General features: G+C 41.7%; 2 protein-coding genes across 3 annotated transcripts; both read right to left on the minus strand.

Annotated features, from left to right (window-relative positions):
* Positions 1 to 5,472: 5,472 nt before the first annotated feature.
* Positions 5,473 to 14,726, minus strand: ADGRF4 (adhesion G protein-coupled receptor F4). The gene is made up of 8 exons (XM_050315511.1): positions 14,578 to 14,726; positions 13,455 to 13,491; positions 13,152 to 13,312; positions 11,921 to 12,196; positions 9,818 to 11,182; positions 8,912 to 8,953; positions 8,773 to 8,832; positions 5,473 to 6,381 (listed from the first exon to the last, which is right to left on the minus strand). The coding sequence occupies exons 1-8, from the start codon at positions 14,653 to 14,655 to the stop codon at positions 6,376 to 6,378; spliced, it is 2,025 nt and encodes a 674-aa protein (XP_050171468.1). The 5' UTR covers positions 14,656 to 14,726; the 3' UTR covers positions 5,473 to 6,375.
* A 6,906-nt stretch (positions 14,727 to 21,632) lies between these two features.
* CD2AP (CD2 associated protein) lies at positions 21,633 to 106,720 on the minus strand. Of its 2 annotated transcripts, XM_050315418.1 has the most exons (18): positions 106,568 to 106,720; positions 83,922 to 84,082; positions 65,366 to 65,519; positions 57,133 to 57,233; positions 53,060 to 53,180; positions 50,562 to 50,746; positions 47,062 to 47,170; positions 43,411 to 43,502; positions 41,008 to 41,112; positions 38,611 to 38,647; positions 38,168 to 38,230; positions 34,715 to 34,874; positions 32,702 to 32,844; positions 26,301 to 26,413; positions 25,460 to 25,546; positions 24,664 to 24,845; positions 23,785 to 23,848; positions 21,633 to 22,658 (listed from the first exon to the last, which is right to left on the minus strand). In XM_050315418.1, the coding sequence occupies exons 1-18, from the start codon at positions 106,569 to 106,571 to the stop codon at positions 22,617 to 22,619; spliced, it is 1,923 nt and encodes a 640-aa protein (XP_050171375.1). In that variant the 5' UTR covers positions 106,572 to 106,720; the 3' UTR covers positions 21,633 to 22,616. The 2 variants fall into 2 exon arrangements, 1 of the variants encoding a protein (XP_050171375.1); XR_007628920.1 differs by lacking the exons at positions 21,633 to 22,658; positions 23,785 to 23,848; positions 24,664 to 24,845 and adding an exon at positions 29,799 to 29,872 and having other exon boundaries at positions 25,511 to 25,546.
* Positions 106,721 to 144,179: the final 37,459 nt, after the last annotated feature.

A 144,179-nucleotide genomic window follows, 5' to 3' on the forward strand; every position in this document is an offset into this window, starting at 1 on the left:
ATTCTTCTGACTTGCTAGCAAAAATGGAAATCAATACAAATTCATTACTACAACTCCTTTTCTGAAAGAGAAAAGACAGGTCAATCTATCTAGCTTGCTCCAAAGAAACTTGAAAGGTGGTTTGATCACATTGGAGAAGAGAAGGCTATGGTTAATCACAGCAATTACTTCTGGCCTAAAATATAAAAGCTTTAAAAAAGTATCAGTGAGTCTTTTCCCAAAAGTAGACATTTTCAAGATACTTTGGGTTTGGCAGCTCATTTTAAAAGGCAGTGGGAATTTTCCTGCTAATCAGCACACTTCAAAGTCAGCCTTCTAGTCTTGTCATCAAAAGATCTTTCTGACAGAGCCTGACATACATTATACTCCAATAGCTTTACAGCTTATCAATAAAGAAGTCAAAATCCTTTATTCTGCTGCCTTATTCCTGCTCTGCCCAGCAGTGCCTACACTTGTGCCACAGGAGATAACGAGGGGATTTCTGCTGCACCTCTCCAGCTGCTGAGATGAATCCCTTGGGCTGTCTGCAGTGAGCAGGGATTAAGATAACATTTTGTAATGATGCAGAAGCTAAGCAAGAAATCCAGGCTGTCCCCGAGCTCCCAAGCCAACCATCTCAGCAGTGTGGGAGATTTTTCAACAACACTGTGACAGAAATAAAGATTGCGTGAATAACTGCCATTACTCAGGGAAAAAAATGGATTATTTACTGTGGAAAGAGTGGTTACTCAGAGAGGATGGATGGATCTGATGTGATCTAAACAGGCAAGTGGTACTGCTAGTCCAAGTTCTGCTCCCTTATCCCACTAAAAGTCAGGATTAACTACTGATGTCAGTGGAGTATTTCTGGAAGAAAAAACACTTGAAGAGCAAGGTTGAGGCCCAAATGTACCAGTAATGAATAGCAAGGGGTATCAAAAAGGTTGGCACTGATGCAAGTGTACTGAAACAAATACCCCACCTTGCTTTTCCTTACAACTGCCATCAGATCCAGCCAAAGCAGAAAGCTCTGCCTGGAGATGGCCACCTATAACACCAGAAATTCACATTTGGCTGGTGATAACACTGTTCTTACAATGGCAAGAACAGCCCAGGGCAGTGATCAATCAAGGCCAGAAGGGTCTGTTTCACAAGCTGGAGAACTGCTTTCACACCTTTGTAAAGCAATGGTATTTAAAGCCAGACAAATTCAAGCTAAATATAGCTCCATCTACTAACAGCCTGGTAATTGCAATAGTCTGCCTGTTCCCTGCCCAGAGAGGCTGCAGCACGAGTAAGAACTACACTGCAAAACTCAACCTGAACTGCCCAAGGGTCAGAAGGACCTCGCTAATCAATCCATTGTTCAACATTTAATCCTCAAACAGTCCAAACAGATGATTTATTACTGGTCTCAACCTGAAACAAAAGTGCCCAAAGGGTGCACATACATCTTATGTGTGGCTTGAAGAGCTATAATTAAAGACTGATGCTTAAGCAAGCAGGAAAGCACTGGGCTTTTCAAGTTCAGCAGTGCTGAGCAAATAAAAGTACCATTCCCTGACTGGCTACAGTTAAGTAAATAAATAGACCTCAGATGAGTTTTTCCAGTTGTGAAAAAGAGCAACCTTAGCACATGGCTGCAGTAATTAGTGACAGATTAACTATTTTTTGTCAAATCAGAAGGGCCATGCACCTTCAGCAAAGCCTTTGACACTGTCTCCCATAATATACTCCTGGAAAAGCTGGCAGCCCATGGCTTGGACAGGGGCACTCTGTGCTGGGTTAGGAACTGGTTGGAGGGCCGGGCCCAGAGAGTGCTGGTGAACGGGGCTGCCTCCAGCTGGCGGCCGGTCACCAGTGGTGTCCCCAGGGATCAGTGCTGGGCCCAGTCCTGTTTAACATCTTTATCGATGATCTAGATGAGGGGATTGAGTCCATCATCAGCAAATTTGCTGATGACACCAAGTTGGGAGGGAGTGTCAACCTACCAGAAGGCAGGAGGGCTCTGCAGAGGACCTGGATAGACTGGAGAGCTGGGCTGACTCCAATGGGATGAAGTTCAACAAGGCCAAGTGCCGGGTCCTGCACTTTGGCCACAACAACCCCTGCAGCACTACAGGCTGGGGACAGAGTGGCTGGAGAGCAGCCAGGTGGAAAGGGACCTGGGGGTGCTGATTGACAGGAAGCTGAACATGAACCAGCAGTGTGCCCAGGTGGCCAAGAAGGCCAATGGCATCCTGGCCTGCATCAAGAACAGTGTGGCCAGCAGGAGCAGGGCAGTGATCCTTCCCCTGTACTCTGCGTTGGTGAGGCCACACCTTGAGTATTGTGTTCAGCTCTGGGCCCCTCAGTTCAGGAAGGATATTGAGGTGCTGGAGCAGGTCCAGAGAAGAGCAACCAGGCTGGTGAAGGGACTTGAGCACAAGTCCTATGAGGAGAGGCTGAGAGAGCTGGGGTTGTTTAGTCTAGAGAAGAGAAGGCTTAGAGGTGACCTCATCACTCTCTTCAAGTACCTGAAGGGAAGTTATAGCCAGGTGGGGGTTGGTCTCTTCTCCCAGGCAACCAACAACAGGACAAGGGGACATGGGTTCAAGCTCTGCCAGGGGAAGTTTAGGTTAGATGTTAGGAAGAAATTCTTTACAGAGAGGGTTTCTCCCAAAGCCTGAACTGGCCTCAAGGTGTCACTGGACACAGATACAACAGGAACCTGAGGGGCCTGAAGGTACACACTATCCAACCACATCTGACCTGAAATGTAGACTGCATGTGAACAAGTTTACAAGCTTTACACCATTAGAAAGGTTTTGTTGTTGTGCCCAGATGAAAGACAAATACCTCTAAATACAGCATTCAGAGCAAAACCATGGAAAGAGCTCATTATGTCAAAAGTGAAGAGGGAAGTTAAAATTCGAAACTCCAATGGCATTTTACAGACTCACACAATGGGCAAGGTTGGAAGGGACCACAGTCGGTTACCTGGTTCAAGCTCTCTGCTCAAGCAGGATTATCCAGAGCACATGGCACAGGATTGTGTCCAGATGGGTCTGGAATATCTCCAGTGAGGGAGACTCCACACCCTCTCTGATCCCTGTTCCAGTGCTCGGTCACTGCACAGTAAAGAAGTTCTTCCTCAAGTTCAGGTGGAACTTCCTGTGCATCGATATTTGATATTGATATGCTCCCCTTGAGAGAACAAAACCAAAAAATAATGTGCTTTTTAGTGCAGAATATGTTAGAAAATGTAACTATGTAATCAGCATCATCCTGCCTACAGGACACAAATGGGACATCTGACCTCGGGGTCAGGGAGGGGGAATGCTGTTGGGTTTATAATTTTGACCTGATGGCATTCACAGATGTTCTAAAAATACATTCACACAGTGCTATTGGCCTCAACAAAACCATTGAACTGGAGCCAGAGAAGGAGGCAGCGCTCCCGAGGGGCTCAGCCCTGGGAGCACATCCACAGGGGATTTTAGCAGCATCTTCACTGGGGGGCAGGAGGTGAAAGAGGGCTCCATGTCCCAAACTGTGCTTTCCCCCCAAAATAAAATTTAACTTCAGGAAGACATAACCCTACAGACCCTGCTTGTGTAGTTACATGCTTGGCCATGCAACCAGTGCTGTAAATAGATGGAAAAAAAATGGGATGTCCCATTAATTGTGACACCTTGTGCAAAAGGGCACTGGGGGTTTTCAAGTCTGACCACTCTGGCAGGCAGGCTGGAACTGCTCCACAACATCAAGGGGTCTGCCTCACACAACACTGACATTATTAAGCTGTTTCTGCACAGATAATTTGGGAAACAGGCAGAATTCCAACTTTACTGATTCCTTCTCCTCAGCTGCAATTAGAAATGGACTGTCAGCCTATGGCATTTAGAGAAATGCCAATTTTCAACCCATGAAGGAACAGCTACAGCTTTCACCTCTCAAATGCATTTATTCATTAAATGCTCCTGGTCAGTTTAAGTCTGGGGTATTAAAAATAGAAGTACAGTGCCCATCCCCATCCTGTACCACTACCTGTTTCTCTGTAAGGCCCCAATCCCACCAGTTATTTTTAAATAAAACACAAGGTGTCACAAGGTAGAACAGTGATATGTGCCAGCAGCTGAAAATAAGTACCATACTTCAAACACCCTTTAATAAACAGCAGATGAAATAGATTTTTTTTTTTATGGTGCTATTGCCCAGGCAAGACTCCTGTTGAATTTCCTGGGATTTTGGAGGGAGTTTGTATAAGGTCTCATCCGAGACCTTCTATAAATCCACAGCTCTAATAGGCTGTTTTTTAACATGTGTGTGTGTGCACGTGAGAGAAGGGTAGGGTGCCAGGTTGAGGCAAGTTTTCTTAAATTTTCAGGTGTTATGGAAAAATCCAGACATTTCATTAATACAATTTCACTGTTAACAGTGTAGCAAATGAAAGGAAAAAAAAAATCCAGTTGAATTAAATGTGACCCTGAAGAGTCATGGGAATGGAACTCTTTTTAAATCCATGGAGCAAATTCAGGTGCACAGCAGGTTGTTTTCTCTGTGCTGCAAAATGCACAACTTGGTCCCTTTCCTTCAGAGGGAACAGAGGTACCTGGGTAAAGATTCACAGCTGCAAAGGGCACCCACTGAACACTGATCAACACCCTCACCTGACACTACATTCCTGTGCCAGTCTTCGATCTATTTTTCAAAAACACAGAAAATAAATCAGGTGTGCAACACCACAAGGAAATAATCCCCTCAAGTTTGAGGAGCACTGAGGTAGCTCTGATACTACTTGAAGAAGGACATTCAGGGGCCTGGGGGAGATGCTACTGAAGTAAAAAAGGTTTAAGAGAGACAACTCCAAGATACATGTAACTTCCCCAGGGTGGAGAGAAAGAAAAAACTCTCTAAGTGCTTCAAGGAGAGAAAGAAGCTACGGCACAGATGATGTTCTGATGTTCCTTGACATCAAGTAGCTGACTTTGGGGTAGTGGTCTTTTTAGATCTATGTTACAGCAGCACGTAAGCCCAATTTTACCTCTAACTGATTAAAACTCTCCAATGTGTAAAAACACAGTACAGACTCTTGAAACAAGACCAGAGTTTACAAGAAAAGAAGAGAGGAGAGCCAGCAGCAGTCCTGAGGAAAAGAACTGTCTTATGGCCCAGAGCAGAGCTCTGCCCTCCACCTTCTCCCACCAGGACATGTGGCTGTGGGTTTTTCCACGGTACATGTCACATCCCCCACATTCCTCAGTTCATTTGCCAGGGCATTTTAATCCCTCTTCAGTAAAAGTGTGTTGATAACATCAAACTGTATTATTCTTGTTAAAACTTCTATATCTCCACTGTATGTGAAGCCACATGGGGGCAAGTGATTTCTGACTCAAGTAATGCCAGTGAATACTACAGGGCATTTATCTACATGTTTGGTGGAGAAAGGATAAGTACCACTTATTAGTAACAATGAAAAATTTGAACTTTATTTCCATTTGAAACCATCAGTTCATCCTGACAACAGACAATAATGTTTCTGTCAAAGCCTTCATTAGAAAGGGTTTCTCAGACCAAGGACAGATTTTCTAATGAAGCCAGATTCTCCATCTCACATGGAAAAAACATTTCCTTGCTTAGGACATTGCTTAGGAGATGTCCATCAACTCTTGATTCAACTCTAAAGAATCTTCCAAACGTGCTTTCCCACATCTAAAGAAGGAAGCTGACTTATTTGCAGGGTCCTCCTTATTATTTGTCTATATCATTGCCTTGCAGGACAGAGAAAAGAATGAAAATTCTGTCCTAATAGACTAGAAAAGGGCTTTTTACAATTCCTCTGACACACAAGTACAGAGATGGAGAGAACAGCTGTAATGCAGAAACAGAGCTTCATTGTCCATCAGTCTGAGAGGACAAATGGAAATGATGAACACAATGACACCAAATAGAATCCGTTTTGCTCAAAAGACAGCCAAAAGCAGCTAGATAATGCTCAACATTTGTACATCATATTAAAAATTAAATTATTTTAGAACAGCTCCACTTACTGTACAGCTCCATATTGCACTGACATAAAAAAAAAAAAAAAAGAAAGAAACTGAAGCACTGAAATGGCAAATGAGGACAAACTCTCCTCACAGCAGTTTTCACAAAGGTGAGAAACAAGCTTTATGTATCAGCATGTTTCCTCCAAGGGTTGCAGCAGCCCTGACAGTTTCCTGCTCCTGACAGCAGGCTCAGGGCCTTTTCTCTTCTGGTTTTCATGATGCTTCCTGTGGTTGTGCTCCCAGACAGTGCTCTCCATGCTCCCAGCTGGTCAGACACTTCAGCTCACCTCAAACCAGGACTTCTGTGCAAGAAGTGCTCCTTTTCTTCTTGCTGGTCAGACCCACTGAAGACAGCTGTCCACTGCTAGGACTAGGAAATAAAAAGAAAAATCAGCAGGTCAGATTACAGATATCATCCATGGAGGGGGAGAGTTCATTTCAAACAGGAGGTGCTTCAGCATCCTGTGAGAAACGCCACAGGATGGTCAACTTAAAATCTGACCCAGAAGAAAGGCTCCTAGGAGTCTGGGGAAACCTGAAGCAAGTCTGCACAACCCTTCTAGATGTATTACAGCTCCACCATTAAACTCCCAGGTACACAGTCCCATTTTGGGCCTCTCACTACAAGAAGGACACTGAGGTGCTTGAGCGAGTCCAGAGAAAGGTAACGGAGCTGGGGAAGGGTCTGGAGCGCAAACCCATGTGAGGAGCAGCTGAGGAAGCTGGGGGGGCTCAGCCTGGAGACAAGAAGGACTGGGGGTCCTTACTGCTCTCTACAACTCCCTGAAAGCAGGTTGGCTAGCCAGTCTCTTCTCCCAAGTAACAAGTCATAGGACAAGAGGAGATGATTTGAAGTTGTGCCTGGGGAGTTTTAGGTGGGATATTAGGAACAATTTCTTCACTGAAAGGATTGCAAAGCATTGGAACAGGCTGCCCACAGCAGTGGTGGAATCACTATCCCTGGAGGGGTTTCAAAGACAAGTAGATGTGGCACTGAGGGACTTGGTTTTGTGGTGGTCTTGGCAGTGCTGGGTTAGTGGTTGGACTCAGTGATCTCAGAGGTCTTCTCCAACCTAAACAACTATATGATTCTATGATTTTGAAGCTCCCTGAAACAAGACTACTTTTTTATTTTTTTTTAATAACAATTAGGTGTGACAAACTTTTTCAGCTCTCATGAGTCAAACTCCATGTTTACACTCAAGTTTACAAAAGTCGATGACTAACATTTTCCTCCTCTGCTATGCCATGATAAACACCTACACGTGGTTTCTTCCACCCAGGTGAGTGACAACATCGACCCAAATTCTTAGGCACATGCAGCCACAGTTTCCACATCAAGTTTTGCCCAGTGAGATCACTTAATACTTTTATCAAATGTTGCTGAGTCATGGGATTAGTGAAATTTAGACCTGTTGTTTCCAGAAAGTTGTTTTGGTGGTGACTTGAGAGAACTTTAACTTTCAAACTTTCAGTCCTGACCTAAAGCCTGATAAGATATGAAACACCTTCACTGTTGTTTGGATCCTCAATCTGTATAAGAAACAAATCTAATCTCAGTTTATTAAATTTGGAGCAGCCACAAACACGTCCTTTCTTTTTCCTCTGTTAAGTAGGAAAAATCGTCAGCAGAAGTTTGAGGCTTGGTGATTTTGTTTGTTATTGGGTTTAGGGTGGTTGTTTTTTTACTTTTTTTTTACTGGTTAGTTGTTTTGGTTTGGGTTTTTTTAATAGAAAACTTTCTGCAATGCATTTAAACTTAGCACATAACAGTAGGGCTGGATGCAACTGAGGACTAAATTGGAGAGGTAGGATGCAGAGGAGTCAGAAGTTCCACAAACATGCAGCCTGCCCCAAACAACCCAAATACAGAGATCAGAAGGGAGCCATAGTTTACACAAACCCTCTATTTCCTCTCATAAACCAAGTATGTTTGCACACCCTGTTAGTGAAAGACCCCAGCTAAAGAGGATTCCCTTTCACAAACAGAGTGTGAAACCACTAAAGCCTTGGTACCAAAAGAAATCCAAGAACAACAGAGAAAAGTTTTCCAGTACAGGTAGGAAGCACCAGATCAGTGATGTCAACACATCAATTCTGACAACGTTTTCCTCGGAAGCTGCTAAAACACAGTTGTTTCCTTAAGGAAACAACTTGATTTTAAGGAATTGCCCAGATTTTTAAAAAGCCTTCAAGCTCTCATGAGTTATCATTTATATCAATTAGCACCAAACACCCAGTCTGGGCTCCGAATGGTTTCCATTCATCAGCTGAAAGCAGAACAATCCTCTGACATCCTAAAGCAGCCCTGCTGACATACAGATTCACATTTTTGTGAAGGAAGCAACCAGGTCATTACATTGAGGTTTTGGACTCTTAATTCAGTTCCTTCCTTACTCAGTAACCTTAAAGTAAATCTAATTTACAGATGGGGGAAAAAAAGTCACTGGCATTGTGTATCTAAAGGGCTTGGACATCTACAGGTGAAGACATTAGACTAAAATATCATTTTTAATTTTGTAACAACAGCGGTAGGTTATGTAGCAGTAACAAAAAGATCAATTGCCACTTCTGATATGCAGAAGCTTAATATATTCAACATGCTTTTGAGATACCTCTATTTCCTTCAGCAAGCATTTGCCTTAGGAAAATGTTAAACTGGGTAAGATGTAGTGGACAGTTCCATTCTTTTCACATACAAATAAGCAGGTGTGCAAACTGGTAAATTAAGCCAGTAACAAGGAAAAAAAATAATCTTTACCTTTTCTAGACCCCACTTCCGTCTTGATGAAAGGCAGTTCATCCTTAAGGCTTCTCTTGTCTGTGGATTTAAATTAAAAATATTAAAGGGAACTGTTTCTCAGGGAGTAGAAAATGTTCATATAATCCAGAATAAGTACCTTTCTGTCCAGAAGTGTCCCAAACAACAGGATGAAGAATCCCTAAGAAATTGCAAAACCAGTTAACAAAACCAGCACAGCCACATGATGTTTCTTAAGTGCTTCTAGATGCCATTTCCTTAAGGACAGACCTCATCAGCTATGATTCAGGTAACAGCAATGCACAAAATGGGTTTATCCACTCAGGTCATACGGGCTCTCTGGGAACATCAGGAATGGATATACAACCTGTGTTAATTCTCACTACAAACTGGGCTGATGGGTTACATACCAGGACTTTCTCAGCCCACTCAGTAACAATCTGAATCAAGAAGAGCTAAGACAGAGCAGGTGTACAACAGTGTGTCAGGTAACACTGGATGTTTATACTGCTCAGTTAATCAAAACCATAGAATCAGTCATGGAATGGTTTGGGTTGAAAGGGACTTTAAAGACCACATAGTTCCAACCCCCCTGCCACAGACAGGGACATCTCCCACTAGACCAGGTTGCTCAAAACCCCATCTAACCTGGCCTTGAACACTTCCAGGGATGGGGCAGCTTTCCTGGGCAACCTGTGCCAGGGCCATCTTCAACCAGAAAATGAGAATTTTCTCTGTATTTGTTAATTGATAAGGATGAGATAACTTTGCAGTTACTCGACATTAACTGGTGTATTTTATGTTTAACAGAAATTCACCTTCTTAATTGTTCAACACACTCTAAACCAACTTACCTACCCACCTACCCTTACTACTCTAATGCAGGATGCCTCATGCACGTGCTTTGTAAAGGGGCTGAGCCGAAAGGAAAGCTTAGATCCTATTTTTCACGCACAGTACGTGCTGCCATCCCCTCTTTGACCTGATACCTTTATCCCAGGCTCAAAACCTGAGCACACACTATTCCCAGTCTCCCAGAGTTTACCTGGAAGGCATTCAGCAGCGCGAACGTGATGTGGAATGCCAGGGATCGGCTGTTGAGAATTGTTGCCAATCCAAACCCCCAGGTGAGACCCAGAAGAGGCGTCAGAAGGGCCACGTTTTTGCTGATTCGGATCATGCTGCTCAAATCCTGTGACTTGCAGCCTTCTCCCACAGAGGATCTCCCAGTCTTCACCACTACCACCACCACCACCACCAGGTTCACCACAATGATGCTCAGAGCGGGCACGACAAAGGCCAAAAGGGCTTTTGTCTCATACCAATTGAGCCAGCAGGCTCCACTCCGTAAATACCCATTTTTGGGTTCAGTGATGGCAACAGTGAGGATGGATATGACCAAGGGACACCCATATCCAATAGAGAACGCTGCAGCCAGGAACACAGATCTCGTTATCTTAAAAAAAATTAATAATAATCCATAGAGAATCAAGAGGCCCAGTGTAAACATCCAAAAAAACAAGGCAAGGTAGAAAAAGTGAAGGAAAAATGTGGTTGCTACGCACAGCTGGTAGTTCAGGGCTGTATTGTGCACGATAGCTGCCAGGATGAACAAAACATCAGCAACGAGCAGCGACGCAGCGATGTTGACCAGACAGAAGTGGCGCATGTAGGTTATTTCAGTTTTTGTGACGTGGTGCCAGACAACAGCCTCGATGACGAGGCAGAGAACCAGGCTGAGAATGGAAAGGCCCAAGCCCACGCGGGTGATGTAATCCAGCGCCGCGCTGCGAGGCGCGGCGGGGGACATCAGGATGGAGAAGGACTTGTAGGTCCGGCGCTGGTGGGTGCAGACGCAAACCGCGCTGCTGGCGGTGTCCGACTGTGTCCTGCACGCCCGGCTGTCCCAGCGCCGCTCAGCCGAGTGCCACCCCACGCACCGCGCCTCCACCTGCGCCAGCTTGTTCACCTTCTCGAAGGTGAGCAGCACGCGCCGGAGCTCCTCCGGCAGAGACACCGACAGCACCATCCCGTTCACGAACAAGGGCTCCGACTGGGCGCTCTCCATAACGGCCCCGAGCGTTGGGAGCGCAATGCTGATGGCCTTGGAAGCCCTGGGCAACTTCAAAAGCTCTTCTTCTGGGATCGCCACGTGCCCAGAGATGTTGCCTGTGTTGTTGAACTCCATGGAAAAGTCAAAGCTCGTTCCTGAGGTATTTCTGTGTATGCTGTAGCCTTTCGTAGCGATGAAGGGCTCCTGCACACTTTCCGACCCGTTCCTTAGAAGAAGCTTCCCAGCAAACAAATTCACTGAGTCCAGTAATTCTGAACCAGCATTTCTGTCCCTTACAAAAGCCCAGTTGGAGATGATGGAGCTGTTCAGAATATGGTTTGCTATCCTGCTGTAGCTCTGAAACAAATATGAAAACTATAATTTATTTTTTTTATAATAGAAGAAACCAACTATTATTCTACTGCCAGAGCCTCTAGAAAGGCTCATTTAATTCTTGAGTGATTTTTATAAAGGAAATATTCCTTTTGACACTGAACATGCTCCCCATGATCCACCCCAGTCAAACCTAAACATCTCATTACTAGAATTGTCCTATCCTCTTTATATCATAGATCAAAAGGTGGTTGGAGATGTAAACATAAAGCAAAAAATCAGGACACCCTAGTTCTATTCCAAACACTGACCCACTGTGCAGGTCTGATTTACGTCACCCTCCCTGTATTTCTTCCCCCACCTCTGTGATTTCTGAGTTCATCAGGAAAAGACCAGTTTCTGTTGTGCAACACATGACAACAGAGCTGCAGGTCAGCATCTCCAAGGCTGCCTTCCCCACAGTGTCATACTGCAAAAATGAATTCTTCCTTGTACTGCTATTCCATGGCTACAACAGCAAGTCCTGAAAACTTTTCCTTTTAAAGAAATTTAATTCCACAGTGTTATCATTGTCACACGTGATTAAGTTAAACTGTTTCTCTGACAACAAAACAACAGCCCACCCTAGAAACTCTTTGCAGGTGATTTCTGTGTGACTTGCAGTCACCACTTCATTGGACATTTTTGGCCATAAGGACAAAATACTGTATGGATGCTCTGGAAACCTCAGCAGCACCTCCCAAAGCCCGTAAGAGTAAATACCTGCATTTTTGCTCTGGTGACATTCTCTGATAACAGGAGGGAAATCTTCTTCAGCAAACCCACTATATCAGCAATGTTTCCTGGAATGGCTGGTGAAGACAGGATATCTGGGATGATGCATGAAAAATCAGCCTGGCAGCTCCTATTCCCATGGTCATCAGCACCAAAATGTTTTTGCCCATCTTCAGGCTTCCCATGCCCTTCTGCTACAAAAGGAAGATGTTCTCCAGCAACATGTTCTGCAGAGCATGGATGGAGTCCACTTTCAGATATCCTCTGGAGGGAGGAAAACACATTTGAGACAATTAAGGAACAGAATGAAAATGAAGCTTCAGTTACAACCAGGCAAGAGCTCCAGTGCTGGGTGTGCAGGGAACGTGCCAGATGGACTGAAACCCAGAACAAAAGCTAACCTGAGAAAACACTGTGCTGGTACAACACACAAGAAAGAAGGGGCAAGAACTAAATGCAGTGCCTTAATCTTGAAGTGACTTAAGTTTTATTTTGTCCTTGAGGAGAATTTACCACGAATCATCTGATTATTACAGATATTGCTATTGCTCTTTCCTCAGGTTCATCCTGGAGTATCCTTCTCTTGGTTTAGATCCACGTGAGGAACATCAATCAAGTGAACAGGGTCATTTTGTTTCTGAATTATGTTTTCACACACGCGTTTCCCAAATTTATTTCCTTTTGCTTGATTTAAGATGGTGAAAGGACAAGAGCACAAGTCTGATGAGGAACAGCTGAGGATGTTTAGCCTGGAGAAAAGTAGGCTCAGGGGGACTTTACTGCTCTCTACAACTACCTGAAAGGAGGTTGTAGACTGGTGGGGGTTGCTCTCTTCTCCCAAGTAACAAGCAACAGGACAAGAAGAAATGGCCTCGAGTTGTACCATGGCAGGTGTAGATTGAATATTAGAAAAAATTTCTTTACTGAAAAGGTGATCAGGCATTGGAACAAATTGCTTAGGAAAGTGGTGAAGTCCATGGAAATGTTCAAAAAACATGTGGACGTGGCACCTGGGACATGGTTTAGTGATGAACACACTATTTTTGTTGGTTAATGATTGGACTTGATGATTTTAGATTCTAGTCTTTTCCAAACTAAATGATTCTGTGATTCCATGAAGTCAAAGCTTTGATCAAGATTGAGAGGGTATGGATGGAGGGGCTGTCTTTGCAAGAAACTATGAGCATAGGCCAAAGAAGGTGCATAGAAGTTACCTCACCTGAAAAAGGGATTGAACATCCAGGTTTGCACAGGCATCAGACAACATTTGCCACTTTCTGTCTTCACAAATGAAGCTTGTGTCCCCATGGAAGGAGGGAGAACAAGGCTGAATACAAATAGCTCCATTGTCTTGGCAGGGAATGACATTTATACAGGCATCTGAAAAATAAATCAAGCAGATACTGTTATAAGGTGTAAGATAGTGTAGCATGGTCCATGAGGTGAGTATCGGAGTGTAAAGTGTTGATAACTGATAACAACTCACAGAGAATTAAACAAGACACATAGTTATTCACTGTACCTTGCTCATTACCAGTCTTTGATTCCCTACTGAGAACCTGAAAAATAAGAAGTGAATATGTATGAATAATAAAAAGTGAACAAGTATGCTGAATATTCACATAAATAACTAAAGGAGGATTCCTTGGCACAAACCAGAAAGGGTTTCAAGGGGAAAATAGTTCTTTTGAGTCCAGAATGCAGAACTCATGTCCTCTTGCTGGTACAGGCTGATTCACAACTCACCACTTAAGGGTTTGTCTCTCTAGATGAAACCTTCAGTTGGACCTTTCTACTGAAATGACACACTGATGATCACACAACTCCAGCAGTTATTCCTCAGTCAGAAAGCCTCTATTAGGCTCCAGTATTTCTCATGTTGATGAGAATATGTGACTTGATGATGTGATCTGTATGACTTTTGCCATAAGCTGGTGCTACAGTGGTACAAATACCAAATCTCTGCTTTGTTCCTCTCCTGACTGGGAAGCAGCCCCGAGGTCTGTGTGTAGAGCTCCTGCAGGCAGGAACACCTGCTGGAACTGTGTGTTGCACAGCCTGACACAATCCAGAACAGCTTCCATCGTTGCTTGGGCCATCATCTACAACGAGCCAAACCTTCCAAAACCCAAAGGGGCCTACAAGGCTCAAGAGGCACTTTTCAGAAGGGTAGAGTGACAGAACAAGGGGGAATGGCATTAAAGTGACAGAGGGCAGGTTTGGATCACATATCAGGAAGAAATTCTTTACAGTGAGGGTGGAGAGGCCCAGGCACAGGTTGCCCAGAGAAGCTGCCCCATCCCTGGAAGTTCAAGGTAAGGCTGGATGGGGCTTTGAGCAACCTCGTTCTTGCAAGCTGAATAGCAGGTTCTTAGCACTCCAGGAGCTGTGCTGGAGGTTCCCTGGCATCTGGAATGCTGAACATACTGAATACTTCAAAGTATTTTCTCCTGTAGCAACAGGAACAAGGGGTAATGGTTTTAAACTGAAAGAGGGTAGATTTAGATCAGATGAGGAAGACATTCTGGTGAGGGTGGTGAGGCACTGGAACAGGTCTCTCAGAGAAGCTGTGGTTGCCCCATCCCTGGAAGTGTTCAAGGTCAGGTGGGATGGGGATTTCAGCAAACTGGTCTAGTGGAACTCACCCTGAGAGCACTGTGTGGTGTGGCCAGGAAGAAGTGCACAGCCCAAAGGAGCAGGCAGTAGACTACCCTCACATCCATCGTTGAGCATTTGCTGCTTTCCTCCTGGAAGAAAGACGTTAAAGAAGTTTAGACATCTGTTTCCACTTTTTGAACGCAGTCTGAAAGCAGCTAAACCTATGCCAAAGACTGTCCTTACTGGGCTTGCAAGGTGGATTTTGGGCATTCGTAATTTATTACCTTTACTGAGAATGATTTGTGAACCCTTCCTTGAAAAAAAAGAAAAAAGGATATAAAATCTGTCCAAAACTGAAAGTTACTGCATTAATAATTCACTGTAAACTGAGAGCTGCAGAACTTATTAAAGCAGTTCAGCCTTTGGGTCCCTTTTGAAGAGATTTAAGACAGCCTTGCCTCCATGGGGTTCAACACTGTTGCTCTCCTTGGACAGTTCCTGAGGAGCCTTGTGAGGTAAGAAACTTGGGCACTCAGGGCTTGGATATCAAAAACTAATAAACAAGGACCAGACTAAGTAAAAGAGCTATTTCCTTTGCAGAAGGATTCAGACCTCTACTCCCTCCATGAAGCTTCCCATGGTCCTTGGTAGGAGCTAAACATCCTGGGATGCAACTTGCTACAGGCATATTTGCTGAAGAAAAATAATTCAGTAAAAGAAATGAAGGAAAAACAATGTTTTAGATCAAATCTTATTATTACATGCTTTACATGTCCAAGGCAAAAGCAACAGCTGCTCTGCATTCAAAAGAATTGAGACACTGATCTTCTATCAGTGGACGTATAAGTAGATTAGGTAATTTACTAAAAAATAAAAACATAAAACCAGTCATCTAAGACACTAAAGCACAAAACAAATGCTCAGTTGCAAAGCAGGATGATGACCAGATATCAGGAGATGGCAACATGAAAAAGCTTATCAAATCACTGTGCCTTGACAGGACCCTCTCAGTTTTCCCCCTGATACATACTGATCAGCACAGATGAAGCAAATCAGAAGCAGAAAGGGTGCTGCACTGATGGAGCAGAGATGTGTTTTCCCATCCAAGAGACTCCAAGCTCTCACCATCTGACAGCATCAAAGGCCCAGGCACACAGGTGGCTGCCCCTTTCATCTGTGATGTTTGTTCACCCTGCTATGCTTTTAGATCTGTGGGTTTATTACCTAACTGTGAAATAATCATAAATGTAGAGCTTGACTGATGCACTGAATTTCTAAACTAGCTCTAAAGGAGAGCCTTGTGACAGCCTCTTGAATTCAACTGTTAACTGGAAAAGCATTTTCTGGGTTAAATGGCTAGCAGCCATTACCTCTTCTAAGGAAATAAAATGGATAAGGAGAAATGAACCAAAATACTTGGATCAATATTGCCAAAGAAGGGGAGGTGGCTGGGAAACACCTACAGCTCTGAGGCAAAAGGCTGTATCAAATTCTTTCCCGATTTCTGCGGTCATTAAGTGTTGATTGTATGCTCATAGCCCTAATTCCACTTCACAGCGACAGCCCTTGAGCTCATCACGTCTCACCATTAATTAATTCACATTCATTTTGTATTTAATCACTGATGGAGCTCCACCCAGGGCTGTTACCTTTGAGTGAGGCAGAAATCTGGGACACCTTCATGTATCTCAGACTCACAGAGATACTGGCCCCTGTTGCCAGTGAAACACTGATCTCGCTCAGCTGCATTGCTTGACTCATCATGGAAACCTCCCAGTCTCACCAATGCAAGAACCTGCCAAGGAAACTCCTGTGCAGCAACAGAAACTTGGAGCAAAACAAGTAACACAGCAGCAAGTCACTGCCACTTTAGGATAAAACAGGGATATAGTGACACAGGGCCACGTGAAAGCAGCTAGTCCTCTTCCTCCAAAAGATCCAATTATGGCACTTCAGACAGAGGATAACTTATCTCTTCTCATAAACTATCTACTGCCATTAATGCTTGACTTTTTAAGCAGCTGTAAACATGTTAATTCTCTCTCCCAGAGGATTCTGTTCCATCAGGACACAGGTACACAAGCAGCTGAGTTGTCAATACTCTCTCACATGAAAAGGACTTTCTACTGAGAAGACACTTCCACATCCACAGGTTTCTCCCACCCAGCTCAGGAGACCATCACCAGCTGCTGATCCTCCTTCTCCAGGTCATTTCAAAGCCCTCAACAGAAGGGAAAGAGCAAAGAGTGAGTGGATGGACAGTGGTTAAAAGAGAGCAAAGACCCCCTTAAAACAGTAAAAAGAAAGGTAAATGATCATGCATTTAAAAAGTAATCCATATGCTGGTTAATGCTCCATACCCTCAAATTCAAATCCCTTACTCTGTCACTCTTGTTGGTTTAAAATTGAAGTTTTCTGCAAAATCATACAAAGCTATCCTTGTTTCCTCTATCCCCAAGCATGTTCTTGTATTTAACTTCTGGCAGGATGCCCTGCATGGCAGTCTGGCCCCACATGGGCACAGCAAGAGAGGGCTCTGCCCAAGCAGTGACAAGTGTGGGAGCTACACCCCCACAGTCGTGGACACAAGGTCTCTGTCCAAAGGGTTCTCCATCACCTGCAGTCACCTCTCTCCCCTCTCCACATGATAAACTATAGTTAAGTTTACAGGGAAAGTTATAAGCTCACATTGTACAAAATTAAGATTTATACTGACCTTGCCATAATTAGCTGAACAAATATATTTTCCCAAACAGTACAAACTTGCACTGTGTGTATTTAACATCCAATAAAAATACTAAATACATTGTTACAGAACCTAATCCATTAGTTTTAGGGCTTGAATGCCCTAAAACTTGCCATTACTACCATGCAATTTGAGGCTGCAGCAGGAGACTTTGGAGTGTTCAGCATGGTCATCCAAGGATAAAAAGTAAAGCTCTTAATTCTCCTAGAATTAATGGTATTAGTTGTATTTTTAAAGGAATCACACTGGAAAAATTTAAATGAAGCAAGTTCTGAGAGTTATATTTATAGTTAGCTTGAGCTATAAGAAAACTCCAGATTTTCTTAAAAGTTACAGCACCGTGATTAGATATCAATTACAAAACTTCAAGAAAAAAATAAATCAGAGGTTAAGTAATTATTTCCACAGATGCAAACAGAACATAAAACAGAGGAAGTAAAGTTAATACAGCCACAGCAATTAAGTGCATTTTAGATTATGAATGAACCAATTTCACAGACCACTGGTAATTCCCAAGGAGTTCTGGAATAGTGAATTTTTGTCATAGTACTCACCGTTTTCAGAAGTCTGGGTTCTACATTAAGCAAAGTTAACCCAGCCAGAGATCATCAAGGTATCAGATGATTGTCTAACCATTCATCTGCTGCCATCGTGCCCCAGTCTCACTCTCACAGCCTTACCCAGTGCTCCCTGGGTGCTCTGATTCAGTTGGAGTTTCCTCACGAAGAAATAACCTTGGGCATCAGCTGCTTCTTGTCTTGCCTGACTGGATTAATGTTGAGGAATCTGCAGATGACAATGAAGGTTTTGCATTGCAAAATGACAAAACAAGTTACAAACACACCCACAGAACTGCCAGATTGCCACCTTTGCCAGGAGTCCACACTGATGAATCACACCCACGTGGTTGGTACCTTTCCCTCTGGTGGAAGAGGCAGCTTCTGCTCTTCTGTATTTCACAGAAATACAGAATGATTTGGGTCAGAAGGGACCTTAAAGATCACCCAGTTCCAACCCCCTTGCCATGAGCAGGGACACCTTCCACTAGACCAGGTTGCTCAGAGACCCCATCCACCCTGGCCTTGGACACCTCCAGGAGTGAGGCATCCACAACTTCTCTGGGCAACAGATTTTCTAAACACCCCAAAATAAAATCTTATCAAGTTAATGCATCACCTTTTATAAATCCAAGACGACACTGCTGACAGAAGCACAGCTAAAAAGCTCAATGAGCAAGTAATAACCTTTTCTTTAGGGACACCCAAGTGTAAGGGGTGACAGTTGTCTGATGAACTTCATGCCATGGTCGTTGCTGGCTCTCCTAAAATCACCTCACCTCCAACAGTCAGATTTCCAATAGCCAGTAACACAGAGCAAGTAGTTTATCCTAACAGATGAGAAATTCCTAAGGCTCCTCCTACTAACAAGGCTGCTTTCAAAGAGCTTTAGTCACTAAATTGTTCCACTTCCTTGCAATTTGTTTACAGGGTTTCCTGAGATACTGTCATTTTGTCTCCTACCACAAGTCCAATCATTCCTCAGTCACAGGCAAATCTCCAAATTTTAGCTGAAAAGTAGGTATTATTTACTGTTCTGTTTTGATACAGCCAGTGACATCAGCACCAAGTAGGAATTTAGCCAAGCACAATCACACACAGCCAACACAAGCCACCTGGGAAGGTTAAATTACTTGTACCTGATACAACAGCAGGCAGAGATGAATTTAAAGAAATACCTCTAAGTAACATGGTGCTGAAGTATGGAGACCTGTCTTAAAAGGCTTAAAAGGCTTCTTGCCCATGTCACCTGGAGCTGTGCTTCTACATACCCTCTGAACCTTTATGATGGCAAAACTGAACGCCCCTTGATTGCCAAATTTCTCATCAACCTCAGCAATAGTCGTCTGAAGGACACAAAGACCAGCATACTGCAACACTCAGACACACACCTGCTGCTCCCAGAAGAAAGGGCTGTGCATTTGTGCTCCCAGGGGGCTTGAAAAGAGACTGAAACCATGACTTCCAGCAAGGGGGGCACTCCAAAGCCTGAACCAGCAGCATCAGTCTCAGGCTTTACAAGCTGGTCGGGGTTGTTTGCATTCCTCAGGCTGGGAGGTGTGTGTGCCCAGGCACCCAAAGGGAGTGGTTTGTCTTCCCCGCTCTTGCAAAATCCAATTACTCAAGATCTACGACCAACTGCCACAATGCCGAGCTGTCTGATTTCTCGGAGATCAGAAACATCTCAGAGAACTTTAACAGCAGCCAAAAGGCAGCTGTGAAAATCTGTTTTTACCACCCCTTTGGAGTTAACAGATTTCTGAAGATTTATGACTTTTATATAAATACCTTGTATTTTATAAAGTTCAAATGATACATTGCTACACAACTCAAACCCTGCACGACATCCCAGGTTTCCATCAGAAACTTCACTACCATGAAGCAACATTAATGAAAAAAGTTGTCTTTGTGGAAAAAATCAAATAAGTAGACCTGTAATTTTGGTGTGTTTAAGTTTTTTTAGCTATACTTTGTATGCAAACAAAAGCTCTTTAGAGAATCTTGTTAAGATTGAATAAAAACTTTGGAGTTTAAAAATAACCTTTTGTTGTTCTGTTCCTCATTTACCTTTTCCCTCATCCATGTCTCTATTGAACAGTTCTTCTGTTTAGGAAGTCTTCAGTTCTTCACTATATACTCAGGTGATTCAAACATGCATTTATCCATGTTACTGAACAGAACAGGGAGACTAAAAAGAGGCTCTGAAGATGCACAGTAAGGTCAGTTCAATACAAACCAACAGAGGGAAAAACAGAGGGAAAGAAGAAATCCTGAGAAGTTACAAAATTCCCAGTTACACTTGCGAAAAAAACCCAGTAAGCTTTCCAACTGCTTGGATCCTAAGCCATCCTGACAGTCAGGAACCAGAGCATCCCAGTGAGCAAATGAAAACCTGAAAGCCTCAAATGGGGGACTATATAAATATTTTGCTCCCCACCCCAAACTCCTCCTGCAAAGGATTTAACAGCATACAAAATCATTCCTGAACAGAACTGAGCAGACCAAAATTTGAACAGGTTTTTATACTGCTTTTATTTGCTGAGTTTGGATAGCATGCATCATTTTACAGCACTGGTATAAAGTCAGTGAAGCACACAGCTCATAGGAACTTGTACTGTGGAATGTCTTCAAAACCATTACCCTCTCCCCCCTCCACCCCAGTACATAAACACTGGCTGAAGACAGGACAGACACATATCAGGGCAACTTCCTTATGGCTAAAAATACTCATAGCAGCGACTTTTAAAGAAGGGTTTATTAAATCAAGTCATTGCACTTGGGTCATTTATTGCTATAGCGAACAAAGGCCATTAAATAACAAACACCTTCCATTTGTGGCTTTAGCTGATTGTCTTGGTCTGTTCGTCCTCTACGAGCTCCCACACAGGCACAACTTCCGCAGAGCGATCCATCCCAGGATTTGTTTCGTGCTCCAATCACAGTGAAGAGCTTGTATAACAAAACTAGGCTCAATTCTTGCTTTTCATCACCTGCTTTGGAAGAGAATTCCAAGCAGGGGTTTAGTGTCTGACGAGAAGCATTACTGCTGCACATGATTCCTCAACATAAACACTTGGCTCAACCCTTCATTTGTGGTGCATTTAGGCAATCTGAAGTTAAAAGCATTAATATTGAATCAGCTTATTAGCAATTTGACTAGCAAATATTACTCAATACCTGCATAGTGTATTAATCAAATTTCATTAACTATTTGAATCAGCAATCGGTGAACATACTCCAGTTGACTTTTTGACATTTAATATTTTATGATACATCAACTGTGGAAAAAGTACACTCTCGAGAAGTAACACTTCCATGTCACTTGAGCAAGTGACAAACTAAATAATTACTATATTTATGACTACTCCCATGAATAGAAGTTTAATTACTTCTTTTATTGATGAAGTTGCCAAACTATGTGACATTTTTTTGTCATTTAAATTACAGCAGATCAAAAGGAGATGAGCTGATTACTAACAGAATTAATGTGTTTTGACTGGCTTCCTAAAGCTGCATGGGTTTTAATTCTTTAATCAAACAAACACAGCAACAAATACCATTGTCTCCCATCACTTTGCATATTACTTGTATATTATTCTGCTGCAAGTGCTGAGCTCGGGGGTTAAAGATAATGGTAATCCACAAGATCTCAACTGTTAAAGACACTGTCTTGGACATCAGCACAGTGATGTCAAAGCAATTGTTCCAATTACTCATTAAAATACAAAGGTGTTATTAAATTTAGAGGTACACAGTACACTGAGAAAGGTCATGGCATAAATACATAAATATTGAGACCTTTTGAGAGTATCAAAGTTCCAAAGGGATTTATTTGGAGACATGTTATAAACAAAACCTGACTATTGTAAAAACAGATCGAGATGCATATAGAACCATTACAAAGACTGATGACTTCAGTTTAGATACACAGGTACACAGACATCGTGACTTAAGGTTTGCTTTTCCATGCTGTATACTGGAGTATTTTAGGCACAACAGGTTAAGACTGGGCTCGAGCCTTGGTTCTGTATTTCCTGCATTTTGTGGTTTTACAAACTGATTTTTTTTTTCATCATTTCATGATTCAGTCCTAAATCCCTTTTTAATCCAATAGTGCAAGTGACAAACCGTTCTGCTGAACTACTCGGATTAGATCATCCAGTCTCACTACAATGCATAGGAGTTTCACCTGCTTCATTGCACTAACAAATTCCTATCTCATTACTCAACTTATAAACAGCACAGTATTAATATTCTCACTGCAGACAGGCACAACAGCATAACCCTGGGTGAGACTGCCAAAATTATACAAATATCATATATTCCCTTTTGCGTGTAGGGGAAAAGTAGTGACTACAATTACAATACAGTTATTCCACCCCTCCCAATAGACTATTTTACAGATTAGTTGTAAAGATAGATCACCCTATTTATAGTATAGATCTCTTTAAAAATTAGGCTACAGGTATTCCATAAAAATCTATTAAGAATTCCCTCTCCTTTCTATACAGATTCAGTAGTATTTTCTAGCAAACCAAAAAAATAAGGTCTGCAATTCCAGCACAGTAAGAAATAAGGCCTCTTTTATATTGGCAAAAAAATTACACCATTATTCTTTTTTGTTTTCTTATCTCTCTGAATATAAGACTATATTCCTTTTTTTTACTATATTTTTTCTTTAAGAAAGTAGAACAACAGCATCCATTATTATGAAATAAGAGTCAGTTCTCCTTGTGTTCAGCTTTGAATTCCTGGTGAGTTAAAAACATTGAGTCCATAGCTCTCATGTAGACATCACTGCTTTCTTCAATTTTTCTATTTCAAGCTGGAAAACGGACATTTGGAAAAGAAAGTCAGTATTAAAGGAGCAATAAAGGAAAGTCTTCAGAGCTTTCACCAAAGTTGTAATATTTTCAAATACAATGAAGTAAATAATATTGTAACATTATTGCATATGACAGGTCAATATTTATAGCTGATTTTGTAACACTATGTTGCTAAACAAACAGGAACTTATAATCATTAACAATTTGCCTATGGTTCTGGTATATCTTGTTGGATAAACTCACTCTGAACAAAGCAAAGCTGGGTTGTGGAATCACCTGTCGTGTCCCGATGTGAGGCTGCATCATCACCTCAGAGTAACTTCCTAAACCAGCTTTCATACAAAACACTGTGCCTTGATCAATTTGTATTTCTTCAAATGCACTTAGAGGACACCTGGAAGTTACCTCCCCTTCATCCCCAGTGCATATTTAAGGCGACTGCATTGATTGTTTTAGAGACACATTAAAAGGTGAACTCACTAGAAGTTGTTGTCTCAAGTGTCAAAAGTAGCTTTGTAGTCAGTAAGATGCACTACTTCCCAAATAAAATGCCCTTTTGTACCAGACTGAAATAATTTCCTACAGTGAGCTCATCCTATTAACTACTTAATGGCATCATACTGCAATGCAGGCAGTAGTATTCATCAGTGAATTGAGAAGTGGTGTTCATTCATAAGGAAATTTTTCAGATGCATTCTGTTCTTTTGGCCAGTTATCCACATTTAATATTTAAACACTTCATCAAAAATTTAGAGAAGTTTACTTTTGCCCTGTTTTCCTTTTGATTCCCTAAAATAAATTTGTCTTTCAAACTTAAAAGAGGAAAGTATTACCTGTCTCTCTTGGACCATGTCCAGTTGGACATATTTCTAGCAGCACTAAACTGAACTCACATCTCAACACCCACACATGTTGCTACAAATAATATTCCAGATAAAGAAAGATGAATTTGGATTTTCTATATACATTCAACTGCCTTGTGAAGGATTCATTCAATCACACACTAACATAGCAACACAAAAAAAGACTCAACGGGTTTATTGAGACTTTCCTGTGACATCAAATTCCAAACCAATGATTACAAACTTCTGAACTACCCATCCCTTCCCAGACCAATAACGCTACCTCCAGATTACTTCGCAACAGCTTCTCTTCTTCCAAGTCCTTCTTTAGTTTTTCCAGTTCTCTCCTAATAGTAAAGATACCAGAAATATAAGTTAGAGGGGGGTGGAAAAAACCTTCACATTTACTGAGGACATAGGCCTTGTTTAAATTTTACAAGTCGAATTCATATATGAAGGTACATACCTAGTAGTGAATTGTTACTCCAATCTGTTGGACCATGAGCTTCCAACACCTTCCAGCACTTCTTATCTATAACTATGCACCTATCCCTAATTTTTAATCACAGTTTTAAGTAAGCTACTTTAAAGTCTGTACTGTTATTTAACCTGTAAAGTTGAATTTAAGCTGAAATAACCTGGCAATTTGAATTAAAATATGAAATGAAATTTGAATTGAAAATTAAATATGAAGTAAAAATGAAATAAACACATGTTTTATTTCATAATTATGTTCAAGCAAGAAAGTGCTAAGAATTACAATCACACACGATGGGGTCACCATGATCACCAGTTTGAAAAGCTCAGTAATATCCTTCTCTGTCAGATGTCCACAGTGTTACACAAGGCCAGCACACGTACTTATGTTATTACCACAAAAAATTGCCTACTTTTCCTTACAATGAAAGCATAAAATATTTGAGAAATACTTTCAAAAAGCTGTAGTGAACGCAGAAGTTTAAAGTAGAAGAGGAAAAAATGTGTATGAATTCCAAAAATTTGTACGCATTGCAGACATTGAGTTGGATTAACTTTGAAAGAAAAGTTCTAAATTAATATTAATATATTATCATACAATACTTTTCTTACTTTTCAGTGTGGCATTAAAGACATTTATAAGATTCTATATATTCCTTTGGAGACTGAGAAAGAAAATATTTACCCATGTTCTTTCTTCAGTGCTTCTATTAAACCCATCAAATCATTAATCTGAGTCCTGAGCTCTTCCACAGTAATTTTTTCATCATCAGTTTCTCCTTTAAGTTGGATGTCTCCAGGTAAAAAGTCGAATATGACAGAACTTGGTCTCTGAGATGAAGATGTAATTGGGCTGAATGCAGATGGCTGAAAAAATAAATTAGTAAAAAGCTAAGAAATGAAAACTTTATGAGCTGACCACTTACAGCATACAGGTTTTAGCAGGGTGGGAGCTAAACTTACAGAAGTTTCTTTAATTTTCAACCTAAAAGGTAAAAACAATGTCCAGTTCAAATGTACAACTGTAATAATGAGACAGTTATTTCATACAACTCTTAAATAAGAATTTCCCTGAGGTTCCTGAGGGCACTAAAAAAGTACTCACAGTGCAGTTCTCTACACTTAAAAATGTGATTTAATGGAACCCATTGGATCATTATAAATAAACTTTTGTGCACTTTGCTGATCTGTTTAGTTGTTCTGTCTGTCAGGAGCCTAAAGTCTGAGCAAAACTGGAAGTTATTTGGGAAATACCACCTGATACAACAGTTCCCATCAGAACTGATGCACTTTAGACTAAAGATAAATGAACTTCATACTGAAGTTTTTACTATAAACTTACACTAAATAACACAGCTCACTTGCAGTTAAATGCAATCATTTACCTTTAGGTCATTGCATCAACCTGTACTGGAAACACAAGCAAATGAAAAGAACACCAAGCTGCCTGGTACCCCTCTAGCTCCTTGGTATCATCATACCTTTTTTGTTTCAACTGGCTTTGGTTTGGCACTTTCTTCTTCTTTCTGCACCTTCAAATTTTTTTCTGGAACCACATTCTGACTTCCCTGGTAAACCATTCACAAAAAATGAAAAGGTTTTCAGAATTAAAAAAACCAAAAAATTAAATTAGAAAAAACCAGAACTGTCACATATTTCTAAAGATTCAATAGTAAAGGGGAAATAAGTAATGAAACTTAAAATTGCTAGACTAGCAGATGTTCAACTAAACTTAAAAATAGGAATCTTGGGCAGGATTTTCAAACATATCTGCAATACCAAAGTCCTTGATGCTTTGGGGAGCCTGTAGGTGCTTCCATAAAACACAAATGGCTGGTAACTATAGATGGTACCTGGCACAACTGAACTGTACAACACCCAATGACAAAAACTGATTTCAAGGACTCTGCCCCACCTGCTTCTCATTTTCTGACAATCTCACATCAGCATGTAAGATCACAAGTCCCACATTACGGCAACAATAGATTCCAAATTTGTAGTGACCATCTGTAAGCCTTGTAAGACACTGTATGTGCAACACCAATTCCACCATCAGTCATGGCACAAGAGCTGAGTATTTCCTGCAGGAACACCCCATGGAACAGAAAGACTCCTCCAGCTGCAACTCAATCCCATTGTTTCTCTTGCACTCACTTCCCTGCTGGGAACGGATATTCCTCTAGATATAGTCTGTAGGAACTGAACCTTTGTGGCAATTTGCTCTCAGGTAAATGGTTCACAGGACTGTTTCCCAGTGCAGTCCTGTTTCCTGGGAAGTTAGTTAGTAGTTCACTAGTGGAAAAACACCCCCAATATACTCACAGGACTGCTATTGAAACGTGAGGGCAGCCTCCTACCAGGCATCTTGGGCCGGGTTGCAGTCGGGTGTGACAGATTATCTGAGGTAGCTATTACATCATCAAAGCTTAACGGATCTAGAAAAAGATGAAAACAAAGACCACCATCAAGATCAGAAATGTTTTGCTGTGTTCTTTTTATCACTTTATTTTCCTTAAGAAGAAAAATTTAAAAAATCAGAATTCTTACTATTTTAAAGATTTTCAGCATATACAACAGGGGAGCCACATGAAACAACTACATGACTTCGACATACCCAGGAAATCATATTTTCCCCTTCAAAAAAATTAAGAATTAATTGAACTAGGATTTAATTTCAAGTTATGAACAGAAGTGCTGTAGTAGTATGGCAGCATAAAACAAACTTAACAAGTAGCTGCAGAAAAACATAATTATTACTTCTTTCAAGAGCTGCCATATTCAACTACTTGAGAGCATATTTTGTTATTGCTAAACTTGTATGAAAATGCAAGTTCAGTGATCAAGATAAAAATAAAGGTAACCTAGTAAAGTACACACTGGGGTACCCATGCATTGGTGAAAGTAAGTTAACAGCACTAACTGCACATACTTCTGTGCAGATACTTTTTTTTATATGCAGTATCTAAAGATAATACACAACTTCATAAATCTGTAGTAAAACACTTCAAAACTCCATTCTCATACTTCATTAAATCTCATCAGTCTCTTTATGCTCACAGCTCTAGGTAAACTCTCAGATCAGCAGAAATGCTTTATGTCCTCTCAGAAGAGGCAGATTTGGGGAAAAAAACTATTAACAGAAAGAACTGAACATAACTAATCTAATAACACAAGTACTTCACCTAATTAACAACTGGACTTCTTAACTATTTCACCACAAAAATAAACATACTTACCTGGCAACAGATGTGTAGTGAGATTGAGTTGTGATTTTTATTTAAGCATTGACATTACAGTTATTATATATCATTTTATAACCCAAATTCATCACTTATTTTATTGATTCTAACTAAAATGCCATACAACAGGTCAGATCAGAATAAAATCCCCTGTAAAGACCAAGCCAGACCACTCATACCCCTTCAGTGTCTGGATGACTTAAAATAATCTGATTATTCCAACACATTGTAAACTAATTTATACCTGCACATACTGAGTTTTCCATTGAATGTTTTAATTGATTTTAATGTCTTCTCTGCATTAATATCCTTGAAGTCCTTAAAACATTCACCTCTTTTGGACAGCCCTGATTGGACCTACTTCATCCCCCACTGCCTTGTTGAAATGAAAGCATTTGTAACACCATCTCTTAACAATCAGTTTTGCTGCTTTTTACTTCCACTAAAGAGAATGTCAAAACAGTCTTTTGCAAACATGCAACCCTATCTGCAATTAAAAAAGCAGGGAAGAAAAATAAAGAAGGGAGAAACAGAAGGGTGATTAATGGCAAGCGGCTGATGGAAAAGAGGATGAGGGGGGAATAAATGTGAAGGGATTTCTGTTGCCAATACAATATTTAATACAAGACAAGCAACAGTGACCAAAGGGTGTATCTGCATGGTCTTTACTCAACTATCAGTGATCCCAGAGTACTAACCCATCACAGAATCACAGAATGGTTTGGCTTGGAAGGGACCTTAAAGAATACCTCATTCCACACACCCCCACCACAGGCAAGGACACCTTCCACTAGACCAAGTTGTCAAAATGTAAATTAGGATTTATGTTCAGTATTATTAAAAAGCTAATAAGAAAAATGTTTATTTCCCCCATCTCAGTAATTTCTGACTGTAAACAATCCTTCTTTTGTCATTCTACAGAAATGACAAATCATTTGGCAGCAAATTTAAATAATAATTATAAACTGAGTTGCTGTTATGATTGTAATGTCAGCCCTGCCTCTGTGAACAAAGCAAACATCAGGCGTATTAAGAATATTAAGAACTTACTAAGAATAATGTGATGTTCTGGAAAAAAAATCACAGTATTTGAAAAGGTTTGAACATGAAGACTGCTACAGTCTTGAACTGTAAATGATTTAAATATAGATGGTGGGATGACACCAAAGCCAAGAAGTTTGTCCACGTTACTAGGAGCTTCTAAAGGAAATTGTTACACCAGAGAAAATTGCTCAGCATTAAAATATTACCAGCAGATTACAGTTAGAGGGAATTCAGACTGCACTTGCATTTTCATTTTTACCTCTCCATTGGTATAGGGAAGAAATTAGAACACAGGTTGGTGGGGATTTGGGTTTGTGGTTTTGGTGGTGGGTTGGTTGGTTTCTTTACAGGCTTAGGGGGGTTATTTGATTGTTTTTCTTTTTAAACAGCATTTTTAGTTATTTTAAGAGAAAATTAAACCAATAAACCTTCGAACCAATAGACATACTGATGAAACCCACTGTAAATTCAGTTTACACCCATTTCAATGAATAAAGTGATTTATCAATTAAGATTCTTACAGACAGCCTGTAACTGTTGAAGGAAATCCCATCATAGTGCCAAAAGTACCACACATCTGGGGATACTCTGGGTCAAAACAGGATTTTAAGGCTGAGCAAGGACACCTTTTTTTCTAAAAAGACAAGCTAAGCTTAAACAGTTACACAGGATGGGCTACTACAAATGTCTCTTCTGCAAGCTTACCATGGATCCATCACAGAACTGTTAGGAGCTTTGATATAATAAGGGAGAGGTTTTGTTAAGATTTGTGAATGCTTCAGGTGTATTCACAGCACTTTGCCTTAAAAAGCTTTCACAAAAAGAAGCAAAGCTGAAGGGGTGCCCAAAGAAATTATGATTCCACTACCTCATGTGGCTGGGGTTTAAAACCCCAAGATACAAGTGAAATGTATCCAATATTTTAGAGGACAAAATCTCACATTAATCTGCAGAGTAAGAAGATGGCAGCCCTTCCTCCTGTTCCTCATCCTGCTGAGATTTCACCCCCAAAATTTAGGGGACAGATACAAGCTTTCAAATATTTATACGAGCACTCAAGCAATAGTGAGGTACTTGCTACAATTAAGAATGTGTCTAATACAGAACTTCTAAAACTACTGTTTTACAAGACTCATGATACTAAATAGTCAACACTAGTGGATCCACTGCTAAAAGCTTCTTAATTGCATAATTTATGTGTACAGAACGATATATCCCTTCAACCTACATATACCTAAAGGTACTGAAGACATTTCACTACAAACAAACACGAGGTTTGGCTTATCAATAGCTGAAATGTAAGTTTTTTCTTATTTTGTTTTAATCCCCACAAGTTCCTAACTGAAAAGCATACTTAAAGTAACTTCTTTAACAGCTAAGGAAAACAGGCATTCAAACAAACAAAAAAAGCATTTTTAACAGAAACTCCAAAGTTTTACTACCAATAACTGCAACTGAAAATCACGCTTATGATGTTAAGAAGAGGATATGTGTATGGAATAAAGCATTTGGATTTCCTTATAGATTGTTCTCTTACCAAAATGGAGAAGGGTAGGGTAATTTCCTGACACGTAAGAAGGGAAACATGGCAAACAGGATAGGAAACAAAATCTGGAAAGAAAAGTCAAGGAGAGGAATGTCTAGAAAAAGATTCTGAACAAAAAAATTATTTTACAAAGCAGGAAAAAGAAACATTTGTAGAAGAAACAGAATTGCTTTACATGTTCAGCATGCCAGTATTACAGCTTTAGTCTTTCACAGCACTTGAATTCTAATCCATCAGAGAAACATTTAAGCATTTTTTTCAAATAACACTTCAAGAGGAGCTATTTCAATGTGATCAATGTTTCTGAATGGTTTTGAGTTTTTGTTCTCATCCAATGGCTGGGGGCCTAATTTTGGTAGCATAGGCTGGTTTTTTCCTTACAGAATATGTACAGCTTCTCCTTATGCTAAATTGAAAGTGACTCAAACTACACCACACTAAGTTGCATAAAAGCAGAACACCCATACTTAAAAATAAATTGATTTTCTAAAAATTCATTCACTTCAGAATCATAATCTAAAGGTGGAGGGGAGGAACTAAAAATAAAGACTCTGGTAAAGCAGTTGCCAGTCTCAGCCATACATTTTCCCTCATCTTTTAGTATCTATTCTGCTTATTGTAAGATTAAACAGCTTATTTAAAGATTAAACTTCATATGAGGACCCAACATCTTTTGAATTTCATATAGCCTTGACTGCACAGAGAATTATGTCTTTAGCAACACAATACATACACGGAAATAGAGCATGAGACCCATTATATTTTACTGGTTGGATTTTGGACTAGACTCTTTTCACAAAAGTAATAAAAGTGACTTATGTGGATTGTTTTACGGAATGTGAGTTTGACACAACAGAGGATTTTTGAAACTTTCCTTCAGTAGCAGCTCCTTGACTCTGTCAGTGCTGCATCCCCACATGGACTCCCTGAGCCAAACAAGGGCCACTGAACACACCTCACCCACAAGCTGCTCCTGCACCTCTGTCCACTGCACCACCTAGGTGTTAAAAACTTCACTTTCTCCATAAGTCTGAACAAACTTATGTCAACAAAATAGAATTCACAGTTTTTTCTAAATATGTATAAAACTGTGGGGTTCTATCTATACGAACACCTAATATCACAGCTACTATGCTACCACTGTAAAGATATCAAGATAACTGTACCTGAAGAACAAAAAAAATATATTCCAGCTGTTTTGGTAGGGAGTTTTTCCCTGAGGTTAAATGACACTGTGCTATACAGTAACACATCTAATACAACTCCAGAGGTAATCACAGAATGGTTTGGGTTGGAAGGCACCTTAAGATGATCTCATTTCAAACCCCCTGCCATGGGCAGGGACACCTTCCACTATCCCAGGTTGCTCCAAGCCCTGTCCAGCCTGGCTTTGAACACTTCCAGGGATGGCGCAGCCACAGCTTCTCTGGGCCACCTGTGCCAGGGCCTCACCTCCCTCACAGGGAAGAACTTATTTCTAGTATCTAATCTGAGTAGTAGGGCAAGGCTCACATTTTAAGGTTAGGTTTGCATCCCTCTTCCATCTCTCAGCTTATTTTGGCCTGGAAGTCTTTCTTCCATACCCTCACTCAAACTCATCTTTAAGCAGAGGCAATAGTCAAACTGCCAATTCAAAAGCTTTAAAACAGGGCATATCACAGCACAGGCACAGACTTTCTGAGAAATAAAAATGAACTTATCCTTTAGGGTATCACTGACTTTATCTGTAGTATTTCCAGGATATATGATTACCTGCTAAAGTCCAGCTTTTTGCAGCTCAGGAAAATATAAGTCTTGTACTACAAACAAACAAGAACTAACCTTTACTCATACAAAGCATTTATGCTTAGAAGCACATTTTAAAAGGCTTAATAAAAAAATCAGGAGCACTCTTTTCTATTCATAAACTGCTTCAGTTTTTCTAATGCATTATTTTTATCTTCCAGATGAATTTATTAAACTTTATGACCAACTATTTCACAACCAGAATATTGTAATTGGCCTGAAAAAATTAAAGAAATCAAGTTATACTACTTTAAAATGCGTTACTACCAAAACCTTTTCCGAGATGAAAAGTTGCACTGGAGATATGCAAGACACAGACTGAAAGTACAAGTCACTAAAGCTTTTTATACGCTGGTTAATCACACAATTAATTTGGAGTTTAGAAAAACATGCCCACAGCAGGTGATCTCTGCCTAAGAGACACATAGAAGTCTTGTATCAGTTGCACTGTCAGTAAAGAACAAAAGGTAGCTCAGAGTCTGATCCTCAAATGTGGGTCCTTCAACCAGCATTGAGGTTTTTACTGGATATGTCTAGAATGAAAGAGATGCCAGGTTTGGCTCACGGTGCATTAAGTAAAGCCTTATGCATGAAATTCAAATGTACAATGCTCATGCTGGCCCAAATTTAAGGTATGATAAAAGTCATAACCTAGAGTAGCTCTGAACTTAAGAAGGCTGAAGGTAACAGCATTACTAAAAATGCACGAGTTAGCTGGAAAAGCAAAAGTTACCTGAAATGCAAGAGCAGAACAAACAGAACCAGTCAGTAAGAAAAACAACTTCATAAAAACTCAAGATAAAAGTAGCAGCTAAAAAAGCATGCATTCAAATTGGAAGAGCAAACCATTACCTACATTTCCCCCTTCCTGTCCACTGTTACAACCCAGAGCTCATCAGTCACCTCCAAAGACCCTGATGACATCTGTTCATCCCTTCACCCCTTCCTCACTCTTACCTTCAGCAATTCTAAAAAACTACACTTTCCACTGAGCAGGCAAAACTGCACTCAGTGCTATTTTGAGTAAATGACCTAAAACGTTTATTCCAACCCTGTAAAACACTGCAATCCAAAGAAAGACCCAAAAGAACATTTTATTCTTTTCTTACCTGATTCTTTAGAGCTCTTTACCACAAGTGAATCTACCTCTACTGATTTTGGTCTATGTGGTAATGGTTCAGAGTCTAACTTTGGTTTTGCTACTGGCTCAACTTCAGATTTCGGTCGAAGAGAAACAACTTCTCCATTAGTTCTGTAGTGAGAAAAAAACCAACAAAACATACCTAGTCAAGTGATAAAATAGCATAACAGCAAAACATTCCAAGAATTAGATGTAAATGGAAAAATATAATTTTCTAAAGCCTTGGTTGAAATGAAGTCTTTTGGAGACAAATTTTATTCCTATAAAAGTCAATTCTTCTGTTCCAGCTCTTGCAGAATTGTCAAACATGTACAAGTCTATTGTGAAAATAATCCAGAACTTTTACTAGAGGGCACACTTTGGCACTGCAATCCAAAGTATTACACTTCAGAAAACAAGCGAGCTGAATAAGACCTTCAGCAATATCTCTTGAAATAATGCAGAATCTGACTCCTTGAAATTATACAAATATTCCTGTACAGAAAAAAACTTGCCAAGAACAAGTTACTTCTTGTTGGGTATAGAATAAACCACTCTGTATATATAGCTTTTCTTCTACCATGCATTCTTTGCATATCTGATCACATCATTCACAGACATAAAAATTTAAAAAAAAAAAAAACACAACCGACCACCAAAAATCCCAAAGAAATACACCCTCCCACCAAAATAAATAAACAAAAAAAGAACAGATAACATTTTCCTTTAAAATTCTTGCCATCACAAACCCTGGCTGACTGGGCCTGTACGTGCCATATATAAACTGACCAGCTGTCACCTTCAATGTGTCCTTGTCATTAATTCACCACCCAAAGCCTTTATTTGGAAGTTTTACTGCAGCAGCAGAAGACACAGCAGCCTTTCCTTCCTAGAACAATTTCAAACTTTCAGATATTTAAATACCTCTAAGATTTAAAGGTTTCAATTACTAAAGGCTACAGACCTCTACTTAACTGCACACTAATACCCCCTTTAGAGTTGCAATTATTTTCTAAACAAGAGGACATGACTTGTCATTTAAAAAAAATCTTTACTCAGGAAAGTCCCCAAGTACCAAGTCAATATAACACAATTCTGCACTGAAAAGGTACTTAAGGTGCAAGCTCTTTGATGTAGCAGCTGTCTGCTCCTTTATTTGCACAAGGCCAAGTGCATCACGACCTTACTTTCTCAGAGTTCTTTCAAGCCAACTGAACATCCCAAGGGGACAGTTACCCATCAGCAGTTTATTTACAGTTCTGGGTAAGGATCTAGCAAATACTTTGATGGAGAAAGAAAGGAAAACTGTGTGGGAGAACATAGTGATGCAAAATTAGTCTTAGAGAAATACTATAAAAATTGTTTCCATTTCATGAGAAAAAAAGTTAAGTGGATCTAAAAGAAGTATTTGTCCCTGTTTGTCCAGTAACCCAACTGGGAGGGTTGATCAGCACAGAGAGTCAATGTGCTTCTGTAGTAAGTGCTTTTTATCCCCCCAGAGGAGAACATGAGCCACACTGAGTACCTTTAGCACCTGTACTACCTGTGCTCAATTCTGCCTTTCCATCTATCTTGTCCTACACAAAGTGCTGAAATACTGAACCTCGAGGCAGCTCAAACCTTCAGGGGTTTTTTCAACACAATAGTAATTCTCAAGGGCCATGTCCCCAGATTCTTTTACACCACCATGCTACTGTAGCTACAGCTTCTACTACAGAGTGGGGCAGGCTTAAAGCAAAGCAGCCCTCAGGTGTGTGACTTCATCTGGTTAGTTAAGCTGTAATACTGACTCTGAGATGGATTCAATGTCTCAAAGAATTTGAAAGGTTTAAATTCACATTGATAAAGACTTGTTGGAAAACTAAGACACTGGTTGGTGTAGGGCAAAATTTATCCTTTTCACCCTTAAAACACACATTTCTTCCCACCTCAACCATGAAGGAAGATCAAACAACAAGCCAAATAAAATATACTCAGTGCACACAGTTTAAGTTGTACTGACTTGGGTGCAGGTGACGGCAAACCAGGTTTTTCCGGACGCTTTGGGTGCAGGAGTCCTGCTCTCAGTAAGCTGTTAGTCTTGCTTGGAGGAATAGGTTTCTTGGGTGGTACTTGAGGAGCTTGTGGTTTCAAAGGCTTCTGATCCAAAGCTCCTTTTTCATCTGACAAGATAAGTTACTATTTTAAAAACCCAGTGCTGTCTAGAAAATTCTTACACCCTTAATCCATCAGAAAGCAAGTGCTATCAGAAATATCTTCTTTGAAGATCAAAGTTAAAAAGGTATGTGTCTTAAGTGATGCCTTATCAAAACTACTTACCTGAACTTAAAAAACATTATCTTAAAGTAAGCAAAATGTCCTTCTACTGACATGAAACCACAGTAAGAAATTATGGATCACATTATCACACTACAAATGACAGCTAGGAACCAAGAGTCTCTCTGTACTGCTACTGCTTTATGCTTTTTATGAATTCACCTTATCTCCTTTTAAAAAGACAAGATTTAGGTTTTATTTTCTTCTAAGTAGACTTCTTCCGTGCACACAAGCAGCATAATTAACTCTGAGAAATAAGGGGGAAAATGAGTATTTACCTGAATAGCCGAACTTATTTTAGATAAAGTCTACCTTCCTATAAATAGATGGGAATTAAGTATGAATAATCAAACAAAAAAGTTAAATTTATTTTTCAGTGACTGCATGACCTAATTGAATACTGTCCAGAGGAGCTGACATATTACATGGGACACTGAAAAATTCAAGCTGCTTCACAAATATTAGTTGAATACTTTTCAACCCATGTTCCCTAATCCTATCTTGTGGGATATCTAGAGCATACCTTCTACTTTTTCCTGTAAAACTATGCCACAGTTCCATCAGGCATGCACAAAGTAGTCAGGATTTTAAAAAATAATTGTTAGGTTACAGCTCTTTAAAGTTACTGCCCTTATAGGGCAGTAAATCAGTAAACTGGAGTGGAGAGAGTGACCTTCAGCTTTGATTCTACCCATCCTCCCCTCCTATGACTTTAACCAGGTATTGATCTAATGTAAAATGTTTGCATATGGTATGGATTTGGGAGCAGGGGTGGATATTTGCCTTAGCTCCATGCCAGCTAAGTGCCTGAACCGCCAGGTCTGTGACTGATTTATTGTGGACAAGTCCTGCAGCCACTGAGTGTCAGTCCTCCAACCCTAAAATGGGAAGAGGCCAGTTTCCTTTCACACAAATCTCTGGAAGTAAACAAATCCTAGAGATCCTTCTGCCAAAAGCATTGTCCAGGGCAGAACTGCCTTCCTGCTTCGGGACACCTGAACATCAGCAGAAGCCATGAACCAAAAAAAATAAACTGGTTGGCAACACCTTCCAGTCCCTCTCAGCACGGAGTTAAGAAAGCAGGATGGTGGAGCAATGGAAGGATTTACCACACGGTGGTGCTGGCTGCCCTGTGGAAAGCAGCCCCTCAGCAGCGCCAGCCACTCCTGCCTCCTCACCCTACACAACATTTACATTTTGAATGCCCAGCAGCAGCCAATGTTAACTGCAGATCAATTGGCTTTATTTAAGCGGTGCTGAACACAAGTTGAGAATAAACAGGGCAGAAAAAGTGCTGCTATCGAATCGTATCCCTGAATTCTTATCTCTCAGTTTTCCCTTCAATTGTTCCCACTCAAAATCTGAATATAAAAACTGTATACAGCTAAGTGGAAAAAGTTAACACCAAAGGTCAAGGTTCACCATGAACACAGAAACTGGACATTTCTGCTGGACAAAATGACATGCTTCTTTCTTGGATTTTGCTCCCCAGTGAGAAAGAGGGTTGGCTTAAAAATCAGCAGTTTAACGATGGAAATAAAGATACTAATCTCAAGGCATTTACACTGGATAAAAATTTCTACATGACACCACTAAGTGTCCTTCACTATAAATACAGAAATACTTATAGGAGTACTGCTTTTAATTTTTGATCACAATTAAAGGCAGATTTATTAGTCTCCCAATAGGCATAAAAAATTACATGGTTTGATAGCTTGTGATTAGAGCTGCTCAATTAATACTTTTTTGTCCTCAAAAAGTAATTACAGAACGATTTCATACTTAATGAGTTTAATCACTAATATTAACACATGGTTATTCTTCCAAAAGTACAACTGCACTGATAAATGGGCAGTAAAACACAACTGCTATCTAAAACGGTAACTTTTAAGGCCTGATCTGAAACTGAATACAGGTCAAACTTTTCCTTCATCATTTCCTGTACCTCAGTAAAGGATGGTTCTCTACATAATTTTCCAGAAACTTTCACATGCCTAAGTGTTTTGGATGGTTTCACTCAATATTTTTTTTCCTATATTCCTCCACAAGCAGTTGAGCTCAACTGTGTGAAGTTAACAACAAGGTACAAACACACCAGTCTAAAATTAAACTTATTTCCATTTAACAGAATTTAAAAAGAGACCAGTCACCAAAATGTTTGGAATCATGGAATTGATCTCAAGTCACACCTGTTCCAGCATAATCTATTTGCTCACATTCAGAACAAACAAGCTGACTTTAACAAGTATTTTCATATGCAACACCTGAGAAGGTGCTTTGTTTAAAATGGGGGTTATAAAAACTTCTCAAGGAAGCCAAGAAACCCATGGAGCAGGCTCGCTTGTAGCAATGTTGGTCAGCCACAGTTCACCATTCACAGAACAGTGTGGTTTTGTAATTTGGTTAGGCTGCAGTAACATCAGAACTTCTTCTACAAGGCCCAGACTTTCTGTTGAAGCTTCTCACTTTTAAACACAATCAAAACACTGTGACTAGGGAAGTTTTTCAAACATGTAAAGATGCCTTTTTGAAATGTGTTTGGGTGACAATAGTAGCTTTTGTTCTCAAAAAAACTGCCCTTTAAATTTTAAGAATAGAGCAGTAAATGTCTCCAAATTCTGTGGAACTTGAGAACGTGGAATACATCAAGAATCAAAAGGACAAGAAATCTCTTATATCTGAGCATTGTGACTTTAACATCTGTCTAAGGAGTAACTGTTCTGTGCAGTTCTTTCAAAAATATTTTCAATCAGAGACTGATTTTGGCCAAAACCTTCAGAAGCAGCAGTTAACCTTTTAATTTCTAGTAACTTATTAGTGCTATTCAAAACTGCAGTCACTGTCACAAAACTACCCTTACACGAAATTAATTTAACTATGTTACTGTGCAGTAACCCATTTTCAGAATGTAATGCAATTACAAGAAATAAACATTCCAAAAGAGTGTAGCTGTTGTTCCAACCTCTCCAAAGACTTCTCTGTAATTTCACAAACACAACAACTTCAGCAGATGGTATCGAGAGAGTCTGTATGATGTCTCCTGAGCAGGGAGCCTACTTCCAGAGCAGACAAGCCAAAAAACTGTAATTTGTTCACAAGAGCATGGTCTGAAATCCACTATGAAGGAAAGTGGTCTCACCTTTTTCTTCAGACTTCAAAGACGGGAATTTCTTCTCTCCAGTTGGCAATTCAGGCCTCAGAGCTGAATGAAAAAGCAAGCCATAGACATTTCTCAAAGAGCCTTAATTATCTTGGTCACTAACTAAAAATAAGACACACACCAAGCTGTGTTTATATTTTCTCCTCTGCAAGGAGTGTAATACCATTTATAATCACTCACTTGAGCCTAGAAAATGGCAAGCCTGTATTAAAATGTTTCCAAAGCAGGCTCCATCATAATTTGGAAAAATACACAGCAGCAGGAAAATACACAAAGCATGAACAGTAACCTCAAAGTGTGACTGTGAGTGGCTGCATTACTAGGAAACACAAAGCTACTTCTGAATTTTCATTTGAAATCATGCACTGCTTCTGAAATTTAGTATTTCCTCAGACATGTATCACCATACACATACAACATACCTGGACCTTTAACTGGAGGTGGAGGTTTCTTTGGCTTCTGCAAAAATGAAGAAAAAAAAAAAAAGAGTCAAACAAACAAGCAAACAGATATTCTCTACCCAAGACAGCCTCATTTGTGTTTTGTTTTGCATACTGTAACTTCAAGCTTGTTTACCAGCTGATTTCAAAGTATTTCTCAAAGGAGGCAATCAATTTACAGACAGGAAACACAGAGAGCTAGAATAATTCCTCTGATATCTCTCAGACAAGCAGTTGCAAAAACAGAAACAAAATGCAGGTTTCTTCAAATCCGATCAGTGCTTCAATAATGTGCATAAGCAGCAGAGGGAAAAGGAACTAATACCCAAGTATTATATCTTTCCTAGTCTAACGAATTGTTCTGATCACTCTCATTTTAATTTCAATATGCAAACCTCAATCCAGTACAATGCCAGTTTAAAAGAGTAACGAGGTAAGTTTTTGGACCAAAAATTGGCCCTTTCACTAAAACAAAAAAAGCTTCTAAATTAAGTATCACATAATGACTTCAATTGACTTCTAAATTACAAATGTAAGAGAAAAAAATAATTACCAGCATTTCTCTCATAAACACTGCAGTTATAAGAAAAATACTGCTTTAAGTTTCCTTAACACTGTATATTTAAGTGGGAAAGAGGGTAAAACTACTCTAGCCATTAAAAATTTACAAAGTATCACAATGCAACAGTTTGTACATGGAAATTGCTGTTCTGAAACACAGTCACTCACTCCTTTCACTTGCCTTGAAGTGATACAATTGGATTTCAACCTCTCTTGCTCAAAGAGGACTGGCACCTCTCAGGACTGATCTCAGTCACTCATCCTCAGAAGCTGATTCATGAAATTGCTGTAGAAGAAGTGCCTTTATGGTTGTACTAAGGAGCAGTCTCGCTGATAAAAGATCACAAAAGCCTACAGAACTACTTGTTCTTCAACCAGACACTGCTGAAACCACACCAGCTCAGTCTAACACAGCCCCTCCAAAAAAATGCTTCATAGTTGCTATTTTTAAAACATTTGCTATGGATAGATTTCACTTCTGTGTCCCTACTGCTATTGAATAAGCTTTTCTTAATGCTCCAAGATTTTATTCTGACACACAAAATGTAATTAAGCAAGTGGGGAACCCATATCCAATTTCCTCCTCGAGTTTCAGAGGACACAAAGGCAAGTGAACTTAAGTAACAAGACTGTATTTTCTTTCTTTCCCACAAAAGCAACTACATTATCCAGCTGTGCAGCATTGCTGTCTACATCAAAACCAATTACACTGAGAGTCTGGCATCGATTTGCCATTATATGATTCTGATCTGTGTTTTTAATAAAGTTGATATCAAATAGCTGATTACAATAATCAGCCACCCAGTGCCTTGAACCTCAAAGCTGCTCAGTGCAAGGTGTGCACTGAGACACATGACACAAAGCTGAATACAGGATCAAAGCAAGGTCTGTCTAAGGAAATGCTCTTTATGGTAGAAGACTGGGTGTTTTCCTCCTCTCTAAAGGGAGTAATTCTGTGTTGTGAAAGAGTGATATCACCCACCCACCACTCAAATCAAGTCACGTGTATATTAAAGCACTTATGTAACTCATGCACAGCTGAGAATCCATCTGAAAAGAAAGTGCTGACTTGGGGTAGGTAGATTTTCTGTGCAAGTGAGGCAACTCAGGTTAAATGATAAATAAATAACTCCTGATCTGGAGCCGAATCCATCCCACCTGGAGATGACATACATCTGTGAACTAACAGAACTAGCTTTGCTACACACACTCGACAGATCCAAAACATCACACTAATCTCAACCAGAAAAAAAATTGTAAAATGAGAACCAAAATTACAAGGTCAAGGAGTACCACAGGAAAACATGAATTTCTACAAGTCAGCACATGAAATGGTGAAAAAAATTTTCTAAATCCCACCCAAAGATTATCCTTCACACACTGTAACCTATTCGTAAGTGTTGACATGGAAAAATCCCAGTCAGTCCCAGAGGAGTCATTCAGTTTTTTGCAGTTACAAGTTACTTATGGACTTCAGATGGAAGAGACCAACTGCTTATCTCCTTTGAAAGCAGTAAGGGTTTAATTCAGTAACCAGTAACACATAACATCACGTTATCAGAGCTATATCCTTTTCTGTAGGACCTAATCATTCTCATTAATTACAGTTCATCAAGAAAAGCATATTTAAACACAGTAAGTTTAAACACAAAGATTAACCTTTACACCTTCCTTCGTTGCTATAGCTAAGTCAAGATAAAGTTAAAACTGCCACAACTGTAATATTTTAAGCAGCATAAAGTGCTGTGAAACTCCTTTATTCCTTGCTTTTTCATCAATACTTTTTTGTGATACTGAATGATACACGTAAGAACTTACAGGGAAGTCTTTATCAGACTCTTGTATTTGAACAGCAAAGTTATCTGGGAAGAGTCCTTCTTTACCATTGAGCTCTCCTTTCCACCAGCCTGGCTCTCCAGTGTCCTAAAACAAACAACAGGTCACTCGAATCAATATTTACTTCTTCCACAGGAGAGATACAGTTAAAGGAAAAACTTTTTTCCTTTTACACACAACTTTGGTCTGAAACACTGTGTTTATAAGAGGAATACTTTGGCCACCTTGGGAACAGGAAACAGGTACAAATCAGATCAGGTTTGATCAGTTTTTGTTTTCTAAAAAGCAGGATTAAATGGTATTACATCATATATAAGATAAGGGTATAAGGATAAGATCTGCAAAGGGAAGGAAAGTACACAAACCCAATTATGACCCAACACACAACACTGACCCTTCTCAGCTTCCTTGACCAGCAAGTTATTCAGTAAATACTTCAAATATTATTGGAGTGACACACAATTCTACTAAATAGAAGTGATTCTGATGTGGTAGATCAGATCCACTGCTCTGAAAGGGTGAAGATGCAAAAGGATATGCTCTGCTGAGGGAAAAAATAACCATATACAGACATAAGAAAATAAAATAATGGAGAATTAATTCAGTGGCACAGAAATCCATTACATGATGCTACTGATCAAGGTCTTCTGTTACTGGAGTATTTTAGCACCATAAATAACAGCTTTCCTCTGTGCCTCAGATCCAAAATTCTGCAGGTAAAGGAGTAGGGGGAAAATAAAATATCAAATATTTTTTAAAGATCCCACCCTCCATAAAACTAAAGGAGAAATCAATAGAATAAGAACCTGAATAGGTGATTAGTGCTGAAAGTAAGAGTTTGATAAGGTTTAGGGTTTTCTTTCCCCTCTGTCAGCCTTTGGATTAAGTACTAGAGTCCAATTTCTGAACACTGCGCAGTTGTGAATGGGATAGGGCATCTACTGCTAAACTCCATTTAGCCAGTACTGAGGAGTGGTGGAGAGCCAGAGAGAACTCATGGAAAATTATCATCTGCAGAACAAACAGGAAAAAAAATGGGCAAGGGGGACAGGTTTTACACAAAGTCCAAGTGCTGAAAGAGAAATCATAGAATCACAGAACGGTTTGGGTTGGAAGGGACCTTAAAGATCCTCCAGTTCAAACCCCCTGCCAGGGGCAGGGATGCCACTCACTAGCCCAGGCTGCTCAGGGGCCCATCCAGCCTGGTCTTGAACACTTCCAGGGATGGGACAGCCCCAAGCCCCCTGACAAAATACCTTAACACTTGGTCAGACCAAAACTCTGGTCTGAGGCAGCCACCTGGAAGTTACATTAATACACTCAGACTTCAGAAGATGGTTTTGGAGTGAGAGCTCTGCTCTGGACAGCTCTTCTTGGCCCCACTGTGGACCAGTGTATGCTGAGGATAAATTGGTTTAAAAAAATAGAGACAAGAGATTCAGTGAAGATGGGGCAAGGGGCTGCTGTGTTTAAAAAAACGCCTTCCATAACTACTTTATTCCATGGTCATAACAGTCAGTGATGCTCATAATATCAATTTTCTTGTTAAAAAATAAGGTCATCCTTTCCATAAAACTAAAATCCTCCTACAGAAAAGGAAGTGTTGGTTTTCCTCTGCAACTATGTGATAACTGAAGATGAAAGTTCCCACTTTTTTTAGGAAAGCCATTATTCCTTAATATAGTAGCAGATAAACTAACAAAATGCTGCAGAGAACTGCAGGGAAATTAGGTATGGATAGGTTAATTTCCTGCTTAGAACCATCTCTGCAACAAGATGATCTATCAAAAAAGTGCCTTCAGCATTCAACACAAATGAGAACATTCAACTAAATAATCATGTTTCTCTAAATAGCCAGACAGTATCATTAACTTCTGCATGATTACACTGAAATACCCAGTACCTCTAACACCTGGACTTCATCCTCCTACTGAAAATATTTGCTCAGTTTTTTTTCATAATATCTAGATCAAAATCAGTGAATACAGCTCTTAATTTCTCACCTCTTGACACAATAATGCTTTTCAACTACTACCTCTAGGTCAGCCTGATACACCACCAGAGAAAAAGAGCAAGTTCTGAACGTAAAAGTGCCATTTGCAAAGCTTTTCCAATTTCCTCACTGAAAAGGCTTTTAGTACTGGGTGTACACTGATCCCACTGGCCTTTGATGACTCCAAGAAAACATCCCACCCTGGAACGATTTTTAAAGTCATCTGTATCTCCACCAAGTGCAGATGTAAAGAGCTGACTGTCATGAGACAAATCAGTCTACAGGAATATCTACTCCAGCAGACTCCCCTGTTTTCACAACTCACACATTACCTACCAGCACAAAACCCACAAAAGCTTCACACGTGGTTAGAGCAGACCACAGTTCCTTACCTTACTGATTATTTGAATGATATCACCTTCTTTAAAGCTCAGTTCATCATTTGAGCCTTCATAGGAAAATACTGCCCTGTAATATTCCTTGGCTGAAACAAAACAGCACAATTAATTTGGATGCCATGGGTAGTAAAATACAAAATATCAGCTCACTTCTGCTGTCTCAGAGCTAAGAAGTTACCACTGTAATCACACTTCCCTTCTAAACCAGTCACCCAAGACTGCTTTATGAATGTTCAATATATTGTTCATATCACAAGAAAAATAAGATTATGTATTTATAGAACAATGACAATAAATCTTTGTGAAGTCAGGAGTATAAGCCCCAAAACATTTTTTCACAACAGGAACTTAATTCAGAGGGAGAAAAGGGGAGTTAAAAGTGTAACAGTTAAAATTTTAATAGCCCATCTAGTCCTCCCCATACCACTATATATTCAATTTTGAGCCACTTTAAACAAGAATGGTTTCAAGCTTAAGAGTTTATACATATTTTCTCAAAATCGATCTAAATTTCAAATTTGCATCCTAATTAAATACAGGCAATTGTTTTCAAGTAACATCCTTTATTAACATGGAAAACTACAGAAACTTCAAATATTTCAAGCAGCGGATCAGCTGAAATTCTGCAGCGAAACCAAGAAACTGAAGCAAAGGCATTCCTTGGCTAAGCACCTGAAACCAGAGCTCATCTGAGTGATGAACTCTGACAGTCACAGCCTCTTCCACAAAAGCAGAAAGAAAAATTCTTTCCATCTGGTCCAATTCAAAACTAATCCATTCAAATTGGTGATAACAATTTGGGTGAAAAAGCAGGAGGATTTGTTTTCCTTTCCCACGCCAGAACACAATCACCACGAGAAAGGTTAAAATATATAAACATAGAATGTTTAACCCCAGCACTTAAAATAACTCAGTGGATATAAAGGTTGAATTTCTGTATAAGAAGCATTAAGGAAGAGGAAGCAAACAAAAAGGACTCAAGGGTGCTGCTGTAACCTATCAGGTGTTTGGCACTGACAACACACACAGGTTGAGCAGCTGCATCACTCCCAGTTAAAGCAGCACAGCATCAAATCACTATGAAAATCATCTGCAATTCTTAATGACAGCCTTTGGCTGGGTGGTAAGAAAATTAATGAGTGAATTGCAGTCAAATCTTATTGCTGTTGTTACATTTTATTAAATAAAGATGCAAATCCTTAGTTTAAAAATGCACAAATTGTATTCTCAAATAAAAATGTGCCTCGGTCAGTGACAACCACTATGTTAAAATGCCAAAGTCTGCCAAGCTTAAGAGACAGATATATAGAGATATCTAAGTGGATGTGCATAGGTAAGTAACCACAAGAGTAATCCTAGCTACAAGAACTTGTATTACTTTGCTGCCTTATCTAGGGATCAAAAATGCTCAGCTGTAGATTGACTAAACTGTGGTTTGTGAAGAACTACAGCACCGTTAAGAACAACGTCAAAGAGATGAATGTTTAAACCGAGGTCCAAAAAACCTCACATTGATTAAAAAAAAAAAAACAACCAAAAACAAACAAACAAAAAACCAAACCAAAACAAAAAAACAAACAAAAACAAAACAAAACCCAAACAAAACCAGATACACTACAAATATCCTTCAAATGTGAGGACTTTATTCAGTAGTAATAAGTGTAATATATTTCACTACATCCTGATTCTGCAAAAATAGATGCATTTCTTTACTGCCTGGGGAGCTGGCCAGTATAATCCTTTATATCCTCTGCTCCTCCAAGCATTTCTCCCCTCTTCACATACATCAGGAGTCCCACAGTAGACAAAACATGTTGCCAAAAAGGGGATCTTTCACTCTCCTCCAGGAGTGCTGGAGGAAGGGAGTCCTGCACCCTGTCCCCATGTGCTGGGCTGTGAACCCAGCTTTCAGCACCACCAAGAAACCCAGCCATGTATGTAAAGAGTATGTACAATTTATCACTTTAGCACCTTATTTTGTGAGCCTGGTATTCTGCCAGTAATTAAGATGAAGAAAAGTTCAGTTTAACTTTGCAGCATTTAAACTTCAGTAAATATTTTTAAGAAAAGGTAGTTTAAAACTGAGTCTTTTCCATAGTGTTGAGACTAACAACACAGTAGCAGAAACCACAGATGTTGTATCCTAACATAATGGGGGGAAAGAGGGGTCAAATTGTGATTATTTCACTTTTTAAAGAAAATATTTTTACATTCTTGCACCAGAGGCCAAAAAAAGCTTTCAGAAATAGCAGAACCCCACTGCAAAATAAGCTACAACAGTCTAAACATTTCAGAGATCTTTGTTTATCTGCTAACAGATGAACACAGTTTGTTTTAAACTTAACTCTCTCAAACTGAGGATGAGATACATAAACCATAATATGGTCTATATTAAAATAAAAACACCAAGAAAGAAAAACAAGCTTTCCTCCTAAGGTTATAAGATGTTCTTATATGGTGTCTATAGGGCATTACCTACTGATGTTCTCCTACAGCTTATATTACTGTCATATTTAACTTCCTCTCTGATGTATTGGTTTCTCTGGGAAGCAGAGACCCAGCAGGGCTACTGAGTTAGTCCAGTTTCTCTGGTTTTAGCACAAAGAGAGCTAAATGCTGAATGTTCTGGATGTTCAGCACTGAATGCTCAGACTTTTTTAAGCAGAGTTGGGTTAATTTTTATGCAAAATTTTAGACAAGTCAAATCTCACAACACTCAGGGCTACACACTGTCATGCTGGTTCTTGGAGCAATAGCAGTGGAATGGTTTAAAAGCAAGACGTTGCAGTTTTCTTATTTCTGTAAATTATGCATTCCATAGAAAACAACACACCAAAATAAGGTATTTCCACATAAAACAAAAATATACTTGAAATTACAATACGTAAGTTGAAAAAATGTCTGCTGTGGAACCAGGGAAATGAGCTGTCTACACATCACATAACCAAAGTTAATTTTTTATATGGGGTTGGCACTCCCACGAGATGCTTTGGGTTGGATTAAAAATATCTCTCTAGACAGAACTACAATTTGGTGGCTAAGTGAAGTCATAAATTCTTAGAGCTGATAAAAAAGAAAAATACAAACAACAAAACAAAAACTGAACGACAGTGAAACTGAATTATTGAAGGAACAGACTTCAACACAAGCACCAACTTCCTGATGCAAGAAACTTTGCACAGAGTTACTACAGCTCAGTACCACCTCCATAGAAAATCCTGAGCCTAAAAAGTAACTTGACAACCTAGGGACAGAAATTGGGTTGGGGGACTGTTCCATGGAAATAGGTCTCCAGCATCCCAGGGTCCCTTTGGAACACAAAGCTATGCAGAGAGTAAATCACTCTGAACACATCAATAGAAAATTAATGCCAAGGGGACTGTTGCAGTAAAACTTCATACCCCAGCCTTATTTTGTTCTGGGAGAAAATCCTACAAATGTTTTTGATTCTTTTTCGACAGAAATGTGAGAAAAAATTCCTTTAGACTTTTTCGCATTTGCAAAACTCCTCAAAGGTACAGAATATCACACGAAACCCCAGTATACATTAAAATTTTAGATTTTAACACCAAAAAAAAATTGACAACCAAATACTTCTCAATAAAGGACTCCCAAATAATAGATGCACGTGTCCATCAGCCTTACCTTTTGGTTTACTTTCACCTTCTGATTTTATTACTTCTGGTGAGTTTTCAGTTTTTGTTATACTAGGAAAATGAATTAGCTTTGATCCAGGAGAATGGGTAGATAATGGCTGTATGAAGGGAAAAGAACTTTGTTAACAAAAACAGGTTTTATTTTTGATTAGGCTACAGAACATGCTCAATTTTTCATTAGCTGAGATGATGCAAATTACCATCTCAAAGAGATTCAGTGAGCTTTCTCATCAAGCACTTATCTTACTGTAGTTACTCTATTACAGACACAGCAATTAGGCTTTATCTCCTGACTAAAGACAGAGCACAACTTTCAAACTGGACAGGACCAATGTACTTCAGCAATTGTATTTCAGAAGTTCCAGGTGCTACTCCCCCATTAGCCTGAAAATTGCCTCCTCCAGCACAAAACAGAAGAAGTTATTTATTAGCTCTGCTCAGAGGAACTCCCTGACCACTCTTACTTTGCACTGGGATAAGGCAGGAATATTCAGCAGCCATACACCACCTCAGACAATCAGTTTTAACTACTCTACTACTACTAGCCAAATGTAAGAGCACATGAAACCCCATCCCAGCTTCCCTTCACTCTTAGTAATTTGTACAGAACAGGTGAGTGTTACTAGAGATTTCTCCTGAATGAAAATCACCACAAGTTTCAGAGTTAACATCTAAGCAAAATAAATATTACAGTCTTTTTTTATTATTTTTTCCCCAGACTTGCTGAGCTGCTTCTGTCAGCTTCAGCTGCATCCACTTCTTCAGAGCCCAACAAGCTACAAACATAGAGTATGATCTTACAATCAGTACTTACCCGAGCAGCCCTAATAGTATTACTGATGTGAAAAATCCCACAGCCTTTAGTAATTCTGTTCATTTTCATTTACAATTCAACTTTGCAGATTTTCTACTATCTGAGAAACTAGATTTACTCTCCCTAAAACCAGACAATGCCTGTAGGATGGTATTTGGTACCTCTGTCATACCACAGAGGAAGCCACGGTCAGTTGGGATGTTCCTGGAGGACATATGCAATTTAACTCTCTCCAGAATGGTATATGAAGGAAGTACTAAAATAACCCACCTATGAGATTAAACACTTCCAACATGGAAACAGTTCTCTATATTTCCCCCTCCCAAAATGAGATGCAATTAGAAGTATGAGAGGAAGTTTAGGCAGGCAGGGTATAAATAGCTAGAGCCCAGGCAGGATGCTGGGACCAGCTGAAACGATCTCCTGCAGCAGCATTAGTGCCCTTGAGAACTTCAGATACATCAGTGCTCAGCTGTCCTGTGCTAAAAAGCCTCTGAATTTCCCAAAGGAAAAGAGCCCTCTCTACTCTAGACAGCTTTTTTTTCCCCTTACAGACTTAAGGACAGAATGCCCTTCCAGCATCCCTTTATCTAATCCTGAAGCAAGTTAAGCACAAATCCAAGGAAGCCATCTCTTTTTCCAAGAGCTTCATGAGAATTACCTCCCTTGGGCTCTCCATGTTGTTCTTTAAGTCTGTCTACCTTTGGAATGACTTTGGCAACAAGTGGAAGTGGAACATTAAGTGCTAAACTAAATTGTTTATTTCTTTGTCACTAGGCTATGCAAAACTGTTTTCTCACTTCATTTCCTCTATTGCTGAGAAATGGCCTGCAAGAGCTTTCCAGAAAGGTCAACCAACAAAACACAGCACCATCATATTTTACTGTTTATACACAGTCAAATACAACAAGGTCTGAGCAGACTTCATATTAACTGAGCAGAGTTTAGACAGGCTCTTTATATTCCCAAGGTAGAAAATAGAGAAACACCCTTTTGAACCATCAGTCTTATGACAAGAAGGCAAGATGAAGCTAGGTCCTGTAGCCCTCATCTAACAGCATTTACATGAAGATCTAGAGAACCCAGAGACCTCCACTTCAAGGGACAAGGTCTGGAGAGATCTCAGGAAAATCAGTGTGCCTTCGCAGAATCACAGAATGGTTTGAGTTGGAAGGGACCTTCAATGAACATCCACATCCAACCTCCCTGCCATGGGCAGGGACACCTTCCACTAGATCAGGTTACTCAAAGCCCCATCCAGCCTGGCCTTGCCTGGGCAACCTGTTCCAGCATTTCACCTCCCTCACCATAAAGCACATCTTCCTTATATCCCCTCTTTTCTTCCTAAACCTCTCCTCTTTCAGTTTGAAGCCACTGTCCTTTTTCTGTCACAACAGACCTCGGCAAGAAGTCTCTCTCCATTGCATTGAAAGGGTGCAACAAGGTCTGCCAGGAACCTTCTCTTCTCCAAACAAAACAACACATTCTTTAGGAGGTAGCATTCCCTAAGCCTTAAACAGAAGGTAACACACTTGCATTTCATTTTCTGAATCATCTGATGCTTTTGACTGGACCAGAAACAAAGAGGACACGCACCATGCCATTGCTCTTAGCACTGCTATTGAGGGAAAACACATTCAAGGAAGCCTCTGTCCCTACCCTCCTTCCAGGGAATCAGCTGACCTTTTGCCCTACACCATTACAATTACTTCCATGGCAGCAGAGGAAAACAAATCAGTCAGCAAAACAGCATTAATAACCATAACAGGCAAAAAATTGAAATGGATAAAGGCTTTAAAAGCTTTCTTGAATTCATCACCTGAGTCAAATCTGAAACACTGGACTACCTCAGCTGCCTTTAATTTATCAAAAGCTAAAAATCCATATATAAGCTCTTGGAATAAACAATGCATAAGTTCAAGGTAAAGGACTGAGAACCGTTGTTGTGCTTCCAAGGGGTAAGAGCACTTTCAGGTTCAGATCAAAACAAAATTCAAACTGCAGCAATTCCACTATCATTGCATTATCTGCTGTTTCTTAAGTTCCAGTAAGTTCAGTATAGAGGATCAAAGTGTCCTTTTCCCACTCACTCATGAAAAATGAGGGGAAAAAATGAATGGGGATGCAAAATTCTAAAACTGTATTTTTCAGGCTTACATTATCAGCAGTTTATAGAGCCAAAAGCTTGCACTGAAGGTAATGGCAGTTGACACCTTGAACAGCAATCTCGACAGCCACCAAAACTTGAAAAAAAAAACCCAAAAAACACCAAAACCCAAAGAAACACCAAAAGATACCCTGTTTTAAAAGACAAGTTCAACTTGCTCAAGAAGACTTAAGAGTCTTGTCCCAGACTACAAAGTCTGTTATAAGGAGGATTCTGAGAGACCTCACACTGTACACGTGTTTGAGAATTCATTATGTCTTACATCACATGGGTCTGAAATGACAATTTTTCCATCACCTTGGTATTCCATCTCTAATGTTTTAAATACCAAGACATTTGAACAGACCTTTTGGAATCAATGTTAAATATAACTTACTAGGAAAGAAGCTTGAGGGGATTTGTTTCATTTTATAGGCAAGAGCCCTATGAGACAATTATGGTCAGAGCCCACATCTCTTGGATTATTTTTACAGGAAACCCCAAAATAACAATATGTACCAGTACAAACCTTATCTTGCTTTTTATCTTCTGATTCATTACTGGATAATCTCGTCTTAAGTTTCACTGAGCCTTCTTTAAAGATATCCCCAAACCCAACACCTCGGATTTTCTTTGGCTGTGCTGGTCCAGATGAGGGTTCGCCCCCGTTTCCTGGAGTGGTCACAGGTGAGGTAGGACTATTGAAAACAGGCTCTGAAAGTAAAATAAGAAAGGAAAAGTTATTTGAGTAACTGAAATGATGTACAAATTTACCCACCTCTAAATTTTGCTTTTCTGGGGGGAAAAAGTTGAAGCTACACAGCTGTATGCACTGCCCCTGTTAAACAGCTTTTCGAGGAACATCACTGTAGTTGTAATAACTCACGTTCTAGTTTTATATTTAACATATGACCAATTGAAAAACTGAAATTACACTAGTATTGCTCTGAGTACTGTGGCAATTAAGTCAACAGATCACTGATATTTCTTGCTATTTGAATTATCGCTCAGGTTCCACAGCATTTTAACATCAATGTTTTCCATTAGTTTTATGAAACACTGCTTATGCATTCTCTGAAAATGGGGTTTTACTCTAACATTTAAAAGCTTCTCCTTAGCAGAGCTGCAGCCACAGAAAGAGATGATCAATAAAGGTCCATAGTGAATCCAACCACATTTAAAGAGCCACAGGAAAACACAGTGTCTCAGTGGTAGATGATGCCTCCCAAGGAACCAAAGTGAAATGTTCCTATTGCTCAAAATGCAAATAGACAATACAACTATTTAAGCTATTCTAATCTTTCAGTTTTAAGGCACAACATTATCCAGCCCCCAAAAGTGTATTCCAGAGTACTTAGTTTTGGTGTTAAGAGCTTTGAGACTTTTAAAATTTTTTTTTATTTTTAAGTTATGGTTAAATCTGTTGAAGTTTACAAACCAATACTCACAGGTAAACTATTTTTACATGCAGAATTCCAGGAGACAGTCATGTGAAAACAGACAGCTTTTATAAGCCAAATTCAAAATAGCCCCCACAACTTTTAGCATTTTGGTAAAGTTCTCTTCAGCCTATGCATATCTGGAAACTGCAATAAAGACTAAAGATTCTTCCCTCTATCATAAATTTAAGATCTTTTGATGATACCATGAAGCTACATTGCTCTTGACTTCAGTTTCTCGGATTTCCTCTAAGCAGTTGCTGTTCACTCAGCTATATCCACCTCATATATCTAAAAGGACATCCCATTGATGAGGAAAGTCCAGGTCATATGTTTGAAAGACCACAGCTGAGTGAATGAGACAGTTACTGTTTCCCAGGAGTGAGGCTGGGAAGAAACAGACTCAAGATGCTCTCTGTGACAGTACTGAGCATTAAATATAAACCCTGGGAGGCTGAGGATCGTTAGTTACTGACAGAAAATACAATTACTTCAAATTACTGTTCAGTTTCACTGACTTTAGGAATTAAGACCAACACATTTGTAAATTCATCCCATCAAACTCCACTAAACACAGGGAACTTGTCCTCCAAGGAGACAGCCACTGACTTATTTGCAACTTCAGGTCAAACAAGTCTTGTTTTATGGTACTCCAATCATTTCCACAATTTAAAAAAAATAAAAAAATAAAAAAAATCCAAGCCACATTCTCCTTCCCTGTGTCTGAGCAAACCCTTGTTTGGAATAATCAATACTTAACATCTTGTAAATGAGGGTGCACATTACCACAAGGCTAAAAATCACTTTTCCCCTGGAACATTACACAGACGCCTTTAAGAATCAATTAACTCCTGTTACGATGTTCCCAAAAAACACTCCTAATTCCAGCAGTATCATATCACAAGTCTCCAGCCTTCAAACATTCTTCCTAGACCAAAATGTTTCTAAAGTGCTTTTTTTCTTTTTTTTAAGGGAACAAAGTAATTGCCTGTAAAGCCCAGTACTGCCTGGCACCACTCTGCTGTTCAGCCAGAGACCGTCTGCTTCTGCTCCAGCTAAAAAGCCATAGCCAGAAAGGAACAGCTAAATGTAAATTCTGCCTTAAAAAGACTTTATTGTTAGATTAAAACATAATGAAGAGTCAGTCATTTTAAGTCGAGGCTCTCCATACTCTTTTGATTCAATTTGACTTTTAATTCTCAAATAACTTGGTTAAACATTTAAGGTTTGTGTGTTCAAGAACTCAGGACTGTGAGAATAAGACTGAAAAAAGCTACAAAAGAAAAAAAAAAGGTAATTTTGTGTCTAATACTAAAAAGAATCAACTCTGAACATGATAGAATTTCTAATGATAAAATGCAGATCACAGATCAAGACCTTGACTGCAATTTTATCTGAAGTGCACTGGGAGCAAGACAGGTTATCTTTATACTCAGCATCAACACTTTCCAGAATGAAACTAAACACTTATCCTCCTTAGGAAGCTTGAATTCTTTACAACTTTTGCTGTACTACAACCATAATACTCCAAATTATACCCAAGATCTAAGATCACATTGCTAAAGGTTTACAACAAACAGAACACCACCTGTGTCATCCACAGCGTCCTGTGTTTCTCCATCATCCGTTGACTCCAATTCTTTCACAAAGTTTGAAGGGAACAACCCTGCCCTGCCATTCAGTGTTCCACTCCACCAGCCTTCTTCTACCTGTAGAGAAATATTTTGCACATTACCAATAGACCAACAGAGCAAAAGGAAATTCCTATCAATTCCATCCACACTTCACTTATAAAACTCTACAAACAACTTGGGGAAAATTCAAAATCACCATGATTTCTTTATAGAGAAACCTGACAAAGATGTAGAAATAGTAGGCAAAAAGAAAAATTTACTGTCACTTCTATCACTACAGCAGTGATCCTAAAACATGAGACTAGCCCAATGACGGTTAAGCCAGAAAAGCAGCAAAATGTTCATCGACTTTCTCAAGGTAAGACAGAATAACAGGCACTGCACATCCAACAGTAGAAGAAAATACTAAACTGTTTAGGAAATAAAGATGAAACTTTTAGCCTGGGTTTCTATGGAAATTTTTATGTATTCTTGCTGTCCATGTCTTTTCCTCTGCCTTGTCCAGTTTCCATCAGTCCTGATCCCACTGGCCTTGTATCCATTGGGCAGCTTCACACAATTTCAATCAAAAGACACAAGTTTCAAAGCTATAATTTCTACAGAGAATATTGGGTAGAACAGAGAGAAGTCCTTAAGGACATCACAGAGTAATGGAAAACTAAGCTGTTCGTTCCTTCTAGCAGAAGGCAGCTGGCTGAGCAGGCTCTTTCTGGTGCAGAGACTTTCCCACCAGAGCTGGCCAGCCAACAAAGGTAGCCAAGCCCACAAAGATTTTGTGGTGGCACACAGCAGTCCTAAGGAAAAAAGTTTGTTAGATGCCAAATTTTGTTGGCTTTGCTCTTCACAAAACAACTCATTTTTGCACTGGAAATAAACTTGTTCAGGAACTAGGAACATAATGACTCTAACACTCAGTTATGTGCTGGAATTCCTGGTGTGGCATTTACACTGAAATACTCCAAAATTTAACGGAATGTTTATCAGGAATAACCCAGGGTCCAAAGCAGAACAAGTAAAAACTGGGCATGCAGAGGTGACAGGGTAAAACAGTGCCAGCAGACTAAGAACCGTACTCTTCCAATTTATGAACAGCTTTCAAAATGTCTTAAATAAATACAATCTATTTACCTAATGAGTACTACTTAAAAACTCTAATTTAGATAAATTTTCAAAGTATTTCGTTTCAGTTGCCTTGTTTTCAGGCTGGAAAGCTGTTTTTAAGAAAGAAAAGCAACAGGGAAAGAAAAAGAAGCAAACCAAACAGCAGTTGTTTACACTGCCTTTTTTTAGCCTTGTTTTGTAGGTCACTACGCCTGACACACAGGCACAGTTTTAAACATCAACCCACCTCCAGGCAAGCAAAGCATATCCAGAACCTGGCAGTGCAGAGACAGGCAATGAAAAGAGCACTGTTATTTTTAAAGGCATCCTGGTGCTCAAATAGAGCTTTGCTGTGCATGGTTCAAACTCAGAGGCTGGTCCTCTGAAATAGATTTTAAGCACAGATTACTGGCAAGTGCTGCCCAGGCTCTGGCACCTCAAGCTTTACATAACACATGATAGAAACCTAAAATACAAGCGCCCTGACTCACCCAGACTACACCCAGGAGCCTGGAGAAAGGGACTTTTAATGCTTACGATACAGAAAGTAGCTTGAGCATCCCTTTCTTCTTCTGCCAAGAAATACGGTCAGCAAAGCACTCTGCAGAGTTGCAACGCAAAGAGACGCCAGTTCAGAGACACTCAGCAACAAAACAAACATTTCTTGAGCACACTTGCTTCAACCTCCTCAGCACACTGCCTTTAAATGACTATATATTTTTTCTGGTAATATAGTTTGTATCTTTAATTGACATTGAAAAAGCAGGCTTAAGAAGTTTTACACGCTTTGGTGGAGAACATCTGCACATCTGTCAGTGCCAGCAACACAGATGACAATTTCCCAACCTTCCACTTCCATTTCAAAATCTTACTGGGTGATACAATTTCCACAAGAGGGAGGTACAGCTCTGGTACACACAGCAGAACTCTTTTCGTGTGAATCCCATCAACTTATTTCTATCAAAAAGCTCAAGACTTCTCAACAAAACACAAGGAAAAAGGCTGAAACAAGCAGCTTTGCCAATATAGTTTGGGTTTTTTTAATAAAAACTTCACTAACGATGTTAGATGAAATTTTATTTTGCTTGCTAGCACCAGCAGGCAAATACTAAAAATATAATACTACAAAAATAAATCTGCTGTTTAGTGTTGCTTCTGACAAGAGTAGGGGGAAGATATAAAAGAGAAACAAATGTTTCACAGAAATGATACAGTTATCACATGCACTCTGCACATTTTTTTTGCACATAAAACTCACATGTTCTATAAATAAGAAACCCTGTGGAATCAGCCAGCACACAGCACAAGACTCTTCTTCCCTAAAGGCTCTCCTCAATATTAGTAATTTAATTTCTGAACCCATCTGCCTCCACCTTTGATTTCACTATCAGTGGTGTCAGTTTTAAGGACATAGTTTACGAATACAACTCAAGGACTAAATACTGAATTATTCTCAGGTAATGTAGAACTGAAGCTCATTTTACCATATTTTTCCCATAAAGAGGTAACCAAATGATCTTTCCTTCAAGTAACAGTTACAAGTTATCTGCATATTTATATATATAAACACATATATATATGGAAGTGAATCATCTCACGGTAGTGAAGACAAGTTCCCCCAGCACACAGCACAACCAATGGAAAGTATTTTCTACCATTCTTCACATTTCTGGTCCATCAGTAAAGTTTTGTGAAGCAGACAGACCTAGTCTACACCTGCCAGGTCTATTCTACATCACCATAAAAACAGTGTGCTCATAGTAAGCTGCAGTATTTTTCTCCCTGCTAGCATTTGCCTAAAAATTTTCTTAGCAGTTTTTCTTAGAAGTAGTGAAGACTGGGTACTACAAACACATATTTTAAAATCATTAGCAGAGCAGTAAGAATTAGGACTAATAAAAAAATTTCCTTAAGAAACCAGATGAGGAAATGCCTTGATTTTTTTATTCTGTTTATTCTGTCATGACTGCTAGTACAGGCACCGTCCACAAATTAAACTGCTGAGGTTACCCAGGAACACTCCTTTACAAACGCCCACACAATGGTATTTATGAAACTGAGTTTAGTGAGCAGGTTTCACAAGTCACTCGCTCTGTTTACTCAAAGATATTATATTCTACTAGTGCAAATGCATCTAAAGACATAGTTTTTCTCTGGCTAGGAGAATGGAAAAGTCCTTCCTGGCAATTGCCAGGTGAGCACTAGCACTCTCTTCAAAAGCTTCCCACAACACAAGCTGCTATTGATTGGAAGAGATATCAAGGAAGCACATAGGTAGGAAGAGATAAAAAAAACCCCTTGTTCTCAATCACATGGGGTCAGTGCCAAAGTCTGAACATTGAGATATCTTAAACTGCATTTCTTACACAATGGAAAAAGGAGGTAGCAGAAATAATAACATGTTGAATGCATTTGTATGCTTCATATTATTCTGCAAGTGGGGTGAAGTGTATTGCATTACAGCTGCAGGCTTCTGTGTTGAATATTGGTATTGGCAGTTCAATGCTTCAATGTGCTTACAAGAGAGCATAAAACTGGAGAATCAGGTCAAATAACATTCACCTAAACCAAGCTCGAGTATGTCTACTTAAAGGCAAGTGGTTCAACAGTTTTAGCAAAAGCATTCCAAAAATAACAATCACACAGAACCAGAGATCTGTAAAAGCCTTTCAAAAAATGAATCTGTGCTACAGATTACAATTTATTGCTGTGATGATCAAATATTTCCTGTAAACATCTAGTATTCATTAATTTAGGATTAGATCCTTAGAGAAATAACTCCTAAGTTAATAGCTTTAGCTGCAAAAACACTACTTTTCCCATGCTGTTTTTCCAACATGCTTGCAAACCAAGCAATCAGCCAAAAAAAATCAATTTGACTTCTGGTACATAAAAGAGATGATCAGTTCTGCAAAACAGCTCTTACCTCGTCGTTGATGTCGATCACATCCCCCACCTTGAGTTCCAGCTCATCTTCGTTCTGTGGGATGTACTCGAAGAGCACTTTGCACTGACGCTTCTTGGACCCTGATCCGAGGGGAACAGCAGAAGTAAGAACACCCACGAAGGAAAACCAGCCTTTCCTACACTCAAGTTCCTGAAGATCCAATCTGACCAGAAGACCCAAAAGCCATCCCAAAAAGCTACGTTGCTTTTGATGCTGGTTTTCCAGTTTCTTTTGTCACGTTAGTCTATCGAGCCACCACTTAGATAGAGGTTGAGAACAGGCAGACAATTCCAACACTGTATCGCCAATTACCAACAACCTCTGAAAACATGTTGACTCAAGAGTCAGGTAAATCCCCACTACAATTTTTCAAGCTATTTCCTGACCAAAATCTGCAGGAATGACAGCTGCTTCCAGTTAGCACCCACTTTGAAGAAAACATGCAAGTTTGAGCCTCCAGTCTTCAAACCATCCTGAAAGCAATGACACCTTTTGTTGTGCACTGATAGCCCTTCTGCCCTCCAACACAAACCACAGCTAACCACAGCTCTGAGGTAATGCCAACATTTGCTGGGCTCATATTTCAAAATCCAAGCTCATTTAAATTTGTGAATGCAAAAAATCTCCCTTTTCTCAGTGCCAACATGGAGTCGAGGAATTCAAACTAAGCGTCAATTAGCAGTGTTTGACAAAAGCGAAATTAAAATTGAGTGCAATCTTCAGATGTTTGCCACATATCATTAAAGTTCTGCAGGCATTAAAAAGACAAAATGACATCCCGAGAGGGGGAGAGCATTGAAGTGGCTTCCAACAAACCCTCCAGCCACAGCAGCGTGAACCCACATTGCCTAATTACTGTGCACATATCCTGGAGTGATGCTGCTGCTGAACCCAGAGAGTTTATGCATTTCTCCTTCAAACAAGAGGCCATGCCTTCAGACCTTTTCCACAGCAGAGCAGCCAGCACACTTTTGAAGGCAATTATCATCCTGAGCTATGACCCACACAGATTCCCTATCCTCCTCAAAAAAACTGCTTCAGTTTAAATGAAAATATGAATCAAAAGCTTGACGTGGTAAAGCCTAAGCTTACAGCAGCTGTATAATTCCCATGCTTTCTCCCATACTTTGTACTCCTTTCACACTGAAGCTTCAACAATCAAAATTAGCTGTGTAAAAACATTTCAAAACACAGATACTGCCTCCAAGATTGATCCTTGTCTTATTATAGCAGTGTTGAAAGTCCAAAGTCAGACATTTAGAAGACAGCCACACCCAGCATTCTCAGTGCAAAACACGCCAGACATCTGAGCAATATTCTGCATCTAAAATTTCTGAGAGAGGCCTCACCAAACCAAGAGTTTTCTACATGCTGGTATATGACCCGTGCAAATAAACCAGGAACATGAAACTCTGTGGGTTATTTCTAATAACACATAATTGCCCACATAATACCCCCTTCTTTTGCCTCCACTGGAGCTCACGCATCAGCCCAGAGGGATTGTTCAGTTTACAGTAATTGCAATAAACGGTTCACTGGCCTTTACTGCCTCCTGCAGCGCTTTCAGGGCTCCTCCTTTGTAGGAGATTAACTGATACCAAAAAAAGGCAAATTAAAAAGTCACAGCCATTTGGTATAAATCTGATCTCAGCATTCCTTTTTAATACTGTAATTCTACCTAAATGGGGGAGAAAACAAACCCATGGATGCATTTCACATCCAGAACTCTTCCTCACCCAAGGTATGCTTTCAGTGAGATCCAGTTTAGCAAGTACTGCCTTCCACTTTTGAAAATCCCTAGACTAACCTAGGAAAGTTAGTGGTATAAAGCTGTGTCAGGGCAGGTGTAGGCTGGATATTAGGAGAAGGTTGTTCACCCAGAGGGTGTTTGGGCACTGGAACAGGTTCCTCAGAGAAGTGGTCACAGCACCAACCCTGACAGAGTTCAAGAAGCATTTGGACAACACTCTCAGGCACACTGTGTGATTCTTGAGATGTCCTGTGCAGGGCCAGGAGTTGGATTCAATTATCCTGATGGGTGGGTCTCTTCCAACTCAGGATATTTATTCTGTGATTTTAAGGTAACCAACTCAACCCAGGAAACAACACTCCAGCTTCAAGTGGTGCTGCAGGACTGCTGGGCTGGCAGCCTGCAGGCAATTCTGTCCCTTTCCAAAACAACTTGTCTGGCTTCAGGTTTTGTTTGTTTTGTACAGGGTAAACCTAATTTAGCCCTTTGTTGCAGTCACTTACCCCACCTTCCACGTTTTCCTTCTGCTGAATAAAGGCAGACATCTAACTGATGGGAATTCTGCCTGCAGCTTACCACCCACCTGACACAAAATACCTGAATTCAGCAGGAGCTGCACATGAGAACAACACAAGGAGCTGAGCAGGCACAGACAACCTGCCTCACTGCACACGGAAACTTGCTATTAAAAAAAAATTAAGGGTTTCTTTAGCATTATAAACCTCATTTTACCAGGTGAGGAACCGGAAGTGAAAAAGACAACTAAGCTCTGAAAACCTTTTGAAGGATCCAAGTGATTGCCCAGGCACAGAGCAAACGAGATCTGCTGGAGCTGTTTAAACAATCTTCCAAGAAAAAAGGGAACAGCAAGTAAAATGGAAACGAAGACTGTCACTGCACCAAGTAAACAACTGTATCCCTAAAGGAAGGGAACATCATTTTCTTCCAGAAGGAAGAGACTAGCCAGAGTGCTGTGGAGTTGGAGAGCAAGTTGTACTTACTACCCTGGCCACGGCCACCAGCATGAGGATGAGACATGAGATATGGGATCATTCCAGGGTTAGGGAGACCAAAACAAGTAGCTGGCAGCTGAACTGGTATCAGATCATGTTCACTGAATCCTAGAATATCTCCAGTTAGGAGGACCCATAAGAATCATGCTTATTCCCTTCCGAAGCCTGGCTGCATTTATCCAGGAACAGCATTAATCCTTCAGGCTAGATTTTTCCAAAGCCTGCTGATGTAAACATCGAACAAGCACATACTGGTGTTGCCAATAAGCACACGCAGATCAAGAGACACTAAAAAGTAATTTTGAACCCTTAGTTGCCTAGAACAAAGTATCCAGAAATTTATAAATCTGGTAGTCTCATTTCAGGGCTTTCAAAGACAACCAGTGGCTCCTCTCCTTTTATAGGCAAAATCTCAAAGCATAAACACATCAGAAACAGTAAGTTCTGAATGCTTTGTTTTTAAAAAAGCAAGCTTCATAGAATCATAGAATCATAGAATAGATTGGGTTGGAAAAGACCTCCAAGATCATCAAGTCCAACCCCTGATCCAACTCTAATTACTATATCATGGCACTAAGGGCCATGTCCAATCTCTTTTTAAAAACTTCCAGGGATGGTGAATCCACCACCTCTCTGGGCAGGCCGTTCCAATGCCTGATCACCCTCTCTGAAAAGAATTTCTTCCTAACATCTAACCTAAACTTCCCCTGGCAGAGCTTGAGCCCATGTCCCCTTGTCCTGTTGTTGGTTGCCTGGGAGAAGAGACCAACCCCCACCTGGCTATAACTTCCCTTCAGGTAGTTGAAGAGAGTGATGAGGTCACCTCTAAGCCTTCTCTTCTCTAGACTAAACAATCCCAGCTCCCTCAGCCTCTCCTCATAGGACTTGTGCTCAAGTCCCTTCACCAGCCTGGTTGCTCTTCTCTGGACCCGCTCCAGCACCTCAATATCCTTCCTGAACTGAGGGGCCCAGAGCTGAACACAATACTCAAGGTGCGGCCTCACCAACGCAGAGTACAGGGGAAGGATCACTGCCCTGCTCCTGCTGGCCACACTGTTCTTGATGCAGGCCAGGATGCCATTGGCCTTCTTGGCCACCTGGGCACACTGCTGGCTCATGTTCAGCTTCCTGTCAATCAGCACCCCCAGGTCCCTTTCCACCTGGCTGCTCTCCAGCCACTCTGTCCCCAGCCTGTAGCGCTGCAGGGGTTGTTGTGGCCAAAGTGCAGGACCCGGCACTTGGCCTTGTTGAACTTCATCCCATTGGAGTCAGCCCATCTCTCCAGTCTATCCAGGTCCCTCTGCAGAGCCCTCCTGCCTTCTGGTAGGTTGACACTCCCTCCCAACTTGGTGTCATCAGCAAATTTGCTGATGATGGACTCAATCCCCTCATCTAGGTCATCGATAAAGATGTTAAACAGGACTGGGCCCAGCACTGATCCCTGGGGGACACCACTGGTGACCGGCCGCCAGCTGGAGGCAGCCCCGTTCACCAGCACTCTTTGGGCCCGGCCCTCCAGCCAGTTCCTAACCCAGCACAGAGTGCCCCTGTCCAAGCCATGGGCTGCCAGCTTTTCCAGGAGTATATTATGGGAGACAGTGTCAAAGGCTCTGCTGAAGTCCAGATAGACCACATCCACAGCCTTCCCCTCGTCCACCAGGTGAGTCACCTGATCGTAAAAGGAGATCAGGTTGGTCAAACAGGATCTGCCTCTCCTAAACCCGTGCTGGCTGGGTCTGATCCCTTGTCCATCTTGTAGGTGCTGTGTGATTGCACACAGGATGATCTGTTCCATAACTCTGCCAGGCACCGAGGTCAGGCTGACAGGCCTGTAGTTACCAGGGTCAGCCTTGCAGCCTTTTTTATGGATTGGGGTGATATTTGCCAACTTCCAATCATGTGGGACCTCCCCAGTGAGCCAGGACTGTTGGAAGATAATGGAGAGCGGCTTGGCAAGCTCTTCTGCCAGCTCCCTCATTACTCTAGGATGGATCCCATCTGGTCCCATAGACTTGTGAGGATCCAGGTGGCTCAGTAAGTCACTAACTATTTCCTCCTGGAATACAGGGGGCTATTTGGTTTCCTCTCTCTGTCTACCAGCTCCAGAGGCCAGTTGCCTTGAGGGCCACCTGTCTTACTGGTAAAAACTGAGGCAAAGTAGGTGTTAAGTACCTCAGCCTTCTCCTCATCTCTATTAACTATGTTTCCCTCCGAGTCCATCAAAGAATGGAGGTTTTCTTTGCCCCTCCTTTTGTTATTAATGTATTTATAGAAGGACTTTTTGTTATCCCTAACAGAAGTGGCCAATTTAACTTCAAATTGCGCTTTTGTATCCCTGATTTTCTTTCTGCATGATCTAGCTGTCTTCCTGAATTCTTCGTAAGTAGCCAGCCCTCTCTTCCATAGTCGATAAACTCTCTTTTTATCCCTGATTTCCTTCAGAATCTCCCTGTTTAACCAGGCTGGTTGTCTTCCCCGCCGGCTTGCCTTTCGGCACACCGGTATGGCCTGTTCCTGTGCACTCAAAACTTCCTGTTTGAAGCACATCCATCCCTCCTGGACTCCCTTGTTTTCAAGGGTTGTTTCCCAGGGTATGCTCTGGACTAGACTTCTGAATAGGTCAAAATCTGCCCTCCGAAAGTCCAGCGTAGAGGTTTTATTGTTATTTCTCCTTGAATCTCTGAGTATTGAAAATTCTATTATTTCATGATCACTATTTCCTAGGCGGCCTTCAACCACTATATCTCCCACCAGCTCCTCTCTGTTTGTAAACAGCAGGTCTAGCGGGGCCTTACCCCTGGTAGGTTCATTTACCAGTTGATGAAGGAAATTGTCCTCTATACACTCCAGGAAATTCCTAGACTGCCTCTTCTCTGCAGTATTGAGCTCCCAGCAGATATCTGGCAGGTTAAAGTCACCTACAAGGACAAGGGCTGACAATTTTGAGACATCCGCCAGCTGCTTGTAGAATAATTCATCCCCTTCATCATCCTGGTAGGGCGGTCTATAACAGACACCCATGATGATGTCAGTCTTGTTGGTCTTCCCCTGATTTTGATCCACAGGCACTCAACCTTATTGTTGCTGACCTCAAGTTCAACAGGGTCCAGAGAGTCTCTAACATATAAAGCCACCCCTCCACCTCTCCTCCCCTGCCTGTTCTTCCTGAAGAGCTTATAGCCTTCCATAGCAGCACTCCAGACATGCGAGTCATCCCACCATGTTTCTGTGATGGCGACTACATCATAGCCTTCCTGCTGCACAATTGCCTCCAGCTCCTCTTGTTTGTTGCCCATACTGCGTGCATTAGTGTACATGCACTTCAGGTGGGCTGTTGATTTAATTCTTAACTCAGGCTTTCCATCCTTAGGCTGATCACTGGAGAGCCCGGTTTCAACCCCTTCCCCCTTCAAACCTAGTTTAAAGCCCTCCTAATCAGCCTCGCTAACTTATGGGCTACAGTCCTCTTATTCTTCCTAGAAAGATGAATCCCATCTGATTTTAAGAAACTAGGTACCATGGAGTTTGCCCCATGGTCAAAGAAACCAAAATTTTGATGGTGGCACCAATTCTTTAGCCATCTGTTGAGGAGTTGGGCTTTTTTACTCCTCTCTTTATTTAACTCCTCATCCATCCCAGATAGTACAGGAACTGAGGCAAATATCACCTGTGCTCCTGTCCCCTGAACTGACTGACCCAGTGCTTTAAAGTCTTTTTTAATTATCTTGGCACTTCTTTGATTAATGTCCTCACTGCCAGCCTGGACTACCACCAGAGGATAATAGTCTGAGGGCTGAATTAACTCAGGAAGTCTCCTACTAATATCCCTCACCCTGGCCCCAGGAAGGCAGCATACTTCTCTCTGGGATGGGTCTGGGCGACATATAGGGCCCTCAGTTCCCCTCAAAAGGGAGTCACCGACTACAACTACCCTTCTTTTTTTTTTTTATACCTGTGGTTGTAATCCGTCTTTTGGACGGGGCCAAACAAGGAGGCTCTCTAGAGGGATCGTCTTGGCTGTCCTCTACCTGACTGTCTGGGTCCAGAGTCTCGTATCTATTCTTCAAGGGCACCCTGAGGGGTGATGGGGGTCTAGAAAGAATTCTTCTACCTCTCCCATTAGGGACCTGTTTCCATTCCCCCCCATCATTTTGGTCTGCTCCATCTGTCTTATGGCAGGAGAGGCAGGGCTTCGCCGTCTCCTGTTGGACTTCCTTAGGGTTTAAAAGGGTTTGACTCCACCAGTCAATTTCTTTTTCACTCTCCCTAATGCACCTTAATCTCTCTACCTCTTCCTTAAGTTCTGCTACAAGGCACAGCAAATCACTCACCTGCTCGCATCGTACACAGCTACCTCCTACACCATCCTCCGGTACCAACATCAGGCTCAGACACTCAGCACACCCAGAGACCTGGGTGGCTGCATCCTTCTTCGAGGGGAGTGTCTGAGCAAACACACTCCTAGTATTAACAGCAGTAACAGTTTTTGTTTTTCTGGAAACCATTGTTAGCTTTAAAAAGCACACTCACCTACAAGAAAAGGGAGCTGGTTGTGCCCTGCAGGCTTGAAATGCCTTGAAATTGTTGTGCCACACCCTGTTAGTCTACTCCTGTGGGGGTGCGTGAGCGAAGATCGCTCACGCTCCTGGAGGTTCTTATATAGCCTCCCCCAGCACTTGCTAACGAGCTTAAATCATAAAAGCCTCCAATCCCTTGTAAGAGAGAGGAAGCCAGAGTATTTTAGAGCAATGTCTTATAAGAGACTGATATGTCCCAATACAAATCACAAGTCAATTTGCTGGATGCAGGGAATGGCAAATTTTCTGCTCTACATTTTGGTCACCATGTTTTAAAAACTGGCATTAAAACACAGAAACCACAGACACAGAGGCAACAACGCTGTGCTCCTGACCATCCTGAGGGTTGCTGTTAATAACAAAAGGAAAACCACTAATTTTGTTTAGACACCACCAACTCCACCTTATTTCACACCAGAAGCAGGCCAGCCCTGAGGAATCTGAACTCTGGAATGTTCCCTTGTCACAAACCCTTGAATTTTTAACAGAGCTTCATGTTTTAACACTTCCTTTAAAAAGACCACAGGAAGAGATTTCTGATTGTCATGAAAAGGCCTGCAGTTCTCATTCATAATTATCTCATTGATAATACAACCAGAGCTCACATGACGTTACAGAGCTCTCTGGCATCTGGAAGGTGTCTAAATCCTGTTCCCAAGAAAATTCATCCCTATTACTGCTCTTAAAACCTACATATAAGCTTTCTGCCCATACATCCACAAGCAAAACTTGGCTTTGAATCAGTTTTTCCCCTTATGCTTCTAGTTTTCCATATAACCTTAAAACTAAGTCAGTCATTAAATAATTCATGTTCATTTTTTAAAAGCCCATCAGAAGCTTACACAACTGAAGGAACTGGAAGGACTACATACTCTTCTTGAATCCTTTGGATGGGGGATGAGGCTGAAATCCTCCTGCTGGAAGCCCATAGCTGCTCATCCGCTGCACAAGACTGGCTACGTTGCCAGATTTCTCCCTCCTGAGTGGTACAGCATCATCCTTGGGCTCTACATCCTTCTTAACTTCCTGAAACAAGAGATTTAAAAGACTGAGAGGCCACTTAAATTACTCAAGAGGTCAGTGATTTTAGACAGGCATTCAACAGACTAACAGATTTCAGGTATTTACCATTTCAGGTATAAGAACATATTATACTCAAAAATCATGGCATCCTGCAACTAAACATAGCAAAGGCCTTGATAAACTTGACCCTTTCATACAATCATGTTAGTAAAAAGGTAAGATGATGTGCTAAGAAAATTCAGAAAACGGGGCAGCATTTTAGCCATCTACTCCAACTCTAAGAAAAGTAGCGTTGAGCCCAGAAGTCCTGTATTACAAGTGCCATGACACAGCTCATATTTGAAAACACTTATAAACATATAAATATTACTTCAATGGCAGACCCATAGGGCAGGGCAATAAAATAATTTATTATACAAAATAATATTAGGCAATTATCTCTGCCTCAGGAAGCTCCAAGGTGTTTTGTAAATTGCTGAAAGACACGAGTGGAGAAGAAAGTGAGACACAAGAAACAGCGGGAACAAGTGAGGGGAAAGGTGTAGGAGGAAAAGAACAGAGACAATTTTTCTGGTAATTGTCTCCCACCTTTCTATCTTTCTAAATTAGGATGTTAGCACTGGAATTGAATGTGCCAATCAAGACTAAGAAGCCTATAAAAAAGAAAGCATCAGTTCTGGATAAAAAGGCAGAGTATGCAGCAGTTACTCTCTCACATCAGCTCATTAAGCGAGATTCCAGCGGAGAGAACAGACACTCTGGGAGAAGGAAACCACCACTTTGCACAAGAAACCCATTAAGGTAGATCAATGGCCCATCTAGTGCAGAACACGCTCCCAGAGGCTGCAATCCCAGAGGCTCTGCAGAGAGCTATCCTGCAACTCAGATCCTCCCACATTCCCAGAGCACCCATAAGGGTTTCATTAGGGAGATAAATCTCCTTTTTATGTCTGCAGCTGGCCCTGTCTAACCCCTTTCAGCACCCATGGTCCTGTCTGCCTCCATAGCATTCTTGGGGATAGACACCAGATTTTGCTACATAAAGAAGCTTCTCTCTCCCATCTGCTCTAGGCTGACACCTTACTAGTCCCCCAGGGTGTTCTCCCCATCACTGAATTTCGTTTGTCACAACCTCCATGGCTGTGTAAACTTGTATAGTATTTCCCCTTGGCTTTGTCTTCTCAGTTGAAGAGTCCCAGCCCCCTCAGCCCCATGTCAGACAGCTGATCCATCCCTTTAACCATCTATCCAGGGGCCTTAGTATATCCCACTCTCAAGTGAACTGATGACCCCTGGCATCCTACTGGTGTTTTGGGCTGTCACTACCCCCCAAGCTGAGGAGTTCAGAACTGAAAGCGACACCACCACATATTCGTGAGCTGATGCTCAACTTGCAACTGGCAGTTCCATGGAGACATGACATGGATTAGCTTTTCCTACACACATCACTCTAATTCAAAAAGGAATTTTTCATTCAGTCTCACAGCAACTTTATTCCTTCAATAACTTCATGGAGAACTTTATCAAACATTTCCTGAAAACCCAAGTGTATTACATTCACTGAATCTCACACATCTGTGCGCTTAGCAAGACTCTCAAAGCCCATCAGCTTTCCCACCACCACAGAATTACAATGTCTGGAAGAAAGCAAACACCCGTTAGCACTTTGCAGCTTTTTATGATCTAATTCAGAACAATTCTTGCATCCACCATCAGTAGCCACTGGTTGACAACTCCACTACTTAATGCAGAGGTAGCAGTAATAAAATCTTTAATAATAACTGAAAACAATCATGGCTGGGCTTCGTGAAAGAAGATTTGAGAAGGGCTCTACCCACGCTTGCTACAAGCACGCTGATGGCTAAAAAGGCCAATGCGAGATAGACAAGTCCGGTTGCAGAAGGTACAGCAGAAAGACTCCCCAGGTGATACAGACGAGACGCGATTCTTTCTGCGTTGTCTTTTCTCCTCGAGAGTGACCCTGCCTGTGTTCTCAAAAGCAGCAGCAGCGTTATAGATGGTGTGTCTCCAGGCCTCCCGATTGGAGGCCAGGGTAGACCAATGGTGATGATCGATATGGCCAAGGCTGAGGGATTGTTTCAGGCAGTCCTTGAACCTCCTCTTCGGGGCTCCTCTCTTGCGGTAGCCAGTGGCAAGTTCCCCATAGAGCACAATCTTAGGGAGGCGGCAGTCCTGCATCCTGGAGACGTGCCCTGCCCAACGCAGCTGTGTTCTCAGCAGCATGGCCTCAATGCTCGTGACTGCTGCCTGTTCAAGGACAGACGTGTTGGTCACATAGTCAGTCCAGTGGATGTTTAGAACTGTACGGAGGCAGCACCGATGGAAGCGTTCTAAGAGACGCAAGTGGTGCCGGTAAATGACCCATGATTCGGACCCATATAGAAGAGTAGACAGTACAACAGCTCTGTAAATGCTGATCTTTGTACTTTTCTTCAGGTGTTTGTTTTGCCACACTCTTTTATGGAGTTTACCGAAAGCTCTGTATGCCTTTGCTAACCTGTTGTCTATTTCTGCATCAATCTTACCATCTGAGGAGATGATGCTACCCAGGTAACTAAACTGCTGGACTGATTTGAGTTCTGTTTCACCAATGGTGATATGGGGATGATGGGAGACTTCCTGAGGTGCAGGTTGATATAAAACTTCTGTCTTCTTCAAGCTGACTTCCAGTCCAAACAGCTCAGCAGCCTCTGCAAAGCAGGATGTTAGACGCTGCAGAGCTACTTCTGTGTGAGCAACAAGGGCGGCATCATCAGCGTAAAGCAGCTCACGGATAAGACAATTTAAGGTCTTAGTGTGGGCCTTCAGTCGCCTTAGGTTGAACAGGCTCCCGTCCGTACGATATCGAATGTAGACACCGTTTTCTTCATCGAGGTCTGCCGTGGCCCTTTGGAGCATCATGCTGAAGAAGATTGTGAATAAAGTTGGTGCAAGAACGCAGCCTTGCTTCACACCATTGGCTATTGGAAACGGCTCAGAAAGTGCGTCACCATGTCTCACTTGGCTGCGCTGGTCCTCATGAAGCGAGATGATCATTTTGAGGAACTTGGGAGGACATCCTAAACGTTCCAAAATCTGCCACAGACCTTTTCTGCTCACAGTGTCGAAAGCCTTGGTACAATACTGGCAAGGCATAGATACACACTCATGTTGTGTGAACTCTTAAACATGAGCTTTAGGACAACAAAACCCACGCATCCATGAAGTGCCAAAAACAGCAGAAACATACTGCCCAGGACCTTGCTGGTGCTTTCTGGAACATTAAAGCCCAGGTCACCCACTGCAGTTGTCCAGTTGGAAAACTCAGTAGGTCTGAAAACCTACTGATGCTTTCAAAGATGCTACAAACCTTGAGTCAAGAAGACCAAAGCACCTCCCTATTTCTCAAAAGAGCAGAGCAAGTAAAATAAACAAAACTACAGACAGCACAGTATTTCTTCCCACTCATCTACATGACATAAAAAACGCTTTTCAGAAAACAGTCAAGTAGTTCCTGCTGTTACTCTCCTTTACTCGCAGTGACTTCTGCCCTGGAGATCTTAAGCTGTGCTGAGATCCCATCTTCCAAGTCCAAAAGAAAAAAAAAAAAAGAAAACCCAAACAAGAAAACCACTAACCCTCCAGGATAGCAGAACACCCTGTCCACTTCCCATCTGAACAGATGTTTCACATTTCAAAGACTTTGTTATTCTCATCTTGTTTTTCAGCCAGTTACCTGCAAGTCTGATAAACGATAAGCCATTAAATTTGGCTACAGCTGAAACATTTGCCACCTCCAAAACACCCTTCTAGCTGCCTTACTGTTAGGGCCATTCTGCTCATCGGGAAAACACACTGGTACTTGAAAACTTGCCTAAAGTGCTTCTGCCTCTGGATTTTTAAAATTATAATCTTTTGCTATGTGATTTATACAGCCTCCAAAATCTCCAAGCTGCTCCAGGAACTTCCAGTTAACCAGCTCCCCAATCGTGACACTTCCAGTGAGGAATCCGCTCCAGGTTGTTTCCCCAACTCTGCACTTTGCACAAGGCTTCAGAAGCAGCTGCTTAAATAACTTTGTAAAAAGCACACAGTTGCAAAAAGGAACTGGGGAAGCCTTACACAGGCAGTTTGGTCAAAAACATGACCTCTGTCTTTTTCTTTTTAATTTATTAGAAGAAATAAAAAAGCAAAACAGCACACACACAACACTTTCAAATGTTAGAACACTCTGTGAGGTAAGATCACAGTAAGTAATAATTTGAATTAAACAGAACATATACTTTTAAGTCCAGCAGTAGCATCAAAAGCAGCAACCTAAAAGACAAGTTATAAACAATAGGAAATGATCTGAGGCAAAAGCAGTGCCCACTACAAAGGTCCAAGGACACAAAACCAAAGGAGGAATGCTGGAGTGCCTTTCTGGCCAGGCTTGAGTCAGTAATTGAGTGGTGACAGGTAGGAAATACTCAAAGGTCTAACACAAGACAGTGGTTCATTTTAACAGAAACTATACTGGATTAAATTTTAAAATAGAGTCTAAAATAATTCTGTGAGCAATCATTACATCTTGCAGAAAATCTTGCAGCCAGATTCAAAGGCTGAAGATTTACTGATGAAGAATTTCATCAGGAGAAACCAGAAAGAACAATAAGACATCGGGAAAGGCTGATACACCCGACTGGCCTAATATAGACAAGATATGAAAGCTGAACTTTGATACACAGTGAAGAGAAACCATCCTACTCCAAGGCATACAAAAGGAAAGAGGTTGCCCAGAAAAGCTCAAGGTGACTGTGTGACAAAAACAGCAGCAGAGAGCTGCAAATCCATCAGATTTATAACGAAAATACGTGTAACAACCACACAACAGGGTCCTGCCACAGCAGACAGTGGTAAATCTAGTTTTGAGAAAGAACTACAGAAGTAGCTAGCAAGCAAGGCATGGATAAGCCAACAACTACTTCTTCCATATTTAACCTACTATCCTTTAAAACTTTCTTGTAAAGCAAGCATTATTTTTTTTCCTGTTAAAGAGGAACTGCAACATTAATTACCCTCCCTCAGGGCATTAAAAACCACATTAAAATCAAACCACGTCAAAGCAAATTCAGGAATTCCTGGTCTCCACACCTGCACATGGTCTACTACAGTATAATCCTGTAGTTCACATCAGTGCTCTAACAGCAGGAAAATGCTCCAAGAGTCATTTTTGAAAGCACACACGAGGATCCTCTGACATACACACCCACCACCCTCACCAGCAGCTTCATCCTGGGCATCATCACTCTAACTCTGACCTTTTGGACATGTTAAGACTTCAAAAAGGAAGTAATTTCTAAACAATACAGTTTGGATCTCTGAAAACTGACACTAATCAATGTAAACATCAATAAATACCCCATTAATAGTGTTAATGAGAGTCTGCAATTCTTACATCTCTGCTCTAACAGCTTGCTTTAAGTTCAGTGGTTGGAAAACAACACTGCCCACAGGTCTCATGTCTGAGCTATCACTACACCCAACCTGAACACACCCAAGACTCCTATTCATTGGCTTCACCAGTAAGGCAGTTTTCTTTGATTATTTGGTGGGTTTTAAGTCAGTCTCGTATATCCCAACTATCAGAGAGAGTCTGTGTTGTGACAATACCAACAAAACACTCCAAGACACTTCAGTTTGTTCTGAGATGAGGTTTCTGACAGCTGCCAGCCAGCAAAACCAAAATGAAAACCTGACATTAACTGCAGCTGGAAATTTTAATATTGTTATTATGACAGTCCACTGCAGTTCAAGGCTTTGTCAGTGTTTCCATTAGCAGCACAGATTTTATGCATTTATGACTTGGCAGTACAAGGTCAATACAGACTGTCTCTTGGCATGAAATACGCTCAATTGGGAAGTAACCACCCACTTCTTCTGTTGCAAACTACAGCACTAGTCATAAAGGTTTGAAGTTTCATAATCTCCACTAAACGTGTGTTTTATCTCAACAGCAAAAAAAAAAAAAAAAAAAAAGATTGGGGTGATCTTAAGGGGCCGTTGCTTTAATTGCACCTGCCACAGTTTAACAATTCCTCAGGGAAATGCACATGTTTATATATAAAAACCTCAAAACCATTTAGGTACAGCAACATGTGAAGCAAGAACTATTCTTCACATGCAGACAAAAATCCAACACATTTAAATTCATCCACAGCCTCATAATGCCCATTCAAATAAGCAAATAAGGGGGCGGTCCTGACCTACTTTGGAAGCGAGGGAGGAGCTGCCTTCCCACCATCAGCCACTCGCCCACCCATCGCTCCAGCAGGGACAGCTGGATCCCCCCCACTTCCCTCGCCAGAAGCCAAGAGCACTCAGATCAGCGAGGCAGTGGAGATGCAGAAAGCAGGTCAGATTGTCTGAAGGGCCATGAGTTAAAAATATGAATTCTACTGCTGAATTATAGGGCACAGGGAAGTTCATTATCCAACGAATCTCAATCCTTAGCTGGATTCTTCAAGCATAAACGTTAAGACTTGAGCCGCCCATCTCCTATTTATGTCATTATACAAAAGAACAATCACCTTTCAAGTTCTTATATTAATTCCACTACAACATCAGCCTGTACAAAAGCAATGTGCATTTCTGTTACTGGCTGAGTACGTTTTAAAGCAAGATCTCAAGAAGTAGAAAATGTTTTCAATCTCTAAAGAGGCTGAGATGAAGAATACACAAAGATAAATGCCTGAGCCTCCACATACAATTATCTCATCTCATCCCCTTCAGAACAGCAATAAAGAACTCATGGACTGGCAAATTAAGATCATGATTCATATTTCACCAAGCAGAAAATAAGGAACTTGGAATTGAACCTGTCATTTTAGGGGAGAGGGAAGAATTGGAAGCTTGTAATAAATCTACAGGCAATAGTTTCATTTATACAAGACATAGCCTTGAAAACCCCATCACTGAAAAATAACACATATAAATGTGAGTGTATATAAATACACATAAAAATCTGTACAGCTGCCTGCAGAAGAGATACTGTCAGCCTGTTCAAATGCAATGAAACACCACAGTTCCTGGAATACAAAAATCTTCACATAACTAATTATTTAAGCGCCCATTACCTCTCGTGTTTACAGTTTTAGTTACGGCAACAGACAGGCAGGCACAGGGCAGCTTTAGCTTTTACAGCCCCACTCACTCCAATCTAAGGTATCCCACATTCCTTCATTTTGCCAGTGTCTCCTCCTTGACTACAAAATATGATTTCTCACTCTCAGTGCAGGTACCCACAGAGGCAAAATATTTAACCAAGGCAAAGAAAGAAAGATGATCAATCTGCAGCTATTCCTGTCTCATTACTTTCCATGAACTGAAGGGACAGAGCAAGACAGTTTATGAACCCAAATAGCTGAGAAGCTCCTGAGCTCCTTCCCTGAAACATTCCAGAGATCAGAGCAGATTCCATCTCCCAGCAGAATAACTCAGCTGGGAGAGGTCAGAGGCTGCCACTGACTCCCTAGAGGATTAAATATTAATTCTTGAAAATAGAAACAAATCACCTTAAAAGATGAAAGCAGTTACCATGTGAAAAATGGAAAAACTTGATAAATTGTCTTGCAAAACAAAGGTTATCTTCTGGACATTTTAAAACATGTCATGGGTTGATTTTTGGGGGCCTAATTTATGGCTGAAGTAGGGACGGTTTAACAGTAAATCACTGGGTTTAAGTGCTGACCTACAGTGAGGCTGAACCAACAGTAAGGCAGCATCACTCCTTGACTTTGCCTCTTCCAAAACTTAAACTGCTTCATAATCTGACTTCTGCACATCACAGTCAAAGGCACTTCCATTCCTGACTGAAGTTAGAATAAAGTTTTCAGTTGAAATGAATCCCCAGTAGTTTCCACGGGATGTACAGACACAATGCTGTCGGAGCAACTCTTGCTGTAGCTTCTCAACACAGCCCACCTCGCTCCAAGGCCATCATCAGCTGAGCATGGCTTTCAAAATCCCTCTAAATATTCCTTATGAGAGTTTTACACAGAGCTATGTATTTCAGCTGGAAGTTCTCACACTCTTTAAACACGAGAAAGGATGCAAAGTCCTCTGAGACAAAATTCCCAGCCATCAAGTGATGCCAGAAGACACCAGTGGACTCTGTGCACAGCAGAGTTTCATAAATGGTTGGAGAAAAAAAGCTGAATTATTTACATTTGCGCCTGCTGCAGATTCAAATCGCAATTTCTAACTTCCTCCCTCAAGAATAAAATATAATTAGCTACAGAAGTGACTCAAATCAGTCTCACACTTCTCCAGTTTGCAGACAGAGCCGCAGCGTTGCCTTTATTAAATCACACCCACATCACGTAACATGATTTAACAAGTTACCAACATTTTTAAATGTGTTATAATCTATGCTAAATATAGATCAGATAATCATCCTGTCTTGCTGTGTAGGATGAAAAACATCAGCAATCAGGTAAGGTACCGCTTCTTTCTCACAATATGCAACAGGTGGAGTAAGTGGGATCTCTGGGAAGCATAAAAATTTTACTGAGTCTCCTCAGACTTACAAACTTGAGCCACTGAATAAATGTAATACCTGAAGGTCAGGAACAGACAAACAGCTGCACTTTCCTATCTAAGGAAAACCGATCTCTATAGAGGGAATGCAGAAGCAGGCTTGGAATTTCAGATCTTGATACAAATCATATATATTAGCACACATGCAGACATTTTCTATATATATAAATAGTTCAATTTTGTCATGGAGAACTGGATACCTACAAAGCTTGTGCCAAGCAGGTGTCAAAACAGATTGTGACATGAAGTCTTGTTAATAATTGCAAAATACAAGAGACCTAAAAACATGCGAAAAAACCTACAAAGCCCAGATGCAAGAAAGCACGGCAGTCAACTCACCACGTCTACCAGCAGCAGACCAAAGAATCCTAAATTAACAGGAGTAACTAGAGGAAGTACAGTGTTTCCCATTAAGAAAAAAGTTATTTTTAAAACACTTCTAAAAATAATACCTTAATAATATTTTATGTAGTGTTGCCATGTCCACAGCCAGATAAAACCATCTTAAAACGCTGACTACATTTATTTTCTATTATATTTTCTTTTATATATATATATATGAAAATTAGAATATATATAGTTATATAGAATAACAGTTTATGTCCTGTCAACCATCAGCCACCAAACAGTGCATTAGATCAATGAAAGCAGGAATCAGAGGTGGCAGAGGGTGAGACAGAGATCTAGTTCCTGCAGCACATGTGTTTTATCAGCTTCCCTCACACAGGAGGACAGGAAGACATTTCTTTCTCTTCTACCAGTTAAGTGCCTCTATTGCTGGTCCAGAGAAACATGGGATCCAATAACCACTGCAGGTCCCCTTTGATGTTTAACTCAGAACATCCCTCGTTCCTTCTCACCATCATCCTGGCTTCCTGCATCCGCTCTGTCGTACTCAACGTTCTTCTTCCTCGCATCCCTTTTCCAGGGCATTCATCTCTTTCCATTCCCTGTAAAGCCTCCAGCACTTCACTCACAGCCACAAGTTAAAACACTGACTCATCTACGTCCCTTCACAAGTCTTGCCTAAGACACAAAATTAAATGCTTAAGAGAATGTCAAATAAGGGCTAAAAATATAAACCTCAGAACCTCAGGGGAGATAACAGGTTTAAAGTTCAAGTTTTATCAAAGATTCACACATTAACTAACATTTTTAACTGAAAATGCATTGTGCTTTCTGCTCCTGTTTTGTAAGCTCTTTCACAGGGCCCACCACCATCAGTTTCTAACAGTGCAGAAGTTTGTTACACCAAGTCCAAAGCTAACAAACTCACATACATACACCAAAATATTATTTTTATCAAGTGAAAAGCATCCAAAAAGCTTGTTGAGCCTAGAAAATAACTACCACAATAATCTTTCATATCAGCTCAGAATACTGGATAAACCCAGTGTTCAAGGAAGGAAAACACTCAATATACACTCAAAAATAATTTTAATACTGAAAACACTACAGTAGGTGAGTAGTGATTTGGATGAGTCATTCAAAATGATGACCCATCTAAAAAAAAAAGATTCATAAGAAGTGGAAATGTTAGGAGGTGACAGTCCAGATGAGCTACTCTCATGCAGGTTTATTGTCAAGTTCACATGTAGATGACTTCATTCCACCTCATAAAAAAAGCACAGTGACAGATTTAATATTAGCTGTGTTGGGTGAACAGGCATAAAGCCAAGTATTAAAATTAGAGGGCTGGAATGCACTCCCAGAGCCTCTTGGGATGTAACAAACATTACATGTTACAGTACCTGGATAACTGACCCTTTTGGTCTTACTCCATATGCTAATTCCAGAGAGCATATTTATGGCCATATTTTAGAGTTCTGGACACAAGGAAAGTATAAACATAAAAGTGAGTTTCCTGCACCTGTGCAGTCAGTTATTACTGACTGAGACACCGACAAAGCTTTGTGCAGTTTACTCAATGACGGTTGCAACTGATGGAGCACACTCTGTTTGGAAGGCTCCAGCCAGGGAACAGTTGCGTTTCTCCCTTGCTCGGAGAGGAAGTTATAAGATTAGGTATAAATCAAGTGTAACAACTAAATAAGGAAGGACAAAAGAGCAGACTGCTTCACGTGACTACAGGAATAACTACATGTATAAACCTGCTGCCCCTCCCATACAAACCACTGCACCCAATGGGAGCAGCTCGGAGATTATCCAAGAGTGTGCAGTTATCACAGAGCAACATCACAAGCTGATGTGGCATTTAGAAAAGCAAGAGGCATGTGTACAATCACAAAACTTTGATTACTCAAATGAAAGAGAATAATTAGCATATTAAGCAGTGTTCACACAAGTCATTAATCATGCTGTATATCCTGCTGTCCTTTGGAACAGCAGCTTAAGTTCTCCTCCATACCATGTCTCTAAGTAAAAATTTAGATGCTCTTTCCATTTCTCCCATGCTCTTGACAACACAGGATTTTCACATATAAAATATACAAATATATGTTAAAATACTAAGTACTACAAGAAGCACCAGTGTTTTCCTCATTCTGCGTTCACATTCAGCCATCAAAGACTTCACAACACCACACACTTCTACTTTACGGTGAAAATACAGTTCGCAGATTCAAACTGAAATCTCCTTGACAAGTGATTTTTTTAAAACTTCTTAAAGCACAGCTGCTCATCTAGAACAGGGGAAGGGTCACATCATTTCAACAAATCTTCTGCAGTTAAATAGTTCACTTTTGAGGAAAGCATCAGATCTAATAGTCAATCAAGATAAATAATTCAAATAGTCACATCACTTTCATGATCTCTTTCTAAACAACATAACCACACTGCCTTGGAATATGAAATAATTCCCAAATCCCCAAGGAACACCAACAAGGGAATAAAATTCCCATGTGGACAAAGTGAAAATACGAAAAGGCGACCTGGCACGCAGGTGCCCACAAGTGGCTGTGCTGATAGAGCTGTGTCAGCAACAGCGAAGTCTCAGACCATCTGCAAACTCAAACCATCATCAAGACTTCCCCTCTTCATGCCAGATACAGTCACTTCACAGAGGGACCTCACAGGGTCAGGGCCCAGGTATGAACCCAAGCAGTCAATCCAGTGACTCAACTGGAAAAGTCACAGGAATAGCAATAATCCATGATGAGCTCTGCACCCCAGCAACAACTCATACGTGACTGTATGCCTGTAGATCAGAGCCACTGCATGTATCTGCCAAGGTTTTCAGATGTTGGGATTTCTTTAACTATTATTTTGAGAAACAGTAGTTTCCCCGTCACAAGTAAGGCTCACCCAAGCTGTTTACCTTGACACTCCAGTTGGAAAATAACTGTTTCCTTGTTTATTCAGGCCAAAACAGCTGGCTAGCAGAGTCCCTTCTCTCACCCCACAAGCACAGGAATCATCATCACCATTCTCGCAAATCCCAAATGGGATTAGTGGGAGCAGCTCAGGCAAAACCAGAAGGCACCTCCTGATACAACACTCTCCTCCAGTGATTCTATTTTCTCCAAAAGCCAGAAGAAAAATCAGCACGAACAATGAGTGGCACCACAGTGCTGGCAACAGGTCTCAAAGCACCAGCCCAAACACTCAGCTTCACTCCTCGCCAGGAGACAAAGAGCCACCTTACACCCAGTGCTTCTCTCATACATTCAGCACTGAAACTGAAATTACTTCACATGGCTTTCAATGTTGCATGTAATCTTTGTTTCAGAAAAACAAGAACCGCCAGCTTCAAAGCAAACATCGCCCTCTCACAGGCAGGGCTGCCTGCTCTGCCTGAGAAGGCAACGGCACCTCCGAGCTCCTCAGTGTCACCTCCCTGCACAACGCACCGCAGTGACAGTTTCCTCAAGAAAATAATAAATCAAAGGAAAAGGCTGTATAAACTGAAATATCATTTGAACAATAAGACTGATAAATTGATGCACATCATATTTTCTCCAAGCCTTAACCAGATGCAAAGAATTCGGACAGAATACTTGAAGGAACAAACACCAAATTGCTGGAAACAGGTATTTTAATCTATTCCTTAAATACATTAGGTGCTTATGGTTTAACCTATATAAATAGTTTAAAAGTGTAGCTATTAATCTGCTTTTTTAATTAATTCTACTACACTTTTTAACTGCACCCAGGTTAGAAATAACTTAGAACAGAGAGCCTGTCCGCAATCCTGATTCCATGATTCCTGTTTAGAGTCCTGGGTGAGGTCAATTTACTATTTTTGAAAAGGAATTACGGAAGACGCTACGCCTGAAGGAGCTTTCAGTCAAAACTTCTCTCCCTGGTTTACAGCACGGTGTTTAACAGCACCCCACCACTGAGAACACAGGACAGAGGCAGCAAAGACAGGCTTAAGAAGGTAAGTCAGCTGTGCCAATACTCTAAAGCGCTGGCCTAGGGTTGATGTTAAGGGAAGGAAAGGGGCTTGGGCTGTTTCATTTACACAAACACATATACCAGGAAGTTGAACAGAAAGAATCACCTAAAAAACAAATCATCCTTTGAAAAACGACTTCTTCATGCAAACCCCATAGCCATCTGGAGTTTCTAAGTATCTCGATGCACTACGGAAGGGCAGATAAGCTAAACCAAGCCCGAGTAGTTTTATTACACAAACCAGCTCTAAGACCAGGAATTTACACTATGTATCAAACAAAATCTAAAAATCATACTTCAACAACAACTTTTAAATTCGTGCTGTTCACATTTACTACCCCGAAACGCGAAAATCTGTTTATAATACTTGATGTTAAGAACATACGGAAAATAAAGCAGAGCTTACCACCTCCAAGGACATATCTGCTCGAACACGCCCAGTGTTGCAGGGCTTTCTTTTTTTTTTTTTTTTTTTATTTAGGGGGAGGAAGAAAAATGTCACAGTGAGCAAAGTTCACGTGTTAACCTGGAAAGGATCCAGGCTCGGCGCTACAGCGGGAGCAGCTGCACACACCTGTGCAGGCAGGAAGCTCTCCCTGCTCCAGCCCTGTCGCTGAGCAGGCGGCCCAGGGGCTGCATGTCCCAAACGCGCTCGGAGAAGCTGTCCAGTTTGTTCACCAGAATGTCCCCAAAGCCTGCTGGCAAACTTCACTGATGAGAGCTACTAATTAATCCACCCACCGCTCCTCCCTCATCCGAGCTACTGCCTTGAGCTTATGATCGAACTGGTTTTACTGCCGTGAAAAGCCTATTACTCACAATAGAGCCGGTTATAAAACTGAGATAGCGATAAACGAAATAAAACAAGGAACTTCAGTCCTGAAAAAGCTTCTCAACCACGAAGGGACAGAAATCTTCAAAAATGAGCAGAAGGATGAGCACCAAATCACCACTTGCAGCTTACCAATACAACAGGTATCTGGAAGCGACAGAGTGAGTGAACAGAGCTACTCAAAATAAATAAATAAACAAAATTAAATAAAAACGGATCTTAGTCCACTCTGTCAAAATAAATGGAGAAAAGACAAAAAAAAAGATTCGTTGGCCAGAGAAAGCGGGAGATCTGAGCAATTTTCTGAAAGAGGGGAGTCCTGGACTCTTGATTTTTATTTTCAAAGAACTGTTCCTGTATATTATATATATGTATAAGTCTACAAACAGAAACAAAACCCAACCCAAAGCCAAAAAGCCTTCCACATTCCACATGCTTTAGCATATCCAAAAACCTCACACATGCCAACTAACAGCATTATTGCATTGCTAAAACCTGCACTGCAGGTGAAGGAACGTGTGGACATTTGTCACTGTGATGGATTTGAGAAAGGAAAAGCCTCTCTCAAAGAAAACAATAAAAGTCTGCTAGGTTTCCACTGCTAATTCCTTTCAGGAATTTATGAAGTTGTTTATTATAAATTGCCCATACAGGAAGAAGCAGAAAAATGGCAATAACAATGTCAGAAACAAGAACTCCAATTCAAATATTCCAACCCCACTCAGAACGGATATGCACACAGTTCAAACAGGAATCTCAAACCAGACTTTGTTAAAAACATTAGAAAGGTACACACTCCAAAACCCAGTACTGCAATTAAGGCAGAACATCTTTAAAAAGCCCTAGTACTGAAAAGTGAATTCAAGGAAATGAGCTTCACAAACACACAGTGTAATTGCTCGTACTTTTTTTTTTTTTTAACCTACTTGTTTTCAACTATAAAGCTCTGGTTTCAGGACTGCTCTGGACATCCCACCCACTGACTTGCCTCCCAACCTTTACATCCCTTCCACTCCCTCTCCAATGCAATGACACTGCCACACTAATACCTGAGCACATTTTGGAGGCTTTAAGGGGTTCCCCTAAGCTGAGACTGACTATTCTCTTTCTTTTAAAGTAAAATTATGCAGGTGGAAGTCAGTACTAAGAACTAAACCTTCTGGGATAGACTGTCTCAGACTGCTGGATAACCTGTTAAGTGACTGGGAAAGTGTCCAGGTCCCAGCTGGTACGAGCATCCAGGCACCACCAAGCTCTCACCCTTCTTCAGGATCAACAGGCAAAATGCTTGGGCAGAATCCAATAAAACCCAAGCAAAAAGTTACTAGAAGATGATATAAAGTACCAAGCATGAGTATGACATCAGTACCCACAGGAAGCTTCCATACATTCCCTTCTCCACTGGAGTATTTCAAAGTTGTACAGTGTTTACCTTATGCTACACTGTAAAATAAAAATAACCCATCTGAAAACACAGCCTCAGCTTCCTCTGCTGCAATTCTGACAGCAAAGACCCAATTGCTACCACTATGTAAAATTACTTTGCAATGTTTTGAAGACTTAAGGGGGGAAAAAGACATAATCAAAAAGAAAGGAAGACATAATCAAAAAGCTATTTCCTGCTTTAACAACTCCAACTGAAGTTGACAGCACTTAGTCATACCTCAAACAGAAGAGACGCGTTTGTCAAAGCACGCCGAAGTCAAAGCATGAGGAGTGGTTTAAAATGTCAGTAAATCCAGTGCATAAGCAGAGCCCAGCAGGGGGGAGCAGAAGGGACTGATCTGCTTTAGCAGTTGTGATACCGTCCGAATCTGGGGCATCCAACATATCCAGGCAGCACGGAGCAATAATCCTCCTGTCAGCATTTTGCTTGTCCTTCAAAGAGCCAGGAACCAACCTTGTGCTGCCTGACAGCCAAAGCCAGTTGTAGCTGGCACCAAGGCAAAAAGCTCCTTTCCTGCCCTCAGACAGGATGGAGAAGAGACAAACTAATATAGCTAGCAAAACCAAACTAGCTGTAATTAGAGCCTCCCCCCAGTTCTCCTGCAGTTGATGGAAATCAAAGGCTTTTCTTTCTTTAAAATAAGAACTTCATTTATCTTCTGTAATAACATTTAGCATTCAAAAAGAAGACATGTCCATCTGCACCCAGTTTAGTCTGTCGTATTTATTATGTTTTTAAATATTTTACACATGAAGGCAATCTAGTGGATAGCAGATGCACTTTCAGCTTCCAATGTTAATCTTTCTCAGATCAGCACAGATAACAATTTACCATCCAAATTCTGCATGGACAGGTTATACTCTAGGCCTCGGTTCAATTCTTAACAAACCAATATATATATATAGCATCAAAAAACACCACAAATTTAACCATGCAATGGATTCAGCCCAGATCCCCATTTAATGCATGAAATTACACTCATAACAGGAGAGTAAGACTATCCTTTCAGGAAGGAATAAATATTCAAATACAGTCCCAGAATTTTGCGATCAAACTTGTAAAACTTGGTGCAACCCTCAGTCCTGTCCACAGCAATGGGCCCTCTCTGATTACATTTCTACCCTATACACGTGAGGTTGCCCCTCAGTACTCCTGGCCTGGTTGTCCTTCCAGCTCTTTCCTTCTCACTGCGCCCTTCAGACCTTTACTCTCCTTTTCCTTTTGTGTGGGTCATGAGAAGTTGGCAATATTTGTCCCTCTCTGGCATCCTTACTGTTATTACCCCTCCCAGCTGTGGTGGTGGTAAGCTCCTGCGCACAGCAGAAAACAAGTAAATCCATTTCTCAAGGGACCTTCCTCATTCACAAGGCCAAAGTGCAACAACCCTGCTTCTGCTTGTTTCCACCTCCCTCCTGCACTGCACCCACACCTTGAGGGTGTTAAAACCACACCAGGCCAAGCTGGGGCATTTGAGTTTAGCTGCTGAGGCTTGGTACTTGCAGCAGTCCGGTCACAGAAGCAGTTCATAGATCCTGCAGTATGATCCAACAGTCTACTACAGTGACAAATGAATCTACTACAGCGACAAATGAGAACAGTTCTGGATGAGACAGAAAAAAAACCCCACTGTTCTGCAACCCAGAAACAGTCTTTCAAACTACCTCTACCTGTAAATTAACTTTTAAGAAGAAACTATAATCAAACTGACCTCGAAGAAAACTTTCACTTCCCTAACAATTAATGGTTTCCCATCATCTCATCACTGCACAACAGTTTTCCACTCTAAACAGACCATCTTAGAAGAAAAAGTTCCCAGGATCAGCCTCATAACTGCACTCAGCTCCAGCACTAAAAAGGAAAGTTATCCCTATTGTCATGAAACAAAAGTGATCATTTTCTTCTGCACAACTTCCTTTCCACTCCTCCGAACTCCTATGCCTTCTAGAAAACTGTCCCCTGTAATTCAGGATATCCAACCATGTCATGTACATACTGAACAGCTGTAGGGTTAAAAATATCTGCAGCTGAGATGCCAAGATGGAAATAATTTTAAACCAAGTTTATAAAAGCCACAGCTGCAGAAGGGCAAGAAAACACCCAACAAGTTTGGTAGTTAACACAGAAACACATCACATCCAACCCCTCTTTGCTGTTCAGCAGAAAGACAGTGTTGATGACATAAGTACCAGAGAAGAGCCATGTCTGAGGCTTTCTTCCTACACAGTACTTCAGTGCTAATTAACCTCATCAACACAGTAACCATCAAAACATCACTTAGGGTCAAATACTATTTACACAGGACTCAAAACCCAAAATGGACTTTGAACTAAACTACCAAAAATCTGAAAATATTACACAAGTGAAAGGCATCCGTACAAACCTGTCCTTGGTAGAAGACCATCTCTGAGAACAACTGGATTATTCCCATCAGCCTTAAAAGGAAAATACTTAAAACTCTCTGCAGTAAATTAAATATAAGTAATTTCGCTTTTTCAGTAATATGAACAGAAAAATTGTAAAACTTAAAGTAAATATGTATAAAGTGTTTACAGCACTGGACAACCTTCAACCTTCCTCTCAGTTTTAACAACATGAAAGTATCGCAGTAAGATACATTAGATAGTTCTCGTTTGCAAAGAATTTCACTTCAAAAGATGCAGAAATATCTAAATTCACTTGGACTGTACAGAAGTGTTACACCAAGGAATCCTTGTAAGTTACTAAAAATGCCAGAAAGCATAAAGAAGCAAAGCACATCTTCAATACTTGCACAGTTTAGATGGAAAAATATCTCCAGCTCAGCAGACTCTGAACTTCCCCACTTTCCCAACTCTCTCATGACCTGATGTCTTCTGTAGGGGTAGATTTAGGGGTTTTCATGGTCTTGGCTTTTTTTTAATCAGTTCATCTCACGAAAGCAGATAACTATGGCTCCAGGCAACTTAGTGCACTGCTGAATATACAGTGTAAGGATACAAACCAAAAGAAATGCTGAAGTGAACAAGAACAGACAGTAGAATTCAAAAAAATTTTTCAAAAGTATATTAAAAAAAATGTCATCACCTAAAAGATCTTCCCATTGAAAAAAAAAATCATCCTGTTACAAATACAAGTAATGTGTATTCTAATCACTTCAGTAATAATGAGCCTGATACACTATCACAGTAAGACCCAGCAAATGCAGAGAACTCACCTTCACAAAATTGTCAGGGAACATGCCCCTTTTGCCATTTAACTCCCCTTCTAACCATCCTTCTTCTTCCAGTTTTTTCACATTCCTGATGATTTCCCCAGCTCGGATTGTTAACTCGTCATCATGCACTGCATCATAGTCATATTCCACGATATAGTCCACTAAAAGAGAAAAAAAACCCCACAGTGAATACAACCCAGTCTTGGAAATGCAGCTTGAAAGCCACATATGTGCATAAGGCAGACCTAACCACAAATGCTAAGAACAAGTGTTTTTCCCTTAAAACAACATTCATTTGTGAATTGTAGAATTGCCAACTCTGTTGAGGTGGGAAAAAAAACGGATAGTTGCCTATTAGAATAAAGTAAATGCATGTATATGACAACAGGTCATATTTTGGTGGTGGTGGGTAGGTTTTTACTCGTATGTGGTAGAAGGAATTGCTGGCAGTGGTTTTTCCCCCCCACACCAAGCTGGAGATTTACCAATAATGAATCACTGCCCACAGGGCAAGTGCTTGTTACTCAGCGCACATTTGGGGCCAAGAAGGGAGGAAGGTTCAAACACTGCATGCAAGGTATGTACACACGATGCTTTGTTTATTCTCCCACCTAAACCTGCAACTCTATCTGCAAAAACTGATTGCTGCACACACAGTGTTTTTGCAGGTTTGATCCAAGAAATGCAATACAGCCAGAAGGTGTGTGATTGACGTCATGCAACTTAAACTGCACAGACAAAGGCACCCTCCTTCAGAGTCATCCCGTTTGTATGAAATAGAATAAGCAAGTGAGCTTTAATTTTGATACACTTAATTTACTCAGAGGAGCATAGCAATGTATTTACATATTTGTCCATCTGTTGCACAAGATCCATGAGTTGCTCACTGACAGCTTAAGGCTCGTTTGGCAATAAAGACTCATTTGTTCATCAAGAAATTCTGTTCATGCCAGAAATTTCCACAAACCTGCAGCAGTCAAATAATCTTCCCTCACTCAAATTCAGTCAGATATCCAGGCACTGCCAAATATTAACACTGTTCTCACTGAAACCTGCTCCTCAACAGAACACAAGGAACACACAAAATGACAGAAGCACAACAGGGTTAAAAGACAGAAATCCTGAAGGGTTGTAGAAGTTTGGGGTTTTTTCCCTACTTACTTCATTCCATTAGTGCATAATAATATCCAGCAATTAATTAAAAAATTAAGGAATCAAATGGGAAGAAGTATTATTTCCTTGGTATTGATCTTACAGTTGCATTAAACCAATGTATAATTCTGATCTGTGGGCGATTTTGATCAAAAGTGCAGCTTCAGTGATGTTGCCATGAAGCCTTTTTTCCTCTGCTGCCTATGGATGAAGTCAGAAAACCCTTAGTAAAAAACAGAACTACATGACTGTGCCATGAATGCAAGAGAAGCTTGAATGATCTGTCTGGTGAAGTATTTCCTAACTATAACCATCAACAAAGGAATCAGTCAAATATAAAGATGAAGACTTAGTTTTGCTTTTTTTCCTTTAAAGACAAATTTATTTTCTTCTCTTGAACAGATGGCAGCACCAGAGTCACCTGATCATGATACACAATCTGAAACTCCTGGCATACACTTTTTTATTTTTGCCAAATGTATTCTCTAAACTTGTTTCAGAGGATTATATTCCCCTCCTTACTGCCTGCAGCAAGTAGAGTAGTTTTGTCTTGCTTCTGCATTGAATTGTCTTTGGAGTGGCTGACATGAAATACTGCCAAACATATAGGAAATTCTGGCAGCCACAGATCATAAAGACAAGAACCATTCATCACCTACAGTCTGGAAATAAAAGTGTCATCTTCCAACCAACTCGACCCAGCCATTTTGGAAACCTACAAATGCAGAGAAATGTAAGAAATATCCACGTCACATATTCCTCTCAGGATACACTCTGTTTTGAAGCACATTAGCAGGTACTATATTTCAATATACACACAATACAATATACAGAACAGCTCTACAAAGTTAAACATGGAAAATGGATCAGAATAGAGTGTCAGTCATGGTAAATGCTCTCAGCACTGCAGACTGCAACTGAAACGCCAAACACCTGGGCCTTTTTCCACAGCAGTAGTAGATAATCACACTCATGCTGTGTCAACACAAACCAATTCTTTTGAAAGCTTATTTATTCCCTTGGGAGAACATTCCTGTGTTTGTGTTTGAAATGAACAACACACTCACTCTGGTCACCTTTCCAGGCTGTAAAACACAGGCTCGGTCATGCCAACAACCAGCGTAGGGTTTGAAGAACCTCCCAGTCACCACCCACATGTCTCTGTGTTCCAAAGACAAACAGCAGTAAAAGGACATCAGCTTTTTATGTTTGAAATTTAGGTGCTGAATTTCCTCTTTTATTTGTCAGTGATGCTCCATGCCACCCTCACTCTCATGGATATGTAGACAAACCAGATGCAAATTCTGTTGTCTCATCTGTAAAGTGGATTGGAAGGGATTGGGGGGAATGTCAAAACAGTTTTATCCCAGAACTTTTTTCATGATGGCACAGAAACAGCAACAAGCTACACATCTCCCACCTAGCTACTATGTGACCCTCAAGGAGAACTCATCAGTTTTGCTTTTCAATACTAGCAACTAGTTGAATCATTCAGGTAATTTAGACTTCAGTGTGATGGGCAAGAAACTGTTTACTGCCAAAACAGTCCACATTAAATAAGTCTCTGGAACATCTTGAAGTATAAAGTATAATATTTACCCAAGTAAAAACAGTATCCAGTGATGACAGATAATGTTAAGGCATCACAATCCTTATAACAACAATAACTAGGAATTACATTAGTCCATGGATTGTACTTCTGAAGGCTTTTAGTAGTTCTGAATGCTTTCGAATGTTTCAAGTTCTCACTTAAGAGCTTTACATAAGAACAGATATGCTGTGATCAGTCAGCAATAAGCTGTACTCCAGTTCAATCATATAAACTAGTCAAACATTCCAAAAAACAGTCTCAACTGGTAGAAGGTGCAGCAGAACTCCTCAGCAACACAAAATACCAAATCCACCTATCTTACCTCCCTTCGATTTTTTTACACTGCTTTCACCATTTCAAACCCAACTCAAATCAATTATCTGTATCTCAGAAGTCCATAAGGACCACGTCATGGATGAAAAATAGTCTTCTCAAGCCTGAGCAGGAACACTGAGGTTCACTATGCTTTACTTGCACATCCAGATACACCAAAGCTCACCTGAGAGGGAGACAACTTTCTCCTCAGTTTTCACAGGCAGAATGGGCCATCCCAAACCATCTCCTACACTGCATGGAAAGAAGGTATCTTGATCCTACATTTCTAACACATAAGTGGAAATCTTGTTTTGGCAAGAATTCAAATATAAACATAAAGACAGCACCTGGAACTTGCTTCCAACCAAGCAAAGAGGGAAGGCAACAAAACAAATGACAAGCCACATCACACTCAGGTTGATGAGGACATTAGAGATATTAAATTATAACAGACTAAGAACTGACAGAACAGATTTACAAACACAAGACTACATTCAGTGCCCTGGTAGCAGATGAGAGGCTGGAAACTGTGCAGTGAAGAATCAGAGGCAACTGAGCCAGTGCCACTGAAAACAAATTGACAGAGTACAGGTCAGAGGAGTATAAAGTGGCGTGGACTGAACACTGTCCAAAATGCCAGGCTTAAAGGGTTGTGGACATGATCCAGCTGGGGGAGAATCTCCAGTGGTGTGTCCCAGGAGTCAATCCTGAGTTGTTCAGTATCTTTATTAATGACCTAAATGATGGGACTGATGCACCCTCAGCAAGTCTGCAGATGATACAAAGTCTGGAAGAGGGGCTGATGGACCAGATGGATGTGCTGCTATTCAGAGGAGCTCAACAGGCTGAGGAAATGGACCATCAGCAACCTCATTAAGTTCAAAGGGGAATGCCAAGTCCTGTCCCTGGGGAGAGTCAACCCCATGCACCAGTACAGGCTGTGGACTTTCTGGCTGGAAAGCAGCTTGGCAGAGAAGGACCTGGTGGACACCAAGTTGATAGGAGCCAACAACGCATTCTGGCAGCAAAAGGGAATCAAGAGCAGCTGGGGCTGCACTAGGAGGAGCATTGCCACAGACAAAGGGAGGGGATCTTCCCCTCTGCTCTGCACTGGGGAGACCCAACTGGAGTGCTTGGTGATGTCCTGGGTGCCCCAGTACAAGACAGAAATGAAAATAATGGTGTGAGCCTAAAGGGCCATGAAGATCACAACATGACTTAGGGTCTGGAGTACCTTCATACAAGGCACAGCTGAAAGAGCTGGGAGAAAGCTCAGGGAAATCTTACTGATCTGGGTGTGGAAAAGACTGAGCAGTGCCCAATGAAAGCACAAGAGGCAGTGGGACAAACAAACCACACAAGTTCCACTTAAACACATATAAACACACTCTGTCATCCAGCCATGACAGCTCTCCAACACAATTAGGGAGCCTCCCACATGGTGCTTTTTGAAGGTTCTGACCCATTTTCAGGGGCAAGGGATTGATTAAATCAACACAGCTAAGGAAAAAAATATTGACTGGATATCTCTGGGGAAAGGTGGTTATAGTAAGCTTTTGGGAGCAGTCTGCTCAGCTCTCGGTTTCCAGTGAGATGGCAACCTCAGTGAGGAAACAAAACAGACCAACATATCAAAGCCAGTCAGCCCAGTCAACAACTACAGACCACGTTATTCCCCACAGCAAAGATGAAAAGTGTCTTATCCAACCCCAGCACCTCTGACAAAACAGCTCCCAGCACAGCAGACTGCCAGCCAGCACAGCAACACTGCCTGCTCGAAGCATTCAGTCACTGCTGGCAGAGGTGGACTCTCCACTTCTCCAAAACTTACACAGCTGGCTCTTCTGCCAACCACATCCCAGTGCCAAGGCAGAAGCAAGTCTCCCAACAAGCATGGTCATAACACCCATCTTCACTGATTTTAAACAAAGGAAGTCTTCAGCTACTCAGAGTCTTTCTGAAATTGGCTATTATAGGTATCTAAGACCCTCTGGGAGCCCTAAAACAGAAACATCAATAAATAAACCAAGGAAAAGAGTGGTAAATATACCAAAATTCAAGTGTGCCTGTGTCTTCAACAGAAATAACCACGTCAGACACTCACCCAGCAAAGACAACAACTTCATATTCTTGGTACTTTGCTTAAGGTATTACAATACTGTCAGAATCCAGATTTTAATAGTTTATAAAATTTAAAAAAAAAAAAAATCCTTGCATATACTGGGAAGCCTTGCTGAAACTTGCTGCAGACCTGGAGGGACAGAGTCCAACATGAAGCAGCAAGAGTTGCTGCCATGTTCCATAAAGGTCTCTTCAGGCAGGTTTTAGGTCAGTTCAGATGTAAAGTCATTTATTGGAACGTGAACCCTGGAAAGTTGTGCAGCCTCCAGAAGCACTTTGGCAGCAGAACTGCAATTATACTAGAAACTGAGCTTTTGCTTTTCCAGTTTATCATAACAGACAGTTGCTAGACGCCTAAAACTTGCTGTTGTTTCCACTTGTACATTTATCACAGAAAACCCTCGAAGTTTAGTGCCCTATAAAACCAGGATAACAATTCTGTTACTATGTATGAGTACATACAGTTACAAAGGTATTTTGTTTCATAGTAGACAAAGTTTACACTAGAGACAAAAGACCACAGAAGGTACAAATCTTGCATTTATAACTATCATACTTTTCTCCTGAACTATTTCAAAATCAGGTACTCCTTCCAACTGCTTTCCCACAGAAGCATTCCTACAATTTGTGAGCTATAGGAAGTCCAGTTGTTTTAACAGCAATACCATAGTATATGTTTGGCCACTTAAGACACCTCTTAGCATTGAAAAAGTAGTTCAGGTGTTTACATGCTGAACAATGAAAACACCTCCAGAACTGTAAACATAAGTAGTGGTTATAAGAATGTTTTCTTTCCACTTCAACACCATATAATTCCCTGTTACCCTGACCTGAGTCACTGATGACAACCCATATGCTCAAATAAAGAGGCCTGGTGGACTCCCCATTGCCCTTAAAATTCTAGTTTCTCCTCCCAAAACTGCACAAGGTTTGTCATCAAAGCTCTCCTGTAAGACACAGGCATAAGGTGAGCACCAGGGTTTGGCAACCAAAGACAAATCCCTCCTGGCCAAGGGCCTCCCCTGCTCCTTCCTCCACGCTCTGCACCTGCTCCCGTGATTCCCTCTCCTGTTTACACAATGACCATAATAACCAGTTCCCCAAAGATCAAAGTATCCCTTTGGGGTACAGATGTGGGTTTGGTCTTCCTCCATCTGAGTAGGGAAGAGCCTCACATTTCCCAGTATCGGGAAAACAACTCTGAGCACTGGTCATGTGCGAAAGGGTCCTTCCCTTTCCACACCTAAACAGCCATATCCGACTGAGAAGCTGCCAGGGGACTGAACCTTGAACGGATGGAAACATAAAGCATTTCCTGCTTTCCTTCTCAAAGTACCCAGTAAAGCTACATCACCAACAGAGAGAGGGAAACCCAAAGCTGTATTTCCAAGACAACTTAACCCGAGAATGCTGTGATCCCATGCTCTCTTCTGTGTGCATTCACATGGTCCCTTCCCCCAGTTCTGCATTTAAGATCAGTAGTTATTTATGCTACTGGTGAATCAGATAAAGAAAACAGTCCGAGAGAAAACCATTTAGTGCCAACCTTCTTTATCTTCCTAAGATGTCTCATTGTAGGGTTAGAGGCACAGGACTGTTTCAAACCCAACTTAGACCCACATCTACATCACTGTTAAAGCACAGATGGGGAGCACATTGCTCCTGAAGGTCCAAATCACCTCATTTACAGTGCTTCAGTTCAGTGTAGAACAGTCTCATAGACAGTAATCTCTGGATTTTTTTTTTTCCCACTGAAACTAAGCCCAAGAATACTCCTAATATGTGTTAATCTTTAAGAGGCATTACACCCATGGGGCAAGATTACAGTTACAATGATATAAAAATGTCCAAAACTTGCAATACGAATGTCAGGTCCCTCACACCTGAAATTCCCCCTACGGATCCACTCATCTTGCTCCTCACCACTTGCTGCTTTGCACACAGCCAAAATCTGTCATGAAACCACATCCTAACAAAATGCATAAACAATGTAAGGCCACTGAATTCCTGTCAACCTGATGGTAGGGTTGCAGTTCCAAGCTGTTACAAAACTGAACAAGGAACGAGTACAATTAACTAATGAAGATCACAAATTCTACACATATTTTACAGCACAGCCTTCAGTAAGTCAGTGGTTTTGAGTCCCACCACACAGAAGAGCAGACACTTCCTTGAGCTGAGCCATGCAGAGCCATCACATTTGTGTTCAATGTGGAGGACTTGGTAACAGTTGCACCACAAGGGCTACTGAAGGCATTAAGCATCACAAGTAAGATGTTTTACCTTCATAGTAGCTCAAAAGGAGGTCGGGTGCCTCCTGTAAGGCCTCAGGAATGGCAGTGACACACAGCAGAGCCATTTCTACCTGTGCCTCCTCCCAAGGGAGCCACACCAGTCGTGCCAGCTCCAGTCCTGATAAACAGCTCTGTACCAAAGCAGCCACTCTGCTTCCTGCTCCTGAAGCTTTGATCCCTCGTGCCAGCCAAGCGAACTCTGCTGCCACAAGGAAGGGATGTGACAGAGGAGGTTCTCTGCAGTTTGAGAAAATGCTGACCTCACCTATTCAAATATTGACTTACGGTCTTGTTTTAAGCAAAGTGCCTTGAGCCATCAGAATTCTTTCATTAGTTTATAATAATACATAATGCCAATGGAACCAAAATGTTTTCATGCCATTCTGTGTACATTTTCTTTCATGCATACACAATTAATTCCCAATTTGCTGTAAGCTGATTATTTCAGTTGTAGATTATTTCAAAGACAGAGAAGCTAAATCTGTACAACTTATTAGTTCTGGTTGCTGGGCAAACAAACAATCCTTTCAAGCACTAAAGATGCCTCCAATACACACAAACACAGTGTTGGACCCAAGCTGATTCTACACAAAACCAGCTCAGCTGTGTCCACCCAGTTTCTGGAAGCACCACGAACACCCTGCTGTCACCCAGTGGGGACTCAGTTTGGATGCCAACAGGATTTGCTGTCTGAAGCAACTTCATGTTGAAGTGAGTATGAGCCTTCACAGTCACTCCAACACACACCCCACACCTCAGAAGGCTCAGCAGTTTGAAGCAACATTAGATGAGTGATGGCAATCAGCCACCACGACTGCAGGTCAGGCCAAATTCCCAACAAGCAGCTTCCCACTTCCCCAGTACAAGAGCTGAGCAGTCAGAGCACCATCCCCACCTGAGCCAACATCCATAGCACTGTGCTGGGGCAGATCAGTCTGCCAGCCCCAGCTCTCACTCCTCTATAAGATTGAAAAAAACACCCTCTTTTAGAAGGGAATTTAATGTATCATTTTTCCGGAATACAGTATCTTTCTATCACAAGTAACCACCAAAAAGGTGTTGGACATGTGTGATGGTTTATAAGATCTGGTAAAAACTTAAGAAGTACTCTCCAGTGCTTACATTGTGCATCCAGTGCTGTAAAGATGGCTTTTAGAAAAAAAAGAGAACAAAGTCAGAATAAATACACATCACAGAGAAAACCAACAATGACAACCGAGCCACAGAAAGGCAACAAAACAACTTTGAAACATCTTGTTTAAGTCTCACAATATCCAGTATCTCATTTGGGTCTTTGTTTCCCCAAAATCCAGCATCAGCAACCCAGCTACTGACAGCTTCCTATTTTGATTAAACACTGTGCACTCCAAAGAAAAAAAAATTACCATTGGAAGAGGGGAAGGAACAAGCTGGAATAAAAGCTAGTTCTATTATTTTCCTGAAGTATGGGGTCCCACCACATTTTATCTTTCTAATGACAACTGAGATCTTATTTCATCCTTCCAGTACATAAATGGGGCTTGTAAGAGAGATGGAAAGACTTTTTCCCAAGGTCTGTTGTGACAGTACAAGAGGCACTGGTTTTAAACTGAAAGAGGGGAGATTTAGATTGGACATAAGCAAGAAATTCTTCAGTGTGAGGGTGGTGAGACACTGGCACAGGTTGCCCAGAGAAGTTGTGGATGTCTCAGGACAGGCTGGATGGGACTTTGAGCAACCTGGTCTAAAGGAAGGTGTCCCTGCCCATAGCAGGGGGTTGGATTGGATGATCTTTAAAGGTCCCTTCCAACCTAAGCCATTTTGTGATTCAGGCACAAAAATCTTTTAATGATATTTTACCTATGTATTAAATAGACCACACAGACAAACGAATGTACTGGTAACTGGCTTTAGCATATTCTCTTTCAGAAACATCCCTATGACTTTCACAGATTTCTTGTGATCCACAAGATCTCTCAGATCCCTCACTGATGTTTCTTACACTTTTGATTTTATGTTTACAGCTGACAGGGAAGTCTACAGAAGTTGGCCAAACTGAAATTAATTTCAGCCACCGAAAGTCCCAAAAATATCTTCTTGCTGCTGTGCCACTGACACCTCAATCATGAACCCTCAGACAACATAATCCCCAGCCAGCTCCAAGTGCTGTCAAAAGACTGGGATAAGGCAACTTGTGTAAGGTTCAGGTTTTTTCTGTCCATCCTGCAGTGACTGCTGTTTTCCCTTAATCCTTCTGTAACTTGCTCTATGCTGCATTATCCCATTCTAGCACAAACATTTTCTGCTTAAAGCAACAATCCCTCTACATGCATAGTTCGGCTAAAAAAAGGGAAACAAAAACAAAAATAGCAGTCTACCCTTGAGACAGTCTAAAAAGCCAGGAGACTTGGTTCTGTCAGCACATCTGGAAGCCGCCCTGGATCCGCCTGGCACTTCTAGATTGAGTAAGGCAATGGTGCATTCTCCAAGAAATGACTCACCACGCATTTTTAATAAAAAGTTCATGTTGAATTTTACAGCCCTGTAAAGCTGAAATAATTAGGACAATGAACAACTGAAAACAGTTAAAAATGTATGCTCTTCCTCCCAAATTATTTCAACTAATGAGAAACTCGTTGTAGTTTAACAGCAGCCGGCAGCTTCTCGCGCTGGCTCAGGTACAATTAGCAGGATACTTTGAGAATGAAACTAAACAGCCCAGCAGAAACCCTGCCCAGCAGCCTGGCCTGAGAGGTGAAAACCACATAGGCCTCATTTTCCTACTGCAGGCTCCTGTAATTTTCTGGAGTGCATTACAGTGCTTAACATTGTGTGTGACCGAACACAACTGAAAATTAAACGTTTGTCAATTTTCACTTTGCTAAAGCAACTCATCTCCACATATACCCTCATAATTCCACCACGGTACCCTGTAGATGATATGCCACCATTATCAGTCAGCTGGGAAAAAAAGCATTTTAGGGATATACTCCTCACTGCAGGTTTATTAAATCAACTCTAGAAGACTCATCCATCATGTCTCCTACAGAAGGAGGACATGTTATCAGAAATACTTGTCTTAAACTCAGTCACAATCTTAATAAATATTACAACTGTGGATTTGATTCAGTCCCTCACTTGTATGAGTGGGAACTGCCAGGTTCCTCTCTTCACAGCAGGAGAAGACATGAAATGGAAAGTATAAGAATAAAATCTCTACCACCCACTATTGATTTGATACTACTATTGATTTATAAGGACAAAAGAGGTCAAAATGTTTTGCCTGGGAAGTGATGTTAAGCAGAAAGAGGTGGTTTGTACTACTTGTTATTTCTCTCAGTCTGAACTGAGCTCACTGCAAGAAACCAGCCTGGAAATGAGAGGTGACACGTGCAGGAAAGGCAGTAAAACTCTTCACAAGCAGAAGGGGAAAGAATGCTACTAATTCACCATGCAGGGAAAACCAGGGATCTTAGAGGGCAGAGGGGACTGCACCCTAAGAAAAACACACCACCTTTTCTGAAGTCATGACTCAGACACTGTTCCATATATAGATTTACGCCTCTTCCTCTGTTTTTTCCCTGAAGTTAATTTTATAACATCTACTTGGCAAAACATTCAAGGTGAGTCACAAAACACCAAATTACAAAAGCTGCTAAAACAAAGCCATGCCAAAAAACCTCTGAAGAACAAAAGAATCATACTGTATTCAGATTTAGCTCAAATCCAAAGCACCAAATAAGCAGTGAAAGTACCACAGGGTCAACATATTTATAGTTTTTCCCTTAAAGCCTCCACTAGATAATTAGCTAAAAACAAACAAACAAACAAAACACCACACCATTTGAAGCTGAAGACTCTGTTGCTTATAGTAGATTTTTTCTACAAAGTCATTCTCCCTCTCAAAAAAAAAAAAAGTATTTGAATTTTATAAAAGTTTCCTTCCTACAATATCAGAACCCTATGTTTCTACAAAAGCTTCAGCTCCTCCTTCAGATTTTTCTCAGGATTCCCCTAGCCAAAAAGGACATCATGATCATAGCTCCAGGTTATAAATTCATGAGTTACAAAAACAAGAAAGTCTCTGAGAGCCTTCTGGGTTTAAACCAAAAGAAAACTCCTTTCACGTTCTGCAAAAATGCAGAAATGCTTTGACAGACAGCCTACAATTTGGCATATATCTAATTCTGAATGACAATTAGTGCTTGTGCAAACAAGGCAAGAATCTGGTTTTGAAATAAATTTATGGAAACTTAAAAGCATCATTCGGAGCATGCACAAAGTGTTCCCTTCATCTCTGAAAAGAGACATGATGCAAGAGTCTGAATGGTCCCAGATTGGGATCTTGCAAAAACCACAAAATATGCTTAGCATTAAAACAGGGACAAATGTTCCTATCTGACTCCATGCTGTCAGGACAGTCCATAATAATTGTGGCATTAATAAAGTTAATTAACTTTTTAGTGTGGACATTTTAATCAATACAACCAACTGAAGTGTTGGATTGAAAAGCACAGAAAGAAATCCTTATGCAACGGATTCTTACAAAAGCCAGTCAAAACAGCAAATGCTCAACAGCACCCTACAACCTCAGTCAGATAGTTTTAAAGAAGGCAAAATCATTTCATTAGCTCAATCATGTTCTAAAAGTTCAGAGATCAATTCTTTAAATACCCACTTGTAACACGGATTTAGAAGGATTTAAATGATTTTTATTTAAACAATTTTTAATTCAGATTATGACTTCAACCTGCATAGCCTGCAGTGCATCCAGTCACTGGAAAACAAAGTTTGAAAGGATCTCTGGAGGTTATTTATTCCAACCTGTTCAGAGTAAGGTTAATCTCAAAGTCAAACCAGGTTGCTCAAGAGATTGTCCAGCTAAATTTTAAAAGTCTTGAAAGGATGAAGATAAAATAGCCACCCTGGGCACCTTTTCCAATACTCAATTCTCATAATGATTTTTCCACACTATATTCACCAGGAGTTACCATTGTCCTCATTTGCAGCCACTGAATTACAACTTTTCACTGTGTCTCCAAGGAGAGCACATCATTCCCTTCTCCAGGCTATACCAACTCCTTGTACACCACATGCACCACCCTCCTGACCACTCTCAGCTCTCCAGTTTGGTGGCATTCCCTCTGCATTTGAGGGGAGGGAGGAGTAAAACTGGACACAGTATTTTAGTCCTGTAAGTACAACCACTCCCCATGACTTCCTGGCTACTATCCTGCTCAGGCCACCTGGTAGACAGTAAGGTAGTTCGTTCCTAAATGCTGGACCATGCATTGCTCTTTCAGGAATAACACAAGGTTCCTGTTGACCAAACCTTCCAATACTACTGCAGTACATCCATCACCCCCCACCTCATTGACTGGGAGGTTTTTTAGTACCTGATCATAACCTTGAACACTTGAAGAAGCCAGGGTTACATGGTCATCCCTATCTGGCTGTCCTCTTGCTTCCCTCCCAATTCTCTCCCTGTACACACATTTGGCTGAAACACACCAGAAGAGCAGCATCTCAAAAATAAGAGCTGTATATTTTTTTTTTTTTTTTTTGCAGAGTCAGCACTGAAGCACTCAAACCTCAGTCCTTCCCATGGAAAAGACTTCAGGACTGCCCCAGCACTCTTGGTCTTTTAACCTGATGGCTGGCTAATTACCAAATATGCAGCTTGGAAGCAGCTCCAGCATGTGGTGTGTGTATTGCAGAGCTAATTGATAGTAACAGGAGGATTGGTATTTGAAGAATTTGAGGAGGGAGCAGAGGACTTACAGGAGGTTATGAAAAGCTGTCTGGGGCAAAGGATACCAGTTGCTGAGGTCAGGACACAAAGCACCCAAAGTAAGTTCATAGAAAGCTAACTCTCACCTCCACTGTTCTCAACACATTCACTTGAAGGACTAGCTTGGAATTTGGAACCAGAGGAAATCCCCTTGAAACCTGTCCCCACAGGTTTCACAACTACAGGCAAAACCCTGGTGACCCACCTACACACACACAAAAGAAAAAAAAAATAGAAAGTAAAATCAAAGAGAGGAAAATATCAGCAGTATGTCCTCAGCTTCTTTAAAAACCAAGGTCAGGATTTACCACTTCTGTTGCTGCTCAGAACTGCAGAAGCATCACAGAGCACTGAACAGCAACTCTGTCTTGACAGGAAATCAGCACAGTCTCCTTGCTGCACAGAGATGGCAGGCTGTGTCTTATTCTACTGACAGCACATCTCCTGTTTCATAAACAGCTTTATTTTATCTTGTATTCACCCAGCCAGCTTTCTCCTACTAGCTGTCTACAGGGCAAGTTTTCTTGCACAACCTACATATTAGAAGCCATTTACATTACAATCTATCTATGTATCCTATAATTCTCTCTTAGGAAGAATGAAAAATTAAGATTGAAAGAGCAAACTCTCTTCCCCCCAAAATAAGCATCTAATAAGATGATGAACACACGAAAAATAGAGGAAGCAATTTTAGACACTCTTAATTGTGCCTTTAGTTGACAACCACCACACAGGTAATTCACAGACAATCCTATAGCACACTGGGCTACAAGAAATGCCTTCGAGCTCTCCTAGAGCTGTAAAGGGTGTCAACCAAGACAATTTCCAGTTCCTCTACTTCCTTGCATCACATCCTTACCCAGATATTGGTAGGCAGTAAAAGCAGTTCTTCTTATACTTACAGTTCTCATAATGAGAATGTTTTAATGTAATGCTTTTTAATATCATCTTCCACTTCACAAACATTCCTTCCCTGTGCTGAAGGACAAGGTGTATTTTCAGTAACACAGAGGTCCGGCAAACAAAGCACCACATTTGATTTTCCAGAGCAAAACAGCACAGTTCATGAGAATTTATGCTTAATAAGAAGCAAATATTCTGTTGGTTGCACTTTTCAGAAGGATCTGCTGTCTCTTTATCTACCATACCCGTGGGATTAACATATTTGCTTTTATCTCTGAGTCTACAAAAGCCTTGCTCACCTCAGCACTTCCACTGCCCGCCTTGCAGAACAGCATCTCATTTCACCTGGCTCCAGGACAGCACAAACTCAGCTGAACACAAAGTGTTGTTTGGGACACAGGTTTCAAACAAACAACCCATGGACCCTACCCGTCAGATGGTCACCTGAAACCCCATGGTCACTCCCAGGCAATGCACAAATCCTACTGAATTTGCCAAGTCTCTTACTAAAAACTCTGAACAAAAGAATGCTCTTCACTTAACCACTTCAGAAGCAAAACAGATGGGCTCTGCTTTTCAGGAACGATGGCTTTAGTCATTTACAGACAACAATTTTATAGTGACTCCAACACTCTGAGGCTGAAGGGAATGACCCTGCAGTCTCTCCCAACTCATTCCCACACCACTGTTCCCTTATGCTGGTCTCACAGCTATACTGCTCCAGGGTGTGTCAGTGCACTTTGCTGCCAAATCAGACACAGCTGGTTCTCCTCCAGTTGGATTCAACTCTGGCCAGCGCCTTAAACCAGATCATTGCATGGACACATGATCACTAAATCTGCCAAAAGGGAAGATTAAAGAACACACTGATATCTGCATCATCCAGGGGACTGACCATATCAAGAACTGATGGATCTAGCATTTCTCCTGGCAATTTGTTCTAGCAATTAACAACTTCCCCGACAGAAATATTCAGATGTCACAAAGAGTGCAAACAGCAATGTGATTTACCTTAAGTTTTAGGCAGGTTTATTCTAGTTAATCTTGCATTTCTTGGTTTATGACAGTACTAAATAAGCCAAACTCCATAAAAACATTTAAAGTGATAGGAACATTGAAGTCCAGCCCAACTGCAGAAAACCATGATACAGAAGGACAGAGGCATATATTTACATATTGTGCTCAGTTATCTTTTCCAAACATATACATTACTGAGAAAAATCAAGACCAAAATCCACAGAAATACAAAAGGCACCTCAATTGCAAATTCTAGCTGTTTAGGAACTATTTTCTCTATAAAGTTAGTATTAAATCAATTTTTTAAAAAACAAGTTAGAGGCACAGTTTAAAAAGAACACTTGGCTGGCTTAAAATGGATGGAGGGTAAAAAACCACTTTAAAAATGAAGATAAAGAAATGTGAGATAATCATTTGCTGGATCACAAACGCTTGAGAGCAATTAACATAGACACTCAGAAGAAAGTGATGAAACTTCAGGGTGGATCTAGTGCAAAGTAAGTGCAGGTTAAAGTGGAAAAGGAGAAACACTGTCCATTCCCTGACTCCTGAATTACAGTCCCATCCACTCTCTTGCCCAGGAGCTCACAAACTGTGCAGGCAGAGTGAGGCCATTCAGCTGATAGGATGGCAAACCTGGCTCAGGAGTTTCTTCCACACCAGCTCATCCTTCACAGCCAGCAGAGCCACGGCAAGCTGGAGAGAGGAAGGTACAGCTCTGGACCTCTGCGGCAGCAGCCTGAGCTTATCTCTGAAGCACAGCCTGAAACTGCACCCACAGGAAGACTTTAGGAGAAGAGACATTACGCTCAAAGCAGCTTTAAAACAAATCCATTCATAACTCAAGATACAAGTTCAGAGTTAAGCAATGTGATTCTCCTTTACTTGATAAAAAATTGTGGATTTATTTCTTCAAGCAGCAAAGATGGAGATTTTATCCCCCAGTCCCAAAGATGCACTGAATGGAAGTAACTTGAACCATTCTGAGAAGTTTGCTTTTATATCTTTCCTGAAAAGGGAAACAACAATGCAACCTGGCTGGGGGGGGTGGGAGGTGGAACTAAAACCCAAACTAAGGGGAATTAAGGTATACTGGTATGTTACCAATAAATCCACAATTGAACTGAAGAGCTAAAAATGAGAAGACAAAAATCCCTACCAGGCATGACTGTCAGCTGCTGTAACTGCTGCAGCTGACACCACTGTAAGTAGCATCCACATCCTCCTCCTGCTTCCATTCACTCCTTTTGCCACCATGAGCTTGGTCTCAGTGCTAGAGAGCCAGCCTGGCTGAAAGCTAATTCAGGAAGACAGGAAAGTTTTGCATGATCTGGTTTGTAAAAGGAAGGGAAGAGGACAATGCTCACTAGACAGAGATAAGCAAAGGGTAAGACTTTACTTCAGTGCCAGCTTACAAAGATCAAACTCCACACACAGTCAAAACATTTGACTAAGGCTGACCATTCAGTAATTTTATCCAAGAGGTAGAAACTGATGACTTAAGAGACTTCTTTAAATGGTAAGTCAGGCAAGTTGCCAGGAACTCAGGCAAAACTGTTATTCAACATTAAAGTAAAAATCATTAGTAACTCCCATCCACAAAAATCTATTCACAGCATCTCAGATTCTGCTGCTGCAGAAGCAAAAATAAATGAGACTACCTAAGACTTAATTCCAAAACCATTTACATACCCCTCTAACGACAAAAAGTATCATGTTTATGGTGATTTACTTACTGTTAAGAAACAGTGTAAGCTTAAGCCATTTAAATAATTTAAAGTAATGGTTTATCTCATTGTAGCAGTGAAAGTGATAAAATTTGTTTGAGTTTCTTTTACAATAATGTCAAATGTAAACTCAGTTTACAATCACAAAGCTCTTCAGCATCAAGTGGAGAGCTCCAACTGCAGCTCTCACCTGTAACACCACAGATCAGCACTATGCAAACTGCTGAAATTAAAGGAAAATGGTTCACTTCTTTCAGTTATTCAAAATATTAATTCTAATTTATTCTGCTGAAAGTAATCCTGCCTAATACTGTAAGCGTGTTATAGGCAATGTATATTCCTTTAAGAAAAGTTAACTTAATATTCTAAATGACCTCATATTATATTCTCTCCAGCGTACATCACCCCGAAAGTGGAAAGATTTAACTCATTTGGCAGACAGACACATACTGTGACTTCTCCTTCAGTCTGATGCACGACTCTGGCAGTGGCAGGTCTTAAATTTCTGTTCGAAAATATCTACAATTCATCGTTGTCTTTGTTCAGGATTTCTGACAAAGCAGTATTTCACACTGATTTTATACGAAGAAAGACAATTCTGCATGGGGCTAGAGCAGTAAAACACAATCCCACCCAAAAACATTTGTTGGCATTAGTCAGAGAAAATAAATAGTTGTGCTGGCGTTGTATTATTCAAATGAACTGAAGTCTGAAGTTTATGCTAAGAAACACAGAAATTCAGGGCAAAAGGAACAGTTATTTAACACAGCAAGGGATCACTCTGGAAAAGAGGTGACTGAAAAGGCAGTTTCAGTGATTCAGTCCTGCTTTTCCAATGCAGCAGGACAGCCACGGGTGGTGCTCCAGCAGAGTTGTGCTCCCACCATCACAGGGACAGCACAGCACTGGGGAAAACTGTTTCTCATCACCACATGTCCATGATAAGGGACAGCAAAGGCTCAGGCATTGCCTTCACGGAGAGCTGGGAACATTTGAGATGGTTAGCAAATTCACAATTCAGAGAAGAGGAAAAAAGCAATGCTATGGAAAGGAAAAGGGTCAGACAAGAAAAAGCTGAATGAAATTTAACTACATCACAAAATACAGGATGCCAGCTTAAAAAAGACAAACACCCACTTTAAAAGGAACAGAAGAAAAAGGCTAAACCCCTATCATGAACCAGAGACACTTTTTAAGGGCCCAGGTGGCCATCGCAGATTGGAACAGCTGCTAGAAATCACTACCCCACCCCAGATCCACTAGCAAGGAGTTTCACCTGATCAACTCACCCACTTCTGTCACGATGATTTTAGTCACTTTAAGCACATACATTGCTGCTCTTTCCTAACAAATCATTTTTATCAAGCCAGGTTGTGGAGCTACCAGACCAGCAGTCATATGTGACAGCACCTCCAAGGAAGCAAAGCGGATGGAGGAGCAGAGCTATGACAGCCAGAGCAGGACAGAGCGGGCAGCTCAGCCCCAGCCAGCACAGGGTGCCTGACCACACATTTCCTGTGTTTATGCAACAAAAACCCACTCAAGAGAAAAAAAAAACAACCTCAAGCACAGTCGGACAACAGAGAAAGCCAGTGAAGGTAAAGAGATTTCAAGGTATAGATCCTACCTAGCTGAAACAAGAACTGTAAGGAAAACAGAAGAAACCAAGACAGTAAATATTATACCCCTGCACAGAGTTAAGTGTTGAATAACAAATACACAGTCCTGAGCAACTCTCCTCAACAAGATGAAAGTGAAATAAAAATTAAAGTAACCATCAGGTAAAGGTGACCATCACCTGGAATGACTGACACAGGACAAAAGTAGATGTGGAAAAACTTCTCAAACTGAAGCCACCAATCAATCATCCCCCATTTCTCAAAAAATACTGTCAGGTAGAGTAAGTAGCAGTTTTTGAAACAAAAAACAAAAACATACCCTCACACTGAAAGGACATATTTCCCACACACACATCCATTTATGTTAAACAGGGACTTCCACTGTCACAGGCAGCTGTGGTTGGCAAAACCACATTCTTCATGCCCCTTGGTCCAAGTCCCTCATGGTCTGTTCCTATCTATAAAAAAGCTCTGACGAAACCACAGACACCTCTGAGAAAGCCCATAAATTACTGATTGTCGGACCAAACAAGAACAACTTTCCATTTCAAACCTGCTTTCCATATCCTTTTCCTCCCTACCCACTCCACAGTCAGGGCTCTCAGTACAGCAGCTCTTCCATTCTTGGGAAAAAAAAAAAAAAAGAAAAAAAAGAAAAAAAAAATGGAAAATGCAAGAGCTGAGCTGACAGAATCTCTTGCACCTTTCAATGGGATTTCTCCTCTATCTTGACCCAAACTCAGTATCCATCAGCTCTTCCCAGTCACAGTAATTAGGCTTCCCAGTAGCTTAGGCATCTCTCTTCCAGAGGTCAACTTCACATCATCCTCCCTTACAGTTTTGTCTAGAATAAAGAAATGAAGTAAGAAAGTACTTGCTCAGCTTGGCCAGTGCAAGTGTAGTTGGTCAGCATTAGGCTCTTCCAAGTACAGAAAAGTTTAACAACTTGCACTTTTGATTCAATCATTGTATTCTTCAATAGAAGTTCAATTGGGCATCCCATCTAACATATTTCTTGGTAAAATATTAGCAAAAGGACTGTTCATCTATACTATCCACTTTGCTTGGGGTTGTATGGAGTATCCCATTTTTTTAAGGGGGTGGGGAGGAAGAAGGGGGAGATTGCAAAGGTTTTGTGGAGTTTTTTGTTTTGCTTTTAAATCAAAGAGCAAACCCTGAAGTAATGTTCTAATAGGTTCTTGTAAGCTCTCAGTCTGCTTACAGAAACCTTGTACGATTGTTTTCTGTTGCCAACATGAAGGTGAAAAAAGCAAAAGGCTTCACTCAAGTTTAATGCTCAATGAACTTACTCTAGAGATCAAACAGATTTATACTTATTCTGTTGGCAATGAACAAGTATGTTTGGCTTCCCAAAGTATTCCAAAATTACAAAATTGTCTGAAGATCAAATGCAGAAAATTTCAAATGTAGTGACTCACGGGAACCAAAAATCAAAGCTTGTACAAATTTTTGGAAATAAAAGAGGAGGGGGCATGCATATAGGTAAGAAGGTACTGACAGGAGTTCAGTAGATTTCAGTGTTCCACTGTGGCAGTTTATCAATTGTTGCTGTAATGTTTCTTTATTAGTTGGAAAACCATATGATAATTAGCTGCAAAGAGACTCTGCAAATTTAGCTCAACCTTCCTGTTAACACAGATTTTGTATAGTCAACCATTTCTTAACTATAATTAGGCCAATTATCAGTTACTGAGCCATATAAGCAAACAGATGTTACAATGCACCAACACACAGAACTCTACCTCTCTCCAAGTGGATATCAACACAAAACAGCAAAGGACAATTCAATCAAATAAAGTCTTTTTCCCCTAGAACATCTGAATATATTTTTTTCTTTAAATAATCTGTTTCTCTAGCTGTTTGTGGAGTCATATATTGAATCCACATGATTAAGCTGGTACAACATGCAAAGAATTATAATGACAGAGCTCAAGTGTGTCAGTGGGCATTACTAGTAGCTTCATATGGTCTCGTGTGTCACCTCTGACAACATCCTCCTCCCCACCCTTCAGGCGCCTGAGTGACACGTGCTCCTGAAACACTAATTTCCAGCTACTGAAAGAACACAAAAGAACCTGTTCCAAGGCATTCTGTACTTCTGCCCTTCTCCTTTTGGTTCCTCCAGAGTCACACTGCCCTGTTCTTACTTCTCCCTAGATCTCAGAAACCCCTGAGTCTGCCAGAGATACTCAACACTCCCCTCTAAGCCACCTCTCACATGTAAAATCTCTTCATCAAGCTGACATAAAAGGCAAACAATCTCTTATCAAGAACCAGCTCTGCCATGACGCCAGTAATAAAATAATCAACTAATGACTTCTCAAGGTAAAATGTGAGGCCACCACTAAATACAGTGAGTGCAGGGTAAGCTAGATTTAGTTCTTTTCCACTCTTAGAGATACACATTCCTCTCTGCTTTCGATCAAAAGAAAGCAACACTTGGAAATCTGCATAAAGGAGAACACCTTCAGAGAAAATCTGTTTAAAAGGTTCTGGGATTATTCCACAATCCTTTACAGAGGTTTGCCAGCGTTCTGGCAGGAACTGTTCTCTAACTGCACAGACACACAAACTGTTATGGTTAGCATAACCCACGCAATAACAATACTTGACACAGTGTGTGCACCCACTCAGTTCAGTAGCCTCTGCAGCAGTAATAACATGCTCATTACTGTCATCAGAAGAGGAGTGCCTTAAGAAAAGGAAACTTAAGGAAAAAATACATAAAACAATGTATACATGGTTTTATACCACACAATAATCATACATATGTACAATCATAAACTAGACTCAGTCCTTCCTTAAGTCTTACACAGTATTTCTAACTGTACTAATAGAGTATACTATACTAATGATTTTAATAACCCAGACATACCATATGTAAATCCTGAGGTACTTCACATTTCATCATGGCAGTTTGACTTCAAAATGTTTAATTAGCACACTAAACTTTTATGCTTTAGGAACTACCATCACAAGCCACTGCAATGACCTGGACAGACACTTCTCACTTGCAAATAAAACAACACAGCCCAAAAAGAAATAAACAGCAAGTCTTACCTATTCTGAACAATCACAAAAAGCAAGTTCTTTAGAGTTTGGTTTGCATCAGATCTTAAAACACTCATTTCACTTTAAAGCTCCAGACTTCACTCTCAGTGTGCTTTGGCCACATAAGGCTTCTTTCACTGAAATGAAAACACTGAAAGCCCATCTTCATAATCAGTAGAAAACGAGTCAGGAGGAGCTTTTATTGCTTCAGTAACTGCACGTTTGACCTGCACACCCTGCACCTCTTCAGTTTTATAGGGATGAAGATGGAGATAAAGAAGAGCTATTCAAAACCCAGGTATCCTTGCACTTAAAAAGCTTAAATCCCGCTCTAAAATAGCACATTTGCACAGAGCAGCATAAGCACACAGTGTAACACGCACCTCTCCAGAGTACATGGAGATGATGTTACACAGGAGAGCAAGAGGTGCGACAAGACTGGAGGTATCAAAGACAAACAAAATGGTCAGTGGACCCTTTTGAACATCAGTGGGGACACTGCCTGTGAGGAAAGAGAGCTCTGCTGAGCGGTGTTTAAGTCATTCACACGTCCTCACGCCGACGCTCTCCCATTAAAAACCAAACGCAGTACAACCGACTGCTTCCAGCGTAAACCTGAACCTGCACAGCACGAACACAGGAACGCTCCCGGTCGCTGTGCTCTGTCTCTCTTTAAGCCAACACCTCGATGGAGAAACGGGTGAAGGTGCAGCTCAAACTGAAGCCGAGTAGGGAGGGGGAAAAAAAAAAAAAAAAAAAGCGAAAGGAGGGCTGGATTTAACCACAGAAACTTTTATTCCAACCAGCACGGGGCCAGTGTTCGCTCTTACACCTCGCTCTCCCCACCGAAGCCCAGAGAACCCGCAGACCCCCCGGGACCGGCCTCTCCCCGGAGCGATCGCTCACCGAGCACCTGCGGGCACCTGCCGGGCCCCGCAGCTCCTCCATCGGCCCCCGCCCCCGGGCACACCGGGGGCTGCCCCGGGCCCCGCGCCGTCCCCTCGCCCCAAGCGCTCCCCCGGGGCGGAGCGGGAGGAGGGTCCGGTCCCGCCGGCGCTCACTCACCCATGCTGCGCCCGCCCGCCCGGGCTCGGCGGAGCGGCTCCGGGTCCCGCCGACGCGCTCAAGCCGGGCCCGGCGGGTCCATCCGCGGGCGCTGCGGGCGTGGAAGGGGCGGCTCCGAGCCGCGGGCGGCCCGAGGCAGAGGGGCCGCTCGCCCGTCCCAGCCCAGCCCGTCCTGTCCTGTCCCGTCCCGTCCCGTCCTGCCGCTCCCGCCGCTCCCGCCGCCGCCTCAGCCGCGCTCGGGCAGCGCCAGCCCTGCCTCCGCCCTGCCCGCCGCGGGGGGCGCCAAGTCCCGCGAGAGCCGCGCGCCGCCCCCGCCCCCACGCCGTTGCCAGGCGGGGGTGACGGCACCGCCGTGGCCCCGCCCCCCGCGCGGGGAAGCGGCACCGCCCCCCCGGGGCCGCCCCCGGCATCGGCCCCCTCAGCGCCGTCCCCTCGGCACCGTTCCCTTGACAGCGTCCGCAGCCCTCACATCTCCGTCATCACCCGCCTCACAGCCCCTCCTCAGTCCTCACAGCACCCTCACAGCCCATCACATGCCGTTCACATCCCCCTCATAACCCCCTCACAGCCCCTTCATCACCCTCTTCACAGCCCTCCCTCACAGTCCATCACATCCACCTGACAGCCCCCCATAACCGCCTCATAACCCCTTCACAGCCCCTCATCTCAGTCCCCTCACGGCCCCCCCCCTCACAGCCCATCACATCCCACTCACATCATCCTCATATCCTCCTCACAGCACCCTCACAGTCCCTCATCAGAGACCCCTCACACTCTCTCACACTCTCTCACATACCCCTCACACCTCCCAGAACCCCTCTAATCCTCTCAAAGAATCACAGAATGGTTCAGGTCGGAAGGGACCACGGTGGGTCATCTGGTGCAAACTCCTTGCTCAAGCAGGGTCATCCCAGAGCACTTGGACAGGATTGTGTCCAGATGATTCTGGAGTATCTCCAGTGAGGGAGACTCCACACCCTCTCTGGGCAACCTGCTTCATTGCTCAGTCACTGCACAGTAAAGAAGTTCTTCCTCATGTTCAGGTGGAACTTTCTGGGCATCAGTTTCTGCCCATGGCCTCTGGTCCCATTGCTGGGCACCCCCGAGCAGAGCCTGGTCCATCCTGTGTCCCCTCCCTGCAGACCTCGACAGACATGGATGAGTCCCCTCTCAGTGTCTCTTCTTGAGGCTGAACAGGCCCAGCTCGCTCAGCCTTTCCTCATCACAGAGATGTTCCAGTCCCTTCATCATCTTTGTTTCCTTCTGCTGGACCCATTCCAGGAGCTCCATGTCTCTCTTGACCTGAGGAGCCCAGAAGTGGACACAGCACTCCAGATGTGTCTCACTGGGTCTGACTGGAGGGGCAGGATCCCATCCCAGTCTGCTGGCAATACTGTTCCTACTGCACACCTGGATCCCATTGGCCTTTTGGCTCATGGACAGCACCAACCCCCTCACTACTGAGGCCGCCCCCATCCCCACTCACTCACTGTGAGAGCCCCCCTTCTCCTCTGGGTCTGGAGCAAAAGTCCAACAAGGAGCATCTGAGAGAGCTGGGGGGATTCAGCCTGGAGAAAGGAGGCTCAGGAGTGACTTTATCATCCTCTACAATTACCTGGAAGAAGGTTGTAGCCAGGTGGGAGCCAGTCTCTTCTCCCAGGCAACCAGCAATAGGACAAGAGGGCATATTCCTGAACTGTGCCAGGGGAGATTTAGGTCAGACATTAGGAGGAATTTCTTCACAGAAAGGGTGATTAGACATTGGAATGGGCTGCCCAGAAATGGTGGAGTCACTGTCCCTGGAGGGACATCCAGCAAAGACTGGACACGGCACTCAGTGCCACAGTCTAGCTGGTGGTGTTTGGTCATGGGTTGGACTTGATGATCTCAGAGGTCTTTTCTAAGGTAATTGATTCTGTGATTCTATGATTCTTCCTTGGCTGGGTCAGAGTGAGCTGCCCCACTGCTGCCCCACTTCTCAGTCCCTCCTGTGGAGCCACCCCTGCCTGAGGGGCAATGACCCCTTGCCAACCCAAGGTGGGGTCTCTGCCCACAGTAGAACTGCCTCAGAGTCTCTCAGCAAACCCAATGCTGATGAGGCCCTTCCCCACCTTCTCCCACAGCAGCCTCCAGCCTCTGGCCTTACCCAAAACCACCACCCTGGGAAGCCCCTTTTGGTCAGAGAAGTGAAGATCTGGGGGCTGTTGTGGCTGCAGGGACCAGGCCATTCAGCTGGCCCGTGGAAGGTGACATGCAGGGAGACCTAGCGAGGAGAGCGGCTACGTCCCCTTGGCCAACCTCATGAACCTCATGCTCATGTTTGTGGGCTCATGCGTTGCTTCTGAAGAGTTTACAGGGTAAGGGTATTTTTTTGTTGTTGGATTTTTTTTTTTTTTTTTACTTCAGAGATGTACTTAGGAAAGTGCCCCAAGCTATATCAGGCTTCCACTGCTTAGGTTTTTGTGGGAAACTCAGGAATGAGTGAAACGACTACTTAGAATTGAAGTGATTTAAAGAAAAAACCCTGACCCTGAGGCCAAAGGGACAAGTAAACATGGTCTGGTTTTGATGAAAATCAGGGAATATAACACAGCAGGGCTCTCTGAAATGAAAATATTCTGTCTTCCCTGCTGCAGACATCCTTTTATGAGTGGTTCAAAATGAGCCGTTTCAGCCAAGCTCAGGACAAAATTAGCCTGAAAAGAATGTCAAGTATTTCCAGGAGTCAGCTTTTGCTTAGCATCTTTCTCATGGCGCATAAACAGAAAATGAGTCAGATAATGAGCAATAAAGACAACATGTGAAATCTAAGTGTATAAACAAGCATACACCACAGTATGATATTTTATCTGTTTCACCGTACTTTGAGGCAGGCTGCTTCCATTTTTTCTGACAGTGGAACTGGTAACGTACCAGTCAGTCAGAATTTCCTTGAAGCAGGTGCAGTGTTTAATGCTGATCAATGGCCACATGATTTTCCCCTTAAAAGGAGAATCTATTTTTTATAAAAATACAACCTTCCTGCACCCTCAGGTTTCCAGTACTGCATTAATTTACAAAATTCAGAAAATAAGTCCCATGAAGATGAATTATCATCATCTGTCTCCTGTATCATTTTTTTCCACTTCCTTTGTAGAGTTACATGCTAAAAAAAAAAAGGATATAGGACCAGAGGAACTATAAATTTCATCTGATTTTTAACTTCTTTAACCCTGACACAAAGCTGTGTGTGCAGGAATGAGAGGTGAGACAAAAAATGTACACAGTGTACATGTTTATGGAGTGTTGAAGGAGCTCCCTTTAGCCTCCTTTCTGGAAGCTGCTCTGAACTGGAGCAAAAATCTCATTCCAGTTCATATTCACTCATGCTGACACAAAGCTACCTTTGGCCCTCCCCTCAGCCTAAAACAGCCTGGAGAGCAAAGCCCTAGTTCTTGGTTCTTATGCTCTGGACTAGCAAGACATTGTTTTGAAATTCTGTTTTATTTCCACATGCCTTGATAACTGTGGCCCGGGCTGGCTCAAAGCTTGTAAGCAGTCTGCGTACAAAACCTGATTTTTATTCCAAACCTTTCATGCACCAGCATCCCATTGGTCCTGTGAATCCCCTTCCAGTACCAGTGAGGCAGAAACGGGACGTCTCTTGAGGGAACCCCTGTGGCTGCTGAGTCCAGGAGTCTCCTCCTCTGTGGATGACTGGCTGATGCTGCTGAAACCATCACCTACAGCCCTGTACAGTTTTCTGTCTGAACCTGGGGCTGTGGTCTGTGAGGTGCGTGGCACTGACAGTTGTGTCTGCCTCGTGCTTCATTGAGTCTGACAAGGCTCCACTGCACTGAGAATCTGCTCATGTGTGACTCAGAGCAGCACGGGGACCCATATTTAGCACCCTCATATGAGTTGACAGTTATAATACATGTGAGGAAAATACATCTGTGCCAGGCTATTAACTATTTTGGCTCAACTGTTAAATCACGTGACTACTTCATTTCTTTTCTATATGCGTTATGTCTGGTGTCAGGTGCTAAGTGCTTATTTACCAATAATCGCCTTCTAAATTACCTACAGTGAGTACCTTCCTCACTTTCCACATCAGTTAAAACTGAAAACATTTAGCAAGCCATTTTCCCTTGGATATTAGGCAATGATTGGTATTTGTGCAGTCCTTGGAAATTATAGTTTTGCTCTTAGACTGATAGATACAGAGGAAACACTGGATCTTGCTTTTTATTTAATCTCTTCTTTTAGTTCAAGCAGAATGTAGAGCATTGATATTCTGATGCTATGGAACTATAAAAGTGTGTATTTGTCTCCAAGCATTTTCAAATCCAATTAGATTCCACAAAATAACATTATTTTCTCACTAGTTTGTTCAACTGACCTTTTAAAAATGAAATCTTAGCTATTTAAATGCTCTATGACTGAGCTAAGTGGAATATCTGAATTTCTTGCTCGCTTTTGGGAGAGGAAGAGTTGTGCCATTTCCAGATCAAGATAGTATTCACTCTTGACGTCAGTAACTGCTATCATCTTGTTTTACAAGAGAGATTGTTGTGTATAGCCTGGTATGCAGGTTTATAACACAAAATAAGAATGATACAATTTGTCACCACTGGAGCTGATTTTGTTTTCCCTCACAGAAACCCTAGGAATAATAAGAGACTCTTTCCCTAGTAGTGCTACAATGAATATTTCGCTTGAACTTTTTTTGCCACTGTGGTTATCTTAAAAGTAGTCCACTATTTCCAAATAAAGAAACCTAAACCCAGAACTTTCAAAACTTCTCTCTCTTGAGCACAAAAAAAAAAAAAAATAAAGGAACTGAATTTTTTTTTTTTTAAATCATGTGTCAGCTGTTACCATGTTGTGGTTTCACACACATTTGAGTGGCACATGCACTGCAATAATTGCACATTCCCCTTTAACCAAATAGTTTGCTCCCAAACGTTCCAGCTGAGTAGATTTTTCATGCTTTTAATTCTCCACTGCATGTTTCATTGCAGCACTTTCTTGCACAATAACACCCATAAAAATTGGTTGGAAGGAAATGGCCTCTAGCACTAAGGAGTTAAACAGTCTAGATAGTAAAATTTCACCTTTTTATTTTCAGCAGCAGTTCCCAGTAGGTAACATAACATTACTGAAAAAATAGACAGGTTTGTGTTTCAGAAGTTTAAAAATTATTTGGATGAGAAAACTCCCTCTACTGGTTTGAAGAAGCAGTAGATATATTTCATTTAAAAACAAACAAACTGTGGGAAAGTATTCCTTCAGCACACACAGTATTTTTCCCTTCACTGCATACGCAGTGGAGAGTGAATCTGTTTATTCCACAGAATGAGGCACAGCTCTTTAAAAATGAAATTTAAAAAAAAAAAAAGGAGAGAAAACGTAAAAACACAGAGCCGTTGTTTTGCTGTTTTGGACATAAAAGCTGTATCAAAATGTAGATTTTCAAGAAGGAGGCAAATTAAGCTTGCACACTAACATTTAACCTATTCTTTCTTTTACCTACTGGGGGTGTTTGCATTATGTTAAGAAGCAAAAGGAGCTTTGTCTTTCTTTTCTTCCTAACCCCTTCAGACAGTCCATTATTAGCAGCCATACAGGGCTCATAGGCTGGACTTTTTGCAACTACAGCACAGCTTCCTCCATCCAGGTAAAGAGTTCTCAGTCATCTGTCTGGCAGATGGTTGCTGAGGAAGGATGAAATACCATGTTCCTACACACAGCTGGTGATACTAAGGAATTTGGGGTGCTATCAAATTTCAGGCTATCGAAGCAGTCATGCTCTAGTGCTGTATTTTTCAAACCATGGAGTGTGGATCAATGCTGATCTATAAGAACTCGGGAGTTGATCAGCAAAATAACTGGAAATGGCTTTGTAAACCAGCTTCGTAAACACTTTGCATTGTCCCACATAGAATGAGCAAACAACCAAAATGAGGGAAGTCATATGGACACTGGAAGCTTTTCCTAATTTGATTTGTCTATAACTGGAAACTGTTGTGGCAACACCACAAACGTGGTTTGTTGTTGATTGGTTAAACTCTTGGTTGAAAATATTGATGAACATCAGCCAGCAGAAATGAATTCCTTTGTGCTTTGTTTCAAGTTTAACCACTCTTGATCTATTTCCTCCATCGTCATCAACCTGTGCAGTCAATCCCTTTCTCTTCTCCATAGTCAGTTCTAGCCCTGACTAGCAAGTGCTGTTCCTTCTCCTTGTGTTATTTTTTTGCCACATGCCAAAATCTCCCGTGCCTTACCACCTTTTGCTGGGCTGAGGACAAGACAGGGAGCCAGGACAAGTTTCAGTTCTGTGGCCTCATTGTGTCATATAAAAATACATCCTTCAAATAGGACCCAGTGTTGATTAAAACCTTATTATAAATGACAGCTTGTCCAGTACTAAATACTTTTAAAGTCCTGAATGGCATTTAGAAATGTCAATTCTGTTCCACACATATGAAATAAAGCACTTGTAACTGTAGAATCTTAAAAGAAAAGAACTGGAGGGGGGAAGAATTTCTGAAATTCAGGCTAAGTAGGGGCAATGATTAATCATGTTTCTTCCACAGGGCCACTAAAGCAGTAATCTGAAAGAGGAGTTACCTACCCCGATGGCTATGACGCTTTTTCTTTGACATCTCTTCTGAGAATGCAGCTCATTTAATACTGGGCTATTTCATCTAATTAAAACAAAGCTGCAAACAGCAGGGAGTTTGTGGAGAAGCTCCATCCACATTATGCTGATAAAAAAACCAATCCACGTGGACACGTAGCCGTTAACGGCACAGCCATATGTGTGGCCGTATGTTTCAAAGGTATTCTGTTTGATTTAAATGCAGGAGAGTTTTCCTCTCACAGTTTGGTTGTACATCACATTGTACTTAAGAAGAAGTAGGAAAAAAAGCAAGCTGTGCTTTTCACTGTTTTTGTTGGGCTTTTTTCTATTTCTCTAATAAGCAACAATCTTCCTCCTTCCTTTTAAGGTACATTTGGCGTTTTGCATTTGTATTAAGTCCCCTTTGGCAGCCACTGTTTAGGATTTCCTTTTATTAACATCTAGCACAAAGAAATCTCATCTTCAGGGTCCAATGGGCTAATGGTTTCCTTCGGCATCTGAATAAATCAACAGCTGTGGCCTTCAGCCATTTTGTCTTTCCAAAATAAAAGTAACGGAAAGCTGCTTGTTGTTGTAACAGTTCTCACACATGCTCTGAGAGCGGGACACGAAGCCTTTTCTCTGCAGAGATGACTTCATACAAAATAAACAGTATTAGCAATGTAGTTTTCCCCTCAGTCCTTTAGTAACAGCAGTGCAGCCCTAATTGCAATAATCTGAAGTTTGCCCAAAAGGTAGTGAGTTTTATTAAAGCATTTGATACATCATCATAAATAACTTGTATCACGGTAAATGCACATGTTATATATTAGGGTACTTTTCTGTGCCACAGGTAAGAGGATGGTAACAACTGAAGTGCTTTTGTGTTCAAAGGAGAGTCTCTGATACCCCTGCAGGCCCTCTGTGCTGTAAGTGTGGTGCCAACAGCAGCTGAGCCACGGACACACCAATTGGAACGTGCCACTCTTTGACACTGAACAACTTTTAAAAGAGGGAATTGATAGTCTTTAGAGGAGTATGGACTGCTGTGTTCAACTGGAATGTTTAAAATCACAAATAAAATTAGTCTATCACCAAAAAGATGGATTAGGTGCAGAAACTCTGTACATATTACTTGCACTCAGGGAACTCTTTTGAGTGTGATTGTCTTGGGTGGTTTTTTGTGATTTTGTTGGGGGTTGTGGTTTGTTTTTTGGTTTTTTTTTAATGGAAGTACAGCAAAGCCACCCCTTGAAGGCTCTAGGACCTGAAGTCACACTATTTTCTCTAGTAAGGCTCTTGGGAGCCTTTTAGAAAAAGGGATGTGAAGTTACCTGCATGTTTATATTTACCTGTATTGATTTGTCTGAGCTGCCAATGCCATGAGCAGTGTGTTCTCATCAATACCCCAGCTTCGACAGGGAGGACAAGACAAAGGAGTGCAAATACACTTCATGCCTTAAGCTCAGCACAAAGCCTCTTCTCTCTTCATTTTCTGACAATGTAAGATTGTCATTAATTTTCTTGAAACTGGCAGCCTTTTTGTGAGTGCTGTTCAGATGCTTTTGAGCTTATAAATAGCATTCCCAAGGGGCAGTCTCTATGTCTGTGGAATTGCCAGAGGTGACCAACTGTTTAGAAAATTCTATAATAAATACTATTTCCCCTGACAATCACACCCCTTCACCTTCAGTTATATTGACTGAACTCTATGTACTGCTGGAGTCAGTAGATGCTTCTGTGAAGTGTATAAGATTTCCTGCAAGCTGCTAAATTTTACAAAGTAATGGTTTCCTGCATTTTTGGTTCTGAAAGTTGTCATGTTAATAGTGACTGACAAAACAATTAGTGCTAGAAAAGACATACATTTCTGCCTCCCCATCCCCAGAAAAAACGAAACCCCAGAAAAACTAAACTCCATCGATTCTTTTTTTTTTTTAAGAAGTCAGAATTGTGATTGGATCTAATAATAATAAATATGAAATATTTTCAATTAGAAGAGTTTGCTTTCCTCTCAGTAAGGTACTTGTGACTGTAAAGAAGGGCCCCTTAGCAGCTCTTTGGAGGCTTTCACTGATTATTTTGTTGTTGTTCTTATGCAGAGTAAGATCTTAGATGTTTATCTACATTCCTGCAGGCTTGTATATCCTCTCCCTCGGGGAAGTGCTGCCTGCTGCCAAGAATACACACCAGGTTTTCTAGAGAGACGCCAAGGTCAGCTTAACACAGACTGAGAACTTCAGAACACCTGATGGCTTTATATTTTCCCTCCTACGAAGTTAAATAATTGGCGATTATTCATTTTACCACAGAATATTCCCACAAAACTAGCAGAATATGAGTTTTCTGTTTCACTCACTGGCTACAAGCAGAGATTTTGACTCTGTATGTCCACTTTAACAGGTACCAATGTCTCAACATGAAGGATGAAAAGCAGTTCTTGTTCTGCTTTCAGAGACAATAAAGTTAGAGAGGCAAACAGAAGCTTGGATTTGGGTGCCGACAAGTAAATTGTTTTTCAGTTCCCATTTTAAGCACGCCAGTGAACTGAGATTATTGCTACTTTCCCCAGTAAAGGTGCAAAGAACTGTAAGCTTTTTGTATGCAGAGGAAAACACCACAACGACATTAGATATGGAATAGTTTGTAGCGTTGTTTGGGCTTGCATTTGCCCCCCAGGAAGTGCAGAGGGGAGTGTGTGATAGAGAATGTGCTCCAGCAACTCCCTGAATTGCCGAAAGTGTATTGTCAAAGGTACTTGCAAATCTGGCTGTTATTCTAAGGAAGCAACATTTAACTAACCCATCAGCTGATTTGTGAATTAATTACCCACAAATTTGGGCAGGAATAATGCATACTGTTCCTACCAAAAGCTGAATCCTTTAGGTGGCCTTCTCCCAAAAACACCCACTCAGAGAACATTTTGCAGACATGATGTTTTCTATTCTTTTTCACTTCTCCATCTGTGTTATTTCCAGGCCAGACTACTTGAAAGTCAGCATCCCTTCTTCTATCTAATTAATCCTTATGACTTGACCCTTCACACGACAATTCTTTCCTTTTCAGAAATTCCTGTTAATAATTATTCCAGAGCTCCTGCTGTACTCATGAACTCCTAAATTTTCTTCATTACCTTTTATCATAAACAAGAGGGGGAACAATAGTTTTGTTTAAAATCTCCAGTCTGCTAAAAGACCATATTTTTTTCAGAGTGAGCTCCTAGAAGACAGAGTCAGTCTGATATATGAGCAGATGGAAACATGAGGAAATTTCCTGTTTCACCATTTTACCCACCATAGAATCAGAGCTCTGTAGTGGGAAATCAGAAGTCAGAAACTTATTCTTGTTTTAATTTGTAATTACAGCAGTTCATGCAAAGAACATTCTAAAAAAATACTTGTTTTTGTAAAAAAACCTGTGTTAAACATCTCATGTTATTCTATCAGTATTTATATTTGCCTCATGACATGTCGATAAAGACCAGAATTAGGGAGCTTAGTTCTTTTAAAACTGTTCCCTGACATCCCAGAGGGCTGCTCTGTGATCCGTTTTCTTCTCGATGTGTGAAAAATCCAAGTGTTGTTGTCTGGAGTATTCTTTTGAATTTTAAGGTAAACGGTGAGGAGAGGCTCATTTCACCTGATTTTAGCTGCATGCTTCAGCTGCTCTGCTGATGCAGATTCACTTGACAATCTGTGGAAAGGAAGAAGCAGGCCCTGATGGGAAACAGATACTAAAATAAAATATCCTAAGTGATAAAAACCCTGGAGAGGTGCCAGCATCTTTCTGGTGGTTGTAGAGGGAAACCACACAACTAGCTTAGGTTTTGATGACTCGAGTTTGTCAAAGCAAATGTCATCATACAAATTCCTCTTGCAGCATCCATGCTGCCTTTTTTTGCCTTTACATTCTGCTGTTGAAGTGTTTTCCATGCTAACAAAATCAACACTGCAGTTTGGACAATCCAGAGTTAGATTTAGTTCATGTTTCTGAAGATTGCTTCATATACCCGAAAGTGAGACAAGCCCTAGACATGGCTGCTTAAAGAGGAAGTCTTGGACTGGGAAGAAACTAATAAAATACTGGCCTAATCCAACTACACTCTTACTATTTTTAAGCCTTTTGGTGTGAAAGATGACAGTTCAAAGGGCAAGCTCCTGCACTGGTCTTGGATTTCAGCCAGTGGTGAGAAGCTACTTGTTTGAAACTATTGATATGTCTTGAGAGAAATCAGAGTAGTAATTGGCTGTATTAATTAACAAGATGCAGCCACAAAAATTACAAATATGATTATTCAGCTTCTCAGGAGAAGTGTTTCCATTATACAGGGAAATGTTGATGTTGTCATTTAACTAGTAAGACCTACGCTTGAAAAATGAATCCAAAGACATTCAAGCAAAGTAAATGCAGCTTCGAATAGAATCACAGAATCAATTAGGTTGGAAAAGACCTCTGATATTACTGAGTTCACCCTAGGCTGGACAAGGTACAGACAAGGTCTCTTTGAACCATACTGGGGTGTGAGTAACCTAAAAGAAGTTATTCAGTCTCACAAAACAAAGTCTGAGAAGGGAGGGATTCTCTCTCTGTAAATACATTCATGGGCAGATCTGAGGGAAAGGAAATGACTGAAACTTAGAATCAGCACTGCTCAGAATCAATGGGCCCAATATGGTGGTGGATGTGCTTAGGCTGGAAATTAGAAATGAAATATTAATGCAGAGCACTGCCATGATATTCTGAAACAACATTCACACAGGAGTTTGGAGAGATGCAACACTAATAGTTCTCAGGATGAAGCTTGATCCTTTCATGTAATAGATTATTATTATTATTATTATTATTATTATTATGTGATTTGCTTTAGCAGGAAAAAGAACTTGATTACATTATTTCCTAAGTTCTAGTATACATAAACACATATATAATGCATGTGCTGTATGTACATACTTATTTGTTTATATTTCAGAAGTCCTGTGCATAAGGATCAGGTTCTTACCAGTCCATGGGGCTCAGAGGATACGGGCACCTGTGTACATTTATAGGCTGATACAGTGGAGTCAGCAAGGACTTCACTATTATCCTTTTGCCTTTGACACCCAAACACTCAGGAGTGACAGCAATACATCACACAGGTGGCAAAGCAGTCTTAGCAGTGCCAAATCTGAGTCCTGCTGACCGTAGTCACTGTAAAGATCACAACAAGATGACCAGCTCTGCTGTCTGCAATTGTAAAAGGAAGTAATGGAATTGTTTAGGTTGGAAAAGATCTCTGAGGTCATTCAGTCCAACTGTTAACCCAGAACTGCCAAGTCCACCACTAAACCTTGTTCTCGGTGCCACATCTTTTAAGTATCCCCAGGTACAGTGACACAACCACTTCCCTGGGTAGCCTGTTCCAATGCTTGGCAACCTTTTCTGTGAATAAATTGTTCCTGTCATCCAATCTAAACTTCCCCTGTGCAACTTGAGACCATTGCTTCTTGTCCTGTCCCTGGTTAGTTGGGAGAAGAGACTGACCCCCACCTGGTTACAACCTCCTTTCAGGTTGTAGAGAGCAAGAAAGTTCCTCCTGAGCCTCCTTCTTTCCAGTCTGAGCCTCCCCAGCTCCCTCAGCTGCTCCTCATCAGACTGAGGTTATCAATGGGTTATCACAGTCCCTCTCTCATCCTGTTTCTCTTTTTCAGGAAGGACAATTTCAGACTGTCAGAAGGGCATCCCTAAAGGGGCAGGTAGAGGCACAGATCTGCAATAACAAGTGCAACTCTCTCTCCTTCCCTAAAAGGGGGAAAAGAAGACTGCAATAAAGAACTTAAATCTTCTCTCAGCTTTGGCTGTGCTCCCACAGCATTAACCAGGTGAGTTGCCACCCCAGCCCAGGAGTGCTTGAACATTGCCATTTGACAGCTGCTGATTAACCTGTGTGGTTGAGCAGCAAAGAGACAAGGGCAATACAGAAGCCAGACACTTGAACTGTCACCACTTGTGCAAGCTGGTGGCCTGGAGCATCTGCTTCTGTGAGGCTGCCAATCCAGCATCTGCCACAAGTGTCTAGTTCATAGTGAGAAAACAAAGGGAGTCCCAATGACACATCTTCCAGCTGCAATCCCGAAGTGTCATAGGAGGACAATAGAATGCCTCTTCTGCAATGAATGAGTGGGTGTTATGACAAGGCACATAAAATTTGCACAGAGTTGAATTTTAATTCTACAAAAGACAGCAAACAGACACCAAATGTGTCTAATTTTAGGAAATTCTGGAGTTTTGCTCTACAATGTCCTTGAAGAAAGTTGTAGTAAGATAAGTGCCATGACTATGTGGTAACAGCATTGTAACTTCCATTAGAAACTGTGATGTATGAGATGTGGTAATCTCATTCTTCTGTGCTCCCAGGCTGTATTTTCAGGGAGGGAGACAGGAAAAAAAAAAAAAAAGCACCATTATGCCACTTTACATGGTGACTTGTTGTCTTAGAAAATGAGAAGATCCTTATTCCTTCTACTTATTTTTATCAGTACAACAGCACTACCCTATGCAGTCCTCAGTCTCCCATTCTTCTACTGTGTCTTCTTCCATGTGTATTTGAGGGTTTTAAAAATAACTCTCCCTTGGCCCATACCATTTTTTCTCCTCCTCCTTCTCACCACATACAATATTCATTTTTGTTTAAATTTAAATGTAACCATTTACAACAAAGATGGTGTCTAATCCACAGGTCTGATCTGTGCATCTTGCAATTCGTAGGGAATGCTGATAATCTTTGAAATAGGCTTAAAGACGGTACTTGTCTTTGAAGCACCAGCTATACACATCCTGCCTTAAAACCCCACTCAAGTCATTTCCCCGAAGAACAAATATGCTATAATTGTCTGTATTTTTGACTGCCTAACTTTATAAGTCACCTAGTGTTCATACAGCAACTTCCATCCCAATTTCAGACAGTCTGGAGCCCAGTGGGAGCCCAGTCTGAACCAAGCAGCAGTTGGGTAATATTGGAGCAGGAGTATAGAAAGTCCATGGTCTGGGAAGGCACATGGTCTGTGCCTGGAGTTCCTAGGAAGCAGCTCCAGGCACAGAGGTAAACCAGAGAAGAGGAAAAGACAGGAGCCTGAGGCCAGAGGGAAGAGAAGGCTGATAAGGAGTTGCAGCCGATACAGCAGACACAGGCCAGGCAAACAAACGCCTTTTCCAGGAAATGATCACAAAGTGTCCAAGAGGGAACTTATCTCATCCAAAGGCTTTTATCAGACAGTCCTGAGTTCAGCCTTTGAGACAAATGCCTAATGGCTGAGGTCTAAAGGAGAAGGCAAACCCCATGCAGAAAGCTCTAAAAGGATGGCGGCCTGCAAAGAAGGAGCAAACAGCTGGAGTGTGGATGTAGGGAAGGGATGTAGGGAAATGGATTAACAGTTATATGCAAGGCAGGCAGCTGAAAGACATTGGATTTACATTTAAGTTTTTCATATTTGGAGAATTTCTGTTATGAAAAAAAACCCCAGACATGTGAAAGGGGAGGAAATTACACAGTTACTATAACACAAGAAAAACCTGAGCCAATTCATCAAGCCAAAACAGGCCTGGAGGGACTGGTCTGTCTGATCTTTCACAGCTTGTAGCTTTAGGGCATGAAATACATATTAAAAAAAAAAGAAAGAAGGATCCATAGTTAAGAGGATCCTTTGGGAAAATTTTGTCTTGGGGTAGAAATCACTGAAGAAGAGGATAATGGTCAAGCAAGTAATGGTCAGCTTGGTAAAGCAGGTAGAAGAGAGAAGGACCTCAGATTGGCTGGAAGGCTCTTCAGACTTGAGGCATTGGCATTTTTATCCTGGGAGGAGACACAAGGCTCAGAGTCTGCCCCTGGGGCGTTAGTGCTGGAGATACAAACCAGCCTGCGGTTTGCCTATCCTGAAATTACAGAGGAAGACTTCAAATCAGTTCACTTTGTTTATTGCTTGACTTTGGGAAAGGTGTACCTTGTCATTACATGCTATTCTGTTTATCTTCTCCACCTTGAACAAGCTCCTATCATTTTAATCATTGTGATTTCTTCGTGTGATGGGAAAGGAAATTTCCCCAGGTGTCTGAGCTGGGGCTCAAACCAATCTTCACAACGGACCTTCACAGATAATTAAAGCCAGTCCTTATGGCTGCTAATCAGGGCCTTCCAGAAGAAAAGGCTGCAGCTGTTGTTAAGAGCTGTGAAAGCAATACTTATCCCCCAAAAAACTGCCCCCAAAAGTCCCAAGTGTGGGAAATGACACAGGGCCACGATTCTGCCCAGGATTAAACTTTATTCCAAGAAGTACAAGAAAACAGTGCTAGTTCAGCCCAGGTAGACAACCAAAAGATCTTAATGGAACAAGAGGGTAGATTTTAGAAAAACAGAGTTTAGCCCAATAGGATCTGGAAGCTGTAGGTTTCTCCTTAAAAATATAAACCAACAGCCTCAGAGTATAGTTTCTGCAAAGTGTAATAGTGTAATTGCCCTATGACAGTATATTGTTTTTTTCTGACAAAGCTTTTTTTTGTCCTTGTGTTTTTAATACAGCAGATATTTATAGACATTGTAGTCACAAAGCTCCTAAAAGCACTTCCTGTACATTACATAAAGGTCTGACTCCCTTCCAGAATCACAAAGACCTGTTCACAAGCTTCCCATTATTTTGAGACCTTTATTTAACAGGGAAGATAGGTATGTTACCATATGCTATCCACGTGCTCAAGGAAAACACTTGCCTGTAGGAGAGGTTTTGGGGGGAGTCGGTCACAGGCAGACAACAAATAGAATAGTGACTGCAAGTGGTTTGTGTTGTCAATGGCGGGTTTGTTGTTGGGTTTTCCAGATCTTCAAAATGATTTCTTGAGAAGACTTTTCTTCTGAAGTTGCTTAACCAGATTCACCAGCATACTCTGTGTTGTGCTATTGATTTCTTGCTGGACAGAACTGCCTGTGACTGTGGCTTTTCTTTAGTATCCACCAAAACGTTGTGTGCTCCCATCTCACTCATTGTCTTCACAGTAAAGTAGCTGTGCAGCTTTCTGTTTAGATCTGGATTATGTTCACCTTTATTGATGAGATCCTGGCATATTCCCAGCAAAATTAGATAGTTTAGAATACAGAACATTCTGGAATAAATCTAATGTACCTGGGTTAATTTTATATCCAACTGAACATAAAATGGTTGATTCTAGTGTTAAAGAAGAAAACATGAGATTAAAGAATTGATCTAATCTGCATTGTAGTTTGTTAGAAAACATCACTTATTTTAATGGGCCTAAACATGCACATTGCCTGGAGTTCAAAGGAAAATGAGATCCAAGCAAAAGGTATAAAAAATGTGGAGAACACATTGCATAGTAAACAATCCCATGAGCTCATGCTGTGCCCTTTCTTTGCCTCCCTTTGATGTTGGAGCTCCCATTTTATTCCTGCAGACTTGATCCTGCTGCCTTTGAATTTAGTGGGAAGACTGCTCAATGACTTTGGTTGTGCAAAAAAACCTGACTTTGGATTCTTAAATGAGTTTTTGGAACAATAAAGCAGTTTTATATATTTTATTGTCTGATGGGATCCTAAGCTCTCACAGTGGAGGAAGAAAACAGAATCAGGGCTGTGTTGGACTGGCTTTCTACTCCCAGGGATGGGAGAGGAGCTGCATCCCCATTTTCCATCTGATGCCTTTTTTCCTCTTTTCACCAAAATGCCAAAGTAGACAAGAGCAATGGAGCAAAAAAGATCAGTGAGGGTACAATAGAAAGGAGGAAATGAAGGGTGGAGGGAGAGGGCTGTAGTTGGTTGATACAGAACCATAGAATCTTAGAATGGTTTAGGTCAGGACCTTTAAAGTCCAACACACACCCTGCAGTGAACAGGGACATCCTGAACTAGTTTCAGTTGCTGAAAGCCCCATTCAACCTGACCTTGAATGTGTAAAGGTGGTGGTGAGAGGAGGTGGTTCTGACTTTCCCACACTGTGCTGCAGTTGTACCACAGTATTTTTGATGGGGAATGGGATATCACTTCACAAAAATCAAACAATGTCATCCATTGTGGATATAAGGCTGCCTGCTTCTTCTCAAGGGTGTGTTATTGCTTCTCATGCAGATAGCCATGAACACAAGATGTGTGAAACACTACCTACATTTCCTAATTGCTACAGAAGAATTTTAGCACCAAGCTTCCCCCAGGAAAGGAAGGAAAAATAACTTCAGCCTTGAAAAAGGGAAATAGCTTACATTGTCCAGCTTGTATCTTCCTCTGCCCTCTCAGAAAAGAACAAATTCCCTTGAATTTGATTCTGTCTGTGACTCAGACTCCTGCCAAAGGTGGCCTCCACCAAATGAGCAATCCCTGACATAAGAGCCTGGGGAAACGCTTGGCTGAGGACAAAATCCTGCTGAGGCCACTCACAAGAGCAGACTAAGACAGATTGGTCCTAATCTCTGCAGATCGTTTTAGATTAAGGTTTATGTGCTATAGCAAGGATTAGAAAGTGCCAGCGGAGGCCAAAGTGTCCCAGCCCCAGACTGCTCCCACCGTAGTCCCACAGGAGACAGAACACTCCTGGCTGTGGAATGAGGAGCCCAGGGAGATGTAAAATGTCTTGCGCAGGAGGCTGCAGGCACCAGGGAATGGAGACCGGCAGCGGAGGGCACTCAGTGGGAGGGCAGCAGAGGGGCTGTGAGCATTTCACAGTTCATCATGGCCTCGACAATGTCTGGCAGCATCACACACTTCTAATTTAATTTGGAATCGAGGTGATTTCCCAACACATTGTTTTGCACTTGAAACCTCTATCTTAATTCCCCTTTTGTTAATCTATTAACAAATTAGGGTGTTTTCTGTAGCAGATGAAAAAAGCTTGTGTTCACAACTGCACAGCACCGGTTTGAAAACAGTAAGGAAATGTAACAGCTGAAATGCAGGGTGTCTACTTGGAGAGTAAACATGTCTTCAGTGTTAGCTCAGCTTTTAAAACAAACTTAGTAATTGCTTCCAGAGATAAAATATTTGCAAGCTATTATTACAGCACAGTTTCATTAAAGGGAAGGAAACACAGTTGTCTCTTCGGAGCAGGCAGACGGGAACAGAGAAAGCTGTGCTCCATAATTAACCCTCAAGAGCTGTCAGGTACCTGCACCTCTGACAGCCCAACATTAAAACCTTACCAGCAGAGCATTCATCCATGCTGCTGTTTCCCAAGACACCCAAAGGAGGTCATGAATTTGTTAATTAATTTCTGGGAAACACCATGGATCTCTCTCTGAAAGCAAATAACAAATAGCCCAGGGAGATGTAAAATGTCTTGAGCAGAGAACACAAGCCTGCAAGTGATTTAAGGGTTTGAATATTGTGTATTCTTGAAAAGCAGTCGAAGAGGAGGGACTGTGTCAGCCAGCTCCTGTCCTTACACAGAGAGGTGTTTTTTCCTGAAAGTGGCTGTTTCATTTCAAAGCCTCTGATCCTGCAGCTGATAAAAATGACAGCCAATGGAGCTGCTGCTTCACACCAGGACAGGTTGGACTGGGGACTGCCTGGAGATAACAGAGGTAGCATTCTGCTTTCTAGAGATTTCTTTGGGGTTATGCAATACAAGGTATTTGTTGTCTGCAGAAACATCCCTCACAGACAGCAGCGTTTCTGATCATGGTTTTAATTCAACTTCTCTTGTCCTTGACATAATTTGGAACAATTTTGCACTAAAAATAACTAGGCAGGAAAAAATAACAAAAACAAAGAACTCAAACAAGGCATAAATCTGCATTGTTTCCCTCTTCAGGGATAATAATATGGTGAGATGGCAGCAGGCCACAGCAGTAATTGCTCCATATCTACACTGCACACATGCTGCATCAGAACAGCACATTTCTGTTCACAGGGGTACAACCTAAAATTAACCACCAGGAGCTCCATAGCATAGCAAGCTCAGTTAAAATTATGATGTTTAAAAATTGAAGAGCCTCACTAGCAGTGATAGGACATCTGAAATACACAGCCTGCTTCAGAGGTTCTAGCATTTTCAGTGGGAACCTGGTACACATGAATCCCACTGTTTTACAGTAAACACTTGTCTGGATTAAACCTCTTTGTACTTAATTTTTGACCACCTGGCTACTCAGAATTTAGAAGTTGAGCAACCCTTGGCAGGGCTGATTCTGTCTGGCTGTGTAACCTATGCTATGATGTTGTGATCCCCCATAGCAGACAGGGACAAAGCCTACTTTATGTAGGAACCCTGCTGCCCAGATCTCTTGCCCAGGATGGCAAGAGGACTTCATATTACACTTGCAGTTTTGAATCCTCACCTTACTGTACTCTAATTGACTAGGGCATCTCAGCAGAAACTCCTCCTCCACCTCTGTTTAAGGCCTTTATGGAACCATGAATATACATGGCATGCAACCCTTTTTCTGACTGGGGGGGTCTTTACTTGGGACTGGAGCACCTTAAGGAACTGCCTGCTGGATTTTTATGTGACTCTGTAAAGCCACCATTTGGTAAAGACCAAGAAGGAACCTTCAGGCAGCTCCCACCCTCACTGTGAGCATCCTGCAGGTGGTCTCCATCCCGACATTGATCTGGGAACTTCCCCATTCAGCCCACACAGAATTTGGGCATTGTGAACTCTGCCCCTGAAGCATCCCTTGTTATCACTCTCCTCTGCAGATCTGCCTTAGGAGCATGCTGTGGAAAGGAAGCCAAGACCTTTAGGTTTCTACTACCTTGCCCCTATTTCTGCCATTCTCTACCCTCTATTGCAGAGAGAAAAGCTTTTCCACAAAGAGTGGAGTTCTTGTAGGAAGATATTCTTTAACTGTATGGTTACCCTGGTTTTCTTGCACTTGTTATTATTCAGAAAGAACCTCTGTACAGAGGAAGGAAATTTTATAATATTCCAACAATCAGAACTCATGATCTGCAGGGATTATTTGTAGTTGGTTGTGAGCCGTGTCTCATTTGTCCTGCTGCAGAGGAAGCTCAGTGACTCACTGTTTGAGGTATAACATAATGATTTTTGCCAGATCAACTTCCCACAAAGGAGAGCATTTAGTGTAAACAAATCATTTATTGTAGAGCAGGACTAGCTTGCAGTGTGAGAGAGGACACAATTTATTACACTGAAGAAAAGCTGGAACAGTTCAGTCACTTGGGACTTCAAAACACTAGTGCAAGTGTAATTTCTGTAATTTAAGATGATTATTTTATGTTCCTTTGCAGTGTACAGGAAGAAGAGTTATTTTTCTCTTTTCAGGAGTCTTTTTGTGTTTCTTAAGGTTGTTATGATCTTCTCCAGCTGTTCTCTTTTCTAGAACTGTCTAGAAGTTTCTAGAAATGGATTAACTGGCTACATCTTCCAAACTAAGCACATGCATTCCATCTGCAGCCTTAGCAATGCTATCTAGACTGGAAAGGTTATTTTGGCATCTTACATACTATACATATATTGGTGGAACAAATTGATTCTTTACACATCTGTCTTGATTGCTGTTAATTAGATGGTGCTGTGTTTGGTGAGCATCGTTTTGTTATTTTTTTCAGAAAATGCAATCAGACTGATTAGTGACAATTCCAGTGTACCTCCCTTCCTGCTTTTCTGAGAATACTCACCATGACTGCTCCAGTGCCCTGGAACTCATCTATCCTCCTCGCCTTCTCAAGGAGGATCACTAACATCTCATCCTGCTTACAGCAGCTACTTACAGCATTTTAAATAAACTTCCTTTTTCTTAAGTGACTATTGAAGAAAGAAAGACTTTAAACCTGTCCACCCGTTATTATTTCCCCCTTCCCATCACAAGTTGGACTACATCATCTTCCATATCTTTGGAGAATGTCCTCATGTTATTTTTCATTCAATTTCCTTGTTGTATCTATCCTGCTCTTCATTTCTGTTCCTATGATTATACCAATTAGAGGAATTCATTATGCCCAAATCCATTTGTTTCAGGACTTCTGCCACACTGTGCAGAAGCTTAGCTTTTGTCTGGAAATAACAGTAAGCAAATACCATTTAACCAAAATATCACAGATTTTTTGCAATGATATCTCTTTTATATTCCTTTTTATTAATAGATATGCAAGAGAGGACCAAATTGACCTTTGAAATTACATATTGTTCTGTTTGAATACCTGGGACTTAACAGTATGATTAAACAGCTGCTCTAACTAAGGTTGGATAAACCCAAACTCAAATATTTTCTGAATGTTTCCCACATTATCCAGGAAACAGTATTTTGACAGTTCTGAAGTGTTTCCATAGTACTGTTTTTCTCTGTTATTTTTCATTTCTACTGTTTAATATGTTTTTATTTAAACAGAACCGAGAATGTTGACAGTAATTTTTGTAACATTTCTCTAAGCATGATTCAAAGCACAAAGTGAACCTTTTTTAAAATGAACAAAAATGTAAAAGGCCAGATGCTTGGCTGCCTTTGTGAGGGCAAAGCTTGAGCCACCTGGTATTTACCCACCACCAGTTTTACTGCTGCACACTTCCCATCCTTAAAATCCTCTTCAATCATTAACTGGTTTCTTACAGTTCAGCAATGCAGGTAAAGTTCTTTCTTCCTGCCTGGCAGGAAGAGACAAAGCGATCTGGTGAGTTGAAGAGGCACAAAGGGATTCACCAGCAGTGCCCCCATTCAGAACATGATTTAATTAATCTTTACATGGCGATAAAAATGGCTGCATCTTTCCTTTCACTCAATGAGTCATCCATCTCTTTCACATTCTCTCATCTATATTACACATCTTTCTCCTCTTGCTTTTTACAAAAGAATTTTTTCCCCCCCCATCTGTTTGGTCTCTTCTTTCCCTGTGAAAGCTCTGGCACAGGGGAAAGGATCTTGTGTCTTGCTCTTGGATAATCTTTTCATTTCTTGGCAGACAGTCAGGTAGAAAGCAAAGCAGAGAGCTTTGGCACAAGGCAGAGTCTGAGGGTTTGGTTGTTTGGAAAATTTTTAATTGTTTCTAGGGGATTTTTTTTCACTTCTCTTCTTGGGAATGTTTCACTTAGGCTGCCCTTTAGTCCAGGGGGAGAATAGGAACCCATTATATGAAAGGCTGAGGTTTGATGTTACAGCTATTCACAGGAAAGTGGGACTTTCCTTTTATTGTTCACTACAAACATTTTCCTTCATGAGAGGCATAATAGAAAGGCAGGTCTGAAGTTAGGGGGGAAAATGTTTTGCCCAGCTCTAATCAGATATGAATTGCCTGTGAAGCTTTACAAGAAGTATATTGTTTGAGCTAAAGAACATTAGCTGATACTTCCTTTTCTTTTTGGATGCATCATTACAAAATAATTATGAGAAAAGAGAAAGTGTAATTATTGTAATGTTTCACAAAAGAAACCCCAAACAACTCTTAAAAAATAGCTAGTGATGACTTGCATTGCTGGGTCTCTGCATATGGTCTGTCTCTGCTCCACGTGAGTTGCTCTGTCCCTGAGTCTGCAGCACCTCTGCGTGGGCTGAGCCAAGAAAGGTGATTCCTCCTCTCTGGTCTCAGGATTCTCTGCCACTCAGCAGTCATTTCCCATCTGCTTGGCAGCTCTGGCATGACGCTTCTTAGAGGTGTCCATGATAACTCTTTAACTGCCAGTTTTCCATCACCTGAAGGAAAAAAATCCCTGTGCTTTATGGAATCAAACATGACCCAGAACATAGGAATTTTAGCACTTTCCAAGCCTGGAGTGCTGTTAGTCACAGACAAAGCTTACCTCAAGAGTCCCCATCCATTCCCACCACGCAGCACCTCCTCAAATTCATGACAGAGAAGAACAGCTATTTTCTCATGCTGGTAAAGTCAGCCTTGGCTGACAACAAGAACCTTCTGAGACAAAGCAATGATGCAGAAGGAGCAGGAGAACCTTGGGCTCCCCATGCCCCAACTCCATTCTTTAGCTTCTTCACCCATGCTCCGAGGTGTCTCATGAGTGTGGCTGAGCTTTGTTTTCTAACTACAGCCACTTAGTGTGGATCAGGATCACAAAGCCAACATCTCCAGGCCAGTCTCAGAGTAGAGGGGTGGGATGCTCAGCCACATGGCTATTTTTCTGTACCATGGATTGCCAGTGGCATTAGCAGTTGTGTTCATGGGTGAAGTGGACTATTTGGGCACACTAACAATCGATCTTGTATGTGCAGGTCATGAAGTGCATGCACACAGTACAAATGTTGTGTGGGACTGTTTCTCCTTTCTGGTAGAAGCCATATCCCTGCATGGTGCTCGTCCTGGGTGTTCAACACTTGGAGTTTATAGGGTTGTTGATCCTCAGCTGACTAGTGCCAAGTCCCTTGGCAATAGCTCTGATGTGAATTGTCTTTGACACCCTTCCTGTAAAGTATGTATTTTCTAAATTATACAAGGTAGGTGTGCTGTCTTTCTCTGCATGCCTCATGTCTGTATAACACATTCCTGAAGCACAGGGCACAGACTTTTCAGCTAATCTTGGGATTTGTCTTCATACAAGCTGACTCTGATTTAATTACATCGACGTTCTTACACGTTCCATATTAATTCAGGGAAGGTCCATGAATGAACATGGTTTTTTTCAGAGTAAACTGAATTGCCAGCAAACAAAAAAATTAGCCTGTACGGGAAGGTTTCTAGAGGGGAAGAATAAAGCTGGTCTAATTTAGGCAGATACAGAAAGGTAAAGTTTGGAGGCATGAAAAGCCATGATAGACCTACATTCCTGGAAAGCAGCTCTCTGTACTGGAGCAAAGTTCATGTGGAATTATACAATTAATGCATGATGTGCCGAAGAAATCAGAAGTAATAAAAAATGAGTTGACATTCTTCATCCAGAGGGAAAAAAACAACTAGTCAGTGTTGTCTCAGTTTAAATGAGACACAGGTGTTTTGCTGAGGATGAGTTATGAGAAAAAGACCCAAACTCCTCCCTCTAAGCAAATATAAATCCAAAATTAAGAGGCTCCAATTGAGGGGAAAAAAATTATGGAAAAGGGAAAAATAACAGCCCTTTATTAAAAGGTATGTGTGCATTGGCAGAAACAACAAAAGAAAATAAGTAAAACAACCAAACAAGGCTCCTATACCCACAAATAATCCCCTTCAAAACACACCAATAAACAAGCAAAGGAAAAAAAGGTAAACAGTTCAGTTTTCACCCTTTGGTGCAATTCTAACTACAGTCAACAGGGGGTGCCATTGGGTCACCGGAGATGCAGAGCTTGTAGTGTCCTGTGCCAGTCACCAGGTGGCGCTGTTGGATCACTGGAGATGCAGAGCCTGCAATTCTTTATACCAGCCAGCAGGGGGTGCTGTGGGATCACTGGTCATTGCCAGTAACACCCTCTGGGGTGTGTTGGAAAACCAAAAAAAAGGGTTTCCCTCCCCTCCCCCACACACTGGGAAAGGGAAGACAGAGGGGGGAGAGAAACAAAAAAAAAAAAGTACTTCCCCATGGGAAAAAAACCAACCAAATCTCACTCTGTTTGGCTGGTCGAATAGTGTGGCACAGTCCTCCCTCTCCCTTGACATGCACAAAGACCACTGCCAGGAAAGAAACAAACGGGAACGGGGAAGGGGAAAAAAAAACCTCCAGAAAACAGCTCCTCTCTGATGAAAAAAAAATCCAAGCAGGATCCACAGCAGGCAAGCAGGTAGAGAACAGAAAGAACCACCCAGCTTCCACTCCGACCCCCATTCCAGCCTCTACCACCACAGCCCAAAAAACTCCTCCCCTGTTTCTCAGGAGACAAGAGAAAAGAAAAGAGGAGATCCTCATCCCCCCATTTCCTAGAAACGAGATTCTGAGCAATTAGCCAGAAAGCCACTTCTTTTGTGTCCCTTAAGTGCCCACTTAACAACCCTGTACGCAGTGGGCAAGGGGAAGGGAAAATTCCTGCTTGGTTTCCAAGAAACAGCAAAACCATGACAAGTGTTCAGATTAAAGCAGCACTTCAGCCCCTTGTGTTTCAGCAGGAGCTGTTGACAGGTGAGTATTCATTTTCATTTCAATAGCATGGTTGAAATCATGGGTTTAGTGTATAAAGTAAAAGGGGAGAAAGTAATTTCAAGAAAACAATTTCAACACCCCCTCCCCAAACATTTTATCAAACTTTGTCCTACTCTTTCCTCACTAAATACCAAAGTGAAATTTCATAGGACTCATTCTTCATTTAAATTTTTTAACCAGATATCTGTGTCATATTTTGTAAAAAGTCTGCATGGATTTTTCCCCAGCCACATATTGGATATTCATGTCAAACAGGATAATACACTAGTAAAATTCTTGTTTAGGGATTAGATGATATAAAAAATAAGCATCTATTATTCATTCCATCTACATATGCCAGTGGTGAAGAATGGTGTGGGCTATGCTGACAGCTGATGGTAACGTTTGCACCATAAATACTTTTAGTGTAAATGCTTCCATGTGCAAATGTACTTCTAGAAGTTCACTTTTACAACTTCATGTCATTTTGAAATCTTCTTTCTAAGATATATGTTAAATTCAGTCAAGTAAAATTGGAAGCCTGTAAACCTCAGAAGAGCATTAAAAGCATTATTTCTTTAACTATGAAAATGCTTTTTCTATTGAAAATTATTTCATAAACTCAAACCCAAAGGTTATATTGTACTAAGAACATAAATTGGGAAATTAAATCTTCTTAACTATAATCTAACAAAGTATAATTAATGCTGGCATGCACAACCCTTAATTAACCACAGTGTTTTTACAGAACATGATGTTTCCAATGGAAAATTTCTTATAGGAATGTTAAAGTTACTCTGATATAGGAAAGATCTTGTGTTAAGGAAATGCATGAATAATTCTCCTTTCAGCATGGCTCCCTAGAGAAATGTGTTTCTCTCTCTGCATCCTTTCCTATGTGTAAATATTGGAAAAGCTTTCCAAGCAAAACTGGAGGCACAGTTAGCTTTATGCCAGAATTTCTTTCCATGTGATCACAACGCCATTTAAGAGTCCTTATGGCCATTTTTGCACATCCATCACGCCCAGCAGGAGGGTTGGTCCACAAAGCTCAGTCATTGGTCATTGTCCAAGGTGGTGTCACATTACTTCAAAAAACACATCCAAAACCAGGACAAACTTAAGATCTCACAAATACTTCCCTGAGGAAAGAAACATTTGGGAAAAAAACCTCCATATTTTTCCTTGGTTTCTTGGTCATGGCACTCATTCAGAAAGGATTTTAGTTGGAGAAGCTGCCTAGAAAAAAGATATTTGAAATGTCAAAGGAGTTGTATTTATTGCAGCAAAGTCCACCTTAGCTCTTGAGTGTGGAGAAGAGGTGGTCACTAGAAGCCTTGGTTGGTCTCGATGATCTTAAAGGTCTCTTCCAACACAACAAATTTTATGATTCTATGATTCCATACATACAATGTACCTGTTTGGAGCATTGCACATTATCAAAACCCACCTGCCTCGAGGCTGACATGGCAAACCTGATGCATCCTATCATGCAGAGCTGTCAGGTTTGGTTAAGGTCCTCATGCACAGCTCTGTGTAGGCTGTATCCTGCTGCTTTGTGTGGGACAATGGGTCAGGGCCAAAAGGAATCTGATATTGTTGATGGTTGTCTTGAAGTGCTGCAGCTTGATCAAGGGAACATGAGCGAAGCTCACAAGGAAAATTGAGGGCTTCCCATTGATCTAAGATGAAAGCTGAACAGGGCTGGCTGCAAGGAAATACGTGGGAGACTGAAGTGATGTCCTCTGCTTTCTACACTGACTAACACTTGCTTCTTGTGATCTTGGTGTTCTCCACTGCACTCTGGCAGAGGGACAAAGAAGAGACGGGAGGCTGCAAGCTGATCAGCAGCAAATGTCACAGCACGTGTGGTGACCCAGTCTGCAATGCCCTCTGCTCTTCTGGGAACGCAGGGAGATCTCAGCAGGGCTAATGGGAAGCAGGTGGCCCTACCAAGTGTTTGCCACCTCATGTCCTTGACACAGAGCAGAGTTCTGTAGGAAGGGGGTCAAGTGAAAATTGAAAACAATTCAGACCAAGCTGACTCAAAGGAGACAGGACAACTGGCCCAGCTCAGACTGATGCCCAGGCTGTCCACGAAAGTGGTAGAGTAACCATCCCTCTTTAAGAGGTGTGTAGACATGGTGCTTAGGGACATGGGTTAGTGGTGGGCATGGTGGTATTAGGTTAAGGGCTGGACTAGATCTCACTGATCCTTTCCAAACTAAATGATTCTGTGATCTGCTACCTGACTTGCTCCAGGATTTTTCTGAACCTAGTTCTTTACCAGCTCCATATTCTCCCTAGCCATACAGGCCCTCGCAGAAGGGGATGATGTGATGTGGAATGTGTACCTTCTCACCTCCAGCATTATGTCCCTTTGAGTGTCTCCCATTGGCAGCAGGCTGAGAACAGCACTGTCACATTGAGCCTGTTGTTAGATGGTAATGAGGGATGTCTCTGACTTGTAATTGCTCTCTAATGTAACACCAAGTGAGACAATAAAACCTTAGAGGGAATGCTGTGCAAGAGAGAGATGTGTCACTCAGGCAAATGAAGCACTCCAGTGATAGCTGCCTTAATGAAAGTGCTCCAGAAATTCTGTGTTTCAGCTCAGGCTTGCTATGGGACCATAAAAAACCCCACTAAACCCAAACAAATACAAAGTAACAAGAAGGTAATCAACACATGAAGGGCATTCTGCACATTTTGGTCTTGAAATGCAATGATGACACACATAATGAAGTTGCATTTCAATATGATGGGCAAAGTTAAGGCTCTTTTTTGGAGTGTGTAGTGTGCTATTTCAGACATGGTTGATTTTTTTGGAGTTTATTATTATAATATATAGCACCTGTCCATTGCTATGGGGATCCCCATATTTGCACTGTACAGACACAGAACTGAAATATTTGTTTCATACATGTCTGTGCAGCCCCGTTCATGGAAGTGTAGATATGCCAGCATGAAAGCCAGGCTCAGGGAAAAGAGGTCAGACATCTGCTCTGTGCCATGGGTTCAACATTTGTGTCAGGAGTGTCATGATCCAGTTTCACCTTTACTGCATCTCTCTGGGCAAGCCAAAAATAGCAAAAAGATCTGGTGCTCTCAGTCACCTTCCTTTAAAAGCTTTCTTCACTCCACTCTGTTTTTCCTTGGGGAATGGCAATTATGACCATTAACTTTTCGAGCCTGGTTACTGCTTCTCTTTCATCTTTATTTCTGATTTCATATCACCTCTACCCAAAGCATCACAAGCTGAATCCCCAGGGGTCCTCCAAATTGTAAAATCAAGCCCAGATCCTGCTGGGAAAGAGGATTTTAGAGGCAGGTAGGTGCAGTGGATTGGTATCAGGAACAATTGGAACCAACAGTGTGGGACAGAGTGGGAGCAGAGAAGAGTTGGACCATCCATAGGTGGTCATCTGGGATGTGACGAGTGCCAACTACAGCAGTCATGAGAGTGACACTCACCCTAAGGTTCAAGGTCACTTGAGCAACCTGATCTAGTAAAAAATGTCATGGCAAGGGAGTTGGAACAAAGTGATCTTTAAAGGTTCCTTCCAACCCAAACCATTCTACGATTCTATGACCCTCTCAAACTCCATCCTGCTAATGTGCTGCTGAAGGCATCCACATTTTGCCATAGAAGCAGCTCTTTCTGGCTGTAAGCAGAGCTCTGCCAACACAAGAATTGCAGCATCTGTTTATAGCTTTGTAGAAAAGGTGCATTTCTACCCCAAAGGCAGGGAGCACTTTGAAAATGGGAATCATGCTCATTCTGAAGCTTGTTGTTTGCACACAAATAAAGAAGTGGGTATTGTCGTGAAATAAACACACAGCCTGTTTTTCAGACTCAGGTCAGGCAGAAAAGGTTTGTTTCTGCAGCTATTGGAGAGAAGGCAGAGTGGCAGTGATCCGTATGATCTGATGTAAAATAAAAGTTCTGGGGCTTGTGTACATTTACAGATAAAAGTTACCCCAAGAAAGGGCATGGAAAGAAACTTTGTTAGAGCAGATGTACACCTGCCTTCCTGGTCACTCAGGGTCCATAGCCCTGTGGCCTCAGCACATTTCTGTTCAGCATTTCCCTCTTGCTCCTGACACTGCTGTGTCCTCAATCAACTTACAGGCCTACATCCACATTATGTGCTATTTTACAGTGTCATATTCCAAGCAGGGCTCCTGTTTGAGGACAGAAGGGTCTGTCTCCCAGATATCTTTTGAAAAAATGTTTCATTTCTTCTTTGTCTTGCATGACAGATCTATAACTCCTAAAAATGGAGCAATATTGGAACATTTCTTATAGAAAAGAGCAGGTATCAGGCTGGCAGAGTAAAACAATTCCTGTGCTGAGCTGTGTGCGGGAGCCAGACCATACCGGCTGTACTACCTATGGACTATATTGCAAGAAACCTCTCAAGTGCATGGACAAAGTTGGAAGAAACCTACACGAGAGAAAAAGAATAATTCCTTGTCCTGCATCCCCGCTGTCAGCAGATGGCTCTGCAAGCCGTGGTGCTGCCTGGTTAACCATTGCCTTGTGGAGGATGAGTGGGAGGGAGCCTGGCTGAGTGTGCTGTGCTTCTTGCTTTCTGCCTGGGGGAATTCGAGGTGCCCCAAAACCTGTAATAAACCACGGATTTTGCCTAACCCATGTTCTTCCTGGCATCTTTCCCAGCATGATCTTGTTCTTTTTTTCACAGATACCCGTCCCATCCTGTTCTCTCTGGAGGTCCAGCCCACGGTGAGCACACAGTCATTCTGTCCCTGTCTCCCATGTTTGTAGCTGAACGCTGATGGCATTCGCTGGGTGAGCACGTCAGAAAGGCAGCTCCTGCAGCCCCAGCGCTGCAGCCCTGCCCTCCTACCTGCAGCATCCCAGACACCTCACCTGCAGTCACACATTCTGCATCACATCCCTGACAGCGCTGGAGACGCAGCACTTTGCTGTGGTGCTCTGCCAGGCGCTGAGCATGTTAAATGAGCATCTGACATGTACCATACTGGAGAAAATGCAGCTCAGAACAGTTGTATCATCTCTTTTCTGATGCTAGAAGCCTGCAAAGGTCCAATCTGCTTGACTTTTTTTGCTATCTGGCACTCAATTTTACTGGTGTTTGTCTCCTGTGACCACATAGAGTCAAAAATCACATTATATAGATAACACATTTAAATTGGGATGCAAGCCAAAAGCCCTCTTAGGAAACAGCACAGGCTTGGAACAGTCAGGGAAAAGGTGCATCCTTTCCAGCTAAAGTGCTTTGCAGCAGATTGCTATGGAGATATTTGGAAGATTTGTCATGGGTGGCAAATGCCTGGGAAGTTTAAATCATGTAAATAGATCTCTACCTATACAGTAGCATCCAGGCTGGGCAAAAGGGGCTGTAGGTCTATCAGTTACCTAAAAAGATGAACTTGTTCTCTAAAATTATAATCATGGAATCATTTAGGTTGGAAAACACTCTTAAAATCATTAAGTCCAGTCATTAACCCAGCACGGCTGAGTCCACCACTAAACCGTGTCCCCAAGTGCCACATCTACACATCTTTTAAATTACTCCATGGATGGTCATCCTATCCAGCCCCATATATTTCTAAGTAGTGTAGCAGGTCACTGACCATTTCCCCTTGGATTACTGGGGCTTCATTCTGCTTCTTGTCTCTGTCTTCAGCTCAGGGGCTTGGGTACCCTCAGGACAACTGGTCTTACACTTAAAGACTGAGGCAGAAAAGGCATTAAGTACCTCACCCTTGGTCACTGTGTGTCCCCCTGCATCCAATAAAGGATGGAGATTTTCCTTAGTCCTCCTTTTGTTGTGAATGTATTTATAGAAACATTTGATATTGTTTATTAAGGCACTAGCCAGATAAATGTATAGTTGAGCTTTGCTACTTCTAATTCTCTCCTGCAAAAACTCATAATGTCCTTGTGGTTCTCCTGAGTTGCTTGCCCCTTCTTCCAGAGCTGGTAAACTCTTTTTCCCCCTGAATTCCAGCCAAAGCTATTCCTTCAGCCAGGCTGGTCTTCTCCACCTGCTCATCTTTCATCTCATAGGGACAGCTTGAACCTGCACTTTTAGGACTTCCTTCATGAAGAATGACCAGCCTTCCTGGACCCCTTTGCCTTTCAGGAGTCTAGCACTACATGGTATACAGTATTTTGTGTCCTTTCACTTACCACACAGGGCATGATTACAAAAGGGCCTCTGAAGTTGCTCAGGTAGGGGATTGCACCTTTTCTACACTGAAGAGGTATAGAAGAATTTTTCTCATGGAATTGAAACTGCCTTGCAGGAGGTTGCCTGTGAATGGGGAACATGGTCAAATCATCAGATCTGGGCTGAAAAAGACCCTTCTTTTCCTGTGCTGTGCTCCTTCAGAGCCTTTCCATCCCCAAGGGACACACATTGTTCTGCCTACTCGGAGCATTTCTTAGCTGCAACCTCAGCTTACACTGGTACTACAACCCTGTTATCAATATTTTGTTATTTCTTTTTAAACTGTGTTGCCTTTCCTCCCACTACCTCCACTTTTCTATTTATTTCCTCTGTGTCTGAGTGTTTTTTCATTTATGGAGATAAAAACCACAGAGAAATGAAGGGAGAAACTTTCCCACTTGAATTTCCACAAAGGAAAATCCTTGACCCTGAGCTGTCAGAGTAGATACTGGCATGGTGGCAGTGTGCCTGGTACCAAAGAGGGACACAAAGGCCCCATCTGTGTGAATGCAATGTACAAACACTGGTGCCCAGTTGTCTGCACGCTCATCATGGTGGGACAGTCCTCGGCACATGTTTGGCCCCAGCTCTGGCCAAACAATTCCTGGGTTGGATTCAGGACTTAACCCAACACAGAGACAATTCCCAGCAGCAAACTGGATGCACTCGCTCCTTTAAAAAGGTAAAAGTGTAATAGTGTGAATGCAACCTTATCATACCAGGAAACCTCAAGGTCAGGGAAAAGGCAAAGAAGAGTTTTATAGGACAAAATTGAAAGTGATGATGTTTCAAAATGAAAATAAAACTATTCTCTCTCAGCAATGCTGAGTTTTGGCACCCTTGACAAATTCCAGACAAATCAAGGCAAGAGCGTGCTCATTTGGACAGACAGTGGCTGAAAGCCATTCCTTCAGGGAAGCTGGTACAGCCTGCCCAGCACACAGAACAAACCATGCTTTGCATATTCCCACCTGCCCAACACAGTTCAGCATTCAGCAGGGTCAGCTTCTCCAGGGGATGTCTCATGGGCAATTGTGGAGCACCATTTGAAAGGGAAATGCAAAGAGCTCCAGCTCACATGCATTATAAAAATAGCTACATCCATCTACAGAGTCCTTGCCCTGCTTTTCAACTCAGTCCAATTATCCCACTGGAGCTACAGCTCCCCAGTCAGATCTGACTGTGCAGAGCCTGTGCCTCACTTGGCTGGGCAGGACTGTAGCTCAGGCACCCCAGTGCAAACCTACTTTCATGGAGGAGTTTGGTGGAAACGCGAAGTTGTGAACTAGAGCAAGAAAGGCAGCAGGTACCTTCCCTTCTGCCCCACCTGCTCTGCTTTTGTAGGAGGCACAGTCACAGCAGGGGGACACAGGAGCAGTGTCAGGCAGCATGGCTGGATTGGGCAGAAGCTGGAGCAGCCCCACAGCTCCAAAAGGGGCCCCCAAGCCATGAGCAACCTGCTGCTGTAGGGGCTGTCACACCCTGTGGTCCTCAGCCTTTCCATGCCTCACTTCTTCACTCCTGAGCACAGGGAAGGAGACATCCTTGTGCCATTTGATCAGGCAGTGTAGGAGGAATAAGTCAGGGCTCAGAACGCTCATAATTCAAACCAGGACAGCCCTGCACAGTGGACAATAGCCTCAGGAAAGAACAGCAGTTCCTCTCTCTCCTTCCATCTCCCTGTGTTCTGCAGTTACTCCTTTCCTCTTTCTCTCGTCCCTGTCTCCTTGTCACTGAGCTGAGCTGCAAACCACTGCTCTGCCTTTGCCTTTGCAGGCTCCAAACTGACACCATGGTCAAAACCTGCACTCTCCCCAGGCTCGGTCTTGTTAGTTGAAAATCAAAGCAAACAGGAGCTGGCCTCCTTGCTGTGTTTTATCATTACTCATCCAGCTTGGGCAGGATGGGACAGGGTAAAGTTTGCACAAGGAAGATGCTTGATAGCATATAAAGAGCCAGCCTGGAAGGGCCTAAAGTCTTTGGAGGATCTATTGCCTGACTCATGGCAACAAGGAGTCTTGCACTCTGTGCTGGGGCCTGGTGTGCCATACAAAGGTATCCCAAAAGCATCCTGGGCTGGGCTGACTTGTAAATGGCAAAACTTCTCAGGCATTTACGACTTAAAGGTGTGTTTGCTGACTAGGCTTTAACGTGTTAATGCCTGCTGTACCCTGCTGTGCAATGTGTTCCACCGTTTTAGAATTAGCCCTCAAGATCTGTTTCAAATCACCCCCAAAGGATAACAGCCTTAACGTGCCAATTTGCTTCAGGACCCCCACTGAGTTATCACTCAAGGGCTGAAATATGTAATCAAAAGCTCAGCTGAGGCTCCACTTTCCTTAAAACATCTCCCTCCTTGAGCATCATCTTCACATCAGCAGCAGGGAATGCATCAGCTCCTTTGTTGCTGAGCAGTACCAGCATAGCTGTGCGTGGCTGTCATTTTAAGTTCTGTTATGGACAAGCAGGCAGCCCCCGGTGGTCTAGTGGTAAAGGCGCGGCGCTATCACCGCGGAGACCCGGGTTCGATTCCCGGTCAGGGCCACTCCCAGGCAGATGGAGCTCGTTAGCCCTTAAAGGCAACCCACCTACGTCCTAAGGACCTCGCTGCCACCGTCCAAGCTCGCTTGGCCCCGGCAGATGAACCTTAGGATTAAAGGGTGGGCTCAGTTCCGCGCACACTGTGTCTCACCTAAAAAATCCAAAAGCGCAGGCTGGAAGGTGGAAAGACCTTCCCCGGATCTTCGCTCGCGAAGACTGGCCATTATTATTATTATGGACAAGCTGATATGGAGCTGCTCTTCTCAGCAGTAAAACCTCTGTCCCTGTTTAACCAGTCACACTGCAGTAGTCCCTAGCCTCGAGTTTTATCATTACTCATCCAGCTTGGGCAGGGTGGGACAGGGTGAAGGCTGCACAAGGAAGATGCTTGAAGCCGTGTAAAGGGCCAAGCTATGGGAGACTAAAATCTCTGGAGGATTTAACCTGTCACTATTTAACCAGTGACATTTACTCCTAGCAGAGTCCCCCAGGCTCAAAGTAGCCTTGGGGTACCCTGGCTTGTGCACAACAAGGGACTGCAGAGTGGGGGAACAGAGGCAGGGGTGGTGGATTTGGAGTTTGTCTCACGGCAGCTCCTTCCCACGTGTTGGATGATTGGAACATTTCACGTCTCAGAGACCCTCAGCGAGAGTGGGAGTGATGTAAAGGAGTATTTCAGTGGTGCAGGGTGCTGCCCATGAATGAAAGGGAAAAACCACGTTGGAAATAAATATTTGTTCATCCATATAGGTCTTATTTCCAGCCTTGTCTGCACTTATGTGCTCTGCTGGCATCGTGATAATTTCAGGTGGGCCTCAATAAATGTCCCTGAGGGGTATGAAATCTGTTATTCTTTTCCCTACCAGCTTTCTTTCCCCTCTCAATGACCTCCATCACTGACCTCCTTCAAAATCTTATGTCAAATTCGAATAACAAACCCAGCAATTGGTAACAAGTCTCCATGTACCTGTTGTATTGAATGGAGGCATCTGCCATGGTCTGTCTTGGCAGCTCCCCCTCCCCTGAGCAGCCCTAAAACCCCTGGGAATCCAGTTATTTTTATCCAAAAGCTGCCAGGTATCTTGGAAGCCATATTTATCTTCAGAAAATTCTGTGTTTCCAAAACAAAACTGCAGGATTTTGGTTCCATTAATGTTGTTGGAGGTTTCCTTCTAACTCCACATGAAAATAACCCTGCAAATCCCAGATTAATATCAAGGAAATGGAGCTTTCTGGTCAGCTCTGGCACTGTCAGCCCTCTTACCTTCCCTCACCTCCTTGCTGAGACATGGAGGCACCACTGAGCTGGTTTTAGGGAACACCATGCCAGTTTTCCAAAAGGGCAAGAAGCAAGGCTGTAGGAGAGGACAGAGAAGTCTTACACTAAGCCAAAGCCCAAGATTTTCCATATCCTTCTGTTGTGTTGCTCCCAGCAGCTTCCTTCCCTTTTTCTTTTAAAGATGGGCTCTGCTTGAGCTCTTCCCATGGAGGGGCTGCTGTAGAGCAGGAGTCCATGTGTCAAAGCCTCACTGGGTGTAGAACAATGCAGGCCTACCAGAAGGAGTGACCCAGTTAGCCTGAAATGGTGCAGATAGCTCCAGGCAAAATAAAATACTTGGTTTCCTTAACTGGCAACTGGAGACAGAGCTGCTAATTCCAGTGCTGTTCAACTCTGCCACTAGTTAGAGGGAAAAACAAATATAATTGCTGTTAAAAGCTGAGGATTGCAGAAAGACTGGTGGGATAATCAGTAAGTGCAGTGACAGAGCAGTTGTACAGTGGCCTGTATCTCTTCCAGTGGTGTAGGATGAATATTGTTCCTTGCAGTGGGACATGCAGGAGAATAAGAAAAAAAGGCAGTGCCTATAGAATTGGGACTCACTGTGTCTAGAAAAGGATTTGAGGGATTTAGGGGGATCATCTGTACCAGCTCACAGTGTGATGTTGCAGCAAAAAGGACTGAGACCAAAGAACAGATGGGAAATCTGTGCTTTAGTCAAACACAAGCTGTTGGACTCAACAGGAGGAGCTGGTCACATCTTACAATTCTGTGTCAAACAAGAAATCAAACTAGATGTTCCAAAAGAGTCTAAGTTTTTTATTTGCCAAGGGCCACACATGATATTTATCATAAAGAAGAAATTTGAAGACATGCCTTTGAAGCCCCGTGGCCAACATCCATCTTCTGAATCCTCTCTTAAATGAGAAATATCAAACAGTTTTCACTCCCTTTCCCTTCCTTCCCCTCCCCCTAGAAAAGGAGGGGGCTGGCTGGGAAAGTTGTGGTTGTGTAAGGCTGCACCCAGTGCTGGTAATGGGAAAGCTGCTACTGGGCAGAAATTCTGATGACAGCACAACCTTGTCCTGCTGCACTTTGTGCTCATTCCTCCCTGGATCCTATAGTACCAACCTTCTGCAAGATCCCACTGCTGTGGGCACTCAGTGCAATGTGAAACGTAGGTCTGCTCCAAAGGTTCTCCTGGTCCCTACTATAATTGTCCTGCTTCTCACACAGTTTTCTCTGCTCACTGCCCTGCAGTAACAGTGGGTCACCAGTTAAAGGGGCTCAGAGCTAGGATTCTGTTTGGAAAAACATCCAAAAGGGGGAATGCTCCTGGCACGCTGGCAGCACTTGTTAACTCAATGTCAGAGCTGCTACTCCAGGGACGTGGGAAGTGACATGTGGTTCATCTGGGAAGCTTGGCAGTACTTTCACTGCAAGCAGTTCAGCTGTGCTCCTCAGGGAGAGAGTAGGAAGTGTCCTCATTTCCCCGGGAGCACGAGGCACAGTGTACTTTTAGCATGTGTCCATGAGAGCTGCGCCTTCACCTGGCTACTGAGACCAAAGGACATTTCCTTCTCTCTCACAGAACTACATCACAAGGGAGATATAGTAGCAATACACATGAGATAAAGGACATTTTTTTGCTAGAGGGCTGGGAAGAGAAGGGTTATAAAGGTCCTTTCCCATCCAAGCCTTTGGGAAATCTGGAGTTGCAGAGAGAGCCTCTGTGCTCCTGCTGGCCAAGAACTGAGCTGCCTGGGAGAGACAGGAGGAGCTCCATGGAGCAGTGCTCTGGACAGTGGTGCCAGCAGGTTCCTTGCAGTGTGAGATGGACTCTAAAGAGCATCAGGAAACCATGTGAGTCAGCAGGTTTGCCTGTTCAGTCACAGCTGAGCTCAGGCTCATGGCTGTAGGAAACATCCTCCTTTCTGTGTCTTTTCACATGGCAAACCCTGAGCTAGTGTCAACAAAAGCATCCCTGTGGTGAGGTCTCCATACTGACCTGCTCTGGTAGCCAAGGAAAGTGCAGCCTCTTGGTTTGGACCAAGGCTGATGTTCGATCCTAGAAGAAATGGGAGGAAGAATGAGGCTTTTTGGGGCTGCTCCTTGTAAGAGACCTGCTGAATGCTTGGTTAGTTTTGCTACAAAACCTGTATAAGCAAATCTGCTTGATGAACATGGTAGGTAGAGGCTGGTATTCCCATTTCAAGGTGTCTGGTGTTGTTTTATGACTGTCGTTCCTCAGTGTGGCCTTGGAGGTATAAAACTGGGCAGAGGTGGGGAAGGAAGCACGAGATGTTTCCTGGAGCACCCAGTTCTCAGGGGAAGGGAGGTGTCTTCAGCCCAGCAAGTCTGAGGACTGGGATGAGGGGGTGATGGAAGGACAGTGGTACTGGCATATCTCCTGCTTGCTACTCCCCAGGAGAGCGCTGAGATATTTCCACTGCTCCGTGGAAATATCCTTGTCGCACCTGCCAGGACAAGGTGGGACAAGCCAGTTGGGCCACTTGTCCCTGAAGGACACTGTGCCACGGCCAGGGCTACAGCCATGCCCTCTGCCTCAGCACCAGCAAAGCTGTGGCTCCGTCTGGGCCAGCTCCCAGCTCCCTGAGCATTTTGTCCTCCAATATTGTCTTTCTCCATCACAAACATTTTTGACATTACTGATGTTCATTCATTTTTAACGCTAAATACGCTTTTCCTGCTCAAAGCCTTTCCTAAACATCAGCTAATGAAGCTTCTGTGCTCCCCTTGGAGACTGGCATCAGGCATGATTATCCCCGTGGCAGGGATTTGCCCAAGAGCATGAAACAGGTCAGCTCCAGAGCTGGTCTTTAGCCTGGAACCAGAGAGCCCAGGGCTGTGCTCAGGGCAGATGGGTACTTGTGGAGCATCCCACACCTTCCCCCAGGAAGGGCACACACAAATGGTGAGTAAGGGCTTCATCCAGGGTTAGGGAACAGAGGGTTGATGGCCTGTATGGGCTAAG

The sequence above is a fragment of the Myiozetetes cayanensis genome, unplaced genomic scaffold, assembly GCF_022539395.1.
Source record: "Myiozetetes cayanensis isolate MyiCay16 unplaced genomic scaffold, myiCay2020 scf2-11, whole genome shotgun sequence".
Classification (NCBI taxonomy): Eukaryota; Metazoa; Chordata; class Aves; order Passeriformes; family Tyrannidae; genus Myiozetetes; species Myiozetetes cayanensis.

Excerpts from the sequence above, each read along its gene's own strand:
- ADGRF4 (XM_050315511.1), bottom strand. The coding sequence starts at position 14,655 with ATGGATGTGAGGGTAGTCTACTGCCTGCTCCTTTGGGCTGTGCACTTC. Across the intron at positions 13,313-13,454 it reads AAAGACTGGTAATGAGCAAG|ATGCCTGTATAAATGTCATT; the intron begins GTACAGTGAATA and ends TTTATTTTTCAG. Across the intron at positions 12,197-13,151 it reads ATGTTCAATCCCTTTTTCAG|AGGATATCTGAAAGTGGACT; the intron begins GTGAGGTAACTT and ends TCCTCCCTCCAG.
- CD2AP (XM_050315418.1), bottom strand. Across the intron at positions 32,845-34,714 it reads TTGCCGTCACCTGCACCCAA|AACTAATGGAGAAGTTGTTT; the intron begins GTCAGTACAACT and ends TTCTCACTACAG. Across the intron at positions 26,414-32,701 it reads AAAGAGCTCTAAAGAATCAG|ATCCGTTAAGCTTTGATGAT; the intron begins GTAAGAAAAGAA and ends ATCTTTTTCTAG.